At 36.8% G+C, this 121896-nt stretch overlaps 1 protein-coding gene and 1 non-coding gene across 10 annotated transcripts; one reads left to right on the top strand and one right to left on the bottom strand.

The window, feature by feature from the left end:
- Nucleotides 1-305: 305 nt before the first annotated feature.
- Nucleotides 306-92768, bottom strand: AFTPH (aftiphilin). 9 transcript variants are annotated; one of them, XM_077134390.1, is made up of 11 exons: nt 92694-92768; nt 92058-92274; nt 40346-42300; nt 31027-31178; nt 29548-29674; nt 29091-29147; nt 26034-26156; nt 11244-11304; nt 9644-9727; nt 5359-5482; nt 306-788 (listed from the first exon to the last, which is right to left on the bottom strand). In XM_077134390.1, exons 3-11 carry the CDS (start codon nt 42266-42268, stop codon nt 644-646), a joined length of 2796 nt encoding a protein of 931 aa, XP_076990505.1. In that variant the 5' UTR covers nt 42269-42300; nt 92058-92274; nt 92694-92768; the 3' UTR covers nt 306-643. The 9 variants fall into 9 exon arrangements, 8 of the variants coding, with proteins under 8 accessions (XP_076990505.1, XP_076990506.1, XP_076990509.1 ...); XM_077134391.1 differs by lacking the exons at nt 92058-92274; nt 92694-92768 and adding exons at nt 79645-79712; nt 81555-82347; XM_077134394.1 differs by lacking the exon at nt 92058-92274 and having other exon boundaries at nt 92694-92718.
- TRNAG-ACC (transfer RNA glycine (anticodon ACC)) lies at nt 40167-40237 on the top strand. The gene has a single exon. It is a non-coding gene; the product is annotated as a tRNA-Gly (tRNA).
- Nucleotides 92769-121896: the final 29128 nt, after the last annotated feature.

The following is a 121896-nucleotide window of genomic DNA, read 5'->3' as shown; positions in this document are numbered from 1 at the left end:
ACCCCTCCACTCGAGTTCTGACAATGATCCATACACTATAACAAAAGAGCAATCGATGAAAGTACCTTGCAAGAGGCCAAACAGCAATATGCCAGACTGAAAAGATTAAAAAGACCCAAAAAATGTTAACAAAAGCCAGATCTGAAACAAACCCACCACACAGAAAATTAAAAAAAAAATAAAATAAATGGGGACTTTGGAGCTCATTTATGACAGTAAAAGTAAGTCAACATATGATATGAAAAATTAATAGGACATTCAATGCAATCTGGAAAGACTGAAGGGGATTTCACAGACAGTGGAGATTTGAGTTTTTAATTTTCTTTTTTTTTTATTTCAAAAGTTTAGTAAGAAGGACACCACCAGTGTATTTCACAAAGACATAAATGTATACACCCCAGCAACACAAAAAGAATAATCTTCAAAAATGTTCATCCCCGATTATTTACATTTGTTTCTAATATAAATTTAGGACTTCAGTATGTAAATAAATATACATTACTATGTATACCTTTCTAGTGCGGCTTACCAACAAATCAGCTGAACTTGAATTTTTTTAAAATTAGAGCAGGTATGCTTTTGATGGTAGGGAAGGGATGGAGGGAAGGAAAAGCAATTGAAACTGTCCAGTTCACAGCAGTTGTCAGTCTGCCTTCTCTTGAGAGCTTGTGGCAGGGGTCAACGTGGCTGGGAACATCAACACCTTGGCATGCATGAACGTTAAGTCAGGAAGGCAAGCGATCACCTTGATGGCTTCTTCACTCAGGTGCTCTTCTCTTTTAGGTTTCCTATGGACAAATAAAGAAAAGTGTGTTAATGAGACTTTGTTGAAGAAAATTCACTCTCAAGTTAGGCAGTTAGCAACTGTGGGGACTTTATCTTTTCCTCTGCCAGTTCCTCAATCTCCTAATACTTCTGTGCTTGCTTCTCATGCCAGCTGCCAAATCTCTCAGACAAAGAGATGGACACTCTGTTTTATGTATGTTCATAAAAGGTACACATGGATATAGAGACATTCACATGTGCACATGTAAAGCTCATAGCTACATTTGCGGCTAGAAGCCTCTACGCAGACAAAGTTAAAAATGTTACTGAAGCAGAAGTATAATGCTGAGGCCCTAATAACACTCCACCCAACTGGATTTTCCCCTGTTCCCCAAAAAACTACCAAAATTACCTCAATATAAAACGAAGTATGTCTGGCACAAGGCCTTGTAAGTCATTTCAACCTCAGGCTTTCCTGATTCCCAATGGGGAATTCCAAGAGAGAAAAAGTCCTCAGCTCAAAAACACCCAGTCTCAGCCCCACTGGGACACAATACTGGATTCAAAAGCAGCAACACCCAGTGTGATCGCTGGTGTTAAGGATGTACACAGGCAGGAAGGAACCCAGGGAGATGGGTAATCTCCAAATCCTATAAGCATTTTTTACTACACAGCCCGAGATATAATCAGTGAGCAGTTTGGTGTGCAGCACAGATACAAGGAACCCTGGTGATCCAGGTCCTCCCAGCAAGTGAGCTGCAAGAAATGCCAACTGAACCTCGATGTGGCTCAAATTGAGCCCATGATTGTAATCCAAACTATATATATTTTTTCAGGATGATAAATAAGCTGAAGGAGTAGCTGTAGTCATATACATATTCATTTTAGACCAAAGTTCATTTTAAATTACTGATTATAAAAATCTCAGTATTCTTTTTTAGGGTCAAGGACAGTTGGAACTCAATTAGATATGACACAAATGACCTCTTCAAACCCAGTATTTTCTCTGCTTTTAGGATGGAGAACAGGAAGTCAGGATGTGAAGCAAGAAAAGAATGATAGATGCAGGCCTTTATTTTACACTTAGACTTGACTGTTGATAGCACATTTGAATTCAGACTGAAATGAAGTTTTTATAGAATGACCGAAAACCCCAACACCAGACTTTAAGCTTTTTTTTTTTTTCTGCATGGGCAGGCACTGGGAATCGAACCTGGCTCTCCAGCATGGCAGGCAAGAACTCTGCCTGCTGAGCCACCACGGCCCGCCCCTCAACACCAAACTTTTAGGACCAAATTTTTCCAGTAGGGAGGCAGCTTCAGGCACACTGAATACCATTAGCAAATCAACAAATACCAAACCCAATTCTAGGGTTTCTTAGAAGAATGGAATAACAATACAAATTTTGTCTGTTTAAATCTACATTTTAAATTGCACCAAAATAGTGTCAAAATTATTAAATAGATGTTTGATGGCAAACTGGATATTTGCATCATTCCAAAGTAAAATCGTATAGAACATAGTTCTAGTGAAAACTAGAACTGTATAATGGAAGTCAGTGCCCCCTCCCCCACCAGTGGTTAATTTTAGCATGATTCTCGAGAGACAGAATCAGCCAGACATTATGGATCCTCCGATGTGATACAATGCCTATGATGCATTCTACCTCAGAGTTTTTAACCTGGAAATCATCAGGCCTTTAGATAAAACTTCCAATTTACAGAAAGTAGGGTTAGTAAACAGAAGATAATCAAACAAATGGGAGTAGCAGATAAGATGTTGGGTTTAAAGGAACAAAAGCAAAATAACATCCATGTTTTAGTCCTGGATTAAAATACTGGTTTGGAAAAACCATATGAGGACAATATTAGAGAAATCTGAATATAGCCTGGGTATGCGATGAAATGAAAATTTATTGAAATTGACAGAGGGAGATGGCTGTCTGTAAAAGCACGTTCCAAAAACGAACTTGCATTTCTTTAAAGAATTCAAAGTAAGAAGTCACTTTCACAACCTGAATATGAAAAGAGAAAAACACATGCACTTTCTCTTACACAGTCAAGTGCACAGAGAGAGCAAGCGCACAGGGTGTGGCTCACTATATGTTAAGTTTCCTCTACTCAGACCATGGTTTTTGAACCCTTTCTTACCCCACATTACCTCACAATGCCTTTTCATGCTATCTTCTGCGTACTGCCACCAGCCAAGAAGATTTTTCTGAGCTTTATTTAATGTAGTTTATATTTTATTTTAAACATCAAACTGGACAAGTGTTAGAGAATAATTCAATACAGCTATAAGACTAACCGCAGGAGACAGACTATATAGGTTTAGTTGATCCCCAACAGAACAGAATAAAGGGGGGAAATGATAACTTATTAGAGTGAGAGGCTTGGCAAATACCCTAGTGTCTTACTTGTTTCAAGACTGAGTGAAAAGAGAGCAAGCAAGTTAACAATGCGGTTTAGAGCTCCTCCTAACGGCATAAAGAATGAATTCTCATCGTCGGGAATTTGAAAACTACTGCTGTTTTAGAGAATGCAGGGGAAAAAAGTGAGGACACAGTGCATAACGGATTATCCTAAAAATAGAGGGGGAAAGCCCAAACAAAAAAAGCAATACTTTTTTTTGTTCTTAAAGTAAAATGTACACTAGTTTTAATCTTAAAATTTAATTTTTGTTAACATATGTAGAAAACAATGGATAAGAAATTTGTAGAGGAATATATAATTTCTATTTGAATATATGACTTATTTAGAAAGAAAAAATTAGAAAGCGACAAAAAATCCATAATGGCTTCAATTACAAGTTGGTTCACTTCATATGAGGCTTGAATAGTGCCAGGTATCACACCACAAAAATGCAGGGGCAAGAAGCACTGTGAAATGTGAAAGTGACCTCTAGGATTCTGACTTGGTCACTTGGAATAGCGAGGTCATTCCCTAAGTTGGGGAAGAACATGTTTGGAGAGGTGGAAGGAGGTGATGAATTAATTTGGGTACATGTTGAGCATTTAACTGATAATCTGTTTATTCTGTTTATGCTATTATTCAATAAACTGTTGCTGGTTAGCCAAAAAAAAAAAAAAAAAGAGAGAGAGAGACTTATACCTTACCCTTACACTAGAAAAAAATGCCATATATAGTGTGAGAGAAAGTCATAGAAGGATTTAGCAGACTTGTAGATTCAGGCACTAGAGTCCAAGGGAAAAGATGCAAATGTAGAAATGTTTTTTAAAAAATGCCAAGTGAGGATGAACCTTCTTTCCCTCTAGTCAAATCATTGTCTCCCTGACATAAAATGTAACACCCCTGCCAAAACAAACAAAATGTAGGGGCAAGATCTGTAGGCAAACAAGAATGTAAGGAAGTGTATCTATAATTATAAAAATAATAAAAATGGCTTTTTAAAACTATACATATCAATAATATTATTAATAATAAATATTTTTTGAATGAATGGATACTTAAGCATACAATAATGTTTAAAAGGCAATGCGATGGGTGGCGTGATGATGGCTCAGTGGTAGAATTCTCGCCTGCCAAGCCGGAGACCGGGGTTCAATTCCCAGTGCCCGCCCATGCAAAAAAACAAACAAACAAAAAAAGGCAATGTGATAATTCAAGCCAAAGCTTTAAAATGGGTATTTTTTCTGCAGAAGAACTGGTTTAAAAGATAAATCTGAATTTGATATGTGAGCGACATGTAGTCACTTAGAAGATCTATAATACTATTCCCAAAGTGGGTAACAGGTAGATATTTCCACTTTAAAAATGCTGATGTATCATGGCTGTGGGACAGCAGAGTTGGTATGCCAATCAGCCAGCATTTGCTCTTGCAGTCAGACTTCTGCAAGTAGTGGTTCATAATGACTGCCTTCCTGTTAGGAACTGGCTTATTTTTATGGCTGACATGTCAAAGCAATGGATTATTCCAATGCTTAATTTTATAAAACTAAAGGTCTCCTGAATACTAAATACAAGGCTCAAGTGCCATTTTTGGTTCTGACACAGGGAGATAACTTTTCTAAAGGCTTTTCTAAAGGCCATGGTCTTGAAGGGGCTCCCAAGAGGCTTGGTAAAGCAAGTTCTCCTGTCCCAAATCAAAGAAACACGTAAGGATAAAGTCTGAAAGTAACACAGTGGCCATTACCTAGACTACCTTAACCTAAGAGTGAAAAGGCTGGCCTAGGTAACTGGGAGTGTGAAACTAGGTTTCCAAAGATGATCATTTCAGTAGTTACAGGGATGTGGGCAGTGGGGGGAGGGGAAAGTTCTACAACGGCTTTGTGATTACAAAGGTTAATCAGAATTCTACTCTACAAAGTGAGGGAAAAAAATAAACAGATAAAAAGAAAAACCCATTTGTCAGCCTTTTCCAGTTTTTATGATATGGCTTTGCTCTAATAAAGTTCATAATTAAACATAATTTGACACTATTTTCTAGAATTAGGCATCTACTGGTTTTTACAGATACAAAGTTGATTTTAATATAACATACTGAAATACTGCCAACATTTGTGCTCTTCCATTTGGGCTATTTTGTTTCACACAGAATTCAGAATTAGGGTGTGATTTACACTAGCTGGTGTACCTGGTTGATGTGCTTGTCTTCTCTACTGTGGACATGAGTCTGGCAAATGCATCTGTCACTTTGAAGCTTGAGGTGGAGGTTTCCAGCTTAGAAGTTGTTAACTCATACAACTCTGGATCCACACCTTGTAGTATAAAATGATAGTCAGTGTTGGCAAGCTGCAATGGGTTATTCAATTGGTCACAAACCAAGATGCAAAAGGCAATATTCTGTAAACATCTGAGTCTTTTACAAACATACACATCTTTAGAACAGTGTAATAATGCAATTAGTTTTAAAATTATAAACCATATTTTTCAGAGTTTATAAGGAAAATTAAAAAAAATTCCACTTTGGAATAAATAAATCTCTAATCTAACATTTATGAGGCAGATACTATTTGCATATTTCTAAAATTTCTATCTGCTATAGATACTTCCATTAATTTTGCAATTATAAAGTTACCAACGTTTTAAATAGGATGTACATAATTTGTTATACAATTTTAAAATCATCCTCAATTTTTGAAATCAATTGATGATTTTAAATTCATTTTTTGGATCTCTTTTTGCTTTCACCCCCCCCCAAGGAATTTTTCCTTATTATTTTCTTCCTTACCAAAATATTTGGCACTTAACATAAGTTTCAACCATGGAAAATGATTTGGTTAGTTTAAATATATTCTGGCCATTTGAGAGAACATGAAATATTATTCAACACATCAAATTATTACTAAAGATAAACCATACACTCCATTTTTCTTTCTTCAGGTATGAGGTGGGAAGCGTAAAATATTTTCAGAAAAAATTAATCAAAAGCATTACTTTGGACAAATGAAAATTCTTCTTTCAAAGGTTATTTATATTTCTATAGTTTCATATCTGAATCTGGTAGGCAATAATTCAAATATCTTATTATAACAATTCAAAATGCAGATGAGTTAAAGAGTTAGATTTACTCCAAAAATCTATTAAAAAAAAAACCTATGAAAGTTCTCTCCCCATCTAACTTCACTAGTGAAATTATTCATATAAATTTTCACTTTTCCTATGTAACACATATATATTAAATAACAATGATGACTACAAAAACACTGGAAAGAACAATTAAATGTTTTAAACTCAAGGCACACCTTGGATAATACAAATAATCAGATAAAAAGAGGTTTCAATCCTACATTATCCTTGGTACCAACAAATTATATAAAATAAAAAAGTCAGAGTGGGCCATGGTGGCTCAGTAGGCAGAGTTCTTGCCTGCCATGCCAGAGACCTGGGTTCGATTGCCAGTGTCTGCCCATGTAAAAAAAAAAAAAAAAGTCAGTACTTTCAGGGTATAATACTTTAGCACACTGTAAGGAAGATTCTTATCAATTCATCAACTTTTATTTAAAGTACTGCAAAATCAGCAGATAAAATCTTATGTAAATGTATATATATTTAGACTAACAAATTTTCTCCTTTTAGGCTATTTCAAGGTTAAGAAAAAAATCAGTGACTGTATTCTATTAACCAATTCTGCAGATGATTAGCAGATGTAAACACAGATCTCAGATGTTTACAGAAATCAAACAAGCAAAAGCGGCTTCCACAAGTTACCATGTCTAACAAGGGAGGAAGGCTATAGAAGATGTATGTTGACTCTCCCAAGTTCTTAATATTTCATTAAGGTACAGTTTCAAAAATGTATGTTAAAAGGGCTTTTTCTTTTCAGTTCTATAATAAGTTTCCTGGCAATTAAAATGTAAAAAAAAAAATTGTGGATGTTTATAAAGGGAACCAAATGAATCCAAAGCATTAACCTCCTCTACTCTGAAAGGTCAGATTCCAAGTAGCCACAAAATTTAAGTTAATGTCTAATGCATAATTCAGGATAAACAACTGCATGCTGACTGGCAACAGTGCTAGTAAAAACTTACTAGGGTGAGTAAAATACTGGTTACTCGGCAATCAAACAGTAAATGGGAGATAAAAAAAAATACAGTAACAACAAAAAAAATCAACTCCCCAGCCCAAAATCGCCACCACCAATACCAAAAAAACCTTATTGTGGCTTTATTTCTCAAAAACAAGATAACTACTTACTGTACCATTAATATAGTATCATGATTGGAGAGTAAATTTTTTTAATGCAAGAGTTTTTTTCCCCTATTTGTTTTTTCACAGAACCTTAATGAGGCATGACTGAAATACATAACTAAAGCTAGCCAACCAAGTTCTATGCCAACCTCCTAAGTCTCACACACAAAATAATTAAATAACTGCAAGCTAAGATTAAATGACTTTCCCAGAAACAAGTCAGAAAAAGTGCAAACAAGTGGTGAAATGGAATACTAAGGAAGGTGTTGATACCTGTAGCTTGATGGTAAGTTTTAACAAACTCAAGAACAATAAAAAACAGCCAAAGTAAATTTACAGTAATCAAACTGATATAGCAGCTAGAACATATTAATGAAAATATGGAAAGAAAATTGTTTAAGAGATTCCAAAGTAATGAGGACCCCACTGGACTATGCTAACTTCACTTCCATTACAGCTCTAAGTTTCTGCAATTTCTGGCTCTTCTTGCAGCTGTGCATACTGAGCTTGGTTATCAGGTCATTTCTGTACTTTTTTATATGGCCAGGTTATTTTGTTCTTATGGAACTTTTTAATGAGTTTGAAATGTAATTAAAGATTAAATTTAAACCAGGTTTTTAAGCCTCCAAAAGAAAAATAGTAAACTCACTTAAATTACAACACAGTTCATGACAAAACAAAGTTGAGTGCAAATTTAATGGGAGCTTGGTAATTTATTCCCAGGAATACTACAGTAATAAGGTCAGTGAGATACAAGCTTTTGTCCTCCCCACCCTCAATTAAGTATTTTAAAATGTCAGACAACTAATTAGCTCACCCAGATCATTCCATAGATCACATACATTTAGAAGTCATTTAAGATAAATAAAAATCATTTTGAAGTTAAAACCTGACAGTTTGTTTTTTCACGTTTGTACAATCCTGAGAACAATGAGAATGATAGCCAGGGGCTTAGATTTGAGGAATCCAGTCATTTTACTGGATAAAATGGCCCTGGGGCTTCCTGGTAGCAGGTTCAGAACTGGATCTTGGAGAAGGTATCCTGGAGCTCAGGCTCACCCTCAGCTGACTCTCGTGGCCCCCCCATTTCCCATCATGACTCCTAAACTGTTAGAAGTAGGTGGTGAGGTTAACGAGGAGAACAGAACAAAACCAGCAAATTAGCAGGAATGAGGTTGGCTGGGAAACTGGCTCCTAGTGGGACAGAGGGAGATTTTTCTCCATTTATTCCGGACACAGTATCTATACAGCACCCCAACAGGTGTCTGTGACTGCGGGGCATGATTATCAGATCACAAGTTGGGATGACAGGGACTCCTTAAATTCATATTATATAAAATCTAAACATAAAAATCCCATCATGGGCGGGCCATGGTGGCTCAGCAGGTAAGAGTGCTTGCCTGCCATGCCCGAGGACCCGGGTTCGATTCCCGGTGCCTGCCCATGTTAAAAAAAAAAAAAAAAAGCCATCATAATTTTCATTTTTTATTCAGTTAGAAAGTGACAAAGTACATTAGTCCTTCGGTCAATGAATTGAACTTTTGCAGGACTGAACATTAATTTAACAGGCACTCCAATAAGTTTTAATTTCTGGCCTTTAGTATTTCATAGCAATTATTTTCTAATATTAACTTATGAAACATTTTTTTCTCCATGGAAACCTATCAGTATACTTTCTGTTTAAGAGCCACATAAAAACAGTATTAGAGTTCTACGTGGGGCTATATAATAACTGTTAGACTCCAACATTTTAGAAATTAATTATACATTTAGCATCAGTAAAAGTAATTAACTAGTTGAACCTAGAACTTGTAAAGGTTCTATTATCATAGGCACTACAATGTAAAGTTATCTGTGTATTAAAATATTCTTATATCTCTAAACTTTGTATTTTTCAAATGGCTTAACAGAATTAAGGGCAAAAACAAAAAACCAAAAACAACCCAAACAAATCCATTCTTTAACTGTGTAAGGACATTAGGGGGTTTTTTTATTCCTAGAACTACTTTCAGCTCTGAATATTACACTCTGAAAATGGTTTCCTCAAAATACATTTCATATAAGTCATTTGTAGTAGTCAGATACTAGAAAATAACAACAGATAAAAGGAAGTATTAGAAACACAGAGAGAATACAATCTAATCATTTCCTTGTTTATAGGAAAGTCAAGTGATGTGGTCATGCTTTTAGTAAAAAAACTAGAATTGTGGTTTTAACACTCTGCTGACCTGGGATTGTGGTGCTGCTGCTAGAGCTACTGTCATCCACGGGCCCAAAGAAATCAAGGTTCAGAAGAGTGGAACCTCCACTAGCTTGAAATTCAGTGACCGTGTTGGTAGGCAGCCACACAGAAGGTAAGCCAAGGGAGGAGGGGTTATGTGTAAAAAGGGGTAAGACACACACTTGAACATGCAGGTTATAATTAGTAGTCATTACACATTTTAAAAATCAACATTAAAACAATGTGTACAGTATTAGTTTTTCATTACTAAGGACATTTCTAAAATAACAATTTATTTCAATGTACATCTTTTCATGTACAATGTAAATCATTTAACACTTAGTAAGGTTTTAGTTGGAAGGAGTTCAGTTCTTTCAATCAGAATTGGAAGCCATACCAGAAAGACCAAGGGGGAAAGCATACCCGTTAAAGGGAAACAATACCTTAATCTCAATTCATCATTAAAGCACTGTACATGCCCAAACCAATCTCCCATGTCAGTAATGTTGGTTTCTAATTAATGATTTTTAGAGTGACAAAGTTGTCAGTTTCAAGACACGCACCAATATGTTAACTTGGTTAAAATAAAGTATCATAAGAAACGCCATAACTGCCCTACCCTGATGTGCAACCTCAAGCTGTACTGTTCCCCTTTAACTCTGAAACAGTAATCAGAAATAGTACACATGTTTAAAGAAGTCGTTCGTTAATATAAAGAACGATGATCTGACTGAATAAGACACCAGACAACAGCAAAAGGTGCATCCAGGCTTTCCTTCAGCACGTTATTCAATTGGATGCTTTCCAGATATCTGAGGATACCCACTATAAGGCAAAGCTGATAGAGTGACAGGAGTTATGGACAATGGCTCAAACAACTTATGAGGTACAAGGAGTAAGAATAATTGTATCTTGAGGTCCACTTAAAAGTCGTGGTGTCAACACACTGGAAAATTCGCATTGTGTGTTATTTCAAAGACCCCACATTACCGAAAAAAATATTTTTCAGGATTTTTAAAAAGCCATTAGGTGAAACCAATTATTTTGGGAACTGCCAACTAGCATCTGGAAATAAGTTTTAGAAAAGGATTGTGAAAATCATTCATTTCCCATTTGTATAGGTATTCTATAAAATGTTATTAAATTTGAAAACTATTTTGAGTCAATAAATATGCACACTGTTTTTGGTTAAATTACTGTGCTTTGTGCTTTGAAGCAGCCTATAGCCACAAGACTTTGCATCCAAGAAAATTTCATAAATTAAAACAGAAGAAACAAATTTCAAGCAAATTGGTCCCAGCCAAAATATCATTATTTAATTTACCTAAATATCTGTGAAAAATAAAGAAGCTTGTTTTGACTTCAGATAAAGAAGCTAAAATTCTACCTAGCTCCTACTACCTATAATTGGACATGAATACTGTTAATAATAGTAACAGGTGGTTTCTTAAGCAAATTACTATTCAGAAAGAAAGCCTGAATTTCCAAAGATAAGAATAAGAAGTTATGTTCAAACGAAAAAGGAAATCAGCAGAGAGAAGTTTGTCTGAACTTTGTAGCTTTCTTAACTCTAGCTCTGGTGCTAGAGGCTCTACGGAGAGACGTACCATCTAAAGGGTTAGTAAGGCCACTGCTACTCCAGTCAAACTGGACGGGTGGTAGAGACTCCTAGAGTTGAAAACCAGAAAATCAAAATTAATCAGTACAGGTTGTAGCAACATAAAAAATCTTAAAAACAAAAAACCTATTAATACCAAGATCATTAGACAGCAAAATAACTAAAGACAAAACTGGGGTAATTTACAATTCCAGAAGGTCACTTGCAAATACTAACACAAACTGATATTGCAAAATTGACAAACAGAATAACTTATTGATATTAAACAAGTTTTACTGCAGAATTGGAATCATCTTTATATTTACAAACATATTTATGGGCTGAGACTATGTCAAGATTCCAATCTTTTCTCAAATCATGATTCCAACTATTGGCTAAGAATGTTAAAAATGTCTTAACATTTTTAAGACACTGCTTTTTTCACTAGAGTAATTTTTAAAAGTACATGTGAATCCTGTCTAATATAAGACAAGTGAGAAAATGCTAGTTGATTTTAAATTATTAACTACTTAAAATTTCTTACAGATAAAATTACGTGCCAGTAAATGAGAACTACATTTACAGAAGAAAGTATTGATTACCAATATTTACTTTAATCTTCTCTGATTTAGAAATTGCTATAACCAGATCTTAGAATCTAATTTCTAAAATAAAGTACTAACCAAAAAGGATAGCCAAATTATTTTAATATTCTACGGTTTTTAAATTTTGTAACTTTATATTTTGTAACCAAAATATAAAGATAAAATGAGCAAATGGTACACAAAGGATGGATGGTTGTATAACAGTTTTTTTTTTTAAATGAGCATTGACTCATTTTAATAACATTCTTGAAGAGAAAAATAGTTGGGATTTTTGTTTGTTTTTCTTTTTTTGTGTGTGTGGGTAGAGGGATGTTGACAACACTTACTGAAATAACCTGTTTTATTAGACTCTATATTATGTTGGTAGTGATTACGGAGGTTTTAAAATAGAAAAACTCCTATGCTTTCACGTCTTTTTGAAAAAAGACCGACAACACAGCTTTTTTATGGTACAGCTTACCACTATGCTCTACTCTATGGTAAGCATTACTAATAATTTTCACTCATCTTCTTCTGTGTTGGTAAAGACATTGCTCCCTGTAGGGAAGGGGCATGGATAAGTTATTTGTGAAAGTCTAGCTCCATGATATTATGATACAATTGTCCTGGTAACTGGGATATCAATGATAGACAAATTACATTTAGTCCCAAAGAAATCAAATCAGGTCTGGAGGTCGGGGGTTGGGTGGAAGTATAAACCAAACACAGTGCTAACATTAGTGGTTGCCAGGGGTTAGGGATGATGGGTGTGACTATAAAGGGAGATCTTTGTGGTGATGGAATAGTTCTGTATCTCAATTGCAAGTGATGGTTACACCAATCTACACATGTGCAGAACGACAGAACTATTCACACTCTACTGTACCAACGTCACATTCCTGGTTTTAATAGAATACTATAATTATGTAAGATGTAACCATGGAGGAAATTTAATAAAGGGTACACGGGGTCTCTCAGTACGATCTTTGCAACTTCCTGTGAATTTATAATTACTTCAGAATAAAAAAGGTTAAAATGAAAAGACTACTAGCATAAACTAGTTTATAACCCACCTGTACGACTGAGAAACAACATTTAGAAAAGATCTAATTTATCTCAAAAGCAAACAAACAAAAACCCTAAGCATTCCAACAGATTCAAATGATATCATTCTACTCCTAGATCCGTGGCATTTTATGGTTGTATTCAGTATTGGATGGCTGGACAAAGCCTAGGTTTATGTAGTAACGTTTCTGGATAATTGGAACAAAGCTCTTTCATTAGCATTTTTAATCTAAATGATGTCAAGTAGCTGGATGCTTAGAAATATTCCAGTGATTTGCCAGAATCTAGATGTATGTGTTTTGAAGACATAGCCAATGTTATAATGAGGTGCTAAAACACAAACTGACTTTAGTAAAAATGAGGAAGATGAAAAACAAGATACCTAAGCAATGACAGGCTAACTAAAGAAAATCACAAGTAGGGCAACTAACTCAAAGAGAAATCTTGGAATGAGGCATTACAGAACTTGAAGCAATGTGGTATAAATAATTATTACAGTGACAAAAGCAGAAAGGAAACAAAATCATAATAAAAAAAGCACAAAAATGGAGATTGGGGACAGGAGACTTGGGCTCTAGTTTTAACTGAACCAATGATGTATAACATTGAGTAAATGATTTAACCTTTCCAAGCATGTTTTCTTTATTGTAAAAAGGTAGCATGTTACTACCTTTAAAATTTCTTCTAGCTATTCTGATTCACAATGAGATAGCCACATCAAGTGGCTTAAGAGAGGAAGTTTGCTAGTGGTGACTAGGAGGATAACCACTAGCCAGAGAGTTGACTCTACTAAGCATTGCTCTTATTAAGAGGGGCATCAGTAATGACACCATGAATAATGTGGCCTTGAAATTCAGTGGATAAAGACAAAAAAAAAAAAAAGCCAAAAGTTTCATTATATTTTAACAAATCATTTTTTCAGGTAAAATTATAATAGAAAAACACCACTGACAGTTATTCTTAAATTATTATATTCCTAAACAAGAGATGCAATGGTTACAAGATTAGAAAACTCAAGTCAATTTGAAAGAAAAAAAAATTAATTGGTATCGAAATTGGGATAGCAGTAAGTAGATTAAAAAAGTATGCATACATAATAGGGATTATACAACGGTGCTAAGTTTGAAAGTCACTATTTACTGATGGCAAAAACAAAAACATAAAAGGAAGATTGCATATATGTTTTTATTTTTTAATTTAGGTATTGAACTTAAATGTTTTCCTTGATACACACGTCAAGCACTAAAACCTATGGCTGTTTCAACTGAAAAATACAACTAGCAGGAAGATGTGCCAGAATTCCAACATGGCCAAGAAGTATACATGACATGCCAAAGAACAGTGGCAATAAATACCACTTTATGTAAAGAGAATCTTTACAAGGCATTTCAGTATCTGTTAAATATTTTAACCACAATCAGAAGTCTGGAATCAAGCAAGTTGTAAGACCTGACTAGAATGAAATTCATAAGATGGAGCAAAGCAGCTAGGGGTACAAATGTCAGGATACAGCTACCTCTGATAAAATAAGCAATCGTTTATGAGGTTGTAACACCTGGAAGTGGTTTGGATGGAGCAGGAAGAGGGAGGGAGGCAAGTGAAACTGGCAACAAGTGGTCTCAAAGGAGAACAGTTCCATTTTCTGTACATGTACCAAGGAGTTACTCCCAGCACAACAGAACAACAATGTCGATTAAGGTAGAAATGGGGATGTGCTATCAAAGAAATAATTTTGGAATCTGCGTAAACAGAGCAGACCTGGGACAGCTGTTGTGAGCCAAAGGGTAATATCAGGACAATGAAAGTAAGATAAGTAAGGACAGATTCTATATATTAAGACATTTTGCCAAAGGCACCTTGCCAGCTATTCAACCATCAAATAAGGCCAGGCATTTTACTCATCAGGCCCCTTGCCCACTAATCCATTGCCAGTAATAAGCTGGCTTCAAAATGATGCTTAAATTATGCCCAAGTATAAACTACAGTGGTATATAGCAACAATATTAGATATTTCTTGGTAGACACACCCGCCAGGGTAGGATCCGTATTTTACATCATTATATTCTAAGGTGTACTCTTCAAACACTAGTTCTACAGGTGTTATCTCCCTTCACCCTAGCAAAAAAAGTTATGTGGTCAAGTAAATTTGAGAAATGATTAATTAAAATTAAGTGGGATTATTTACTGCAGGATTTTTCAGTCTTTAACGTGTGCTGTATTGAATCTCCAAGCATGGTGGTGGGGGTGTGATATAAAATATTTCCCAAACTTACTTCACCTTGGAACCTTTCTTTAGAGGAACATGTCAGGGGATTAGGTTCACTGGAACATACATTTTGGGAAAGGTTGTCGGTTGTGGGTTGAAATGCACCCCCCACCCGTTTCAAAAGATATGTTCATGTTCTAAATCCTGGTACCTACAAATGTGACCTTATCTGGAAATAGGGTCTTTACTGATGTAATCAAGTTAAGATGAGGACATACTGGGTTAGGGTGGCCCTAAATCCAAAACAACTGGCATTCTTAAAGAAGGAAATTTGAACACAGTGATGGAGACACACAGGAGAAGAAAGCCATGTGAAGACAGAGGCAGGGGTTGGGGTTATTCTGCCACAAGCCACGGAATGCCTGGGACCACCAAAAGCTGGAAAAAGCAGGGAAGGATTTTCCTCTAGAGTTCCCAGAGGGAGCATGGCCCTGTCAAAACTTTCAAACTTCTTGCTCCAGTTTGTGGTAAACTGTTACAGCAGCCCTAGGAAACTAATGAGCCGTTGAAACATACTTTTTTGTGTTAGATACAGCTAAAGAGGATATTTAAGTTTTAAGAAATGACAAATAGGGGAAGGCCAAGATGGCAGCATAGCGAGGTGTGGGATTTAGTTTGTCCTCCAGAGGAGCTAATAAATAGCCAGGGACAGCACAGAACAATTGCTGGGGCCACATCCGTGACCGGACACACAGTCTGGACCAGCTGCGAACCCACGGAGAACTGTGAGTTCCTCAAGCCGCGGCTGCCGGCGCTCCTCCCCCACAGGCTGCTTCCCAGAGGGAAAAGGAAAGAGAGTTTACCAGCAACAGGGGTTGAACACAACCCAACTCCAATTGTGGAATTAATTAACATATTCTGACTACTAAAAATAGGTCCCCAGCTCAGCTGAACGTTGAGGAAAAGCTGAGGTTGCGGTTTTTGCCCTGGTGCAGAGGGTGCAGGCCTGACAGAAAAAGGAAAAAAACAAAACAAAACAGAGGTTCTTTTGGATTTGAAAAGGTCTGGGCCCTGAAGGAAAGGAGGGGGCACATAGGACCTGCAGATACACAGAATAATGTACCAACTTAAGCTCTTGATTGGCAAACCTGAGGAATGGAGGTCCTGCTCTGAAAAGGATTTTTCCCTTTAATTTTGGTGGCTGTGTTTCTACAGCTTGACTGCTCTTTGGATACAGGTGCGAAGCATCTTGGGCTCCAAGGCCCCAGGCATAGGCAGAATTAACCTTGTTTGAGTGTTTGTCTGGAGCCTTTGCATTCCCCAGAAGAGGGGTGGGGCCCAGCTCAGGAGGAATCCCTCCCTCAAGAAGTTCAGACCCCAGGGCCTGGAAAAGTGAAGCCATTAAAACCAGTCTACAACCTCTCCTCTGTCTCCACCATGCCCCGAGCACCGAGTCTGCTGAAGTTAAAGGTACCGCATCATCTTATGCTGGTGAGATGTGCAGGCAGACAAGGACCACATACTGGGCAGGATAGGAAAAATAGAGAGCCCAGAGACTTCACAGGAAAGTCTTTCAATCTGCTAGGTCTCATCCTCAGGGAAAACTGATGCAGGTGACTCTTTCCTCCCAATAGGAAGCCAGTTTGGTCTGGAAAAATCTGGCTGGGGTCTGTAATACCTAAGCAGACCCTCCTAAGGCGGGGGGTGGGGGGGTGGGGGGGTGGGGGGGTGGGGGGGTGGGGGGGGTGGGTAAAAAAAAAAAGCCACCTATAGGCAGGGCAAGAAACAGGAAAAAAAGAACTGAAAAATTCTGAGCTGTTAAACAAAACCTAAGCTACAGGTCCAGAATAAGCTGAACTGAATGCCAAAGAACAGTGAGATAACAAAGTCATCCAGCAAGAAAATTCTAGGTAAAAAAAAGTGAAAACAATTTCCAGAATAAACTAATTAAGGTAATTAAAGTGCCTAGATGCCAGCAAAAAATAATGACATACTAGGAAAACTGAAGTTATGGCCCAGTCAAAGGAACAAACCAACAATTCAAATGAGATACAGGAGTTGAGACAATAAATTCAGAATGTCTGAACAAACATTCTGTTCGAATGAGGTCTGATGGAAAACCTCATCAAAAATCAAATCACTTAACTGAGACAGGATATAAAGAAGGCAAGGAATGAACAAAAGGAATAAATTGAAAGTCTGAAAAAACAAATAACAGAGCTTACAGGAATAAAGGCACAGTAGGAGAGATGAAAAAAACAATGAAAATCTACAATGTCAGATTTCAAGAGGCAGAAGATAGGATTAGTGAACTGGAGGATGAGACATCTGAAATCCAACAAGCAAAAGAAAATAAAGGGAAAAGAATGGAAAAATATGAGCAGGGACTCAGGGAATTAAATGACAACATGAAGTACACAAATAGATGTGTTCTGGGTATCCCAGAAGGAGAAGAGAAGGGAAAAGGAGGAGAAAAACTAATAGAGGAAATTATGACCGAAAATTTCCCAACTCTTATGAAAGACTTAAAATTACAGATCAAGAAGTACAGCATACCCCAAACAGAATACATCCAAATAAATATACTCCAAGACACTTACTAATCAGAATGTCAGATGTCAAAGAGAAAGAGAGAATCTTGAAAGCAGCAAGAGAAAAGCAATTCATCACACACAAGGGAAGCCCAATAAGACTATGTGTAGACTTCTCAGCAGAAACCATGGAAATGAGAAGACAGTGGGATGATATACTTAAATTATTAAAAGAGAAAAATTGCCAACCAAGAATTCTATATTCAGCAAAACTGTCCTTCAAAAATAAGGGAGAAATTAAAACATTTTCAGACAAAAAAAATCACTGAATTTGTGACCAAGAGACCGGCTCTGCAAGAAATACTAAAGGGGGCACTAGAGACAGATATGAAAAGACAGGAGAGAGAGGTGTGGAGAAGAGTATAGAAATGAAGACTATCAGTAAAGGTAAAAAGAAGCAAAATGAGATCTAACATATAAAATCCAAAAGGCAAAATGGTAGAAGAAAGTACTGCCCATACAGTAATAACACTAAATGTTAATGGATTAAACTCCCCAATCAAAAGACATAGACTGGCAGAATGGATTAAAAAACAGGACCCAGCTCTATGCTGTCTACAGGAAATGCATCTTAGACCCAAGGATAAACAAAGGTTGAAAGTGAAAGGTTGGGAAAAGATATTCCACGCAATTAACAATCAGAAAAGAGCAGGAGTCGCTATACTAATATCCAAGAAATTAGACTTCAAATGTAAAACAGTTAAAAGAGACAAAGACGGACAGTATGTATTAATAAAAGGAACAATTCAACAAGAAAACATAACAATCCTAAATATTTATGGACCAAGCCAAAATGCTCCAAAACACATGAGGCAAACACTGAAAACACTGAAAAGAGAGATAGACACATCTATCATAATAGTTGGAGACTTCAATTCCACACTCTCATCAATGGACAGAACATCTAGACAGAGGATCAATAAAGAAACAGAGAACTTGAATAATAAAATAAATGAGCTAGACTTAACAGACATTCATAGAACATTATAACCCACAACAGCAGGATATACCTTTTTCTCAAGCGCTCATGAATCATTCTCAAGGACAGACCATATGCTGGGTCACAAAGCAAGTCTCAATAAATTTAAAAGGGCTGAAATCATGCAAAACACTTTCTCAGATCATAAAGGAATGAAGTTGGAAATCAATAATAGGCAGAGTGCCAGAAAATTCACAAATATATGGAGGCTCAACAACACACTCTTAAACAACCAGTGGGTCAAGGAAGAAATTACAAGAGAAATCAGTAAATATCTCGAGGCAAATGAAAATGAAAACATGACATATCAAAATTTATGGGATGCAGCGAAGGAATTTAAGAGAGAAATTTATTGCCCTAAATGCCTATATCAAAAAAGAAGAAAGAGCAAAAATCAAGGAATTAACTGTCTATTCGGAAGAACCAGAGAAAGAACACCAAACTAACCCCAAAGCAAGTAAAAGGAAAGAAATAATGAAGATTAGAGCAGAAATAAATGAAATTGAGAACACGAAAATAATTGAGAAAATCGACAAAGCCAGAAGCTGATTCTATGAGAAAATCAGTAAGATTGATGGACCCTTAGCGAGGCTGACAAAAAGAAGAGAGAGGATGCAAATAAATAAGATCAGAAATGGAAGAGGAGACATAACCACTGACCTCACAGAAATGAAGTAATGAGAGAATACTAAGAACAACTTCATGCTAATAAATTCAACAACGTAGATGAAATGGACAACTTCCTAGAAAGGCATGAACAACCAACATTGACTCAAGAAGAAATAGATGACCTCAACAAACCAATCACAAGTAAAGAAATTGAATCAGTCATTAAGAAGCTCCCCAAAAAGAAAAGTCCAGGACCGGATGGCTTCACATGTAAATTCTACCAAACATTCAAGAAAGAATTAGTACCAATCCTGCTCAAACTCTTCAAAAAAATTGAAGAGGAGGGAAAGCTACCTAACTCATTCTACAAAGCCAACATCACACTCATACCAAAGCCAGGCAAAGATATTACAAAAAAAGAGTACAGACCAATCTCTCTTATGAATATAGATGCAAAAATCCTCAACAAAATTCTTGCCAATCAAATCCAACAGCATATTAAAAGAATTACACATCAGGACCAAGTAGGATGCATCCCAGGTATGCAAGCAAGGATGGTTCAACATAAGAAAATCAATTAAAGTAATATACCATATCAACAAATCAAAGCAGAAAAACCACACGATCATCTTGATTGATGCAGAAAAGGCATTTGACAAAACTCAACATCCTTTCCTGCTGAAAACACTTCAAAGGATAGGAATAGAAGGGAACTTCCTCAAAATGATAAAGAGAATATATGAAAAGCCCACAGCTAACATTATCCTTGATGGAAAAACTGAAACTTTACCCCTAAGACCAGGAACAAGACAAGGATATCTGCTATCATCACTGTTTTTCAACCTTGTGTTGGAAGTTCTAGCCAGAGCAATTAGACAAGAGAAAGAAATGCAAGACATCAAAATTGGAAAGGAAGTAAAACTCTCACTGTCTGCAGATGATATGATACTATATGTCAAAAACCCTGAAAAATCCACAGCAAAACTACTAGAGCTAATAAATGAGTACAGCAAAGTGGCAGTTTACAAGATCAACACTCAAAAATCTGTAGTGTTTCTATACACTAGTAATGAACAATCTCAGGGGGAAATCAAGAAAAAAAATCCATTTACACTTGTAACAAAAAGAATAAAATATTTAGGAATACATTTAACTAAAGATACAAAATATCTACACAAAGAAAACTATAAGAAATTGTCAAAAGAAATTACAGAAGAAAAAATAAATGGAAGGGTATACTGTGTTCATGGATTGGAAGACTAAATATAGTTAAGATGTCAATTCTACCTAAATTGATTTACAGATTCAATGCAATACCAATCAAAATCCCAAAACCTTACTTTGCAGAAACAGAAAAACCAATAACGAAATTTATCTAGCAGGGCAGGGTGCCCCGATAGCTAAAAGTATCCTGAAAAAGAAAAATGAAGTCGGAGGTCTCACACTACCTGACTTTAAGTCGTATTATGAAGCTACAGTGGTCAAAACAGAATGGTACTGGCATAAAGATAGATATATTGACCAATGGAATCGAAGAGAGTGTTCAGATACAGACACTCTCATCTAAGGACAACTGATCTTTGATAAGGCAGTGAAGCCAACTCACTTGGGACAGAACAGTCTCTTCAATAAACGGTGCCTAGAGAACTGGGTATACACTTGCAAAAGAATGAAAGAGGATACATATCTCACACCCTATACAAAAATGAACTCAAAACAGATCAAAGACCTAGACATTAGATCTAAGACCATAAAACTGTTAAAAGAAAATGTAGGGAAATATCTTATAAATCTTACACTTGGAGGTGGTTTCCTAGACCTTACTCCCAAAGCGCAAGCATTGAAGAAAGAAATAGATAAATGGGAACTCCTCAAAATTAAACACTTTTGTGCATCAAAGAACTTCATCAAGAAAGTAGAAAGACAGCCTACACAATGGGAGACAATATTTGGAAATAACAAATCATATAAAGGTCTAGTATCCAGAATTTATAAAGAGATTATCAACTCAAAACAAAAAGACAGCCAATCCAATTACAAAATGGGAAAAAGACTTGAACAGACTGGATACAAAAACTCAGAACAGCACAATAATACCTAATTGTAATACAATTATGTTAAAACACTAAATGAAGCTGCATGTGAGAATGATAGAGGGAGGAGGGCTGGGGACATAAATGAAATCAGAAAGAAAGATAGATGTTAAAGATTGAGATGGTATAATCTAGGAATGCCTAGAGTGTATAAAAATAGTGAAATGTACAATGTACAAATTTTAAAAATGTTTTTTGCATGAGGAAGAACAAAGGAATGTCATTATTGCAGGGTGCTGAAAATAGATGGTAATTAATATTTTAAAATATCACCTTATGTGTGAGACTAAAGCAAAAAATGTTTATTTGTTACAAAATTTATATTTTGACTAGTGCATTTCCTAATATAACTTATGTAGATAGTTTGATTGAACGCCATAAGTACTTGGAATCTCAGGTAGGACATGAGAATTTGCTGGTTTGTCCAGAGTGATGCCCCGATGAATCCCAGAGTGATTCAATCAGTGAGTGGAAAAGTATTTGCAAAGCCCCCTTCAGGGAATGGTGAGAACGGGGAGAAATTCAACTTCCCCAAGTTGAATTTTTGAAATTCTCACAAGCAGTGTGGACAACCAAAGCTATAAGCTGAGCCCCTAGTCTTGGGATTTGTTCATATGAAACTTAACCCCACAAAGGATAGGTCAAGTCTACTTAAAATTTAGGCCTAAGAGTCATCCCCAAGAGAGCCTCTTTTGTTGCTCAGATGTGGCCTCTCTCTCCAGCCAACACGACAAGCAGTCTGACCACCCTCCCCCTCTCTATGTGGGACATGACTCCCAGGGGTGTGGATCTTCCTGGCAACGTGGGACAGAGATCCTGGAATGAACTGCAACTCAGCACCAAGGGATTGAGAAAAACCCTAGAATGAGCTGAGACTTAGCATCAAGGGATTGAGAAAACCTTCTCCACCAAAAGGGGGAAGAGTGAAATGAGACAAAGTGTCAATGGCTGAGAGATTCCAAAGAGTCCAGAGGTTATCTTGGAGGTTATTCTTATGCATCAAGTAGATATCATCTTGTTATTCAAGATGTAATGGAGAGGCTGGAGGGAACTGCCTGAAAATGTAGAGCTGTGTTCCAGTAGCCATGTTTCTTGAGGATGATTGAATAATGATATAGCTTTCACAATGTGACTGTGTGATTGTGAAAACCTTGTGTTTGATGCTCCTTCTATCTAGCTTGTCAACAAAGGAGTAGAACATATGGAATAAAAATAAATAATAGGGGGAACAAATGCTAAAATAAATTTAGTTTGAAATACTAGTGATTAATGAAAGCAAGGTGTAAGGGGTATGGTAGGTAAAATCTTTTTTTTTTCTCTTTCCTGTGTTCGTTTTATTTCTTTTTTCTATTGTCTTTTTATTTCTTTTTCTGAATTAATGCAAATGTTCTAAGAAATGATAAACATGCAACTGAGTGATGATATTGTGAATTATTGATTATATATGTTGATGTTTTATTTGGTTTCTTAATTTTTTAATTAATAAATTAAAAAAAAAAAGAAGGTAAAAAGACAGCCTACACAATGGGAGACAATATTCAGAAATGATATATCAGATAAAGGTCTAGTATCCAGAATATATAAACAGACTGTTCAACTCAACAACAAAAAGACAGACAACCCAACTACAAAATGGGAAAAAGACTTGAATAGAAGAGGAAATACAAATAGCCAAAAGGCACATGAAAAGATGTTCAACTTCCCTGGCTATTAGGGAAATGCAAATCAAAACCACAATGAGATATCATCTCACACCCACCAGAATGGCCATTATCAATAAAATAGAAAATGACAAGCGCTGGAGAGGATGTGGAGAAAGAGGCACACTTATCCACTATTGGTGGGAATGTCAAATGGTACAACCACTGTGGAAGGCTGTTTAGCAGTTCCTCAAAAAGTTAAATATGGAATTGCCAATTCTATATGCCAATACCATTGCTAGGTATCTACTCAGAGGACATGAGGGCAAGAACACAAACCGACATTTGCACACCAATGTTTATAGCAGCATTATTTACAATTGCCAAGAGATGGAAACAGCCCAAATGCCCATCAACAGACCAGTGGCTAAACAAGCTGTGGTATATATATACGATGGAATATTATGCAGTTGTAAGACAGAATAAAATTATGAAGTATATGACAACATGGATGGTCGGACCTTAAGGACATAATGCTGAATGAGATTAGCCAGAAACAAAAGGACAAATACTGTATGGTCTCACTGATATGAACTAACATTAATGAATAAACTTGGATAATTTCAGTTAAGAACAGAGGTCATGAGCAGATAGAAATAGGGTAGATACTGCTAACTGGAACTGAAAGGATACAGATTACGCAACAGGACTGACTGTAAAAATTCAGACACAGATAGCACAATACTACCTAACTGTAATACAATAATGTTAGAACACGGAATGAAGCTGAATGTGAGAATGATACGAGGGAGGAGGCCTGGGGACACAAAGGAAATCAGAAAGATAGACATATGATAAAGACTGAGATGGTATAATCTGGGAATGCCTAGAGTATATAATGATAGTGACTAAATGTACAAATTTAAAAATGTTTTGCATGAGGAAGAACAAAGGAATGTCAATAATGCAGGGTGTTGAAAACAGATGGTAATTAATACTTTAAAACTTTTAACATGTGTGACACTAAAGCAAAAAATGTTTATTTGGTACAAAATTTATATTTTGAGTGGTACATTTCCTAATATAACTTATGTGGACAGCTTAATTGAACACCCTAAGTACATGGAACCTTGAGTAGGGCATGAGATTTTGTAGGTTTGTCCAGAGTGATGCCTTGATAAATCCCAGAAGGATTTGAACAGTGAATAAAAAAAGTATTTGCAAAGTCCCCTTGGGGGAATGGTGAGAAATGGAGAAAATCCAACTTCCCCAAGTGGAGAATTCTGGATATTCTCACAAGCAGTGGGGACAACCAGGGCAATAGGCTGAGCCCCCAATCTTGGGACTTGTTCATATGAAACTTAACCCCGCAAAGGATAGGCTAAGCCTACTTAAATTAGGCCTAAGAGTCACCCCAAAGAGAACCTCTTCTGTTGCTCAGATGTGGCCTCTCTCTCTCTCAGCCAACACAAGCAAACTCACTACCCTCCCCTTCTCTAACTGGGACATGACTTCCAGGGGTGTGGACCTTCCTGGCAACGTGGAACTGAAATACTAGAATGATCTGGGACTCAGCACCAAGGGATTGAGAAAACCTTCTAGACTGAAAAGGGGAAGAGAGAAATGAGACGAAATAAAGTGTCAATGGCTGAGAGATTCCAAACAGAGTCGAGAGGTTATCCTGGAGGTTATTCTTACGAATTAAATAGATAGCACCTTTTTAGTTAAGGCGTAACAGAGAGGGTGGAGAGAACTGACTGAAAATGTAGAGCTGTGTTCCAGTAGCCATATTTCTTGAAGATGAATGTATAATGATCTAGCTTTCACAATCTGACTGTGTGATTGTGAAAACTTTGTGTCTGATGCTTCTTTTATCTACCTTATGGACAGCTGAGTAAAACATATGGATTAAAAATAAATAATGGGAGGAACAAATGTTAAAATAAATTTAGTAGACTGAAATGCTAGTGATCTATGAAAGGCAGGGGTAAGGGGTATGGTATATATGAATTTTTTTCTGTTTTTTTAAAATTTCTTTTTCTGAATTGATGCAACTGTTCTAAGAAATGATCATGATGATGATATACAACTATGTGATGAAAAAAAAGAATGTTCATATTGTATGTTGAATGGTTTTATTAACAAGATTTAAAAGATTAAAAAAAGAATTATACATTAAAAAAAAAAAGAAAGAAATGACAAACATGGCAAGGCAAGAACATGTTTCAGAAATGGTAATGTTCACATCAAAATATCCTCCAGAAAAGCAATGTTTAACCTGTACTGAATCAGTTTCTAATTTGACATGGGAAGAGTAAATAAATAAAAATAATCCAATGTTTCCAAGATAAAACTGAGAGGAAGACTTTCATATTAAATATACTAGACTGAGTTAAAATTTGTACTCAAATGTGGCAAGCAGGTGAAGGGTAAGAGTAACACAACTTTTTATCCCCCAACCCATAGAAAGTTTTGCTAAAGCCACATCTTTTTCAATTTAAGTAACAGTTTTACTCGAGATCTTGTACAGTGGTTTTTGAGGCAATAAACACCTAAATTTTATTACTTTATAAAATTTCTTGGGAAATTTAAAATTTTAAAATTTGTCAGGAAAAACACACAATAGCAGACTAGAAGAGTTGGTCAAAATGCAGTAAATCTGAGTTTCTCGAAAATTCAGCATTTATCAGATTTCTATGTGAATAATTACGATCACACAAAGATGCAAAGACTTTAGAAATAACCTGCTTCAAACTCTTCATTTTATAGGTAGAGTCTAACTGCAGCCTAGAAAGGTTTAAATGACTTATCTGTAATCACCCAGTTCTTAAACTGTCTTTCTGTTTTTTTTTAAATTAAAGATAATTTTTTCATTATATTCTAAGGGATTTTTATCCCTTAGAATAATCAAAATCATGTATTCAAATAAAGCTTTAAAATATTAAAAGACCAAAATTCATGGGAAAAAACAGTGTGTACATGTATATGAAAGTACATTCATAAACATATCTAAATTCATACGGCTATTTTTACCTGGAATTGATCAGATGTACATGGGTTCATCTCTGGTGGCATGGTAATTGTCTGACCTATGGAAGCTATTTTTTCTGCAGCAGATAGTGGTTTCAGTGGTTCCTTGGTGGGCTCTAACATACCCTGAAAAAAGTTATATTAGCCATTAACGGGGTGGGGGGGGTGGGGAATCAACATAGGTTTTACAAAAAAGTAAATCGAGAAGGAAAACAAACAACCCAAGTCATTTGGAAAGTACTAAAGACAAACAGTAACAATTCTCAGTTTTGCTTACAGAAAATCTTTAGGCACTATAATGGAAAATGCTTTGCAAAATTCCTTTGAAACTAAAACATTTTTAAAGCAAAAGCTTAAATTTTAAATCAGATTTTAAAGCCCCTAGTTATTAATCTTATATGAAAGCTGAAGTACAATTTGGGATGGGGAGAACACAACAATATTACATCCAGAGCCTAAGGATTTAACGCTTTTATGATGTTTTAAACACAGAAACTGCAGGAAAGAACTCCAGTTATACATATTACATAAAATGTGGTGCTTGGAGAAGGGAGAGCTGATTCTAAAACACACCATATAATGTGATGATGCCTACATCCTTCACTGGGAACTTAATGTCTGATCATGACCTCCACAATCTGGAAACTTGGTACTTAATTCCTTGGACTGGCAGAGCAGAGATTCAGTCATCTGAGAGGGGAAAACATCTTACGCATTTCACTAGGTGTGTTACAAATCTAGCACAGTTTTGAATAAGAAAGAAAGATATTCAGGATGGGCACAGAAACAAAGAAGGAAAACAAATCAGCATTTTTGCATCAACACTCTACCCAACAACTAAATGTATAATAATCGAGGCTTGTGACCAGAAAAAAAATTCAAGCTTTTAGATATTTCTTAATAATAAACTGATAAGCCCTTGAATATTATCAAAGGCTATACTCTAGACAAAACTCTCCCTTAATGGGAAAAAAACTGAAAGTGCTGTGTTAGTAATATGAGAATCTGTAAATTTCTAAAAACAAATATTCAGGAGAACTTTTCTTCCCTATAAAATAAGGCTAAAACTGACTAAAGCAATTTACAGGTTCCATTCTCAAGAATGGTATACATGAACGGCTTTACTCTAATAGCTAGAAAAATAAAAATAAGTTCATGGTCTAACTCAAAAACACTATACTTTATAAAGGCTCTCTAGTATGCCCTTATGCAAGCAGACAATACATTTGGCAAACAATTACTGTTTTTGACTTTGTTTTCTAATACGAGCTGTCAATTAAATCAGTGGTTCTTAAAAAGTGGTCCACAATCAGCAGCTTCAGTGTCACCTGGGAATCTGTCAGATGTGCAAATTCTTGAGCCCTACCCTAGACCTGCTGAATACAAATCTCTGGGCATAGGGCCAGCTGTTTGTATTTTAACAAATTCTTCAAGTGATTCTGATACTTGAACATTAAAGTTTGAGACCCAGGGCAGGCCATGGTGGCTCAGCAGGCAGAGTTCTCACCCTGCCATGCCGGAATGCCAGAGACCCAGGTTTATTCCTGGTGCCTGTCCATGTACAGAAAAAAAAAAGTATTCAGGAATAATTAAAATTGGAAATGAGATGTTAAAAAGAGTAAATTTCTAAATGAAAAACATCACAAAGTTAGGAAGGTGGAGATACCTTTAATCACTAAATAAACTTTGGTATTATAGCTTATAAAAAGTGGTAGAATTACTCCTAATAAAGACCATAATTAGGTGGAAAAAGAAAGCACAACTCTTAGCCTCCAATACCTCACAAAGAAAGAACTGGAAAACATGCTGAGGCTATACAAGCATTAAGCAAGATCCTTCTCTCAACATGCTGAATGAAAGCTCCCACAAATTAAATCCCTAGTTCCTACTGAGACTGTGACACTACCACCACCACCCACTCTCTAGAATGCTACTCCTTAAGAAAAAGATAAATTTAAATGACCAAATAGATAAAGAAATGTTCTGGATCATGTTGACTGACAACAGAAAGGAGTGTAGGAATCACTGAAGTGTTTTAAAAGTACAAAGGAGTAGAAAATGATTTTTAAAAAGCTCATGTTCAAAAATGTTTTTGCCCAATTCCACAAAACAAAATTGTGAAAACAAAACAAAGAAAAATGTCCCAATTCGATATTAATATTACTTTTCATGGAAAAAGTCTATAGATTAAAAAAACAACAATAAATTCAAATTCCACAGCAAATTCATTGTAACAAGCACATAATGCTACTAATGATACTAAGGACTCCTTTGTTGTTGTTTTCTTTCTTTCTTAAACACAGTATTTTATCCTTATTTTCAAGTTATTGGTGAAATAATGAAAAATTTTTAGTTTTATAGGACATTTTAATTCATTGATAACTCAAGGACACACCAATAAGCACTAACACATCAAACTTTAAAATGTTATCGAGTCTTGGCAAGGTACAGAATGAACATTCCTCAGTTATCCTGGACTACCTGGCATATCTGAAACAAAAAATGCAACATATTTAAAATATTAGCGGAAAAAAACTAAGGACCAATTATGGGTCCTGGCTCATTACTATGATTTGGTATTTCTAAGCTTTTAGATACATCCATAGTCTCAAAATTTCATTATCTAAAGGTAATCCTAACCAGATTAGCACAAATTATATCTTTAAACCCAGAGGTATACTTTAGCCACTTCATTTTAAAACCAAATTTAGAAAAAGAAAAAAGAGAGAGAGAGAGAGAGAGAGAGAGAGAGAAACCTTCCAAAGTACTTTTTACAAAGAGTTATGAGTGCTAATATTACTATGACAAAAAAAGTTTTCAATCTAAACCAAAGCAGTATCTATTATTAATGGAATATACAAAAATATCCTCACATCAAGGTACTGAAATAGGAAATACTAAAGGAATTTCTGAGTTTAAAAAGGATATTGCATTTGTACCCTTAAATTTCCCACACTAAATAAGCCTTAAAATACACTTTCCATGGTATGCTATGCAAGATGAATTTACAGAATAAATGCAGTAATGATAACTACACACAACAGACATTTTTGTACTTACCAATCCTGCTGCATACATGGGCACGATAACAGGCTGCTTCCTATTGCCCGTGAAGAGCTACATACATGTATTAGACAGAGAGAGATTATATTTAGAGAATGATGTGTTATACAATGAAATTCTTTCCAAAATATGCTTCCAATGCCTTATTACATATATTGTGAATGATAAAGTAAAGAAATTGTTAAACATCCATATGTGGTTGTATATTTAATCTCCTAGTCCAATTTCTTCATTTTATAGCTAAGGAAAAGCACTAAAACAACTTTTACTAAAAACAAATATCAATTGGAAAAAAAAATCTAAGTAGATTTATATTTAAACATTGGCATATTCAAAATATATGAACACTTAAACAAACTAATGTTTACTTTTCTGAGGAACTAGCTTATCAAAGCTTGATTAGAAGAGAATTAAAAAGCATCTATGGATTGATTAAAGGTACTAACAAACTTACAATGTTTCGAGTGTCAATTCCCAAGGAGCACAGAAGTTTCTTGTTGCTATGGGAGCCACCCCACTGGTATCTCAAGCCATGTGCATCATGGATATCCTGTAGCTCGGTCCACACATCCAGCAGTTCCCTGCAAGTTCATGAGGAAGCCACCACCAACAATAGATTACTCAATAGCTTTCACCATGAATTCTACTTTTAATATGACAATGAATATTACACATGCCTATTAATCTTGTATCTAACATGAGTATACAACTATTATCTTCATGACACCAACAGCTAACACTTACAGTCATTAGAAAAGTAACCAAGTTAAACCGACAAAAATGAAGCAGAAACTTAGCCACATACTATTTTTTTGTTGTTGGAAAACAAAGAAAAATATTTAAAAGAAGGAAAAATATCACTCAGCATCCCACCATCTTAACACAGCTATTCAATATTTGTTTTCTCCCTGAGTCTTGATCCACAAATGCAAGTAGCAATACAGTATAGCAAGAAAACAGTTCAGGATTAAGAATAACTGTACAATTAAAATTAGAAAATCAATCTAGAATCTCTAACATCCAAATAATAGAGGCCATAAAGAGAAAACAAGACAATGGAGGAAAGGAAACTATCAAAGCAATAATAAAAGGAACTGCCCAGTACTGAAGAACAGAAAAGCCAGTACACCTAGCACCCTTCCCAATGAATGAAAAACAATTTACACCAAGATATTTCACTGTGAAATTTCAGAATAACAGTTAAAAAAAAAAGATCCTAAATGATAACCTTAATGTGAGGGTAGAATAAAATAAAACTTTACCACCCTTTTTTCACAGGAGGCTATTAGAGAATGTGCTCCACCAAGATGGGATTTAAGTAAAAGACAAGTCCTAGGATAAGACATGTAAAACACTTAGGCTGAAAACATTCTAGATTGGAATAGGAAGATGGAGGGCTCCAGGAAAAAAAAAAGGACAACCTGTGGAGTTTCATCAGAACTGAATTACTAAGTTGTTGGAGGTGAATAAAAAGACTTAGTACATGAAAAAAAGAAGGAATTATTAAGTCCAGGAAAAAGCTGTATTCTAAAGTACTATAAAGGAAACAGAGGCATAGAAATTATTATAATAATAAAATACCAAATAACAATTTAACCAAAAGCTGTGATGGAGTATAGTGGGAGGATAAAAAGAGGAGAACAGCAGCTGTAGGTTCTAAATTCTGACCTGTCATACCAGGAAATAAAGACCTTTAAAATTTATTAGAATACTGATTTGGAAATAGTAAAAGAACTTAAAAGTACAGTGGTATGGAATTTTCATCATTATAAGTCTTTTGGTACAATATGATATCTTAAAGTTTAATACAGTTTAATACATGTTTTAATACATGTTTTATATGCTTTGAGACAACCTCAAATTTTAAGTTTTTAAAATAGGCTTATAAATTAGAATAAAAATACATGCTACCCCAAAATTGGCTACTACTTACCCACTTTCAGCTAAGGCCTCTCTTGTTTTTAGAGGCAAGGTGCTTGTTTCCAGCAAGTGCTTCAAAGAAGTAACTTTCTCTTCCGTATCAGGGACAAAGATGGAAGGGAAACATGCTTCGAAAATTCGTTCCAGGCGGTTTAGTAAAGCTGTCTGCATCAAAACACCCCCAAAAGGTTTATTTTTATTTCTCTAATTTTAATAATGTCATAGTTTTATGATTAAAACACACATAAATACACACCCTCTTCACTACTGTAACAGAAAGAGAAACCATTGTTTAAATAGGAGAAACATGAAGCGAAAGAACATATCTGCTCATATAACAATTTTCTACAGGATTACTTTATATAATTATGGTTGTGATAGAGTAGGTGCCAAATAAATTTAACTACATGCCAAATGCCATATATATGGCACTTTACAAATATTATTTAATCCATTACCAAATTCTACAAAGAAATTATTACCCAATTGTACAGTGAGAAAGCAACCTCCAAGTCTGAATAACCTACCCAAAGATAAACAAAACACAAAAATACTAAACAATAACCAAAAAAATGTAACAGCCAGCATTCATATTCTTTTCCACCACACTGAGATGTTTCTTACCACTGTCACCTACTGGTATTTAGGAGCAATAATATTGGATGCTTTTGAAAAGTATTATGGTGTTATAGCTAAACAAAGCCTTTTTCTTGGATATAAACACTTGAATTTTGGAAGTCTTTTAAAAATATCTTTGACGCTAATAGTACAAACCTAAGTAGGGAAAAATGCCTCATTTTTACATGATAAGACATTCATGTAATTTACCATTTTGATTGATTTGTACTATCTTTCTGAAATTCCATTCTCTACTCTTCTGTGGCACCTATATATATGTAACTTAGAAATAAAATAGAAAACTACCTTCTCTCCAAGCAAAGCCTTCACATTCCCTACAGTTATTTTCACTAAAGTCAAACATAAATTTCTTGACAGTTTGGAGTATTTTCATTAATTAAACTTTAATTAGATTAATTTACATTCTTTTGGTGTTACTAGGTTTATTCTACATATGCAACCTACGGTAACGTTTACTTATTACTACTTTACTATATTTTGGATCAACGTAAGATATTTTCCAAGTTAGCCCAATTTACTACTTAATATCAAATAGGAATAGAAACTGTTCAAATAAGTTAAAGCCTACAGGAAGATTAAGTGTACTGAAATGATAATTAATGTACAAGAAAATGCCACATCATGGAGGTCCTTCCTGCCAAGTAACAAAATCAAGTTAGTGCCTGATTCTGTTGTATAGTATAATCAGCAACCATGGAAATGAAAAACAAAAGAAAAAATTTTCACAAGCAAATTTTCCAAACCAAAATATGAAACATCTCTTTTGGAAGCTGTATTGGCAAAAAAACTTAACACTGTATAATTAGTCTCAGGGTACTCTTTTGCTAACTCTACAAAAGTTACTCTAACACCTTCATTATACTCATGTGTGTGATATGGGAAAAGGTTCTCACTATCAATTATGAAATCTAAACTCAAGATCCCAAGGCTTTTGAAACTTGAGTGCATCAAGGGGACCCAGCACTTAACTCTCCTCAACAGAGGGGATAGACAGAGAGAACTTTTAAAGGGATCAGATAACCATCTAATTGGAAACATGATGCAGGCTTTGCTCCTCCTGGGCAGGGAAGGTAAACAAAAACTCACATAAGATCAAATTTTCTTTGTAAAATTAAAACAGAATCTTTCTTGTGTCCTCTTTGTTATACTTTTAATGGGATATAAAAAAATGTTTATCAAAGGACCTTAAAGTGCACCAATAAACAAATCTTCAATATAGTCAAGTCTACTCCAGGAAATGAAATATTAACCTAATAATTAATAAAATTAATATATCACAACTAGAGTCAGTCCAGTGAAACATTATTTATGCTTGGATTTATTTTACTTTATCCTATAAGTAAGAAAAGCATGCCAGAGACTCAAGTTTGACTACCAGTGCCTACCCACGCAAAAAAAAAAAAAAAAACAAACAAAAAAACTTTGTTTACCTTTACCGTGCTTATATGAACTCTTGTTTCTATATAGAGTATCTAGACATAATAGGATGTCTACCTCTAGATTAGATCAATGGGGGACCCACTCAATTTTTAAAACTTCTTGTAGCTGATGTACTTAGAGAAAAAGAAGACATAAAACAGTGATGTTTATTAATATGTTAAAGTACATATGCATTTGTATTAGATGTAAAATTCTGAAGAGGTATACTCCGTCATTTGGAATTTGTGGTGAAGCCAGCCTGGGTGAGCTTTATTTTTCCTAGGCAGATAAGACAACATATGTAAAGCAAACATTAGTATAACCCAGTTCAATGGAAACTGAGGGCATAAATTGAACAAAAGGCTAAAGGAGGTTTTCTGAAACATGGTCAGAAACTACAAAAGCCTGATATGATACATTATGGTTTCTGTCTAAATGCTTACATAGTGCTTACCATGTACTCAGGCATTATACTAAATGCTTAACAAATATTAACTCATTTAAGTCTCTTACCACATAAGGGAGGTAGCAGTAATATCATTATTCCTATTATATAAACAAGGAAAATGGAGGACAGAAAGGTTAAGCTACTTGTTCATGGTCACATGTTCATTAAGTGGAGAGGCAGAATTCTAATCCAGGAAGAATAAACAGTGCTTTGAACCACTATATTAAGTGGTCATTAAAGTGGTTTTAAGTCCAATTTCTAAAAACCAAGTCCAATTTCTAAAAACTCCTCAAAAAGCTTTGAGGAGTGAGTGTCAGATTTTTGAACCTAAGTTCCTGTATAGTTGGTATTCCATAAATGCTAACTAAATCAATGTGCGCTAGGTTAAAAATGTTTCATTTTCATTTAAGACAGTGTGTGCGGGGAGGATATATTAGCTCTACTTATGAAAGTATATCTTATTGTAAGTGATCTAAATCAGTTTTTACATAGGTTAAGCATAATTATATAACCAATTTAATTTAAAGCTCAGGGAGACTTGAAATAATTAACTGCGGTCTCACTGCTGGTATGGTGCAGAGCAAGGATTCCATCCAAAGACTGATTCCAAAGTCCCCCTTCTTTTCACCAAATCATGCCTTTATCCACTTTTTGCAGTCTTGCAAACATTTCCAGCCATTAGATAAGGGATTCATTGTTAACAGTTGAGGTGATGACTACATTTTTAAAGAAAGCAAACTATTTCATCTAATGCTATATTCATAATTTTCAATAAAGAAAATCATAAATTTTTATTGAAGAGATAATGCTGCACCCTAAAGGAGTAGAAGGTTAGTAACAAGTGCACACAAACTAAATATTTAGCTGCAGTTACAAAATTAAACAAACTGCAAACTAAAAAAATCATATTCACACCAATTACCTGAATTTGATATTCCTTCAACTCTAAAGCACAGAGGAAAAATAGTTCTCCCTTGAATCTGAAATAAGGAAACTGGTGACTGGATAGTTGAATACCAGTTTATGTAACTGAGTCATGGCCTTCCATTCATACATGCGCCAAAGTCTGAGCCTGACAAACAGTGACATACGTGGTTATTAAACACTTTAAGAGCTGAGATTCTGAAAAATGTAGGGTTAAAAGTCAAATGCTCTTTACGACAGATGTCACACTTGCTTTTAATTTTCTCTATTAGCATCCAATGCTATAAAGCCAAAGAAGCTTACATAGAAGTACACTGGTACTCAGAAAAGTCCCTGTCTGTCAAAAGCGGTAGGTTTTGCTCTCAAAATAGCTTGACAGATGGTATATTGCCAAAAGCCAGAACTAGGGGCATCCATACAGAAATTCTGACTTGTCTCCCTACTACTTTTCACTGTCCACCAAAAAATCTAGTCGGCAACACTGTTTCCTAACACCCTTTGAAGACCATTTTCTATGAAGTTCATTTCTGAGGTTTCTGGGCACCAACATTTATTGAGTACCAATTACACACCAGCCACTGGGCTAAGCAGCTTTACACACACAATTTCACTTTATCTTTATAATGACAGTTTTGAAGTAGGTATTATTGTTCTTCTCTAAATCTGAGGCCCATATAAGATCATAATGTGGCCTTGATTATACCAAATCTCAAAGACACACCAGTTTTATGGCATTTCTCTATCCTTCCCAGTTTTCTCATTTCTACTATATTTGTTTTCCTATCAATGTTTTTCATTATCATGAGTGTATCTATAGTTATTTTTATTTTTTCAAACAGATTAGCTTTCTGGGAAAGTGAAAACCATTTCTCAAAGGTCTATTTCATCAACAGGGACAAAGCATCATATATGAATTTACAGTGTTCAGATTTCTATGTCTGGGCGTGGGAGAAGAAAATCTTGGGTATATAAGCTGCTATTTTATTTTATGCACTGGTGTTATATTATCTAATAATCCAGTTATATTATCTAATGCGGAGCTTCTCAATTGGAGTGTCTCAGTCACAAACAGGTTACAAGTCTTTCAAAAATCCTGAAAGCTGTATGTTGACATACAGTGTTTCCCCTATCTTTTTTTTTTTGATCATTCTGTTTTACATATTTAATCAGTAATTCACAATATCATCACATAGTTGCATATTCATCATCATGATCATTTCTGGGAACATTTGCATCTATTCAGAAAAAGAAATAAAACGAAAACAGAAAAAAAATTTTACATACCATACCCCTTACTCCTCCCTTTCATTGATCACTAGTATTTCAAACTAAATTTATTTTAACATTTGTTCCCCTTATTATTTATTTTTATTGCATATGTTTCACTTGTCTGTTGACAAGGTAGATAAAAGGAGCATCAAACACAAGATTTTCACAATCACAAAGTCACATGGTGAAAGCTATATCATTATACAATCATCATCAAGAAGCATGGCTACTGAAACACAGCTCTACATTTGCAGGCAGTTTCCTCCAGCCTCTCCATTACATCTTGACTAACAAGGTGATATCTACTTAATGCGTAAGAGTAACCTCCAGGATAACCTCTCGACTCTGTTTGGAATCTCTCAGCCATGTTTCCCCTATCTTATAAATGACTACAACAAGGTAGAAAAAGATTGAATGCCCTGAAAGTTTCATTCAGTTTTCCATGTGTATTTAGGACTAGAACATAGAATTCTAGACTATGCCACTCAAATACATACCTCTTTCAAGGTATCTTGAATTTTATATAACTTAAAATTCCTTCAACATATTTCCAGTTACTTTTTCTTTCTTGCTTAGTAATAGAAGTTGATTAATGTTAATAATTTTAATATTGATAGCACTAGGTCTTAAGTGGAAGTTTAGAAGAAAAATAAAATCTAGTGGTAATTTAATCTTCCATTTAACAGGTACCTTACACGTTACCATCATTAAATATTAAGTAAGATATCAAGTAAAATCTATAATTATATACTTATCAATCTTTAATTTTAAGATATATAAAAACAAAAGTAAACAACTGTAATATTTGCCACAATCTAAAAGATGAAATTTCTGGAATAAGTCTGATAAATTAATTCTATTTTAGAATTAAAGACCAGAGACTCTCAAACTTTCTTAAGTCTTAATTTTTTATCTTTTTGCTTACCTCTGTCTTTAATCTTAAGTTTAACTATTCACCCACAGAAGGGTAAAATCATACAAATCCTAGGTAGATGCCTAAATAAATGAAGGTCAAAATGTAGGATTACTATACTTAGTTTGAGAATGCTGACTTTCTGGTGAACAAATCAATAACGTATTCTAGAAATGATATAAGCCAAAGTGTTAGTGAGTCTCCTCTTTTTCTCTTTTGTGAAACCTCAAAAATTTTAAAGCTCATCTAAAGATATTTCCTAGTAGCAATAACTAGATGGTTAATAACCAAAACTAACTCATTGCTTCCTTCTACACAGCTAATTCATATAAAGAGATTGTCTAAATTCTTAAATAATGCCCAGAGTAATATTTAAAAATTTTATAATAGCTCAAGATTAAAAGGAACACTTAAAACATTCTCTTCCTTTCTTACATGTAAGGAAAAGGGATTTTGGCTATTCCAATCAAGACTCCTTTCCTGAACATGAAAAGGTTAAAAAAAAAAAAGAAAATGTTAAAACAATATACATAATGGTCCTTGGAAAAAAGGAATGCTTTAAAAGTAAAGTTTTGTCTTAAAGCTTACCTCTAAAACTGAAGAACAGTTTTGATTTCTTTCCTATTTCTATGGTGGAGATAACAGCACTTGTCTTTTTCTGCAATTTTTAAGAATGTTGACAAGAGAATGAAATATACTGAACTCCACATTCTCAGAAAAAAAATTCATCCAAGGGAGAAGAATGTGTACGTCTCAATAAATGTATTTGCTGTGGCTTTTACATCAAAGCTTAAGCTCTCTGAGGCTCAGTGGGCCCACATCTCAAAGGTAGTTTGAGAACGTCTTAAAAGTTTGAAATATTTCTTCTTGGTTACTTTTTCCCACCTAAGTAACAAATTATTGCAATAAAGCTAAAATAATATTGTCTTTTGATCCATGGAATATATTTTTATTAAAATTTAAAGATATATTTTGCTAGGCTCCAAAAAGGAAAGTACTAAAAAATAGTATACCAAATATAATGAAAAATGGAAGAAATCTGAATGATAACTACACCTTTTGTCTGATTTGCATAACAAAGAATTATTCTACATGTTTGTTTAATTGAATTAACCAAGCTATGAATTCTAAAAAAGTCTCAAATATTTTATCAGAGCAGAATTTGGGCAAAACCACTTGACGGCATTGTTTCAGGATACTAGCTGCACACCAGTAAAATTCAACAGGAATAAATATTATGTGAAAATTTCTGTGCTCTCCCCAACACTGCAGCAACTAGGAGATACATTTGAAGAAGAATAATAATAAGTCTAATCATCTCTAACGGGACTAGATTAATGTACTTTAACAGCAGAAAAAAAGGCGGAAGGCCAAGGAAGAAACTGTAGGCCAGACCACAGGTCTCCTTTACAAAAACAGCAGGGTAAGAATGCAAGTCACTGTTTTATCTATTTCCAACTCACTCACTCAGCAGGGCTTACCACTTCCCTATCTCAACTTCCTTCTGGCCCCTTCTAGCAACTTCTCTTCAAAATCCATCTCCAAATTTCTGCTCATTTACATAATCTATTCAGCACAATAAAAGCCCAAAGCCTGAGCCAAACTAGTCCCCTATAGGTTATCAAACATATCTCAGGACTTTTCAGTAAGTTGCAATACATCCTGTCACATCAATGCAGTCTTTGTTTTATTTTTACAAAAACAGAATCATACTACAAAATTCTTATTTTCCAGCAGACTGATTTTTTTTTCACTCATTTACTTTCATTTTATCTTCATGAAAATCGTTTGAAGCAGATACTATCTTCTTTTTACAGACAACTGAGTTCAAAGAAGTAATTTGTCCAAAATTATAATGCTTATAAGAGGTTGAGTCAAGATTCAAACTCAGATTTGTCAGATTTCAAAATGCCCATATGCTTTATTACCACTATATTTGTTATCAAATTATATATCAGTAATTATAATCAACTTATATAGTACAAGAAATTTCTATTTGAAGTGCTCATGCTTTAAAAAATTCATTATCTGATGATGTTAAAAGTTCTAAGGCTATAAATCAAAGATTATCCAATACCAGTGCTACTGTATACTCTAGTAAGTTGAAACTAAATAAGGGAAAGGTTAGGTCCAAATCAACATGATAATTAGTTCACTCCTTGTTTAAAATTGCAACTTCTGCCTCAATAATAGATTACTCAATATGAATAATACACATTAGAGAAACCATTTAATAATTGAACTAGCACATTAAACTTCAGGCATACAAAGTCAAATAAAAAGTGATTAGATGTGCATAACAACTGGTAATAACATTAATTTCTCTGATCTCTTAATGTATCAAAGGTTCAATGTAACAGTGTATAACCATTTTAAAGAACACTCAGACTTTGGAAACATTTCCAACTGAAAATGTTTTCTTAGCAAAAGATAACTAGATAAGTCAAGTTTATCCAATCTGATTTTACTCACCAAATCTTTAAAATAAGCCTGAGGACTTACTGTTAAATATATCAATTTTCAATATAAAGCAGTGATTTTCAAGGGAGTGCCCTTTTCTGCTTCTCTGGGGTTGAGGAAAGGTGAAATTTAACACAGGGTAAAACTCAGGCTGGGGAACAACCCAAATATAAAGTTGTATCTCTTGGAGCTATTTTAGGTGAAAACAAATCTTACCAAATCTTCTCCAAATGAGTCTGGAGCAGAAAAGGATTAAGTATAGGGGTTGAGGGGGGAAACATTCTCCTTGACACATCTATCCCCTAAACAGAGTACTAACATAAATACATTTGCAAGAACAAGCAAATTAATATAACCACAATAAATCAACCTATGGAAATTTTTTGTTCAAGGTCTAAATCTTAATCTACCCCATATCCTCATCCCAGGTATTTTTAGTGGCTGCCACAGTATGAAGCCCTAATCTGCTTTTTATCAAATTCTTTTCCTATCCTTCAATTCACCATAGTCTTAAGCATAGGGTGTAGGGTGGGGTTTCAACTTCTGCTTGCTCTCTCCGGCAATCAAAACTGTACATCAATTTCCTAGGTCTTTTTTTTTTTATATATTTTTTATACATTGGCAGGCACCGGGAATTGAACCCGGGTCCTCGGGCATGGCAGGCAAGCACTGTTACCTGCTGAGCCACCGTGGCCCACCCAATTTCCTAGGTCTTTAATGGAAAAATTTAACAGATTTTTTTTTTAAGCTTTAAAAAAATCTTCTAAATTGCAGTTTAATTTTCTTTCTAAAACAATGGTAAAAAGGTAAAGGATTCAATGAAATAGTTAATTAGCAAATTAATTTTTTCATCAATGCTACTGACATTCATACACAAAAAATCAAGCTGATTAATTTCTATCAATATTAAAAAAACTCACTGAGATAAAAAAAAAAGAAAAATCTTGCCAAGCTTTACTACAGAACTGCTGATATTTTACCAAAGAGTTGTGAAAAATGGAACCAACTCATGAATCAGTAAGCATCATATATCAGAAAGTGACTTAAACAGGTACCAAATTTAAAAAATAAATAGCAGGGTGCATGGGTGGTTCACTGGTGGAATGCTTGCCTACCATGCTGGAGACCCAGGTTCAATTCCTGGCTCATGCACTCCCCCTCCCCCCTCCCCCCAAAATACATAAATTTATCTTTTGAAAAGATGAGTTAGAAGCCCCCACAGCAATGAATGTCATACAAAATAGAAAAATTAGTAAATACCTGAACTGAAGTGGCTGATTCCTGCAAATGTCCACTAGCAACTGCTCCTCTGGAAGTTGTTAAAGGAACACTGCTAGTTTTGGGGGTTTCTGGAGTACTGATATTTTCATCTGTCCTATGTGACTGCCAGACCTCTTTTCGATGATGGGATTCAGTAGTCTGCTGGTCTCCAAAAGCAGCCCATGAACAACTATCTTTCTGCCCATCCTCAAATGCATTCCAATCTGCAACTTGGCTAGGACCAGCTGAACTGAAGTCTGCAAAATCATCTGTGTCTTGAAAAGCACTGCAGTCATCTTGAATATCTGGCACAGAATCAAACTCTCCAAACTCACCTTCTTGCTCATTTTTCAGTTCTGAAACAGGTTCAATGTCTGTCCCAGAAGACTTTCTTGCCAAATTACATTCCTCTGATAAACTACCAGAGGTCTGTTTTAGGTATGACTTGGTAAACACAATTTCTTCTTGGCAAGAAACAGAACTGGTATCTCCAAATTCTCCAAAGTCATCACCTGGTTCACCAAAATGTGGAAAGTGTTCTGAGGACTCTTCAAAAGTGACATCACTCATTGAATCTTGAGTACCAGTAATAAAAGGTGGAGTTGTGCCACTGGCAGTGCCAAAGTCACCGAAATCATCCTCATTGGTATCATTGCAAGTCACAAAGTCATTATTACTATCATCATTTTTTACACTTATAAAATCATCCAAAACATTTTCTTCTGCAGGATCGATGCTGGGGCTTTGGGAATCAGTAAACTCTGTAATTTCTTCTTTGGAAGAACCAACTCCATCATCAGCATCAGAAGTTTTAATGTAATCCATGCATAGGTCAGCACATTTAGAAGTAAATAGATCAAGTTTCTCCTCAGTTTTATATTGTTCTCTCCTGGCTTCTGAATTATCAGTGGTGTCTATCAAACTCCAAGCATTTGACTGAACACTTGAATTTAAAAATTCATCCTGTTGCAGTGTTGCAGGGCCTTGTTTTTCAATACCATAACCTTTGTTACTTGCTACACTTATTTCTGAAACATAAAATTGGTTCTCTCCAGCACCGTGTCCTTCATCATCAAGGTTTCTATCCAAAGACACTTCGTTTACAGAACCCAGTTCATTGACTCTGTTAATTTTATTATTTTCCTGAATAGTCAGCACTTCTCTATCATTTAAAATTGCACATCCTATTTCTTTGAGTTGTATCCTTTCTTTTTTGGAAAATGTGGCAAAATCTGCAAATTCCTCAGCAGGACTAGGTGCAGAGTCTAAATTATACTCAGTGCTATGAGTACTAAGAGGCTGTAGTCCCTTTGAATCAGCTGCAGTGTCCAGATCATCTGTTCCCTGAGGATTTACAGTTTCCAATACTGCAAACCCATTTGTTAGAATCTCCAGACAAGAAGGCTTTTCACCATTGCAGCTCTCTAACAGCTTGTTCTGATGATTATTTGAATCAGTTCTAAAATCTCCAGTAGAGAAACTTTCAGGTGTTCCAATACTCTGTCTCTGCTCCACAATTTTATTTAAACTTCCTGAATTTTCTATTCCATCGATGGAAGTATCTACAGTTTTTGTTGAAATTATTTCTTTGCTGGTGGAAGAAAGTAAAGCATCAGACTGTCCTTTCATAGGAGCAGAAAGTTCAGGAGTGATGTCCTTCTCATTACCATTTTTAATGGTCTTAAAACTTGTAAGGCTATCTACATTTTCTGAGAAATCATGAATTGGCATAAAATGATTTGAAGGTACAAACTCATCCTTGGAACGAGTATAATCTGGTGTATCAAAATCAACAAGCCCTACACCAGGAGGGTTAACTTCCGAAAACCCACCAAATTCCCCAAATTCATCCTCCTCCTCCTCAGCTCCATTATCTAGTGGTGGCGGGGACGAAGAATACATTCGGATGATGTCTGGCTCCATTGTTCAACTGCTTTTAATTAATTAATTTACACCTGTAAAAAAAAAACACACATTTTTTTCTTTGAGAGGAGTCAGAGTACATATAAGCAAGGTTTTTCAGAACTCTCCCAAAGCTATTTTAAAAAAACGCAAATTAACACTGTTTGTTTTGAATCTTTTAGGCTATTTTTCTCTTAGGTGAGATTACTTTACCCAGCTATAATATACACGCAAAAAATTCTCTTTTAGTGTATGTTACACCAAGTATGTTTGTAGTACATTACTGAATTTGGAGATTCCAGAGAATTTTGAATACACACATAACAATTCTCTCTGAATACTTGTTTTTTCCTCTTGAGCTCTTTCAAGTTCATTGGGGACTCAGAGCTTTCATTATAGAGTTTTATGAGTTCTATTTTATAAATAAGAGATGAAAATTTCCTATGTAATGCTTGCTACAAATATTTTCCTCTCTTTGTTCTTCAAGTTTATTTCTGACCCAAGTTAATTTTTTTATAATTTTAAATTTTGAAATAGTTTAAGAATCACTAGATGTTGCAAAAATAGTAGAGAGTTCCTGTGTATACCTCCCCCAATGATAGTATGGTAAATAATCACAGTATACTGCCAAACCAGGAAACTGACATCAGTAAATACTATTAACTCAAGGAGGACCATCTTGTTCTGATTTCACCAGTTTTTTTCTTTCTTCTTCTTCCTCGGGTATAGCATTTTGTCCCATATATAGATTTGAGTAACCAAAACTATAATCAGGATACAGAACTTTCCCATCTAAAAAGATATTCCCTTGTATTACCCCTTAATTGTCACACTTTTCCCCAAACCCTAACTCCTTAGCAACCACTGATAACGTTCTCCATCATTATAATTTTGTTACTTCAAGAGTTTATGTAAATGAAATAAAATAATATGTAACCCTGTAAGGTTGGCTTTTTTTCACCCAGCATAATGCCCTTAAGAACCATTCAAATTACTGCATATATCAATAGTTCATTCCTTTTTTATCACTGAGTAATATTCTATTGCATGGATGTACCACAGTTTGTTTATCAATCTACCCTATACTGGACATTTGGATTGTATGCAGTATTTTACTATTATAAATACAGTTGCTACGAACATTCATGTACAAAGTTTTTGTGTTTATTTCTCTAGGATAAATATCCAGGATGGGAATGCTGGGTCATATGGCAAGTATATGTTTAACTTCATAAGAAACTGTCAAACTGTTTTCCTGGGTTTATTTGCATGTGGTCAAATCAATTAATCTTTTCATCTCTAATTTTCTTTATTATTTTGCCATCATATAAGCTTAAGATTTAATAAATATTCACTTGTACTTTCTTCCAGTTTTAGGGTGATTTTTTTACATTTAATTTTTCATACATCTGGAACTCATTTTGGGAAATGATATAAATCAAGGCTCTAAGTGAAAAAATTTTAAAATAGCCAAACAGTTATAATCTAATTTATTGAATAATCCTTCCTATACTCATTAGTTCATGATATCTTGTTTCATACATCAAATTATTAAATGGAGTCTATTTCTGGGTTATGCTGTTCCCTTGTGCTAAGTATCAACAGTGCTACCAGTCAGAGTTCACATTAAAGTGAAGACAGGGCAAAGAGAACATGCAAAGAAATAACAAAAACCTCCTAATTTAGTGAAAGACATGAACCATACACATTCAAGATGCTCAACTAACTCCAAACAGGATAAACTCAAACAGATCCATACTGAAACATATAATCTAATTTTTGAATTTCAAAGATAAAGAGGATTTAAAAGCTGTAAGAAAGAAAGAACATGTTACATGTAAGAGAGCCTCAATTAGATTATGTGCCAATTTCTCACTGGAAACTATGGTGGCAAGAACGCAGTAGGATGACATATACAGAATGCTAAAAGCAGAAAATTGCCAATGAAGAATTCTTTATTCAGCAAAACAGTGTTTCAAAAATGAGGGAGAAGATGGGCCATGGTGGCTCAGCAGGCAGAGTTCTCACCTGCCATGCCAGAGACCAGGGTTTGATTCCCGGTGCCTGCCCATGCAAAAAGAAAAAAAACGCAAATGCATAAAATGTAATGATAAATCATGGGTTTTGGACTCACACTGTATAAATATGCAATTTGTGACAAAAAGTTTGTAATGGTGTGGGAATGAAGGGGTATTAGGACATAGTTTTTCATTATTATTGAAGTTAAGTCGGTAACTAAGCAAACGAGATTGTTACAGATATAGGATATTAAATTTAAGCCCATGGTAACTACAAAGAATGTAGCAGGGAATTATGCAAGCTTACTGAGATACAGTAACTAGAATATGGGTTGCCAGGAATGGGGAGTAAGAATGAGGAGTTAATACATAATGGGTGTAGGGTTTCTGTTCGGAAAGAGGGAAAAGTTTTACTAATGATGTTGGTGAGGGTATTGCAACATTGTGAAAGTGATTAATCCTACTAAATGATGTGGTTGAGATGGGAAACTTTATGCTGCATATATGTTCCCACAATGAAAAAAAAAAAGAACTAAAAAGATGATGACAATTATACGCAGTATATGATCCTGGATGGCATCTAACAAGGAAAGAGAAAAGGCTCAAAAGGACATTACCGGGACATATGAAAAAATTGGAATACAGATTGTAAGCGTTATATCAATGTTAAATTTCTTGAACTTGATAACTGCACTTAAGGTGGACACAAGTAAATATCCTTGTTCTTACAAGATGTACATGGCAATATTAAGTGTTCAAGGAGCACGATGTATACGATCTATACTCAAGAGGTCAGAAAATGGATTGATAAATAGATACATAGACAGATATACAGACAGACAGATGGATAGATGGACTGAAGGAACGATAAGGCAAATGTGGCAAAAGGTTAAAAATGGTGGATCTGGGTGTCCAGGAAATAGCCGTCCCATAATTTTGAAAGTTATTTCAAAAGTTCTTTTTTTTTTTTTTTTTTAAGCAAAGGCAGGATTAATACCCAAAGTTCTAGTATTCCAGCCCATACACAATGAAGTGATATTCTGTGCAACTCACAGTTGTCAAGTTAAGATATATGAGGAAAAACCCTACTGCAGAATTCAATCAGTTTTGCAAGCTAGAAAACACTTTCTTCCAACTTTCAGAATGAAATTTCATGAAATCTTCCAGTTTTAGAGTGTGAAGGTACTTAGAAACCATAATTTAATTTAGAGATCAGAAAAATAAGGCTTACTCGTGAGTAACTTTCCCAAATATCATACAATACAGCTAGTTAGTGGAGAATGGCAACAGAACCCAAATCTTCGGTGCTTCTGTCAGTTTCAGAATTCTGAAAAAGATCTTTGAGGTCAATGACTGTCGGTCAATAAGAGTTATTTGAAATAAATGAGCAAGTCAGAGGAAAAGTAAAACATTTCACTGTAATATAGCCACTTCAAATTATTTCTGGAATCAGCATAATAAAGATAGAAATAACTGTTCTATCTCTTAGATACCCTTCTTTTCTGCTGCTGGTTTAAAGAGAAAAGCTTATAACAATAAAAGATACACACAAGCCCTATTTTATTCTCTTTTCTGGTATCTTGATAACTACCTTCTTATATATTGTGTGCAGGGTAATTTGACCTTTAACAGTTTCTCTGCAATTATACCATATTTATTATTAATATTTTTTTTCACATGGGCAGGAACCCGGAATTGAACTCGGATCTCTGGCATGGCAGGTGAGAACTCTGCCTGATGAGCCACCCTGGCCCACCCAGTTTCTCTGCAATTATGAAATTCCTACTATTTTAAAATACTTCAACTGTTAACGAGAGTGTGGAGAAAGATGTACTTGCACACACTCATTGCTGGATGGGAATGGAAATTATTATAAGGCTTCCAGATGGCAATTTGGTTATATGCATGTAAACTCTTAAAAATAAAACAAAACCAACAACTTTTTTGACTCATGAGTTGCAATTCTACCAATTTATTCTACCGATTTATTGTATCTCTTATTACACAGGTGTGAAGATGACTAGTATACTTTATGACATTCAAAATGTAAAACAAAATGTTCAAAAGGGATTAATTCAATTATACAATATTCTTAAAATGGCATATTATGCAGCCATTAATAGCATGACTTCATTTTTTTTAATGTAAAAGCATTCAGAATGATGGGGATAGGTCAAAAGGACACCAAAGCCAGTCTGAAGGGGCTCCCACTAGCCAAATCAGGGACAAATCAAGCATCAAAATAAAGATAATAATGAATAAGACCCTTCGAATAAAATAATAAACTATAGGTCCTTAGATACAAATATGTAAGTGAATAAATTGAAAGTCAGATAAGTACCAGGATATTTGCATTTTCAAGGCATCTGTCTACAAGATAATTACAAAGGAGTAAAAGTATAACTATACAGTGGTGAAGGCTGACACTACCTTAATTAGGTGATCAGAGTAAAAATAATCAGTAAGACAAATATTGAAATGATGTTCCATCTGATGAGATGCAATTAGAAACACAGGATCACTTCTGCAACAATCCTTCAAAAAGATATACAACCTGAACCTAATCATGAGAAAACTCCAAATAAATTAAAATTGAAGGACAGTGTACAAATAACTGGCCAGTAATCATCAACAGTATCAAGGTCATGAAAATCAAGGAGACTGAAAACTGTTTCAGACCGAAGAAGACTAAAGAGGCATGAAAACTAAATGCAACACCTGATTCTCAACTGGATCCCCTTATAAAGGTCACTATTGGATAATTGTCAAAACCTGAATGGGGTTCAAGGATTAGATAATTGTGAAGTACAGATGTTAATTTCTTGAGGATAATAATATTATAGCTATATAAGAGAATGTTCTTGGGTGGGCCATGGTGGCTCAGCAGGCAGAGTTCTCATCTGTCATGCTGGAGACCCAGGCTTGATTCCCAGGGCGTGCCCATGCCAAAAAAAAAAAAGAGTAAAAAGAGAAGGTTTTTTTGATTGCAGTAAGTATACATTAAAGTATTTGGGAGTAGAGCATTAGGTTGGCAACATATTCTCAAATTGCTCAGAGAAAAAGTTATTTGTAACTGAACTTAAAACTTTTTATAACTTTGTTTTTCAAAATGAAAATCATTAAAAGCATCCAAGGAAATGTATATGCTTGTTATTATAAATGCACATTTATAAAAAACATTACTTATGCAGTTGTACCTGATTTTTAAATTTTTTTTAAACATAACAACATACAAATATGAACATTCTTACCATATGATCATTACATTCTTGGTATATAATCACAACATAATCACGTAGTTGTATATTCATCATTATGATAATTTCTTAGAACATTTGCATCAATTCAGAAAAAGAAATAAGAAGAAAAAAGGAAAAAATACATACATATACCCCTTATCCCTCCCTCTCATTAACTGCTAGTATTTCCATCTACCCAATATATTTTAGCTTATGTTTCCCCTATTTTTTTCTATACCCCTTACCACTCCCTTTCATTGATCACCAGTGTTTCAATCTACTGAATTTTAACATTTGTTCCCCCTATTATTTATTTATTTTTTAATCCATATGTTTTACTCATCTGTCAATAAGGTAAATAAAAAGAGCATCAGACACAAGGTTTTCATAATCACACAGTGACACTGTGATAGATATACCATTATACAATGATCTTCAAGAAACATGGCTACTGGAACACAGCTCTGCATTTTCAGGCACTTCCCTCCAGCCTCTCCATTATACCTTAACTAAAAAGGTGGTATCTATATAATGCATAAGAATAACCTCCAGGATAACCTCTTGACTCTGAAACCTCTCAACCACTGAAACTTTGTCTCATTTCTCTTTCTCCTTTTGGTTGGGAAGGTTTTCTCAATCCCTTGATGCCGAGTCCCAGATCATTCTAGAATTTCTGTCCCATGTTGCCAGGAAGGTCCAAAACCCTGGGAGTCATGTCCCACATAGAGAGGGGGAGGGCAGTGAGTTTGCCTGCCATGTTGGCTGAGAGAGAGGCAACATCTGAGCAACAAAATAGGTTCTCTGGGTTATTCTTAGGCCTAATTTTAAGTAGGCTTCCCAAGATTGAAGGCTCGGCCTATTGCTTTGGTTGTCCCCACTGCTTGTGAGAATATCAGGAATTCTCCACTTGGGGAAGTTGAATTTTCCCCCTTTCTTTTTTTATTCACTGTTCAAATCACCCTGGGATTTTATCGGGGCATCACTCCGGACAAAATCTCATGCCTTACTCAAGGTTCCATGTACTAATGGTGTTCAATTAAACTGTCCATATAAGTTATATCAGAAAATACACTACCAAATAAACATTTTTTGCTTTAGTCTCACACAAGTTAAAGTTTTAAAATATGAATTACCATCTATTTCCAGTATGAGATTCCTTTGTTCTTCCTAATGCAAAGATATTTTTAAATTTTGTGCCTGATTTTTAAAAACATTTTATTTTGAAATAACAGACTCACAGAAAATTGCAAACATTAGAGTCCTGTGTACCCTTCACCCAGCTCCTCCCAATGGTGACATCTTATATTGTTGGCAGTACAATATCAAAACTAGGAAGCTGACATTGTTGGTATTGGTACATTACTGTCAACTAAACTACAGACCCTACCCAGTTTTCACTTTTTTTAAGTGTGCATTCATTTGTGTTTTGTGTGTGTGTATTTGTGCGTGTGTGGTTCTATGCAATTTTATCCCATGTACAAATCTAGGTAAACTATACCACTATCAAGTTATAGAACTGTGCCGAATGCCCAACCCTGTCCTCTGGCAACCATTAATCTGTTCTCCATCTCTCTAGTTTTAACATTTCAAGAGTGTTATGTAAATAGATCAGATAGTATTTAACCCTTTGAGGCTGGCATTCTTAACCCACAAAATGCCCTTGAGGTCCATCCTGCTTTGTTGTATGCTGTCAATAGTTCAAAACTTTTTATTGCTCAGTAGTCTTCTATTGTACACATGCACCAGTTTGTTCAACCATTAAAGGACATCTGGGTTTTTCCAGTATCTTACTATTACAAAAAAAAGCACACATACAGATTTTTATGTGAATGTACATTTCCATTTATCTGGGATAAATACCCAAGACTGTGATTGCAGGACCCTATGGTAAGTGCATATTAGTTTTATAAAAAACAGCCAAGCTATTTTTCTGAGTCGCTGTACTTTCTTACATTCCCATAACACCTTTTTTTCTTTTTCACAGACATTTTATGCCTTAAACTTATTTCCTTTTTGCATTTTTTGGTGTAAGTTTTTTTTTTTTATTGAATTGTAACATATGTATAGAAAAGCACACAAATCATCACTATACATTTCAATGATTTTTTTTACAAAGTGAACACACTGAAACACCAAACCTGAAATCAAGAAATGGAATGTTATCAGCACACCAGAACTTCCACTTGCCACCAGGAATTCCTTCCATTCAGTAGCTCCTCTCATCAAGGGTAACTTCTAATTTCCAACATTATTTTACCTGTGTCTGAACTTGATATAAAGGAAATCTTATACACTAGACTCTTTCAGGTCTGGCTTCCCTTGTTCAACATCATGTCTGCGACACTCATCATGTCGTCTGTAGTAATTGCTTTCCCATTTTCATTGCTATACAGCATCCCATTGTATAAACTGTCAACAGTTGGCTTATTCATTTTACTTTAGGCATTTGGCTTCCTTCCACTTTGGGGCTATTATGAATAAAGCTATGAGCATTCCTGCACATTTGGTGAACATGTGTATCTGCTGCTTGGGTATATATCTAGGAGCGGAATTACTAGTTGTGTATTCAGCTTTAGTAGCCACCATTAAACAGTTTTCCAAAGTGGTTGTGTACATTTTCTTCTTTCATACTTTTTTTTTTTTTCTCTTCATCTTCCACGAACAATTGTTCTAGTTTTGCAAGATGCTGGAATGTGCTTTACCAGAAAACAGAATGGCTTTTAAAAAGGGGAATTTATTAAGTTGCAATTTTACAGTTCTAAGCCCGTGCTTATGTCCAAATTAAAGCAAGGCTATAGAAATGTCCAATCTAAGGCATCCAGGGAATGATAACTTAGAAGGCCAATGACGCTCAGGATTTCTCTCTCAGCAGGAAAGGCACATGGCGAACTTAGCCACGTCTGCTATTTTTTCTCTAGGCTTCTTGTTTCACGAAACTATCTCATGGGCGTATTCCTTCTTCATCTCCAAAGGTCTCTGGCTGCGGGGGCTCTCATGGTTCTCGTGGCTTTCCAGCTTTTTCCAAAATGGTTCCATCTTAAAGGGCTCCAATAAGCAATGTACATTCCTGAACGGGTGGAGACACATTTCCATGAAAGCAATAAAAAAGCTCCAAGCCAGCAATACTGAATGAGGACTAAAGGACATGGTTTTTCTGGGGTCTACCACAGATTCAAACTGTCACACCAATGTGTCTACCCCCAAATAAATCCTGAATTTACATAATACCTTATTTTTAAAAAACCATCTGTGATGTTTCTTTCTAGTATAATTTGCTCACTATTCACCTACTGCTTTTCCTAAAACTTTTCATTGTTTGAAAATAAAATATTTGATTGGTTCTCAAACTCAGATGTTAATGCAAATACAAACATCTTAATCAGGAACTGTGTAATCAAAGCAACAATAAAGAAAGTAGTTTTTTTTGCTATTGCCCCTTGGCAAGGTACTCCCTTTTCCCTTTCAGGTGAACAGACTCTACCAGCTTTCCAGACATTTCCACATTTCTGAAAACTGAGTCACAGACTGATGGGAAGAAGTTGGGCCACACATTTCCCTCCAGCAGGTCTTGGCCCTGGTCAACCTCATCCTTCAGAATCCTCAGAGAGTGCCACTGCTTCCATACTTCAGCCAAGAATGTCAACCAACCAGAGCAGGAGGCCCACCACTTTCCAGAAAATTAGTCCACATCCAGGCAAATTCTAATTAAAAGAAGCTTTATGTTAACTGAAGTATTATCAGTATAATGAAATTACAAATAAGGTAATCTAGACAAGTTTACTTTTCTTTCACATGGATAATATGGGCTTTAAATAGCCATACCTACTTAACAGAGAATGTTAAGTAGCTCATCTATCCTTTTTTTATCCTTAAAAAAGGATAGATGAGCTACTTCAATACCGTGTCTGGCACATAGCAAACTCAATAAATGTTTCTTTATCCTTCTTAATGGACTACTCAACACCAAAAGGAGTTTCATTTGCTGAGTATATGTGTTGGGAATGTTTGTGTTTCAAACCAGTTTGTGTTTGAGTTCCAACCAGTTGCCCAATTTCTTTACAACTTGAACAAGCACTTCTGTACATATATGTTTAGAGGGGTGTGTGTTCAATTTCCATTTTTATGTATGCTTATTCCAAGACCTGTTTGAGGGGAGTAAACCAGTAATGAAGGTGCAGGCTTGGTAGACAGGGAAAAGCCAAACTACCATATACCCAAAAAATTGACAGGAAGGTTCCAAGATTGGGTAGTAAATGAAGTATTCTAAAAGTAGTCAGAGCAATGGAACGGGCAGGCCTCCTGCCCTATGGAAATTTGTCTATGAGAAATCACATCCTTATAGAGCTACCAGGAGACAACACAGATGAATAACAGTAATTAAAAATGCAAGCCACAGCAGACCTTCAGTACTACCAATCAGAACAATAAGGGGATTTTGGTTTGGAGGATTCTGATGTATGTGATCTTTTATCAGACACTGTAGAATACAGAGGTATCAGGGGAACAATTCAGCAATCCATAAGCAATCAGCAGTGGAATCCTGAGCTCCAAGCCAGATTAACAGCTAGGACGGCAGTTCATACAACAGATGATGGTGGTTAAGTATTCATCTCTCACCAAAAGAGGAGCTGCTCTTGATTAAGGGCTTCTAGCCTTGATTGCCAATGAATTACAGAACAAAGGAGATGGTGGGTTTATATACCGAAAGATCTGTGGTCAAGAAACAAGGTAAGTTTGAGAAGGCAGAAGAAAGAAAGGAGGAAAAGGGGCTAATTACTATGTGACACTATTTGACCACTTAAAAACTGTTTCTCAAGAATTACAAAGTTGTAGGACTTAAAATATCAAATACAAAGACTTGGTTTGAAACCAAAAGATTGTGGCCATGTGGTAAAGACCGCCTTTTCAACACATGGTGCTAGAGTAACTGGATACTCACATATATAAAAAATTATTTAGTTCTACCTAACACCTTACTCAAAAATCAGCTCCAGAGAGATTATAGGTCTAAATGTGAAAGGTAAACTAACCAACCTTCTGGAAGATAAAATAAGAGATTATTTTCATGGCCTTAGGGAAGGAAAGATGTCTTAAACATGATACAGAAAGCATTACCATAAAGGAAAAGATAGGTAAACTGAACTTCATTAATTTTTTTTTTTTTTTTTTTTTTTTTGGTGTATGGTCTAGGAATTGAACCTGGGTCTCCTGCACGTAAGACGAGCATTCTACCACTGAACCCACCCATCATCCTTGAACTTCACTAAATTTTAAAACTTCTGGATGGACATAAAGACTAATAGAACAGAACCGAGAACTGAGAGTTCAGAAATGAACCCAAACATCTATGGCCAACTGATTTTCTACAAGAGTGCCAAATCCACTCAATGGGTTTAAAATAGTCTCTTCAGACCTCTGTTGTTACTCAGATGTGGTTTCAGTCTCTTTAAGCCCAACTCTGCAAGTGAAATCATTGCCCTTCCCCCCTACGTGGGACATGACATCCAGGGGTGAAAGTCTGCCTGGTGACATGGGAGAGGACTCCCAGGGATGATTTCAGACCTGGCACTGTGAGGTCAACAATTACATTCTGACCAAATGGGGGAAAAGAAGTGTAATTAATAAAGTATCAGTGGCAGACAGAGTTCGAATAGAGTTGAGAGGCTACTCTGGAGGTTGCTCTTACGTAAGCTTCAGATAGACCTTGCTACCTGTCATAACCTGTCAACCCCCAACCAGGACCATTCCAGCCAATCCTAAAGAACACCTAGGGCAATTTATAAAATTCCACAAGGGTTCCAGGCACTAGAGTAACTTGCCAGAAACCTGGCAACCTCCAGATGGGTCCCTGGTTCAGATAATAGTTGAACAGAACATCAGATAGTTCCATTTCCCTACCCCATATTAGTGACAGACCTTTCCAATATCAAAAATATAAAAAATTATTATATATATCAAAAATTTTTAGAATTGCCATAGGCCAAATAACCCTAATGAGAAGTATGGAAAGATCAATGATGGTGGAATTATATATAGAAGATAGGACTTAACAAATGAATATAAATGCTGAATCATTAAAATGATTTCTTTTAGTCTCCAGTATTTTAGAGCAGCTAGAAGCAAATAAAAACCTAAGATTGTGAAATTGTAACCCATGTCAAAGACAGAAATATGTTCTATAACTAATTGTGGTGCTGTGTTTGGAAATTTATAGCTTTTTTGTATATATGTTATTGTTCACAAAAAAGGAAGGGGAAAAAAAAGTCAATTGTGATGATAAAAAAGTATTTAAGCCCTCTAGCCTCCTATATTCTGGAGCAGCTAGAAGGAAAAATATGAGAGGATCGCATGGTAGCCCATGACAAACTCTGGGATCTATCCTGTAACCACTTTTTAAAGAATGCTTTAAAAACTATTACTTTTTTATTTCTTTGCTTTGTATATATGTTATATACTATACAATAAAAAGTTTAAAAAAGTAGTCTTTTCAACAAAGAGTACAGAGACAACTGGATTCCCACATGCAAAAGAATGAAAGTGGAATCCTAATTTACACCATATACAAAAATTAACTCAAAATGGATCAAAGACCAAAACATAAGGGCTAAAACTATAAAGCTTTTAGAAGCAAACATAAGGGAAAATCTTCATGACTTTGGATTTGGCAATAGATTCTTAAACTTTATACCAAAAGCAAAAGCAACAAAAGAAGAAATGGACATTTTGAACTTCATTAAGATTAAAAACTTTCGCATCAAAGAATGTTATCAGGAAAGTAAATAAAAGACAAGCAACTGAATGGGAAGAAATATTTGGAAACTATTGTTCTAGTTTGCTAGCTGCCGGAATGCAACACACCAGAGATGGATTGGCTTTTAATAAAAGGGGATTTATTTTGTTGGTTCTTCAGAGGAAAGGCAGCTAACTTTCCACTGAGGTTCTTTCTTACGTGGAAGGCACAAGATGGTCTCTGCTGGTCTTCTCTCCAGGCCCCTGGGTTCGAACAACTTTCCCCGGGGTGACTTTCTGCATCTCCAAAGGCCTGGGCTGAGCTGCCAGTGCTGAGATGAGGAATGCCAAGCTGCTAACAGTGCTACGTTGCAATCTCCCATTTAAGCACCAGCCAATTAAGTCAGACGTCACTCATTGCAGCAGACACGCCTCCTAGCTGACTGCAGATGTAATTGGCAACAGATGAGGTTCACGCACCATTGGCTTATGTCCTCAGCAACAAGACTAGGTATGCTCACCTGGCCAAGTTGACAACTGAATCTAACTAACACAACTATATATCTAATAAGGCCTTAAAATCCAGAATATATAAAGAACTCCTACAACTCAATAACAAAAGGACAAATAACCCAATTTAAAAATGGGAGAACATAAAAAAGTATTTGCAAAGCCCCCTGGAGGGATTGGCGAAACATGAGGAAATATTAAACTTCCCCACCTGGGGAATTCCTGACATTCTCACAAGCATTGGGGACAACCAATTTAATAGGCTGAGCCCTCGATCTTGGTCTCACCCCTATGAAATTTATTCCTGCAAAGGAGATTAGAACTATGCCTAAGAGCCACCCCCAGAGAATCTCTTTTGTTGCTTGGCAACAAAAAGCCAACTCAGCAGGAGAACTCACTGCCCTCCTCACTACGTGGGACATGATGACTCCCACAGGTGTAAATCTCCCTGGCAACGCAGGACAGGACTCCTGGGGATGACCTGGGATCTGGCATCACAGGATTGAGAAAGCTTTCTTGACCAAAAGGGGGAAGAGAGAAATGAGACAAAATTATGTTTCAGTGGCTGATAGATTTCAAACAGAATCAAGAGGTTATCCTGGAGGTTATTCTTATGCATTACATACATATCCCTTTTTAGTTTATGGTGTACTGGAGTGGCTTGAGGGAAATACCTGAAACTGCTGAACTGTATTCCAATAGCCTTTTTTTTTTTAATCATTAAAATATATAATTTTATTAAAATATTTACATTTCTTTAAGACCTTATTTAACCATAGCGAATGTTCCAAGTTTAAAAAGCATTAAGCACTAACCACACACAAGATGAAAACACTGTAAACTACAGAATACTTTACGTACAATTTTTACAAAGTAACACTTTTTAAATAATATAACTGACACAAAAATATAGTAGCCTTGATCCTTGAAGACGATTGTGTAACTGTACAGCTTTTACAATATGACCGTGTGTGTAACTGTGAAAACCTTGTGGCTGACGATCCCTTTATCCAGTCATGGACAGTGAGTAAAAAATAAGGATAAAAAATAAACAAATGATGTGGGGGGGCGAATAAACAGTAAAAAAACTGAATAGACATTTCTCTAAACAAGATATACAAATGGCCAGTAAGCACATAAAAAAGATGTTTAGTCTGTTAAAACAGTGATGTACCATTTCACACTCACCAGGATGGTTATTATATAAATATGGCTGGTGAGGATGTGGAAAATTGGAATCCTCACATACAGTGTTGGTAGGAATGTAAAAAGGTGCAGCTACTGTGGCAAACAGTTCGGTGATTCCTCAAAAGATTAAGCATAACGTGCCAGTCTGAAACTGTTGTGAAAGCCAGAAAAGTCAAGTTCTTTAACTCTGATTCAATAACGTAGGGTGGGTTTTTTTTTTCCTTAAACTTTTTAAATTGTATATTATAACATATATACAAAGCAAAGAAAGAAAAAAAAGCAATAATTTTCAAAGTACTCTTCAACAAGTAGTTATAGAACAGATCCCAGAGTTTGTCATGGACTACCATTCCATTATCTCAGATTTTTCCTTCTATCTGCTGGTGGGATCTTTTCGAGTAAGTTGTTTCCATGGAGATGTATCCCTGACCATTCAAGGTGGGTCTTAATCCGCCTACTGGAGTCCTTTAAAGAGGGAACAATTTTGGAAAAAGCTTCAGAGCCCACTCAGACAAAGACGTTTGGAGATGCAAAAAGAAAATGCCCAGAGAAGCAGTTTGAAACCAGAAGCCAAAGGACCAGCAGATGCTAGCCACATGTCATCCTACTGACAGAGATGTTCCAGACCCATTGGCCTTTCTTGAATCAAGGTGTCTTTCTCTGGATGACTTAGTTTGGACATTTTTATGGCCTTAGAACTATAAATGTGTAACTTAAATTTTTTATAAAAGCCCATCCATTTCTGGTATAATGCTGCATTTCCAGCAGCATTAACAAACTAAAACACATCCATACTTAATGTGAACCAAAAATTCTATTTCTAGATTTATATCCAAAAGAATTGAAAACAGGGACTCAAACAGATATTTATATACCAAAGTTCACAGGAACATTATTAATTAAACAGCCCAAAACTGGAAACTACCACCAATGGATGAATGGATTAAAAAATGTGGTACATACATACAACGAAGTTCTGATAAATGCTACAACATGGAAGAACCTTGAAAACATTATGCTATAGGAAATAAGCCAGACATATAATACAGACAAATATTGTGTGATTGCATTTACATGAAATATCTAGACTAGGCAAATTCACAGGGAAAGAGAGTAAAGGTTATCCAGGCCTAGGGAGAGGGAAATGGGAGTTAATCCTTGATGAGTACAGAGTCTCTGTTTTGAGTGGTAAGAAAGTTTGGGTGGTGGTGATGGTTGGACAACATTGTGAACGTAATTAATGCCACTGAAGCATATACTTAAAAATGGTTCAAATGGCAAATTTTATGTTGTACATGTTATCACAAAATTTAAAAGAAAAAAAAGTACACCACTAAGAGAGTGAAAAGGCAAGCAACTGCTTGGGAAAAGAGAGTCACAATACACAATTGCCAAAGGACTCACATGCAAAATACACAAATCATGAGAGATAATCCAATAGAAAAACGGCCATCATTGAACAGGTACTTCAGACAAAAGGATATCTCAAAGGCAATAAGCATACGAAAAGTCATTAAGGAAATGCACATTAAAACCAAAATCATTAAAACCAAAATAAGATATCACTATACATCCATCAAAATGGCTAAAATTAAAATAAAACAATTCTAAGATTAGCTACTGTTGGCAAGGAGAACTTGGGATTCTCATAGTTTACTGTTGGGAGTATAAATTGGTACATCCATTTGAAAAACTGTTTCATAGTATCTACTAAAACTGAATATACCCCACAAAAGTAAGATATGTGCACTAGAAGATATGTATGGATGCTGTATGGCTATGAAATGCAGTCTTACTACATGCAACAATATGGATGACTGTCACAGACAAACATGAACTGAATGTGTACTGTATGCTTCCATTTACATGACATTCAAAGCAGGCAAAACTAATTTAAGCAAGAATAGTAGTTACTTATAGGAAGTAGGAAACAGATTAACAACTGGTATAGGGAAACTGGTGTTGATAATGTTACCACTTGATCTAGGTAGTAGTTACACAGGCACATACATTTGTAAAAATTTATCCAGTTGTACACTTAAGATTTGTGTACTTTATGTATTTACATCAATAAAAAAATAAAAAGGTTTCTCAGAAGATCAACATACTTAGATTATCAGCAGCTATATTACAAGTGGATGCATCTATGACTGTAGTTAGACATATACCATTCTATCAAAAAAAAAACTTTGCTATTTATATCTTGCCTAATTCTGGAATTTAAGGCAATTTTGGTGTCTCAAAAGGTATGTCTCAAGAGGTAGTATGGTACGAGTGAAATATATTGGATTTGGAATCACATAGCGCCTACTTCAGATTTGAGTTTCCCCATTTTCTACCTATGTGACTTGCCCTTTTGGAGCCTCAGTTTTTTCCATTTATTTTGCCCCCATCCTATAGTGCTGCTGTGAGGTTTACAGACTCTCAATACCTGGCACATTCTGTTGCTCACTCGGTATCAACTATTACGATATTTTTTACTTTCATCAAGTCTATGGTTCAAATCATAATCTACCCTTAACAAAATCTAAGTCAATGTTTGCTTAGTTGGCACTTAGTTGTGTGGAAAGAGTCCTTTCCATCCCAATCAGGCACTTACTTTTAGGCCTTTATTCTTGTGGTCCCTGCGTAGTAGCTACAGCCAGTTTACTTCAGGATTCTGGTGAGAATTTCTGAGTTGTATTTTCCTATTTATTTCACTTCAAAATTTCCATCTCTTAACACTGCTTGTCCTTTGAATTTTGGTTGAGAAGTTATAGTCTTCTATCTTGGACCTCCACACAAACATCCACACAACTCTGCATATATTTTAAAAGTTCACTGTGATAGTTTGAAAGGATTTATGTACCCTAGAAAAGCCATGTTTTAATCCTAACCAATCTTGTGAAAGTAATGGTTTCTTCTAATCCCTATTCAGTACTACAGGTTGGAAACTTGACTAGGTTATCTCCACAGAGATATGACTCCATCAATTGTGGGTATTAAACTTGATTAGATGGAGACAGGTCTCTACCCATTCTACATGGGTCTTGATTAGCTTACTGGAATCCTATAAAAGAAGTATTTTGGAGAAAGCTTCAGAACGCCACAGAATCACAAAGCAGAGAGTCCACCAGCCAATGACTTTTGGAGATCAAGAAGGAAAACGCCTCCTGGGGAGCTGCATGAAGCAAGAAGCCTGGTGAGAAAGCTAGCAAATGCTGCCATGTTCGCTATGTGCGCTTACAGCTGAGAGAGAAACACTGAATGTCATTGGCCTTCTTGAACCAAGATATCTCTCCCTGGATGCCTTAGACTGGACATTTCTATAGACTTGTTTTATCTGGTACATTTTCTCAGCCTTAAAAATGTAAACTAGCAACTTATTAAATTCCCGTTTTCAAAAGCCATTCTGATTCGGGTATATTGCATTCCGGCAGCTAGCAAACTAGAACAGTCACTGAAATAACAAGTCATATAAGAAAAATATTTCTAATCACACTAAAGATATGTGAAGTTGCCTTTATTGCTAATTTTAATAAACAATCCCTAGAAAATAAGAAATTCAACTTTATCATAGGCTTGGGAAACCTGATTATAAACCAAATCTGAGGTCCAAGATAGAAGACTATAACTTCTCAACCAAAATTCAAAGGACAAGCAGTGTTAAGAGATGGAAATTTTGAAGTGAAATAAATAGGAAAATACAACTCAGAAATTCTCACCAGAATCCTGAAGTAAACTGGCTGTAGCTACTACGCAGGGACCACAAGAATAAAGGCCTAAAAGTAAGTGCCTGATTGGGATGGAAAGGACTCTTCGATTTACTCTACATATACCTCTAAAGAAAAACTTCCCCCCATTCCCAATCATCCATGCAAAAGTATCTTCCACCCTAAAGATCCCTGGCTCACATTTGGCAGCAGCAATGGTCTCTGATCTAGGAACCACCCAGAATCAATCATGGAAGATTCCTTCCAGACAAGCTAAAAGCTTACAGTCTACATTGCTTACTAGAGAGCAACACACATCTTTTACAGGGTACCAGTCTAGCTGCATTGATATATGTATCACCTCTCAAGGCCAAATAAACGGACGTAGATTATACAATCCAGCTTTACCAAGGAGACTTTTTGCCACACTTTATTTTAATAAAATTATGATGGGGGAGTAGAGAGCATAAGCTAGAAAGACAGTAATAAGAAAAGGAAAAGAAAGTCAAAATTATATCTGAAGTTATGTTACTCACTGTAATAGTACAAACTATGCTAGCAAGGTGTTATTAATAGATTATAAAAAATAATTACTGGCTTTTTACTACAGTATGTCTGAAGTTTAAATGAGTCACTTGCTAAGTCATTGGGGGGGGGAGGAATCCTCTAACTGAATGAGAAAAATGAACAAAAATGTTACATAAGCAATTAACAACATCAATTTGCATTTACAATGGTGCCTGGTGTTGCAGTACAAATTCTTCAACTCTTTACCATAACCATCATGGGAGTTTTAAGATACTATCAAACTACTGCCATAAATCTGTCCAGCCTACAATTCTGCCTAAGAGTCATCTTATCACATTAGGAGCAGAGTTTGCATATCATAGAGAAACAGAAGAGAGAGCCCTTCCTCTGAGCCATAAGATATTAATTTTAGTTAACTTTTTGGTCTTCAATCTATCTAAAGATGATTAGACTATGATGTCAGAAGAATTTTCATGCCTCTAAAATTGTAAATCTATATATAAAAAATAATTTCTAGAAAGTGGTAGAGTAGGGCAGGCTGGACTCACCTCTGCTCCATAGAACACGATAGGGAATGGGGAAAAAATGATCAGGACTGTAGTCCTGGGGGTGGGGGGGATGATGAAGAGGGTCTTCAATATTTCACAGGGAGGAGAGAGCTGGGAAGTTTGGGACAGGAAAAGAAGAATGGGTCTGATAAACTGTGGTACCCCCCTACATGGGGAAGTGCAGATTCAAGGAAGCAGACAGTCCCTCTGCTCCAGCCTGCCCCAGTTGCTGACTGGAAAAACCTCCCTGTGTGGCTCTGTAGACAGTAGCGCCTGTGGGGAACCCAGAAGCATCCTAGCTGGTGACCACATAAAGCTGCACCCTTGAGCACTGGAAGTATTCACATGGCTGGGCACCGCGAACAGCTATTCTGTCACGCAAGCTGAGCAAAGGATCCACCTGGCGTAGCAATCAGTTGCTCCCCCAGGTGCTGCAATAGGCTCCCCTGTTCTGCCACTGCACGCTGGGAGCAGCCCCCTGCCATGTACACCATCTTACAGGCAACCACTACAGTCAGGTAGGGGTAGTCCTATGGAGAGGAGGTGCCTCAGGAGTGCCACCTGCTGGGAGGAAGTGGTAAGTGCAGCTTGGCAAACTATTTGCCTAGGGTTTTTAAAAAATATTTTTTTCTATATATGTATTATTATTATTTATATATTTAATACATGTACATTTTATTGATTTTTTTATTTTTAACTTTTTATTTTCTCAGTGGGCACGAGTCTGAGTTCATTTCCAATATATCTTGAAGTGTCTCCTTCTGACTTTGGGGTCAACTACTGCTGAGGAATGTTTTATTATTATTTTGGGTACATGGGTGGGGAATTGAAACTGGGTCTTTCACATGGAGGGGAGGGTATTGGTATTCTGCCACTGAACTCACCATGCACCTCTGCCTAATTTTTAATAGACTCTCAAGTACAACTGTACCCCCTACATGAGATCTGGGCCTTAATTTGGTGGGGAATTACTGATAAACCAAGTACAAAAGGGAACCTTCAAATGCAAAACTAAATAAATACAGAACTTCAGATGAGTGAAGGAAACCAACTTGCAAAATAATCTTATTAAGATAATCAAATGCCCTGAACACAGGAGAAACTCACAAAGCATGTGAAGATACAGGCAGAAATAGCCCAGCCAAATGACCACATCAAAATACTAGAGGGGATACAGAATATGCAACAACTACTCAAGAATATTTATAAAGAAATAAAGGATATTAAGAGGACACTAGAAAGACATAAAGAAGAATTCAAAAGAGTAAACAGAAAAATGGCAGATCTTACAGAGATGAAAGATACACTAGACCAAATTAGAAATAAATTAGAAACACATGATAGCAGGTTAGAAGACGCAGAAGGAAGAATAAGTGAGTCAGAAGACTGAAGAACTGAACTAGAGCACACAAAAGGACAAATGGCAAGAAAGATGGAAAAAATGGAACTGGATCTTAGGGAAATGATGGACAACAAAAAGCACACAAATATAAGAATTGCTGATATCCCAGAAGAAGAAGAGAAGCATAAAGGGATGGGAAGGTTAGTTGAAGACATAATCAGGGAAAACTTCCCAAACCTTATAAAAGACATAAATATGCAAATCAAAGAGACCCAGTGAACTCTAAATAGAATAAATCCAAATAGGCCTAATCCAAGAAACAAACTAAGCAAATTGTCAAATGCTGAAGAGAAGCAAAACGTCCTGAAAGCAGCATGTGAAATGCATTCTACTGCATACAAGGGAAAACACTTAACACTGAGTCCAGACTACTCAGCAGGCACCATGGAGGCAAGAAGGCAGTGGTATGATATATTTAAGATCCTAAACAAGAAAGGCTTCCAACCACGAATTCATTATCCAATCAAGTAATCCTTCAAAACTGAAGTAGATATTAAAATCTTCCGAGACAAACAAAGCCTGAGAGAACTACTCAACAAGAGACCTGCCCTACAAGAAATACTAAAGGGAGTCCTGTCAGCTGGAAAAAAGACAGGAGAGGAAGGTCTGGAGGAGGACACAGAATTGAAGACTATCAGTAAGGGTAATTTGAAGGATAAAAAGAGAGAGAGAGAGGAAAAAGAATATACAGACTTAACAAATATAAAAACTAAAGAATAAGATGGTAGATTCAAGAACTGTTTTTACAACAATAACTTGGAAAGTTAATGGACTAAACTTACCAACTAAAAGATAGAGACTGGCAGAATGGATTAAAATCTATAATCCATTTGTTCTAGTTTGCTAGCTGTCGGAATGCAATACCAGAAACAGAATGGCTTTTAAAAGGGGGAATTTAAAAAGTTTCACATTCACAGTTCTAAGGCCATGAAAATGTCTCAATTAAAGCAAGTCTATAAAAATGTCCAAATTAAGATAGCAACAAGAGGTTACCTTCATTCAAGAAAGGCTGACGAAGCTCAGGGTTTCTCTCTCAACTGGAAAAGAATATGGTGAACATGGTGACATCTGCTAGCTTTCTCTCCAGGCTTCTTGTTTTATGAAGCTCCCCCAGGGGTGTTCTCCTTCTTCATCTCCAAAGGTCTCTGGCTGCTTGGGTTGTAGTAGTTCTACATGGCTCTGCTGCTTCTACAAAATGTTTCTTTTTTTTAAAGGATTCCAATAAACTAATTAAGGCCCACCTGGAATGGGCAGAGCGGAGAGAATCTAATTAAGTTTCCAACAAACAGTGCCGAATAGGGATTAAAAGAAAGGCTGCCTCCCAAGATGGGTAAGGATTAAAACATAGCTTCTCTTGGGTACATAACCCTTTCAAACCAGCACACTACCTATATGCTGTTTGTAAGAGATGCATCTTAGAACCAAGGCACAAATAGATTGAAAGCGAAAGGATGGAAAAAGATGTCATATGTAAGTTGTAATCAAAAGAAAGCAGGAGTAGCTATACTAATATCAGAAAAAATAGACTCAAATGTAAAAACATCATAAGAGACACAGAAGGACACTACATATTAATAAAAGAGACAATTAGCCAAGAATAAATAAAAATCATAAATTTTTATACTCCCAATGAAGTAGTTTCAAAGAATACGAGGCAAACAATGACAAAATTGAAGGGAGCTATAGACAATTCAATAATAATAGTGGGAAAATTCAACACACCACTCTCCACTATATATATAGAACAACCAGACAGAATCAACAAGGAAATAGAGAACCTAAACAATGGGATAAATGAATTAGACCTAATAGATACATATTGATTATTACATCCCCAAAAACCAGGATACACATAGTACAATGAAATGTTCTCCAGGACAGATCATATGCTGTGCCCAAAATAAGTCTTTATAAATTTAGTAAGATTGAAATTACCCAAAGCACTTTCTCTGACCACAATGGAATAAAGCTAGAAACTAATAATCAGTAAAGAACCAGAGCTTTCAAAAATATATGGAGATTAAGCAACACACTCTTAAATAATCAGTGGGTCAAAGAAGAATTTGCTGGAGAAATTGGTAAATATCTGGAAATGAATGTTAATGAGAACACAACATTATCAGATGTGGCAAAGGCAGTGCTGAAGAGGGAAATTTATTGCCCTAAAATGCCTATATTAAAAAAACAAGAATAAGCAAAAATTGAGAACTTAACTGTTTAACTGGAGAAATTAGAGAAAGAACAGTAAACTAGCCCCAATAAGAGAAATAAAGATTAAAGCAGAAATAAATGAATTGGAGAATAAAAAACCACAATCAATAAAACCGAAAGTTGATTCTTTGAGAAAATCAAGAAAATTGATGGACCTCTAGCTAGATAACAGAGAAAAAAAGAAAGAAAACACAAATAAACAAAATCAGAAATGGGGGTGGGGGGGTATTGTTACTATGGACCCTGAAGAAATTTTTAAAAATCATAAGAGAATACTATGAACAACTATATGCCAACAAACTAAACAATTTAGATGAATTGAAATGGACAAATTCCTAGAAACACACAAACTACCTATACTGACTTGAGAGCAAATAGAAGAGTTCAACAAACTAATTACAAGTAAAGAGATTCAATCAGTCATCACAAATCTTTCCACAAAGAAAAGCTCAGGGCCAGATGGGCTTCACAGTGAATTTTATCAAACATTCCAAAAAGAACTAACACCAATTCTGCTCAAACTCTTCCCAAAAAACTGATGAAGAAGGAATGCTACCTATTATGGCACTAACTTCACTCTAATACAAAAACTGGATAAAGACACTACAAGAAAGGAAAACTACAGACCAACCTCCCTAATGAACAGAGATGTAAAAATTCTCAACAAAATACTCACAACTCCAATCCAATGATACATTACAAGAATTATACATCACAACCAAGTGGGGGTTATACCAAGAATGCAAGAGTGGTTCAACACAAGAAAGTCAAACAACATAATGCAACGTTAACAAACTGAAAGGGAAGAAAATCACATGATTATGTCAATTGATACTGAAAAAGCATTTGACAATTCATGATCCTCTCCTGATTAAAACCCTTCAAAAGGTAGGAATAGAAGGAAACTTCTTCAATATTATAAAGAGCATATATGAAAAACTCATAGCCAGTATAATACTTAACAATGAGAGACTGAAAGCATTCCCCCTTTGGTTCTAGTTTGCTAGCTGCTGGAATGCAATATACCAGAAATGGAATGGCTTGTAAAAGGGGAATTGAATAAGCTGCTAGTTTACAGTTTTAAGGCCAAGGCAATGTCCCAATTAAAGCAAGTCTTATAGAAATGTCCAATCTAAGGCATCCAGGGAAAGATACCTTGGTTCAAGAAGGCCAATGAAATTTAGGGTTTCTCTCTCAAGTGGAAGGTCACATGGTGAACAGTCAGAGTTTCTCTCTCATCTGGAAAGGCACATGGTGAACACAGTCAGGGTTCCTCTCTCATCTGGAAGGGCACATGGCAAGCAAGGCATCATCTGCTAGCTTCCTCTCCTGGCTTTCTGTTTCATGACGCTTCCCGGGAGGCATCTTCCTTTTTCATCTCCAAAGGCTGCTGCTGGCTTGTGGGCTCTCGTGGCTATGTCATTCTTCTCTGGCTCTCCCTGAATCACTTTCTTTCTGCAAAATGTTTCCTCTTTTATAGGACTCCAGGAACTTCTCAAGACCTACCCAAACGGGTGGAGACATGTCGTCACCTAATCCAGCTTAACAACCACTCGACTAAATCATATTATCCAAGGAGATGATCTGATTACAGTTTCAAACATACAGTATTAAATAGGGTTTATTCTATCTTTATGAAATGGGATTTTGATTAAAACATGGCTTTTCTAGATGGCATGCATCTTTTTAAACCAGCACAAACAGGATGGCTTTTGAAAAGAGGAATTTATTAAGTTGCAAATTTACAGTTCTAAGGTTGTGAAACTGTCCCAATTAAAGCAAGTCTACAGAAATGTCCAATCAAAGGCATTCAGATAAATATACCTTAGTTCAAGAAGGCCAATGACATTCGGGGTCTCTTTCTCAACTGGAAAGGCATGTGGCAAACATGGCAGCATCTGCTTTCTCTCCGGGCTTCTTGTTTCATGACGCTCCTCTGGGGATGTTTTCCTTCTTCATCTCCAAAAGTCTCTAGCTGTGTGGGTTTCTGTGGCCCTCTTAAAGGGCTCCAGTAAGCAACCCCACCTTAAATGGGTAGAGACACACCTTATGGAAATCATCTAATCAAAAGTTACCACCCCCTTGGCGGGCCGCGGTGGCTCAGCGGGCAAAGTGCTTGCCTGCTATGCCGGAGGACCTCGGTTCGATTCCCGGCCCCAGCCCATGTAACAAAAACGGAGAAACAGAATACAATAAAAAACAAGAAAATGTTTAAAAATGTTTCCCTTTCTTCCTTCCTTCCTTCCTTCTATCCTTCCTTCCTTCTCTCTGTCTTTCCTTTAAAAAAAAAAAAAAAAAAAAAAAAAAAAAAAAAAGTTACCACCCTCAATTGGGTGGGTCACATCTATATCTCCATGGGAACAATCAAAAAGCTCCCATCCCACAAAATTGAATGAGGATTAAAGAACATGGTTTTTCTGGGGTCCACCACAGATTCAAACTGGCATACTCCCTAAGATTATGAATGAGACAAGGATGCCCATTTTCACCACTATTACTCAATACCGTACGAGAAGTCCTAGCTAGAGTGATCAGACAGGTGAAAGAATTAAAAGGAATCCAAATAAAAAAACAAGTTTATTTCTAGATGACATGATGATCCTATACTTGGAAAATACTGAGAAATCTACGACAAAGCTACCTGAGCTAATAAATTCAATGAAGTGGTGGGATACAACACTAATGTACAAAAATCAGTAATATTTCTGTACACAAGTAATGACCTATCTAAGGAGACAATTACGGGAAAAATTCCATTCAAAATAGCAACCAAAAGAATCACGTTTCTAGGAATAAGCCTAACCAGAATGTCAAGGACTTGTACATAGAAAACTACTAAATATTGCTAAAGGAAATAAAAAATGACCTGAATAGATGGAAAGACATTCCCTGATCTAGATAGGAAGGTTGAATGCTGTTAAGATGTCAATTCTACCCAAGTTGATCAACAGATTCAATGCAATACCGATCAAAATCCCAACAACCTACTTTGGAGATCTGGAAAAGCTAGTGATCAATTTTATTTGGAAGGGAAGGAGACCCTGAATAGCTAAAGATATCCTAAAAAGGAAGAGCAAAGTAGGAGAATTAACACTTCCTGAGTTTATCACTTAGTATAAAGTCACTATGGTCAAAACAGCACGGAACTGGTACAAAGAAGGAAATATCGACCAATTGAATCGACTCAAGGGTATGGAGACAGACTACCAAATCTATGGACAACTGATCACTGACAAGGCCCCCAAATCCAATGAACTGGGACAGAATTGTCTTTACAATAAATGGCCATGGGAGAATTGGATATTAATAGCCAAAACAGTGAAAGAGGACCTACCTTACACCCTATATAAAAATGAATTCAAAATGGATTAAAGACCTGAATTTAAGAGCCAATACCACATAACTTCTAGAAGAAAATGCAAAGAAACATCCTTGAGATCTAGTAAAAGTAAGTAGCTTCTTAATCTTTACACCTAAAGCACAAGCAGAGAAAGAAAAAACAGATAAAAGAGAATTCCAGAAGATTCAGAGCTTCTGTGATTCCAAGGACTTTGTCAAAAAGGTGAAGAGACAGCCAACTCGATGGAAAAAAAATTTTGGAAACCACATATCAGACAAAGGCTTGAAATCCTGTGTACATAAAAAAATTAAACAGCTCAACAACAAAAGAACAAACAATGCAATTATAAAATGGGCAGATGATATGAACAGACACCAGAAGAACAAATACAAACAGCTAAAAAGCATATGAAGAGATGCTCATTTTCATTAGCTAAAAGGGAAATGCAAATCAAGACAACAATGAGATACCACCTCACACCTATAAGAATGGCTGCTATTAAACAAACAGAAAACCACAAATGTTGGAGAGGATGTGGTGAAAATGGAACACTTATTCACTGTTGGTGGGAATGTACAATAATGCAGTTGCCATGGAAAAGAATCTGGCAGGTCCTCAGAAAACTAAATACTGAGTTGCCCTAAGACCCAGCAATTCCAATATTTGATATATACCCAGAAGAGCCGCAACAGTGACATGACCAGACATCTGCACACCATAGCAGCATTATGTACAATAGCCAAAAGATGGAAACAAAATGTAGTAAATACGTATGGTGGAATATTATGCAACAGTAAGATGAAATGAGGTCCCGAAGCATATATGACAACATGAATGAACCTTAAGGACATAATGCTGAGTGAAATAAATCAGACACAAAAGGATAGATACTGTATGACTTTGCTATTATGACTCTGGTAAAGGTGATCTCAGAGGTTATAGTACAGAATATAGAAGACCTAGAGGTACACAGAAGTTAAAGGCCGGGGAAAGGATACCCAAATGAGGTTGAACTTAAATGCAAGGGAACAGATAGAAATGGTGGTAACTAATTAGTGGGGTTATAAGTAACATTGCCATATTGAAGGTAAATATGATTAAAAGGGGATGTATAAGTCCTATGTATCCACTGATTAAATCTACAATTATAAATAAGTTCTTGAACGAGCTATTTCAAAGGTCTGACGGTGGACAAAATGTCAATTGTTGAGGGGTATATGGTGTGCTGGTTTGAAAGGATGTATGGATCCTAGAAAAGCCATGGGATTAAATGGGGTTTAATCTAAATCCCATTTCACAAAGGCAGAATAATCCCTATTCAATACTGCATGCTTGAAATTGTAATCAGATCATCTTCCTGATGTTGTGATTTAATCAAGAGTGCTTGTTAAACTGGATTAGGTGATTACATGTCTCCACCCATTTGGGTAGGTCTTGATAAATTTCTGGAGCCCTATAAAAGAAGAAACATTTTGGAGAATACGAGATTTGGAGAGAGCAGAGAATGTTGCAGCACCATGAAGCAGAGAGTCCATTAGCCAGTGCTTTGGAGATAAAGAAGGAAAATGCCTCCCGGAGAGCTTCATGAAACAGGAAGTCAGGAGAAGAAGCTAGCAGATGATGCTGTGTTTGTCATGTGCTCTTCCAAATGAGAGAGAAACCCTGACCGTGATCACCATGTGCCCTTCCAGCCAAGAGAGAAACTGTGACTGCTGTTTACCATGTGCCTTCACACTAGAGAGAAACCCTAAACTTCATTGGCCTTCTTGAACCAAGGTATCTTTCCCTGGATGCCTTTGATTGGACATTCCTATAGACTTGTCATAACTGGGACATTTTCTTGGCCTTAGAACTAACTGTAAACTAGCAACTTATCAAATTCCCCTTTTTCAAAGCCATTCCGTTCCTGGTATATTATTGCATTCCAGCAGCTAGCAAACTAGAACATATGGGAAACCTAAAATTGCATGCTATGGCCAAGAATTAACAGGAAGACATCAACAGTACCACAGCACTATAGCAGCAACTCATTGGGGGGGAGGGACAAATGATAAGTGGTAGTTTGATTTGATATTTGGTGAGACCGTGTTTTTCAGTTTTTTATTTCTATGGACCAATGAAAATGGTCTAAAATTGAGAGTGCTGATGACTGCAGAATCAAATGAGGATATTGTAGGACATGGTTTGTTTATTTTGGATATTATGCCGATGCCCAATAGATGGAGAGAGTTGAAGGGTACAATGACTGCGAAGCAGAATGGTGAACTGTGATCCATTTATACAAGGGAGTGTGGTGCGCAAGGACATTGAGAGGCGTGCAACAACTGAATAAACTTTTGGGACAATGTGTTGTGCAAAATAAGCCAGAAACAAAAGAAGAAATAGGCTAAGGTCACTTTTAGAAAATACAAGAAAACTGGAGATTTTTGTAGTTTTCAAGCCCTTATAACAGCCAAACTTAGTCTGAAGTTTTAAGTGTATTTCTAGATTCTGAGACACCAAGCTATGTGCATATCAGCTGGTATTTCCCTGGAACTTGAGTAACTCTGTGACACCTAAGACCCAGAAATAGTGTGCTGCCACCCTGAAAGTTAGCATAACTATATACAACAACAGTTAAAGTAATCAGAAAAGAGATCAGGCCTCAATTAGTGATAAAAATAAAGCTAATCTGGCTGGGACTAAGGTAAATCAGAACACAAGGTAAAAGATGATAGTGTATGTACTCTAGACCTTTACTTATCATTTGAAACCAAAGGCAGAGAGGTTTATTATGTCTAGAACCTAAATCTTCTGTAACACACAATCTAAATCAACCTGTCTGGATAGCTCATTTAAACAACCCAAACTCCTGGAATCCAGAACAGCAATGAGGTCTTGTAATTCTGTACAGCTTACGGTAATATATTTCAGACTATGGTACGTTGATAATTAAAAAGTACTGGTAGAGTCCCTTGAGGGTCTGAAGCAAAAAAAAAAAAAAAAGAAACTATTACATTTTCCTGTCTGGGAAACTGGGTACCCTCTCAACCATTGGGGACTCCCAAGAAAAGAGACCAAACCCTAGATTTTGAGGCTTGCCCTTAAGAAATTTATTTATGTAGTAAAGAAACTAAGACTACCTATAACGAGGCCTGAGTTCCTTCTAGAAAACCTCTTCTGTTGCTCAGATGAGGCTTCTCTCTCTAAGCCCAATTCTGCAAGGAAAATCATTACTCTCTCTCCTACGTGTGACCTGACATTCTCCCTAACAACGTGGGGCATGACTCTCAGGGATGAGTCTGGTCCTGGCATCATGGGATTGACAATGCCAAAAGGAGGGAAAGAAGTATAACAAAATAAAGATTCGGTGGCTAAGAGAGATCAAATAGAGTTGAGGCTATTCTGGTGACTATTCTTATGCCAGCTTCTGTTAGATGGTGTTAATTGCTATGGTTTGCTAAATCCCAACCAACATCACTCCTCTTAACTCTTAAGAATACCTAGAGATTGAATTGCGACTCTATAAAAGTTTCATACACTGTGTTTGTTTTCTTGGAACCTATAATTTCCAGAGGGTTCCAAAGTCAGATAAATTCTAAAACCCAGGCTGAGAGATTCCAAACAGAATCAAGAGGTTATCCTGGAGGTTATTCTTATGCGTTGTGGTAGTTAGATTCAGTTATCAACTTGGCCAGGTGAAGGCACCTATTTTTTTTTTGCTGTGGACAAGAGCCAATGGTATGTGAACCTCATCTGCTGCTGATGAGATCTGCAGTCAACTAGGAGGCATGTCTGCTGCAATGAATGATGTTTGACTTAATTGGCTGGTGCTTAAATGAGAGCGTGCAACGTAGCACAGTCCAAGCAGCTCAGCATACCTCATCTCAGCACTCGCAGCTAAGCCCAGGCCTTTAGAGATGTAGAAAGAAATCACCCTGGGAAAAGTTGTTGGAACCCAGAGGCCTGGAGAGAAGGCCAGCAGAGACCATCCTGTGCCTTCCTATGTAAGAACGAACCTCAGTTGAAAGTTAGCTGCCTTTCCTCTAAAGAACTAATGAAATAAATCCCCTTTGATTAAAAGCCGGTCCGTCTCTGGTGTGTTGCGTTACGGCAGCTAGCAAACTAGAACAGATTTGATATCAGAGAGTGGGTACTGCTGCAGTTTGCAAATACCAGGTACATTGGAACGGCTTTTTGGATGGCTAAGGGGAAGATTTTGGAGGAACTGTGAAGAGAATGATGGAGAAGTACTGGAGTGCTTGAAGAGACTGTTGGTGTAAACAGAACCACTGCCAATCTGGACAAAGGGAGACACAAAGGGACAAATTGGAGTTTGCAGAGTGAGAACCATGGATGCTCAGGTCTGAAGCCAAGAAACCTCGGCCAGGAGAGTGGACCCACCCATATACATGGAGAGGGTGAGTTTGCCCCGAGAGCAGAGGATGAGTCTCCCATTTTGTTGCAGTGGAAAAGACTTGTGCAGCCTCAGGCCTTGGAAAAGATATAACATGCTCCTTGGAGACTGGGGAGAGCCTGGCTGCCACCACATGGAGGGGTTGAGCGTATGCCCTGGAAGAGGCAAAGAGCCCAGGGGTGGCCCTGATGCCTAGAGAGAGTGGAGCCAAGAAAAAGGTGGACTCCTCAATGTTCCCTGAGGTTGATTTGGAAAGAGGTGGGCGACTGCACAGACCCTTGGAAAAGGTGGGACTGCCAATTTCTAAAGCTGAAGGATAAATGAAATCTCATGGTGTTTGTCCTGCAGGTTTTACATCTGTGTTTCTTCCAATTTCTCCCTATGGAATTGAAAATCTGAATCCTGTGACTGTCCCTCCTTTGCACATTGGCACCAGACAACTTGTTTTGAGATTCACAGGTCCATTGCCAGAAGAGAATTTCTTTGCACCTTAATATTGTTTAAGGTGATGCGCGTACTTGCCAAGTTGACAAGGGGTGGACATGTGGTAGTTAGATTCAGTTGTCAACTTGGCCAGGTGAAGGCACCTAGTTTTTTTGCTGTGGACAAGAGCCAATGGTACATGAACCTCATCTGTTGCTGATTACATCTGCAGTCAGCTAGGAGGTGTGCCTGCTGCAATGAATGATGTTTGACTTAATTGGCTGGTGCTTAAATGAGAGAGCACAAAGTAGCACAGCCCAAGCAGCTCAGCATACCTCATCTCAGCACTCGCAGCTCAGCCCAAGCCTTTAGAGATGCAGAAAGAAATCACCCCAGGAAAAGTTGTTGGAACCCAGAGGCCTGGAGAGAAGGCCAGCAGAGACCATCCTGTGCCTTTCTATGTAAGAATGAACCTCAGTTGAAAGTTAGCTGCCTTTCCTCTGAAGAACTTATGAAATAAATCCCCTTTTATTAAAAGCCAATCCGTCTCTGGTGTGCTGCCTTCCAGCAGCTAGCAAACTAGAACATGCATTAAATAGATACCATCTGTTTAGTTAAGGTATAATGGAGAGGCTGGAGGGAACTGCCTGTGCTCTAGTAGTTGTTTCTTGAAGATGATTGTATAATGATCTAGCTTTCGCAATGTGACTGTGTGATTGTGAAAATCTTGTGTCTGATGCTCCTTTTACCTACCTTATCAACAGACGAGTAAAACATATGGAGTAAAAATAAATAAATAATAGGAGGAACAAATGTTAAAATAAACTTAATAGATTGAAATGCTAGTGATCAATGAAAGGGAGGGGTAAGGGGTATGGTATGTATGAATTTTTTTCTGTTTTCTTTTTATTTCTTTTTCTGAATTGATGCAAATGTTCTACGAAATGATCATGATGATGAATATACAACTATGTGATGATATTGTGAGTTATTTATTATATAACAAGAATGGAATGATCATATGATAAGAATGTTTGTGTTTGTATGTGGTTATGTATCATAAATAAAAAAATGAATAAATAACTGTTACTTTCTCATAAAAAAAAATCCCAAAACCCAGGGGGACCAACTTCTCCAAGATTATCAACTAATTACATCTCCCTATCCTTTAACGTCGACACCCTTCTCAACATGAAAAAGTCAGAATGGGCATTGTCTAAAGATCCCTATAGACTGGATCTACCTTGAAGGATCAAAGTAGAAAGAGGAGGTATAACAGAGAAAACAGGATTTAACAAATGAGTATGACTGCTGAATCACTGCAATGATAATTCTTCTAGTCTAAGGAAAAATCTGAAACAATGGAATGGTAACCCATAACAAATTCTGAAATCTGTTCTGTAACTACCTGTTGAAGTGTACTTCGAAAAATTATAGCTTTTTTCTTTCTTTTCTTTGTATATCTATGTTACATTTCACAATAAAAATGTTTTAAAAAGATAATATCTTAATTTTCTCTTTTTGAGTGGTTTGTCCTCAGAATATTAGTATGGGGCCAATAAATATAGGTGTGCCATTATAAGTAGATGCTTTCTGAGAAAAGTGGTTTGTTTTTGTTTTTCAGGATTATTCTTTTCCTTTTAACGTTAGGCAGTTACTTTAAGGCTATTTAATGAAATTTCCACAATCCCAAACTGAATATTTTTAAAAAGATCTCATAATTTTTCTGAGCTTGCCAATTTAAAGATGAAAATCCCGAGACATCACAGATCACTACTGTAGGTCAACATACCATCAGGTTTTTGTTAAATAAATAGTATCTTCTATGTGCTGTCCCTCCTTGCTCACACCTTTATCAATATTAAGTTAATATTTATCAAAGGCCTACTAGGTGTCAATACTATGTGAAGAGCATTCTTTAATAATCTCATTGAGCCCTTACAATTATCCTATGAAATTAGGAATTATCATCTTCATTTTATAGAGGAAGAAATGAAGAGTTAAAGAGGTTAAATAATTTTTTAAGGTATAAACCGGTACATTAGTCATGAATAATAAATATTTGAAGTGTTTCACAATAATACAGCAGAAATGATTGACAGCAATTATCAGATTACAATAATTCTTGCCAAAGGGTTTCTGAGTTGTTAGAAAAACAGTTTTCTGAAACTTTCACAGTAATTTTGAAGGAGAAAAAAAGATGCTTATAAGCTCAGATGAAGAAAGTACAATCAGCAAGAAGTGAATTCCTTATTAGTGCACCATGAGAAATGTGTGTGAACAATAAAAAGCAGTAAAATATCTTTATGTCTAAGGTGACCACCTTCAAAAGGCCAGTCTGCCAAAAGTGCAACCAAATTTTCTGTTTTCTTGTTTCTGATGTCAATAAAGATTGATTCATCACAAAAGTACATTCTTGTCAATTACAACACGAGCAGCAATACTCTTCAAGGACTAATTACCTTGTGTGGTAGATTGAATTATGTAACCCAGTTTGGACATGTTCTTGGCCTTGGTATACATTCTGGTGGATGTGTACCCATTGTAAATAGGATGTCTTGAAGATACCACCTTAGTTAAGGTATGGCCCAAATGAACCAAGCTAGACTTTAAACCATACTATTGGGGTCCATTATAGGCAGAATGAAATTCAGACATAGAGGGAGAAGATATGGGGAGCAGCCAGAAGCTGGGAGCCAATGGAACCCAAAAGAGAAAGGGGAAGACACTGCTATGTACAGAGCTTTGTGACAGAAAAGTCAAGGACTAAGGATTGCTGGTAGGCAGCCCCAGAATGCCACAAATCTTCTGGGAGAAAGCACTGCCTCGCTGATGCCTCGATTTTGGACTTCTCTTGGCCTCAAAATCATGAGCTAATAAATTGCCATTGCTTAAGCCAACCCACTATGTATTTGTTTTAGCAATTAGGAAACTAAAACATCTTGCTAAACAGCGGTAAGTTATCTTATAGAAACTGTTTTTCAAAAATTCCCATGAAAAATCGTGCTTTTTTTTTCCACTGCACATTTTAATTTTCTATACAAATTTATAAGGCATTTTAAAATTGAGTTTAGATAGTGTAATGATTAGGTTCATGTGTCAACTTGAACAGGTAATGATGCCTGTTGACTGGTCAAGCAAGCACTGGCCTATCTGCTGCTGTAAGGACATTTTGTGATTTCATGGACCTATATCATGAGCACGCTGCCTGCATCCATGACTAATTACTTCTGCAGTCAGCTAACGGGAGTGTCTTCTGCAATGAGTGACACTTAATCTAATCACTCAATGGCTTTTAAGGAGACTTCAGAAGAGAGAACTTTGCTTTTGCCAGCCAGCCTCTCCCCGGGGAATTCGTTGAGGCCCTTCATAGAAGCTGCCAGCTCGTAGCCTGGCCTACAGATTTTGGGCTCTTCCATTCCTGCACTTGCGTGAACAACTTTTATAAATCTCATATTTAGAGATAACTCTTGCTGGTTTTGTTTCACTGAGAACCCTACCTAATACAGAAAGCTTCACAGTTAAAATTAAGCAAGATAAATAAAAACTTGAGACACTGTTTTACTTTTAACTTGTATCAACAAATTAAGAGTTTGAGAGTTTACTAGCTAATTTTCCTAAAAGATACTACAACTTGAAATTAGATAAACAGCATTAAATAACTGATGATAACAAAGGCAACAAAGCAGCAGTGAGTTTGTATTAGCCCTTAGGGAAAAAAATTCCCCATCCCCCAGTACTCTCTGTCACTATTGTAGCAGTAAAACACATTACTCACTCTAATTTTCTACCCTAATATCTATGAAACGTTACAATGAAAATAGAATCTAAAAGGCAGGAACTACTTCAGGTTCATATCCTGGCTTGCATCAACACATCCACAATCCTGTCCAAGGCAAATCCCTGGACATTGTTTTGTTTCTCAATTGCTTGCTCAGGAGGCTCTGTGAATTCTTTCATCACTACTTTCTCATCAGCCTGAAAATGTTCAAAACTCTTCCATCCTCAAAACAAATTAGAGTAAATCAAACAAAATCGCCTCTCTTCTGTACTCTTGTAGCTCTTCTTCTCCTTATCATCCAGCTTCTTGAAAGGGCCCTGTCTGTTCACTATTTCTATTTCTTAACCTCCCACATACTCCTCAACCAAATATAATCTGGCTTCCAAACCACCATTCCACTGAAACTGCTCATATAAGAGTTACTTTACTTGATCTGAAAAGACAGTAAATGTTCCGTCATAGGCCTCTGTTGTTTATCACTATATCTACAGGACTTGGCTCAGAGTTGCGACTAATTATATTATCGTTGTCCTTGCGGTAACATTTATTTAACAGACACTCTTGAACTTTCCCCTCCACTCTTACATTTCTACACCTCTACCTCTGGTCTTCTAGTGCTCCACTAAATAAATCAGGAAATACCCAATTTCAACCCAACTAAGGAAGTGTTACCTGAAGAAGGCTGGTTGAAATGTGAAGAATGCGAAAGAAAGCAAACCCATCATTTTGGCTGCAACTCATCTAACAAAAGTATATGTCGAAAGGGGTAGTAATCTATACACAAGCTGGAAAAAAACTAAAGAACAAAAACTGCATGCTTTTAAACAGTTATCCAGACCAGCTAACAAATATCCACTTCGATTCGAAGCAATTCCTCAGAATAAATGGAAGTGTCAGCTAGCAGAACGTGAGGCTACTCTGGATAGTCCAACTAATTTCCCTTGCTCTAGTTCTTCGCTTCCCAACAACTTTCTTCAGTACTTCAAGTAAAATTTCCCACAGAAGACTCTGCAATCAACCAACATGAACAGCTGACATGCTTTGAAAAAAATTTCTCGCTGTAAAGTTTTAAATTAGCATTCTGGTCAAGGCTGACCTCAAGAGTCTAGAGTGTAAAGAAAATTAAAAAAAAAAAAGACTTTGTGAACTTTCAAAACTAAGGACACCCTTTTAGTCTGTGACTAAAAACATATCCTGACAGGCCCTTAGCAGCTGCCCTTCCTCTGATAGTGCTACTATATTATAAATGCTTACTGTAAGAGCAACTTATCTTTAAGAGAAAGAAGTGTCTAGTAAAGGTTATAAAACTGCAACAAAATGGAGTTAGAATTCAATTATCTGAGTTAATAAGAAAGGAAGAAAGCAATGTCCTAGATAATTTGAAAATCACAATTTGCCCTTAAAATATAACCTATGTAAGGGCAAGTTTACCTTATAAATTATGTCTTTGTCAAGAGCTATTAACTTACTTGAATTTGATCCCTGACTACCTATCAACTAAGAGAAAAACATGACCTGAGCCAAGTGAAGTAACAGAAGGAAACCAGACAATGAACGGGCTTAAAAACTGCCATAAATGATCCAAAGATAAAAACAGATATAAGGTTCTAGGGGGCAAATATCACAAAACAATAAGTTTTTATATCTGAAAAATCAAATGTTAACATTCTAAAAGAGTGCTCAATGCGTGTACGTGTGTGTTACATACAGGTCAAGTCACAAACAGGTCTACCTGTACTGATAAACTCATGGAAACTATGAAAAGAATTCCCTTGGTAAACAGAATTCTAGCTGGTTGACCTTTTAATGGCTTAAAGTTTTACTTTTCCCTGAGAGATAGAAAGGCCAATGGGTAAAAGGAGAAAAAATGGATAACATATTATCTGTAATGTGCCAGTTGCCTCTAGGTAGAAATAATTTGAGAATTAGGCTGTCATATAAATCAGGCTTTTTAAAACTTTTATCCCCATGATCCACAGAAGAAATACATTTTATACAATCACCCAAAATAAATAAACATACATTAAAAAACAAAACAAACAAAGTTTCACCGAACATATTTACCCTTTTTATTCTCCATTTATTCTACCTTTTTGGTTCTATTTTATTTTTCTTAAAAGCTAGTCATAACCCCCTAAATTGATTTTACAAATGAGATATAGGTCATAATCCAAAGTATAAAAAAGTCTGACATAAGGGACACTGAAGAATTTGAAGAAAACTACTAAAATTAAATCAATTACCTCCTACCCCCAAACAATATTAGTACCACTGAATTAGGGAAAGGTAGTGGCTCCTTCCACATAGTTGCTTTGAACAATGCCAGTTAATTAAAAAAAATTAAGCCATGAAATTTGTTCATTTTCTTTTAATCTTTACATTGTATGAGTAGCGTGATTTAAGGAGAGTTAAGCTTCTGAAGTGTTTTTAGGATGAGTGTTTTCCAGGACATCACCTGTTCTCTGAGCAAAGTTTTACAAGAATAACTTCATTATATGGTCTTGGAGCTATTGCGTTAATTTTGCTATAAGAAGCAAAAAAGTAAAATTTCAAAATATTTTTTATAAAAAAAGTCTTGATACATAATGTGTCAGTGATTAGCAGTATGTTCATGACAATGACAAAACTGTTGGCATGCATCAATTCTGTTTGAGCTTTAACAGACTCACAATAATACTATCACTCTTTTTCCTTCTGATCCACTTCTTCTAAATCTACTTATTTCTCCCAGTATAGAGGAGGTGGGAACAGAGGTACTTTTAAAACAAAGAACTAGACCTCTAATTAAAGTAAGATGTCCTCCTTGACTTGGTGCTTACAAGGACAAAATGTATTTTAAAATTACATTATATAAATGAACCACATAATATTATAAAATAAGTGTTTCTTTTGTCTTTATGAAGTTTGGCCTAAAAATCAGAAATTTAAAAAAAAACTATTTTTCCTTCACATTCTTACTATTCTCAATCTAGGAAGCAAGCCACTTTCAGGATGAAATTTTTAAAAAGCACACATTGTACAAAACACGAACACTTAAGCAAATTCTAAGACCTTACATACTTTCAGAAGGCATTTACCAATTGTTTAAGTTTGCTAATACTAAATTTTTTTGCAGTCTGTACAATTTAAAAGTTCTATAAGAGATACTATTATACTGGGTCAAATATTAGGGACACCCAAATTAATAGGCTAAGCCCTTGATCTTGAGGCTTACTCTTATGAAGCTCATGTAGGTTGCAGAGAAGCTTAGCCTACCTATGTATAACTAACAGTTACTTCTGGAAGGCCTCTTTTGTTACTCAGATGTGGCCTCACTCTCTAAGCCCAACTCTATAAGTGTAATCATTGGCCTACCCCCTATGTGGGACATGACATCCAGGGTGAGAGTCTACCTGGTGGCATGGAGGATGACTCCCAGGGATGAGCCTGGCCGTGGCATCGTGGGATCAACAATTCCATCCTAATCCAAAGGGGGAAAAGAAGTGTAACAAATAAGGTATCAATGGCTGAGAGAGTTCAAATAGTTGAGAGGCTACTCTGGAGATCACTCTTATGAAAACTTCAGTTAGACATTGCTATCTATCATAATTTGCCAAACCTCAACCAAAACCACTCCAGCCAATCCTAAAGAACACCTATGACAATATATAAGATTCTACAAAGGTTGCATGCACTAGGATAACTTTCCAGAAACCTACAGCCTCCAGATGGGTCCCTGGAGCAGATAAGTCTTGAAACCTATAGGGCCCAGCGTCTCTTAAACATCAGCTGGTTCTACCTCCTTACCCCATATTATTGACAACCCCTTCCAACATGAAAAAGTTAGAATGGCCAGAGCCCAAATACTCCTAACGAGTGGGACAGAAAGATTAAAGGTGATGGTGTAGTTATACAGAGAAGGTAGGGTTTAACAAATGAATATGATGCTGAATCCTTAAACTGATATTTCTTTTAGTCCAGTATCTCAGAACAGCTAAAAGTAAAAACCTAAAATTGTGGAATTTTAACCCATACCAAACTCTGAAATCTACTCTACAACTAATTGTTGTGATGTGCTTTGAAATTTATTGCTTTTTTGTATATGTGCTATTTTTCACATAAAAGAATAAAAAGTCGATTGTGATGATAAAAAATTTTCTTCTAGACTCCTACATTCTGGAGCAGCTAGAAGGAAAAATCTGAGAGGATGGTATTGTAGCCCATGACAAACTCTGGGATCTGTCCTGTAACTACTTGTTGAAGAGTGCTATGAAAATTATTGTTCTTTTCTTTCTTTGCTTTGTATATATGTTATATTACACAATTAAAAAAAAGTTAAAAAATAAAAAGATACTATTAGTGGGAGTCTATACTGGTTCACACATTTTGGAAGGCATTTAGTAATATATCCAAAATTTTAATGCACATCTCTTTGACTAAGCAATTTCTTCCAAAAGAATGTATCCTTCAGATGCATTCATCCAAGTATGCAAAAGCATTTTCATAAAAATGCTAATTCCAGCATTGTTTGTTTAAAACAAAGAACAACTGAAAACAAGTATCTACTAACAAGGAAGAGAGTAAATAAAAAGTGCAGCCATTAAAAAAAAAAGAAGATAAAGCTGTATTACTGCTAGGAAAAGCTTTCTAACATACATTTTTAAGTGCACAAGTATTTCTGAAAGTCATTTTTTTTCTGATTCTCCCACCTAGCAATGCCTTTCTCCTCTTCACTAGATCTGTTCTGCTGCCTCATAAATACCTGCGTTCTCAGGCCTTGGCCTCCTTATATTTTCATTCTTCACAATCTCTGAGAGATCTCACCTACACCTTTGCTTTTCTATGTTTATAATGTGCAAACCGCTATCTATCAGTGGCCTGCTTTACCTCCAGATATGCCTATCAAAATGTCTTTTAAAATATCTTTATCTGATGTCCCAGAGACATCTCATGTTCTTCAAGTCCAAAACTAAAATAAATTTTTACTCAGGAAATAAAATAGAAACCATTCACTCCTATATAATATTTTAAATTCTAAGTTGCTAGCAATAAATCACGTCTAAAAATCTGAGTGTTACCCTTGACTGCTCCCTCTTCATCACTCCCCTCCCTCAAATGAGATCAAACACAAAGTTATACCTCCTTAATGTCTTGACTGGGTTTGTTTCAACATCCCACAACCAATACCTTATTTCAGGGCCTCACTGTTTTTGGCCTGGATTATTGTAGTTCAATTCAAACACTTTATCTTAGCCCACAAGGCTAAGATATTCCCTTCTTCTAGACAAAACTATTCCTAGTTCTTTCACTGGTACCATTTTACCTCTAAGTTGTCAAACAGGCCATTTCTTCTAACTTCCTGTCTTAGCTCTCCAGAGATTTCATTTTCAAAAGCCTTAAAGTACCCTATTCAGGCACGCAGTTTTCTGTGAAGACAGGAAAAGTGAGATCACCAATATTTATTGAGTGGCAGGTACTTATTCAAGTACTAAGGTGTTCATTCATACACTAAACAATTCTAAATGGAAAGTCATCTTATTCCCATTTTACAGATGAAGAAACAGGCTCAAGAGGTTAAGTAAGCTGCTCAAAGATTAAGGTAAGGAAAGCAGGGCTCTATTTTCTTCTTTTCATTATGTCAAGTTTGCTGTCTGAAGTAATCCTCCTTCCTGAGAGCTACATCTTTTATGACAAGTAACAAGGTGAATCCATCTGTTTCTATGTTTTTCTCTTCTAATTGGCAATAAACAAATGATTCTCTTTAGGTTTGAATTATTAAGTTTTATTTTTTTAAAACAATGGGTAGATTCAAATATTTGTATTTTCAAAAAAGTTTAAAAGATAATACCAATTGTTAGTCAACACTGAGAACTACTGCATTAAACTCCTACAGAATAAGAATATTATTGGACTTTATAACTCTAGGATATGGCAATAACTGTCCCCAGACAGAACTGTTTAACTCACAGATACAGGTAAATCAATGAAATAGTACTTTCTCTTGCACAAAGTTTTTCCCTTACTTACAATGATTTGATTGTAAAAATACTTCTTAAATTTGTGCCACACACATTTACCTGAGAATATCACTAAGAAATTTAACACTTAAGATTTTAAAAACAAGTTTATAACATTAAATCTTAAATTTTTCTTAAAAAAATGAAACTTGGAAAATTTATTTAAAAGAATCAAATGTAAAATACTGCAATGATCCTTGAAGCTAATTAAATAATAAGTATTTTAGCTCACTACAGATTTAGGAAATTCTCTTTCAAAACTTTTAAATTATTATCTCCTATTAACTAGAAAATTTATGAGACAATTTGCTTATTCGTTTTTTGAAACTTCACCTGTGATTATGATATAATTTGAATGTTAAAGAATTCTCGGGGAAAAAAATAAAACCAAGCTTAAAAATTAATCACAATTTCACTATCAGCTGAACATTAAGAAATGAATAAATAAACAGCAGCAACAACAACAATAAACTTAACTTTTCTTTATTTCCAGAAACAAAAATTACTGGTAAATTTATTAAAATCTGAATTTTTAATTTTGGTGTAATGCTTGCATTACACTTTAAATAAATTTCTAAGACGATGAAACAAAAAGCTATCACCTGGTAGCTAGTAGCTGCTAGGGAAATGAATCGAAAGCATGGAAACGAAGAAATGGTGATTTAACTGCAAGTAATTAGAAATAAAAAGTAATGATTATCCAAACATTCTGGTTGGGTGGTAGATAAGGAAACCTGGGTTTGATACCTGAAAGTCCTGACACTAAGAACAAAGGTGCTACTAAAAATATTCAGTGTAAATAAACTCTCTGTGAATGATAGGTTCATAACTTTTTATAAGTACCTAGTAAAAACTAAAGCCTTCAATGCTTTCAGATTGTTAATGCCAGTGTAGAAGTGTTTCATCTGCAAATACTCTACATCACCATTTCAGCATCCACACAATAAACAATTCAGATGAGAGATGATAAATCACAGCAAAACAGATAATATACAAAATGCAAGCAATGACTAAGAAAGAAAACAATAAAAAAGTCCACTTGGGAAGGTGGATGAGGCAGAGATACTGTTCATTTCAACCATTTAAAAAACTATGGAGTCATTTAAGATGTATGCAAATATGACTACCAGAAGTCTTGCTTTGAGTAGCCTTAACATTTTACGTTTAAGAGGGGACAAGAATGATCACTTATATGACCTAAACACAGAAATGTTACTTTGATTTAACATGAAAACTCAATCTGTTAGCAACATAGTTTTGTTTTGCCTGCTGCTTAAGTAAATGGAAGTCTTCACTTCCATGGTCTCTTCTAATGATGACTATTGCTTATATATTGGGAAAACTCTTGGTATTTGCATAGTTTACCACCATAGCATCAGCCAATTGGGGTAGACCATTTCGCATCCAATTCCTATTTCTCTGTTTTTCACTGTTGATTGTGCTGGTTAATGCCTCCAAAACAAAGGTTAGTACAGTAGTAGTAGTGATAGCAGGCACCAAGCGCTCTCTCCTTAATTAAGATGCTGATTTTGGTATTGAGGAATGTATGTTTTGTCATACTACAGAAATAATTCTTATTTTAAGTTGCTATGTTTTTTTTTAAACAGGTATTTAAAATGCCTTTACAAAGGGGGTGCAAGGGTAGTTCAGTGGTTGAATTCTCACCTGCCATGTGGGAGACCCGGGTTTGATTCCCGGCCCATGCACTCCCCACCCGCAAATAAAATTCAACAAATGGTGCTGCAATAATGGGACAGTCACATGGAAAAAGAATGAAATGTGACCCCCACCATTCAGCAAAAACACACACACAAAATGCCTTTTCAGTATTTATGTAGAGAATTACATAATTTTTCTTTAGCTATATTAATAGAGCAAAAATATCAGTATCCATTCATAATTGTTTTCAGCTGGTTTGATAGGGAAACCCAGTTTATATTTTCTCCTGCAAGAAAGATACACGTTTCTAAATAAATAAGTATTGTGCAAAATTATCTACTAGATTATACATATATTGATTAGTATTTATTTGTTCTAATTTATTCTTTATTTTCACTTTTACAAGTAGGCTTCAAAACAAATTGAAATGATTGATGCAAATTCTTCCAGGTTTAATCTCAGGGCTTCTCCTCACTCAACTCTCCCCAATTTCATCTACCTAAGACTTTTATTACCTTATTCTAGGACGCCAAGATATATCTCTACAGTCCAGCCCCAACCTGAGCTCCTGTCCAGCTGAGCCAATTCTCTACTAGACTTCTCCACTTGAATTCTTCAAAGACCTCAAACTGAATTTAACAAGAACAGAGCTCAAGCTCTTCCTCAAATCTGGCCCTCTTCCAGGGCTTGATAACCAATAAAATGAACCTACCATCCACCAGAAATTTAAAAGCCATCCTTGACAAAGCTTCCCACTACCACCCTACCCTATCTCTAAATCTCTTAAATCTCTCAATTCTGAAATATGTGTACCTCATTTCAGCTACCCAGCATCCATTCTGGTCTAAGCTACTATTATCACCTAAACTTGTCTTTCTACATAGTATTCAGTCATGCTCTACTCAAGTAATCTTTAAAAATAAAATCTGATCATGCCAATCCCGTTTGTTTTAAAGATTAAAAAAAAATTCCGATCTCTCCAGCCATACTCTTCCTCCTTTCCCCCATTGCTCTCAATGCTGTAGCTAGGCATTCTTCTAAAAGCTGACAACATAAATGTTTTCTTAGATTTATAAACAGAACATAAATACCCACACCAATTTTTTTGTGCCACAGGGCCTCTGAGCTTGCAGTCTCAATGCCTAAAACAGACCCACACATGCTTTTATTTTTAGGAGAGGGATCAATCCCTCAGGTAAGTTTCCTAACCACCCTCCCTCCCAAGTTTTCCTACAGATATTTCTTTCAGAGTATAACAACTCAAATAAGTTACAGTTTGTAGTTAGAGGCTTATAACTTGAAAACTGGGCAAACTCTGGATACTACAAAAAACAGGCTTAAATGTAATGTGTGATCTTTAAAAACGTATTCACTACTTTTCAGAACAGTGAACTTAATTTTGTATTTCTTTTCTTTTAGAAAACAAACAGAAATCAGTGACATGCTTTAGAGCAGTGGCATGTACACAATGTCATATAATACAAGCCACACCCCAAATTATCCAAAATATTATCTTAACATGTAATCGATATAAAATACTACTGGCACATTTCCCATTCTCTTTTTTTCATACTCAGTCTTTGAAATCTGAAATCACTTACAGCACATTTTAATTCGGACTAGCCTCAGGTGCCACATGTGGTTAGTTGCTACATGTTGGACAGCATAGTTATAGAAGATAATATCGTATTTCTTGTACTTAAATAGTTTGCTAACACAGAGTTATTTTTTTTTTTAAAAAGCACGGCACTAAGCAACTTTAATCTCATAACACACAAGGACATGTCTCATTTCAATCCCTCAAAAAAACAAAAAAATTATACAAACATTCCACATTGCTGAGAAGCCTAAACCAAAACAAAAATGCAGGTAAGTAATTTTAAAACTGCATTATTTACTGATCATCTGAGGTAATTACAAGAAGATGAATATGAGAGATGAGTGTGGCTGGTGGGAGTGAATTTATTACGTTTGGAAAGCAATTGGCTTCCCCTTTGGTTTGGTAATTTCACTTCTAAGACTTGATCCTATGGAAATAACTAAAGACAAGGTCAAAGATTTAAGTTTTCCACTGAGCTGCCTTTCTATGATAATAAAAACTGGAAAAACCCAAGCGATCAGAAGGAAATAGCAGAGAGAACTTGAAACTCACTTGATGGCATTCTACACAGCCATTACAATTTCCAAAGACTATTTATTTAATAGCATGGGAAAATGCTCACAATTTATGGTAAGTAAAAGAAAAATCTATATAATATGATTCATATATATGCTGGAATATACATATATGAAAGACAATTACATATCATAGAAACAAACACAAGGAAAGGAATAACAAAATGTTAAGTTTTATCTTTGTAGTGTGATGACCAGTGATTATCTTCCTTCTATTGTTCTTTCTTTAAACCTGCATTTATCAAGTGCTCATTCTTGCTAGGCATAAAGATAGATTGCGTCATGGTCAACAAGGGGCTTATCAGTCTTCTTTACACTTCTCCATACTTTCCAAACTTTCTGTAATAAGTACATTAACTTTTCATAATTAATTGTAATATCAGAAAAATATGATGTGGAGTGGATACTAATTTGGGCAAGTCAGCTTCTAGGGATCTTTTTGGGCAAATCAGCTTTTAGGGATCTTCCTCTTTGGGGAAGAATTTTAATTGGATATTATGGCCTTGAATACTAGATTTAAATTTTAAATTTAGAATTTCCTAAAATAGTAAAGTGAGACTAGTTGACTAAACAAAACAAAAAACCTAAAAAACAATGTGAACAGTAAGACTTAATTTTGGTAAAAAGAATACATTAATATATAAAGAGAGTAAAAAGTTATGCACTCAATTCTTAAAAGTGGGGATCTCTGAGTAGTGGGAATGTGCTTTTTCCTTCTCTCCTTTTATGATGCTCATGAACTCCTTCTATAATAAGACTATCTAAAAAATAAATTAAATACCCAGAATTTACCAAGCTTTTACTACATACAAAACTGCTAGGTCCTTCAGGGGGTAGAATTAAGTAAAGAAGTCACAGGCTTACAGAAGCTTACAATTAATTAGGGGGGGAGTTCAGAGTAAACAATAAAAGAAATGCAAGGCAGGAAATAAACATGAAGTAAAATGTGAAGAGGAGGAATGTGAAAATGGGAAAAAGCTTCAGGAAGGAAACAGACAGCAGGCACTAAAGAAAAGAGCATGGGGCCACTGTCAAGGAACAGTAAGTCACATGGTTACTTGGTTAGTATGTAGGATATATGAAGGGAGCAGGCAGGCAGTAAACTGGAAAAGAAGGTCATGAGGACCTTGAATTTGGGGGAGGAGGTGCCTTTGCAAATTTTTTTAGTTTAGTGATGGGGAATCTACTGGCAGTTCCAGTTCAGGGAACTCTCCTATCATTCCTTATCATTCTTATTCTATCACCTCCATTCAGGCCACTATCTCCTACTTCTATCTCTGCAATCACCTGACCTTCCTGCTTCCACTTCTGTGTTCCTCTAATCTACTTTCTGTATAGCAGCCAAATGGATCATTTTAAAACATAGATCATGTCATACTTCTATTTAAAAATCCTGTGATGGCTTCCCATCTCATAAGAAAAAGTCACAGTCGTTAGATTATCTAAAAAGACCCTATAACACGGCCTCCCACCCTATATTTGTCTGATCACATCTCCGACTACTCTTCCTTCTACTTGCTCATGCTACTCCCAGGCCCACTGGACTTTCCTGCTAACAGTTCCTAGAATATTCCAGGTATACTTCTGCCTTTAGCATTCTACCCCTTATTCTCTTCACCTTCATCAGGTCTTAAAATTTTTCTGACCCCACTCTATAATAAATACCAAGCTGTACCCCCTCACCCCCAATCAAATGTAAAAAAGTCAGCAGTCTTCTATTTCCCAAAACCAACTCTATTTTTCTCCATAGGAGGTAATATCATCTGTCATCTTTATATTTTACTTCTTTATCTGTCCCCATACACAAAACACGTACACATACGCATACATACAGGAGAACCGAAACTCACCAAGGATTTTTTTTCCCCCTTGTTTGTTTACTTCCATATATGCAACACCTAAAATATGGTTTGGCATACAGCAGGTACTCAGTAAATATTTGTAGTCTGAATGAAAGGAAGAGAATATCATGGTGTTAGTAGATATTTAATTGAAATGGTGAAGCAGATTTGGGGCAAGGTTAAGGTTTTACACAGTTGGGCAGTGAGTATTTGATCATTCATTGTATTTTCTTTCCTAAATTTTGTTGTATACTTAGAATTCTTTATAATAAAATTACAAACTTATGTATATAAAGTTAGTTTTAACTAACTCTAAGCAGAACCATTTAAAATGTGAAATGATATTTATAATAGAGTTCATCTTAATTAATACAGGATTTACATAAAGACAATTATGGTCTATAAAATTTAACAATGCAATTATGGACACATCTTCGTTTTGATATACGATTATTTTTATAATAATCAGAAAACATCAAAATTGAAATGGTTTATGGTATACTGTAATATTTACATAATTAGAAGCTATAGTAGACAACTTTTAATTTATTAGTAATTTATCTCTGCAAGGTTTACCTTTAGGTTAGTTATTTGCAATCGAGGTGGTGGTGACTAAGGAATGAAAGTCTTGAATCTTCTATTTTCCTTCTCTTTTCACTTCTCCCAAACTAATGATTGTTGGAACCTACCCAGTTCCCCCCACCTCCACCTCTTCCCCATCAAATACGGTTTCTGGCCTTTTCCCTTTCCCAGTGAAAAGGTCTAATTCACAGAGCCATGAGCCCCTACCCTAGGGTAAGGCTAGAAATAGAAACCTAGAGTGTGATATGGAGCTGCCGAGTGTGGGCAGCAATTAAAGGGTAACCTAAACAAGGGAAGTGACTGCAGGAGAACCTGGGAAGCGCAACAATTCTTAATTTAATTATTAAGTTAGCGGCTCCTTTTATTTTAAAAAGAAGTCTACACAGAACACTAAATCCTTCCCTGTTCTCCTTTTAAAAATACGACACTGAACAATATAGCGCTCCTTTATATACATTAAGTTTTAAATTTTATTATAAAGAATTCTAAGTATACAACAAAATTTAGGAAAGAAAATACAATGAATGATCAAATACTCACTGCCCAACTGTGTAAAACCTTAACCTTGCCCCAAATCTGCTTCACATATATTTTAAAGATGGTAAAGATATGGTTGAAAACCCACGACTTCCTCCTAGATCCTTTTTCCAGAGGTAACTTATTCTGATTTGATGTATATGTATGTTTTTATACTTTTGCTGCATATTCCATGATTCACAGAAAATAATATAGTAGAGTTTTGTATGTTTAAAAACTTTATATAAATGGTATTACATTATATCCTGGCTGTATCACTTGCTAGCTATTTGACCTGCAAATTTCTTAACATCTCCATATCTCATTTTCCTCTCTGAAAATGAAGATTATGCTTACAGAGTTGTTGTATTTAAATGAGTTAATACATAAAGCACTTAGAAAAGTATTTTGCTTTTAGGAAGTAGTTTATTTCAATGCTAGCAATTACCATATAAAGTTGCAAAAGGACCTGTAGTCATGTGTATAAATACAAATACATATATACAAATTAATTGAGGAAAGAATAATTACCAAGGTAACACATAAAATCCATATAATGCCATATATCTTCAACACTGCATTATAAACCCGAAACACTATGAAGCTCAGGCTGGAAACGTTCAGCAGCTTACTTAAAGAGGAGCTCAAAGTGCTAACCACAGAAAGAAATAAGCCTTTAGTTTTAAAATTACTAGTTGCAGGTGATATTATATTAGACGGTAAACATTTGATTTAAATAATTTCACAGGTTAAAGACTTAGTGGCCTTCTTTAATGAAATTGGTGGGGGTGTGGGGGTGTGTGGAGGTTGCCATGGGAGAGAACAGGCCCCTCAATAAAGACGTTGACAAAAACTCCTTACTCTGTTGAGGGAGGCACAGGCTTTGGTACTCAAATTCTACTACTGTTCTGTACTAGTTTTAACTAACTCTAAGCAGAACCATTTAAAATGTGAAATGATGTTTATAATAGGGTTCATCTTAATTACAGGATTTACATAAAGACAATTATGGTCTGTAAAATTTAACAATGCAATTATGGACACATTTTCATTTTGATATATGATTATTTTTATAATAATCAGAAAACATCAAAATTTAAATGCCTTATATACTAAGTGAATTCTACCGAAATTCTTTCAAAAAAAAAAAAGAGCTTTAAGAAAAACCTTTTTAAACATTTAAAAATATATCTGTGCTTTGAAGATCTTTAATATATCCAATTGATACACATAGGGACAACTAGATCTAATGGGTTATTCATTGTGCTAGATGTTTTACTCAGCATCTGTCTTTTAATCCGTGTTAAATATTTTTAGGGACAAATTTAGAAGACTTACCACAGATGCTTTGTTTAAACACATATACTACTGTAAAGAGTTCATGACTACTGCAAAAGCCAACATTTAATCAGGTAAAGCACATAAAATGTAGATAAACTGTGCTAATTATATTCAACACAATAGTGTTGAACCATTTGTTTTCCCTAGAGTTTAGCATATATTTCTTTGTCGGAAAGATTAACTGAAAACAACAATTAAATGTAACCTTCAAGGATAAACCTTGTCTCTTCCCTCTGTCCCCACTCTCCTCCTGAAAAACAAGCACAAAAACTCGGAGGACGAGAACATATTCAGTAGAAGGGAAGATTCATACTTTAGGAAAAGTTCAAAAGAAAGGTTCTACTTGTCTTCTTCGAAAATGGAGAACTTTGAAAAGGAACGAATGCTTTTATTTCAGCAAAATATTTAAATGTATGAACTGGTCCTTCCTTCAGCCCCAACGGAAGATTCGGTAGGAAACCAAGTTTAAACGTGCATAAACCAACAGAAATCTAGTCGTCCCCACTACTTTCTTAAGGGAGAAAGGACACTATCACCGCTCACTCCTTACTGTCCCTTCGCCCAAGCAAGACGCAACACCTGCCAAACTGGGCGCTTAAAGAATAGTCCAACTTTTCGAAACGCAATCTGGAGAGGAGACGCAGATTATTTCTTGAAGAGTCCAGGAAGGGAGTAAAAAGATCCTTTCAGGAAGGGAGGCATGAGCTTTGGGGCTGTCTCCCCTGCCTGCTGGAGGATTCGAAATTCGCTTGTTTTAGGCACCCTCTGAAGTAGCACACTCCGGTCGCGGCCGGCGGCCGGCCTCCGGCCTCGGCTAAAAGCAGGCAGTGTTTACACCTGTCACGAGGGAGGGGGAGGGAGAAAGGGGAAGCCCGAGCAAAGCCCCAAACTTCTCTACAGCTCCCGGGAGGCGGCCGCCGGCGCAGAGCTACTGGCAGGTGGAAGCCAAGGGGCAGCGTGAGCCGACGGCGGCTAGGGAGGAGGGAGAGGCTCACACTTACCCGGCCGGTGCCCAGAATGACTAGGAGGGGGCCGTGTGCTTCGGGCTCCGCGGGCGGCATCCCGGCACCCGCCGCGAGCGAGGGCAGAGCCCGAGGTCGGAACCCGCAGCCCACAGGCCCGCAAAGCCGCCTCAGTCCCCGCAGTCCCCGACTCCGCGGCGGACAAGTGCCTTCAGCCCGGGCGAGGAATCTGGCCGACCGGCCGGGCCCGGTTCCCGCACCGTCTTCTCCCCGTGCGGCTTGGGGAGTCGAGCGGTGGCGCTTACCTGGCTCGTCCGGGACGGCCTCGATGGGCATGGCTCAGGGGCCCGGGGAGGAACTGGCTCCCCGGGGAAGAACCGGCTATTCCGAGGCGGAGCTGGTAAGAGCGGAAGGCAGGCTGCTCACAGCCCTGTCAGTGAAGCAGCGCCATGGACGCCCACCCGGAGTTTCAGCGCAGTCGTGGGACCCCCATCCCACTACCCTCCGCCCTCTTCCGCCGCCGCCGCCTCCTCCACCTCCTCCTCCTCCTCCGCGGAGACCCCCCGCCCACTCCACACACTCTCCCATCATGCAGCGGGGAAACCGCTGCCGCCGACACGTCATTTCCGGGCGCAGGTGGCTGAGTCGGGGCCGGGCGCTGGTGGGTGCGGCGCGGGAGGGTTGCGGGGCGGGGGGAGGACACTCCGAGGGAATTAGTGTCACAGACGCTTACCCCTGCGCAGGCGTTGTCGCGCTGGGCGCCGCCCGCCATTTTGGGTGCGGGCAAGCTACCCTTATTTTCACTTCCTTGCGAGTCATCGGGCTGGAGGGAAAGACGTTCTCTCTTTCCGCCGCCTGCTGAGGCAGCGCTCGCGGCTAGGGTACAGGTGCTTCTCTCAGCCGGTTGAAACTGTTAACGTTCTGCTTAAGACCGAGTTAAGATTTTCCCTCTGCAAATGAAATTTGCACAGGTTTGAAAATACAGAACCATAGCCTATTTTCCGTCAGAAACCTGCTAGAGAGCACGTAGCTTCCCCTTTTCGTCCCGAAAAACGAATTTTTCAATGCGGAGTCCCCCTTCTTTATTTAGGACGACAGAGGAGGAAGCTACTATTTAACAAGCAACAAAGAAGAGATTGTTATAAATCAAATTGGAGGTGGGAAGCAAGAGGAAAGGCGGCCGCCGAACTGACAAATCGTGTTCGAGACCACCACCAACACAAAAATCCGGGATTTTGCTAAAGGATGGAGAATATGGTCATTTTTCATAGATCGTGCGGAAAATATCTGATAGGCTAAAGAAATCAAGTCGACTACTATATTTAAAAGCATTTTCTTAACAGGTCATAAGAGTTCCTCGTTTCTGTACCTGTCAGTCCTGAGCAGTTGGCGTTTTTATAACCTTCTTCTCCACCCGCCCCCCTCCCCCTTATTTAACAGGAACATCTGTTAGAACACTGGCCACTGCAGAACTCAGACTTTGTCACTAAGCTACAAGCATTATTGTTACCGTCTGGAATGATGAACTCGGGGTCCTGCCCTGCAAATCATGAGCCCTTTCGGTTCTGCCCACGTTCACCTAATCTGCACTGATACTTTGAATAATTTAAAATAGTTCCAAGTTATTAATTATATATCAAGAATGGAATGATCCATGCAGTGAGAATGTTTGTGTTTATATATTATCCTTAATAAAGTAAAGAACAAAAAACAATAAAATAGTTCCAAAACATCAAGTTCAGCAGCCACGCAAACTGAAGGAATTATGCGAATCAGGGAAAGAAAGGACAATAGCAGTTTATCGCGGTTTATCCTGCCTTTGCAATGTTCTAGACAAATTGACTTGGAGGCTAAAATACACCTGCTTTGTCTCCTTACAACTCAATCGCGCAAGATAGACGGAGGCTGCATCACTCTGTTGCTTTGTAGTGGTGCTGGATTTTTTGTTATTGCTCTGTCACTAAAGTGAGAAAAATTTATTCTGGCTATCAAATTTATTCCTATTGTGTTTCGCCCCCTGCTGGTTTAGCTCGTTTGCAAGCTGAAAAAATATATGTTACTATAAATGTTTATTAACCGGGAAGGAAAGAAACAAAAATACTTACGTGTGTGCGTGGAGAAGCTGGAGAGAAACTGATTTTAAACGAACGCATGCTTGTTTTAATGTGATAAGTATACGAAATAAATACCTAGATAAAAGTATATGACAAGATCCTAGAGCAGAGCATACACCAAGAAAAGGTTTAAACCGAGTAATGAATTTAAACATCAAAACTCTGCTTTCGGGCAAATAGCTTCGTGATTTACTTACAACATCGCAAGTGATCACAAAATACGTTTCGTCAAGTAAATGCTGAAGCCAATCCTGTCCACTTAATAACTCAAAAGTTAGCTTCCAACTTTGTGTATGGAAATTGAGTAGCAGTTTAGCCAGCTGACTTGTAAATTCAGACAGCCAACCCCATAACTTGCAATCTTGCTGATAATTCTGGAGACAGCATTCTAATGCTTATGAAATTGTATTATAAAAGAAAGTCTTTATCCTTGAATCTTTTTTAAGATAATAAAACAAATCTGTGGAAAATATACTTCGTAAAATTCATTGCATTTGGATCAAATGATAGTATTGTTTTGTTTATATTTTTAAAGTTATGACCATAACCACATTACCAAAGATTTGGCAACAAGAAAAGAAAAAACAAATAACCAATTATCATTTGTTGTATTTTCTCCTAGTTTTTCTCTCCCTTTTCCTGTTATAATCATGATGTAAATAGATTTTGTGTCCTTTTTCCGCCTGATGTAATGTTGTAAGCATTTCCTCCTACTACTTAAAATCTTATAAATCTTAATTTTAATGACCTATGTAGTATTCAATTGAATAGACACACCTTAATTTATTCATTACCCCATTAGTGACTGTTTTCCACGATTACAAATAATAATTTGGTGAACATTTTGTGCATTTGACTTTGTCCAATTTTAGTACAGAGTCCTAAATTATTTTGCTGAATGTAAAAATTACTGGGCCAAAAGCCTATGTATGTTTTTTTGGCACTTCATCTTCTCATATTATTTTCCAAAGGCCAATTTACGATGTTACCAGCAAGATAGAATTTTACCACTGTCTCACCAGTAGTGGATAATAAGTAAAGGGAAAAAAAAGATTGAATTGTACTTTATAGAAAGTTGAAAGGAACTTAACTCTCATTATACATGATATAAATATAAAAAGAGGTTGTCTGGGGGTAACTTTTAGGCCAAATTATAAGTAAGCTTAGCTTTTATTTTTCAGGAATAATTTTCAAAGGGGCGAGTCCCAAGATTGAGGGCTCAACCTATTGAATTGGTTGTCCCCACTGCTTGTGAGTCTATCAGGAATTCCCCAGATGGGGAATATTTTCTCCTTTCTCCCAGTCCCTCAAAGGAGACTTTGCAAATACTTTTTTAATTCTCTGTCCAAACTACTATGGCATATATCAAGGCATCACACTAACCTGTACAAACCAACAAGATCTCACACCCTAGTCAAGATTCCATGTAATTATGTTGTTCAAATAAGCTGACCATACAAGTTAAATTAGATAATGTGCAATCCAAAATATAAATTTTGCACCAAATAAACATAGAGAACCTCTTTTGTTGCTCAGATGTGACCTCTCTCTCTAAGCCAATTCTGCAAGTGAGCTCACTGTCCTATCCCACTACATGGGACATGACTGCCAGGGGTTTGAATTTTCCTGGAAACATGGGACATGACTCCCAGGGATGAGCCTAGCCCTGGCATCATGGGATTGAGAGAGACTTCTTGACCAAAAGGGGGAAGAGAAATGAAACAAAGTTTCAGTGGCTTAGAGATTTCAGATAGAATTGAGAGGTCATTCTGGAGGTTATTCTTATTGCATTATATAGATATTCATTGTCAAATTTTGGTGTATTGAAGTGACTAGAAGGAGATATCTGAAACTGTTGAATTGTAATCTAATAGCATTGATTTCTGAAGATGATTGAATAATTAGAGAGCTTTTAAGATGTGACCATGTGATTGTGAAAACCTCGTGACTGACTCCCTTTATATAGTGTATGGAAAGATGTGTAAAAAAGAAAAAAAAGACAATAAGTAAATAAATAGGGGAGAGTATGGGATGTTTCGAGTGTTTTTTTTTTACTTCTATTTTTATTTTTTGGAGTAATGAAAATGTTCAAAATTGGTTGTGGTGATGAATGAACAGCTATATGATGATACTGTGAACTATGGTTTGTGAATAAAATTAAAAATAAAAATAAAAACAGCAATGAAAAGTGAAAAAAAGTTTCAGGATCACACTACAATATAATATTAATTTTGCAATGTATGTGATTTTCAAATGCAAACCAATACTTGATTACTTGTGGATACACATTTTTATAGCAAAGTATAAAGACACATCATTCCAGAATGTATCCGGAAGAGGACACATTAATTTCATTGGGGAGGAGATATGGAATGGGTTAGAGGCACTAAAGAAGACTTCATCTGTAACTGCAGTGTTTTATATCTTTAAAAAAAAATTTTGAAGTAAATGTGACAAACTATTTAACTAGGTGAAGGGTACATGGGTATTTGTTATATAATTCCCTGACATGTTTATGATTTACAAAATTACTTTTCTAGAATCAGTTAGTGTGAAATGATGAATTGTGACCAGAACCCTAGAGATAGTTCCTGAGTTATTATAGTGTTAATATAATGGATTTGTACAACTTTTCAAAGTGCTTTTGAGTATATTATCTCTTTTGATTCTCACACAAATCCCCTGAAGCAGATTAATGCCATTTTACAGAAGAAGACATGATCATAGAGTGTGGGATTTGTGTAAGATCAAAAAGGTAGAGATGGGATTAGTACTAGAGTCCTGGTCTCTTGACTTGGAATTCTTTTCCCCCCGTACTGTTTGAATAGTAGTAATGTAACCCTTCACTTTTCTCATAGCCAAAGACAATTTAACTTCTTTTTTTTATACACTTTCCCCATTTTCTTGATGTTTTGATTATTTTGTAATGTAATTTTTCCCTTCTCACAATGAATATTGTTAATAATATGAGAGAGCTTTCATTATCATATACTAAAATATTGTGTGTTTAGAATTTGAGACATTGAAAAATTTGCTGAAAAAGTTTCTGGAAGAAATTTTAAAAATCAAGTCCAACAGCAGTCCTACATCCCCTTCCAATTTTACAGGTAAGATTAATAACATCCTAAAAGGTTAAATAACAATGATGTCCCTAGTCATCCAGTTGGTTTGTAGAGAACTGGGTACTAGAGGCCATGTTTATGGTCCTAAAGCAGAAAAACCTCCACTCTTATGCCATGCTGCTTCTTGTTTGTTAGTCTTCTCTCTTTTTTTTTAATCAAAGCACATAAGGAACCAAAACTATTAGGAGCTTAGACAAAATTGTTTCTATATGCTGAACTGGCAGTGGCCATGATGAGACGTATTGAAGGAAAATATTCGTGTCAGATATAAATCATGTTACTGTTGGGTCATTTAATCATATGGCATATAACATGATTAAAGTATAAAAAGAAATTTTAATAAATTAAACTTTTCATGTTGCTAATGTTTTTGTTTCTGGTTTGATGGGAATTTCATGAAGTCTGGAAAGTATGATGAACAATAAAAATTTTGTTTTTAATTTTGTTTTAATCATTCCCACTGGTCTTTCTTGGACTTGCTGATGAAGTTTATTGCGTAGGTAAGGAACATTGTAATTTGGTGTTTAGTAGTTTCTCAGAACATTCTGGACAAATATTCAATATGTCAGGTCATGGAATATAGGCCTTTCCAAGGGCAAAATGTTGAAGGATAGACTCCTGGGGGTAGGAATTCACATTTGTCCAGAACATGTATGTATGTATGTATGTGTGTGTGTGTGTGTGTATGTATGTATGTATGTATGTATGTATGTATGTGTGTGTGTGTATGTGTGTATGTATGTATGTATGTATGTATGTATGTATGTATGTGTGTATGTATGTATGTATGTATGTATGTATGTATGTATGTATGTATGTATTGGCATGGGCAGAACACCGGGAGTCGAACCCGGGTCTCCCGCATGGCAGGTGAGAACTCTGCCACTGAGCCCCCGTTGCCCACCCTGTCTGTAACATTTAAATCAAGGACTAGTGAGGCATTTCCTAGAAGGGAAACAGGGTTTCTCTAGTATCTGAGTATGACTCCTCTTTATTTGCACGCTGAAACTGGCCATCACAGAAGTGATTGGCTAATATGTTGTGCTTCTTGAAAAACAACTAGAGCTGCACTGTCCAATGTGGTTGTTATTACCACATCTACGTGTTGAGTACTTGGAGTGTGTGTAGGCTGTCTTGAGATGTGCTCTAATGTAAGTATGCACACTAGCTTTTTAAAAATTGTTTTCTAGTGAGGTTTTGGGTTTACAGAACAATCATGCATAAAATACAGGACTCCAGTACACCTCCCCACCACCAACACCTGCATTGGTGAGGAAAAATTGCAATTGATGATAGCACTTAATTTTTGGTCATAATTCTACCTTTACTTTTTAAACATTTTTTTATTATGTACACCAGATTTCAAAGACCCAATACAAAAATAATGTAAATGATCTCAATAATTTAAAAACATAGACAACCTCTTAAAATGATATTTTGGATATACTTGGTTAAATAACATATATTGTTAAAATTACCTTCACCTACTCACTGCCCTCCTCCCTATATGGGACATGACAACTCCAGGGGTGTAAATCTCCCTGGCAACATGGGACATAATTCCTGGAATGAGCTGGGACCCGGCATCATGGGAATGAGAAAGACTTCTTAACCAAAAAGGAGAAGAGAGAAATGAGACAAAATAAAGTTTCAGTGGCTGAGAGGCTGAGAGATTTCAAACAGGGTCAAGAGGCTATCATGGAGGTTATTCTTATGCATTAGGTACATTTCCCTTTTTAGTTTATGGTGTATTAGAGTGGCTAGAGGGAAGTACCTGAAACTGTACAGCTGTGCTCCAGTAGCCTTGATTCTTGAAGGTGATTGTATAACTATGCAGCTTTCACAATGTGACCATGTGATTGTGGAAACCTTGTGTCTGACGCTCCCTTTATTCAGGGTATGGACAGATGAATAGAAGGAGGGGGATAAGATGTGAATAAATTATGGGGGGTGGGGGTGGATAAAGGGTAAAAAAATGGGTGGATTGAGATGCTGGTGGTCATTGAAAGGGAGGGGTGGGGGAATGGGATGTATGAGTTCTTTTCTTTCTTCTTTTCTTTATATGGAGTGATGGAGAAGTTCTAAAAATGATCATGGTGATGAATGCACAACTATGTGATGATATTGTGAGCCTTGATTGTATACCAGGTATGGACTATATGTGTGTGAAGATTTCTCAATAAAAATATTTAAAAAAAACTAACTTCATCTATTTCTTTTTCCTTTTTTAATGTAGCTGCTAGAAAATTAAAAATCATTTATGACAATGCAGAGCCATAGTATTACCTTTGCAAAAATCCTGCATCCGTCTTGAACTTTGTGTGGTGGTAAGATCCCTGGAAATAAAACAGTTTCTAGGAATAGGGATTTCTGTTTGTCTTGTTCACTGTTATATTTCCAGCTTCAAGAACATTGTCTGGCCCATGATTGATGACAATATATATTTGTTGAATAAATGACATTCTCTTGAATCAATGGAATGAGCATTTCCAGAATTTTTTTCCAATTTTAATCAACAGCTTTTTTTTTTTTTGAGACTTTTCTATTTATCGTGTCCTTCAATGATTTTCTAGTTACCTAGGGTCATTGATTCATGATCTTGGCTTTGCTTATTTTTATAATCTGTCCTTTAAAATTAATTAACAACTTTCTGAATGCTTTCATGCACTCAGCACTGTGCCGAGGGGCTGTAAAGAAACAGGCTGTGATTCGTGCACATAAAAAAGTTTACAGTTAAATTGGAAAGGCAAGACCAGCATACTTAAAACAACAGCCACCTTGAAACTTCTGGTCCTATAAAATGGAGGACAATTAAATGCTGAGCTACATAGTACTGACCATCAAAGTAACCAGAGTTCAGAGAAGAGGATCTGCTGGGAGAGCTGGGAAATGTTTCACTTCAGATGTGTGTTTGCCCCATGTGTGCATTTGGGTCTGCTGAAGGGGAACTGGGCTCCTCCATGCCCAGCACATTGGGCTGTTCCTCCACGTCCCTCTGGAGCTGCAGCCCTTCCTTAATGGGGCCCATTCAGGGTATGCTTCTCTCAACCCTACGCTGTTTCAGTGCAGTATGGTTTGTCCAAACCCTATTCTGCTGCAACTCCTGAGTCACCTCAGGCTTCTTTAACTCCTAGGATCATGTAAATTACCCAAAGAATTTAAGGATTATCCTCCCGTTGTTGATTCCCAGGGGCCCAACCTGTCTGGGAACTATGTCGCCTCATCCAGCATAGTAGACGTTATTTTTGTTCCCCCCTTCAAAAAAAACAAAACCGAACTAAATCTAAACTAAAAGACATTTAGACACAATGAGCCCTGTCATGTGCTGCAATGTGAAATACACAGATTACAGAAGTACTCAGTATTCCTGGCAAATATATTTAACCTGGATCTAAATAAGCCTTTAAATCTAACTTCCACTTTACGGAAATACTGGAGGAACAAGTTAAACAGGACTACAGGGAAACCATCGCACAAACCCAGAATGTGGACTTTGTACAAGACAAGTAAGCTTTTTTTTTTTTGAAGCTCTTTCTTCAAAAAGAACATTCTTAATTAGAGGAGATTTAGAGAAATAACGAACCAAGCGCAATACATGGTTCTTGATATGATCATCATTCAAATAAGCCAGATGTAGAAGACGTTTTGGGAATAACTGAGGACATCTGAATATGTATTGAGCAGTAAATGCTTTTGGGGAATTATTGTTAAATTTTTTGGGGTGTAATAATGACATTGTATGTATTTAGGAGAATGTCCCTATTTTTGGGAGATGCCTGAAATGTCACAATGCCTGTAATTTATTTTAAAATTGTTCAGGAAAAAAAATGGATATGTATATAAAGCAAATATGACCCAATGCTAACATTATTGAATTGAATCTTGGTGGGTATATCAGTGCTCATTGTACTAGTCCTTCTACTCTTCTGTTTCATTGAATATTTTCATAATGACATTAAAAAGAAAAGGCTATTAAAAAATACCTGAATGGACAACTAAGGTCTGGATTTCCTTACATTTATTTCCAATTTACTGTATTCCCCAGGCAACCATGTGTCAAATACAAATTTCCTATTCTGGAGCAGATCTTGTAAACAGGTTCTTGAAAAGGGTTTTAAAGATTTAGAAAGGAGAAAATAAGCAGGGACTGCAACTTCTGAATCAATTGTAATTAGTTTAAAGCCTCTAATATGCACAAATACTGTCGAATTACAGCCCTGCTCAACAAGGAGCAGTTCTAATACAGTGTAAGAGAACAGCAGGAATTACATTATCATGAGTACTGCACTATTTAAGTGGCAATATCAGCTGATGCCCCCTCTGTGACTTTCCAATATGGTTCCCTTTGTTTGGAATGTCCTTCTGCTTCTCATAGTAGACAATTGTCTTTTTTTTTCTTTGTGACACAGCATCTGAACCCCTGTCTTACGTTTAGAGAAATCTCCACTTTATGAGTCTAGGTGAAAATTGCTAGTGTGGGGAATTGAAGATAGCTGCATTTTTTTGGGGCCACTCTTTGCATTGAGAGATGAAGCTGTCACCTTTATTTTTGAATGTATGCCGATCTGTAACTTGTTAGACCTATAGAACGAGGTGTGAGGGGTTCTGGATAGCTTCCCAGGCTGGACATTAAGAGATCCACAGCTTCTGCCTTTGCTGTTTGGAATGCTCCATCTTGGAAGGAAGATAGTATGTAAAATGTAAAGCTATTTTACCTGAAAGCACCCAGCTGTGGAGAGCCCAATCTATATGAGAGGCCCCATGGAGGAGAACTGATATGCTCTGGCCAGCAGCCCCAGCTGAGTCCCCAGCCAGCGGCTGGCCATATGAGTGAACCACCTTGGACATTCTAGGCAGGCAAGCCTTCTGATGACTTTAGACCCAGACAATACCTCACGGAGCAGAAGAACTGTTCAGCTGAACCCTACAGAACCTTGAGATAAAACAAATGGTTGTTGATGTTTTAATCAATTGTGTTTTGGGGTGCTTTGTTATGCAGCAATAGATAGCCAAAACAGGCAGACATCTACTGTGATAGTTAGGTTCTGGTGTCAACTTGGCCAAATGATTATGCCTAGTTGTCTGGTCAGGCAAGCACTGGCCTGACCATTGCTGCAAGGATATTTCATGGCTGGTTGATTAATCAGAAGGCTGGTTGATTAAATTATCAGTCAGTTGACTGCAACCGTGGCTGATTACATCTGCAACCAACTAAGGGCAAATCTTCCACACATGAGATAATCTAATCAGTTGAAGACTTTAAACGAAGAAAAGAGCCTTTTTCACTGCTTCTTCAGCCAGCAAGCCTCTCCAGTTGAGTGTATCCAGGCCCTTCATTGGAGCTACCCTACAGATTTGGATTCTACCAGTTCCATGGTTATGTGAGACACCTTTATAAATCTCATATTTACAGTTAGCTTCTGTTGGTTCTGCTTCTCTAGAGAAGCTTTCCTTGCAGCTAGGTGCAGTCATGAGACCTGGGCTCTGCTGATTTTATGCCTCTATCCAGACTTTGATTCAGAAGCTAATGGCACCTAGAAGCAAGAACCACAGAAAACCCTTTTTGACAGTGATGGCAGCAATTGCAAGAAGACTCTGAGCTTGTTGCAGCAGGGGCAGGCTGGTGTTTAAATGCAGGGCCAGTGATATTGTCAATACCAGCTTCAGCAGCATGCACACTAAACCAGTTCTCCAGCATGAGTTTGGGATATGTTTCTGGTGAACCAGACTCTGAGCCTGGTTCTTGAGTCATCCAGGAAATTCTGAGTTACCTAATATCACTTAAATACATTTCTTTTTTGCTTAGTTGATTCCTGTTGCTTGTGACTAAGTTGATCTTTGTTGTTTATGACAAGAATTCTGACAAATACTCATCTTAAACTAGCTACTTCCTGTTTTTAAGTTAAGAAAAAATTCAAAGCTCAAGAGATACTCCTCCTGGAGATCTTCACTGATACTCGCTCCCTGCTCCCTACTCCCAAATTTGTGGCTCCTCTTCTAAAGACCCTGCAACATCTTGTGTTTATTTATAATATTGCTCTTATACAGTCTGTCGTATTTTCTGATCTCCTAAACCATCTACCCCACTAACCGATAACTTCTAAAGGAAATAACTGCATTTTCCATCTCTTTATCTCTAATACCTAATGTCGTGCTCATCTGACATTTGTTGAATGAATAATTAAGTGATTAAAGTGGATAGTATGAAATTTAGTATATTTATAACAACTTTAAACATAAATACATTTCAAGGTAGGATTTTTTAAAATATTGTTTACATTCTTGTTATAATAGAATATAACATCCAACTAACAAAAATAGAGCAAATTTAGAAATATTGCTGTAATATAGCACAGTAAATTATTTGGATATTACTTATATCCATAATCTAAATGGATTTCTTCTCCATCTGAAAACTGTTCCATTATATGTACTGCTGGAGAAATTTTCGCTGCTGTTCCGATGATTACTTTTATTCTTTTTCATGTAAAAAATGTTGAAAGATGGACTTAAAGACCCATTTATTAACATTCCTGGAGAATTTTAACTATTTGGGAGGAAGAGGTACATAATAAAAATCATTTTAGAAATAAAGAGATGGTAGATACAGATTGTGGTACTTCTAGCCTTAGGATTTAGTGAAGTCACAGCAAACATGTTTTTCTCAAGGTTAAAGGTGAGTGAAAGTTTTTATATGGCCGGTAATCCAGCTGCTGAATTAGGGTTCGTCTAGAACATCGGGATTCCCAGGCATGGGGTGTTGGCAGCTGTATCATTCAAAGTTTCACCATTCAAAGTTGATGGTAAGATGCACCCATAGTTGAGAGTTACTGAGGCAAGAGGCCATTTATTTTTCTATTGGCTATTAGCTTATAATTTAACCATTTTCAGATGTTAGCTAGTTTGTTAAAGGCCAGTCCCAGCTGCTGTGAGGGCATAAAAATGAGTAAGACACTCCCTGTTCTCCAGGAGTTTGCAGCTTAGTTATCAGGTACATACAAAGCCTTTACAAGTGTAATGTACATTTTTCTATATATTCTATACCTCAATAAAACAGTTATTAAAAATAATAGTCCTGGGTGCACGGGTGGTTCAGTGGTAGAATGCTTACCTTCCATGAGGGAGACCCAGGTTTGATTCCAGGACCATGCACCCCCCCCCAAAAAAAAATAGTCCCGATGTTCATAGCAGTATTATTCACAGTTGCCAAAAGAAGGAAACGGCCCAAGTGACCATTAACAGATGAATGGATAGACGAAATGTGGTGTTTATAAAGGATGAAATATTATTTAGCAGTAAGAAGGAATGAAGTCCTGAAGCACAATAACGTGGATGAACCTTGAGGGCATTATGTTAAGTGAAGTGAGTCAGACACAGAAGGACAAACGTTGTATGATCTCACTGATACGAACTAATTCTAATATGTAAACATAGACATGAAAATATAGACTGCAGGTTATCAGGATAGAGAATGGGGCTAAAGAATGAAGAGCGGTTGCTTAGTATGTGCAGAATGTTTAACTAGGTTGAACTTGAACGTTTGGAAATGGGTAGAGCTGGTGGTTGCATGTGATTGTGAGAATAACTGACAGTGCTGAATGGTGTGTGATGTGTTGAGAAGGGGAAGGTTAGAGTCATGTCAGCAGGAGAAAGTTGGAGGTTAAAGCATGGGAATGTATAACACAGTAAATCTTGTGGTAGACAGTGTCTGTGATTAACCGTACAAATATAAAAAAGTTCTTTCATGAACTGGAGCAAATGTGTGACGCTATTGTAGGAAGTTAGTAACAGAGGGCTAAATGGGGGAAATGTACCTATTGCAAACTGTGGATTAAAGATAACAGTGGTATTAACTATATAACAATATCAAATGTACAACAGTACCAACAGCACCAAACAAGAGTAACAAATGTGCCACACCAATACTATGGGTCAATAATAGGGGGTGATAAGGGATATGGGAGGATCTGAGTTTTCTTTTTTCATTTTGATTATTTTCTGGAGTAATGAAAATATTCTAAAATTGATCATGGGGATGTATGCACAACTATGTGATGATATTGTGAGCCAGTGATTGTATGGTTTGTATGATTTGGTTTGTGTGGTTTGTGACTATAACTCAATAAAATTGCATTAAAAAAATATAGCTCCTACCTCATGGACCTGTCTGAGGTCTAGGCGAGAGGCTGTAGATACAATATCGGACTCAAGGTTTGGGATATACTAAGTGCCAGTAAATATTTGCTGTGGCTGATGTTGCTGTGGTTATTCCATGGGATGGTATCCCTATCAAGTGAGAGATAGACCCAATCTCTTCCTGTTATACCAGCCACATGGAGTTTGGATAGATAAGTCATGCCCCAAAGACGAAGACATAGCTCAGAATACCCTGGCCCATCCCAGAACTCCTGAACACAGGTATAAGTGCCAAGATGGGTCTTCAAAGAACAGGATCACTATTCAGGTGAGCGAGGACACCACTTATATGGACTGTGTTTTGGTTTGGTAAAGCTATCAAAGTGCAATATATCAGAAATGGACTGGCTATTAACAGTGGGGATTTATTACCTTACAGTTTATAGTTCTCAGGTAGTGAAAATGTCCAAATTTAGGCATCAACAGGATGATAGCTGAACTCTGAAGACAGGCTGCTGGCACCTGGGACACCTCTGTCACATGTGAAGGCACATGGCTGGCATCTGCTGGTCCTTCTCTCCCAGGTTTCATTGCTTTCAGTTTCTGGCTTCAACGACTTTCTCACTGTTTTCTGTGCATCCTCTCTTAGCTTCTCTGGGGCTTTTCTCTGAGAGTTTCTCTCTATTTCATCTCTTAGCATCTCTGTAGCTTTTATCCTCTCATAAAGGACTCCAGTAAGAGGACTAAGACCCATCTTGAATAAGGCGGGTCACATTGCAGTTGAAATAACCTAATCAAAAGGTCCCACCTGCAATAGGTCTGCACCCACAGGAATGGATGAAAAGAACACAGCCTTTTCTGGCTACACGACAGCTTCAAGCTACTAGAGATTGCTTCTTAAAGTAGTAATCCCGCTACATGCCCAAAGTTCATGAGCGGCTTAGGAGACAAGCAAGACAGATCCAGATTAAAACCTTGGAGAACCTGATACCGAGCTCTCACCCAAGCCCAGAGAAAAGGTCTTTCATAAGGAAACTGGAATTGTTCATCATAAGTCAGTAATAAAAATAAGTTAGTATTTCTTCAAATACTTCATAAAAATGGAAAATTGATAATTCCCTGGGATTGTAGGAAGCAGCTAATGAGGGGAATGGTGAGGGATCTTGAGCTCCCTGCCTCCTCACGTAAGGTTGAAAGTATTGAAAATCTTACATCCCCGAGCTTACCATAGTGCTTTTATCCTTCCATTAGTATGAGCCACATATGATGCTCAAATGATTATCGAATGAATGAGTTCATGTGTCTTGAAAGTATCGGCAATATTAAGACTATTACCTTCCACAGAAATAATTCCCTTCTGAACAACTGGAACACTGATCTTACCAAGGCACCTGTTGAGAGAACCCAGGTGTACTGGTTTGAAAGGATTTATGTGTACTAGAAAAGCCATGTTTTAATCCTAACCAAATTTGTGGGAGGAACGGTTTCTTCTAATCCCTATTCAGTACTATAGGTTGGAAAATGACAAGGTTATCTCCACGGATTTGTGACCCAATCAGTTATGGGAATTAAACTTGATTAGATAGAGATGGGTCTCCACCCATTCTACATGGGTCTTGATTAGTTTTCTGGAACCCTATAAAAGACGTAGTACTTTGGAGAAAGCTTCAGAATGCCATAGATATACAAACCAGAGAGTTCACCAGCCAGCGACTTTTGGAGATGAAGAAGGAAAACGCCTCCTGGGGAGCTCCATGAAGCAAAAGGCCTGGAGAGATAGGTAGCAGATGCTGCCATGTTTGCTATGTGCTCTTCCAGCTGAAAGAGAAACACTGAACATCATCAGCCTTTTGAACCAAGATATCTTTCCCTGGACGCCTTAGATTGGGCATTCTATAGACTTGTTTTATCTGGGACATTTTCTTGGTCTTATAACTGTAAACTGTAAATATTAAATTCCCCTTTTTAAAAGCCATCCTGTTCTTGGTATTTTATATTCCAGCAGCTAGCAAACTAGAACACCAGGCTATCCATCTTTCATAACACTCAACCTGGAAAAGTTTCCTGAAGCTCACGCTTGCCCAGTTCTATCACAGATTTGGAAACTAGATCTGCAGTCATGCAGATTCTTGGGCTTTTGGCAATCACTCTCTGGACTCCTTTTGAACCTGGTCTGTGGGTCACTTCTGGATGTGCTGGCCACCTTGCCATCTGTTAGTTTTCATCTAGCCTCCTCTAAATTCAACCTCTGAATGGCCTCCAGAGTGATTTATCTATATTTAAAATCTATTTGTGTCATTTATTTCTGAAAATACTTCACTTGTTGTTCCCAGCCTGCCTGAATGATAAAAATAGAATTCTTTTGCTTAGTAAAAACAAAATAATGCCTTTCACAATCTGTCCCAGCTTCCTGTCCTGCTACTTCTTCATATGCACCCAGTTACTTGGTGTTCCCTAAACATTTCTTAAACCTCCATGAATTTTCTCATTTGATTCCCTCTGCCTAGAACATCTTTCCTTTTTGTACCCGATCAATGACCACAAGTCCCTTAAGACTTGCCCAGACACTATATTCTCTGGAAAGGTGTTCTCACTGGTCTGAGAATCGCCCTTTCCTATGCCCCAGAGCAAACTGGGTCATACTTATATGGTGCAGGAATAGCTAAGGTCAGGGATCATGAATTGTTGAGGTTAACACGATCAAAATTAATCACAGATGATGGTAATGTCCAGGGAATATTCAGTTTACACCAGTGCTGCTCCAACTTTAATCTCACCTAGGGATCTTGTTAAAATGCAGAATTTGATTCAGCAGGTCCAAGAAGTGGCTTCAGGTTCTACATTTCAAACAAGTGCCCAAGTTATGTGGAGGTGCTGGCTCAAGAAACACACTTTGAGTATCTAGGGTTTACAGTATGTAAAGGGCACTCTCCTAGGTGCCAGGAATTCAGAGGAGTCTAAGACATAGAGTGCCTCCTGACAAGGGGCTTACTGTCTAGTTGAGGAGTGGGGGTAGATGCATAAAAAGATAAGCAAGCTTTGCTAAACCCAATTAACATCACTCCTCTTGACTTTTAAGAACACCTAAGGCTCAAACTGAGACTCTACAAATGTTTCATGCACTAAATTTGCTTTCCTGCAACCTATAATTTCTGGAGGGTTCCTATGTCAGATAAATCCTGAAACCCAGAAGAACCAGTCTCTCCAAGATTGTCAATTAATTACATCCCCCTATCCTTTAGTGTAGATATCCCTTCTCAATATGAAGAAGTCAGAATGGGTATTGCCCAAAGATCCCTATAGATTGGGAGAAGGATCCAAGGAGAAGGAGGAGGCATGACAGAAAGAAAAGCACTTGGCAAATGAGTATGACTAATAATCACTATATTAATATTCCTTCTAGTTTCCAGTGTTTAGGAGCAGCCAGAAGGAAAAATCCGAGGTGGTGCACTCATAGCCCATGACAAACTCTGGGATCTGCTCAGTAACCACTTGTTGAAGCGTGCTTTGAAAATTCTTATTGTTTTCTTTGCTTTGCTTTGTATATATATTCTACAATGTAAATGCTTTTAAATGATATTGTAACTATTATTTTTTAGATTCTTGTCTTTTAGAGACACTTGCTAAAGAAAATATTTACAGATGAAATAAAAAAAAGATATGTGTCCTATAATGCCATAAAACCCTATGTACCGGTTTGAAAGGATTATGTACCCTAGAAAAGCCATGTTTTAATGCTGATCAATCTTGTACAGGCAGCCGTTTCTTTCAATCCTTATCCAGTACTGTAGGTTGGAAACTTGATTAGATTATATCCACGAAGATGTGACTCACCCAATTGTGGGTATTAACATTGGATCAGAGGGAGATGTGGCTCCTCCCGTTACTGGTGGGTCTTGATTACTTTATTGGCATCCTTTAAAAGAGGAAACATTTTGGAATAAAGCTTCAGAGCCGTGAGAAGCTCTCTACAGGAGAGCCCATGCAGCCAGAGTTTTGGAGTTTCATGAAACAAGAAGCCGGGAGGGGAGAGCTAGCAGCCGTTGCCATGTTCCCATGTGCCTCTCCAGTTGAGAGAGACACCCTGAGCATCGTCAGCCTTCTTGAACCAAAGTATCTCTCCCTGGATGCCTCTGAGTGGACAGTTCTATAACTTTGCTTTAATTTGGACACTTTCACCACCTTAGAACTATAAACTTGCAACTTAATAAATTCCCTTTTTAAAAAGCCATACCATTTCTGGAATATCACATTCCATTGCAGCCAGCAAACCAGAACACCCTACTTCTCTTTTCTAAGATGCAAGGCTTTATTGTCTCTTTCGTCTTAAGTAAGGTTATGTTAACATCCTGTAAGTGGAAAATCATACAGAGCCAGGGAGACTTGAGTCCCCATTTATTCATAGAACAGTGGAAACATTAACTTAATTGTTTCAGAGTTCATTATGAGGAAGTTCAGAAAGTATCTAGGCTGATACCTCCCATAACCATCCCAGCACCTGTGCACAAGGTGCAGGTGCAAGGATATTCTTTGCGGCTCTCTTTGGGATAGTGAAAGAGTGAAAATCACCTAACTATTCATTTGTGGGAGGATGAGTAAATAAATTGTGGTTATTCATACTTAACATGAATTAACTGTATCTACATGGTAAACATGGATTAATTAAGAAGTTAAGAAAACAAGGCTGATTGAAAAAACAATGCTGCTAAAGGATACATATAGCGAGTGTTTATCCATGAAAATTGAAACATGAAATAAGAGTGCTGTTTTACATTATAAAAACATGCATATCACATACCAACTTCAGCATAATGGAAATCTTTGGAAAAGGAGACAAGGAATGAATTGGGACAGGAGGCTTTCCGTTCTATCTGTGATAGTTTTAAAAAATAGAGAAGTATCTTTAGCAAGTATGATAGAATGTCAACATCTACATAATCTCAGAAGGGGGGAGGGATCTGTGATGAGAAAATCAGTCCTTCCGTAATCAAAGAACTTAATGTCACACTTTCTCAAAGTTAAAAATCTTCCACAAAGAAACTCTTAGTGTCCTACTGACCTTTGTTCTTCTGAATAAATACTGCGACTCTTTGCTTCAAATGTTTATTATCAGTTTCTCCTTTTAAATAATTGTTGGGAGTTCACTAATAGGTGAGTACTTGGCCCCCTGCCCTCCACCAATGCCGAGTATGACGGAGAAAGTATCCCAGCAATTACACCTCTATTCACTATGTGGGGTGTTTGCAAAAGATGGATAGCCTGTGTTTGCCCAGCAGTTGCCTTGGTTGGATCAGTGTTCCCAGGGTGGCAAAGTCCTTTCTTCCCTGTGGTTCACAAAGCAGTTCCTGGAGTGGAGTGGGGACAGAGTTGAATCTTGGGTTGTACTGGGGTATAAATCAGTGCACTAAGGAATTAAGGTTGGTGGGTTGCAGCTCCCTGGGTGGTGAGCCCTCTCCTTCCTTTTTTCAATTCAGTTTTTATAAATAGCAAAGAATTGTTTTTAAATGGAGTCAGAGATCCCTTTTAATTCCCACAACATCTTTTTGTAATTTTTGAACTTTCATAGTGCATAATTTTTAGAAATGAAAATTAAATTATGAAGTGCAAAAATCCAGGAATGTCTTTCAACAGATAATACAATATAATTGAAAACAATCAGAAAAGGGACAGTGTCTCCTACTCTCAACTTCACAATTCTTCTTCCTCAGTAAAACCAATTTTAGCAGCTTGATATATAATGTGTGTATGTGGGTGAGTATATATTACAGACTTTTTTGCTTATATTAACATATGTAAACATTTTAAGAAATAAAGGTAAGATACTGCTTGTTCTAGTTGCAAGCTGCCGGAATGCAATATACCAGAAACAGAATGGCTTTTGAAAAGAGGAATTTATTAAGTTGCACATTTACAGTTTTAAGGCTGTGAAAATGTCCAAATTAAAGCAAGACTACAGAAGTGTCCAATCTAAGGCACCCTGGAAATACCTTGGTTCAAGAAGGCCGATGATCAGGGTTTCTCTCAACTGGAAAAGCACATGGCGAACATGGAGAAGTCTGTTAGCTTTCTCTCCCGCTTCTTGTTTTAATGACGCTCCCTCAGGGGCATTTTCCTTTTTCATCTTCAAAGGTCTCTGGTTGCATGAGCTCTAAAGCTTTTTCCAAAATGGTTCCCTCTTAAAGGGTTCCAGTAAGCAACCCCACCTTGAATGGGTGGAGACATATCTCAATGGAAACTATCTAATCAAAAGTTACTACCCACAATTGGGTGGGTCACGTCTCCATGGGAACAATCAAAATCTCCCACCCAGCAATATTGAATGAGGATAAAGAATTTGGCTTTTCTGGGGTATACAGCAGATTCAACCCAGCACACTATTTTTTTTTTTTTTGCATAGGTAGGCGCAGTGAATTGAACCCGGGTCTCTGGCATGGCAGGCAAGAACTCTGCCACTGAGCCACCGTGACCTGCCCCTATATATGCTATTTGATGATCTGCTTTTTTCTATTGGAAATATGTTGGATACCTATTTCCATCTAAGAACATAAAAACTTGCCTTAACCACCTTATTGATTATGCCACTGAATATCTAATTTATGTAACCGGTCTCCTGTTGAAGTTCATTTATGTTTCAATTTTAGATATTACAAAAAGCACCACAACCTCTCTACTCATACACCTTTGAGGACTTGTCCTATCATTTCCTAGAATTGGAACGGCAAGGTCAAAGAGCATGCACATTTAGGGTGAGCTACTTTCCAAAGTTCTTAAAATTAGTTGAAATAAAATTGCCTTTTGGCTGTCAAACCGTAAAATTGACTTTTGTGAAAAATTTGACTTTTTCACAAACAGAAATACGTGAAATTATCCTCAAGAGTCAGAATAGTTCTGAAGGGGATTGGAGATAACATACCACGGGATATGCCACTGAGAAGGGGTTGGCCGGCTGTGGATGCAAGGAAAATGGAGTGGAGGAGACTCAAACACTGCAGTACCTTGTTCACAGGAGAAGAACCTCGGCTCACAACCACGACATTTTCAGCTAGCTCTCCCACACACTAAGCTACTTTCTCATGATAATTTGATTTCCCAGAAAACTTAGTCCACAGACAGAATGTGTTGACAGAATGCACCAGTATCTGGTCCACCTGATACTTATCTTTCCATTTATAAAGTTATTGACACTCTAGTTTTTTGTAAGTGTGAACAGCACGAGTCTGATACCCTGGTCATCTTTAGGTGCCCGTGGGAAAAAGAACACGAATATAGACCCCTTCTCTGAGGAAGAAGAACTTGAAACTAAGGCTTTTACAAAAACCTATGCAATTATTAAATGAATAGTGGTGGGCAGGCCACGGTGGCTCAGCAGGTAAGAATGCTTGCCTGCCAAGCCCGAGGACCCGGGTTTGATTCCTGGTGCCTGCCCATGTAAAAAAATAAATAAATAAATAAATAAATGAATAGTGGTAAGCAATCTCTTTAAAATTAGGAATATGACAAAGATGCCTGCTATCACTGCTTTATTTTGTGTTTTGGAAGTCCTAACCAGCATGGCAAGATAAGATGTAAAAAATAATATATGAAGATTAGAAAGGAAATAGCACAGACAGAAACAATATGAATGGTGATACAGGAAATCCAAAATACTATGCAGACGAATTATTGGTGTTGAATGAGTTTGCTGGATATAAGATTGATATGCAAAGATCTATTGTGTGAGTATACCTGAGTATCAGTGAGAAAAACGTAATTTAAATATATATATATTACTTATAATAGCAACAAAAATGTGACCTTTTGTTAGTAATAAATGTAACAGAAGATAAACAAGAAACTTTGGAGGAAAATCATAAATCTTTTCTTTTTGTTTTAAACAACTACATATTGACTTTTATTTATCAAACTGGAAAAATGATAGCTTTTTGTGTTGGCAAAGCACAAGGAAACAACTAACAGTGAGAAAGTGAATTAAAAGCAGTCTTTTGTGGTTTGTGATAGCACGAAATAGAAATTGGCACAAACATACATTACTCCAGACTGGCTAAATAAACCAGGACTAAATAAATGAAGCTGCTTTTCTGTCCAGAGCAAGCAAAAAAGAGGGTAGTCCATATAATCTGGATTCCAGGGTACACTGTAAGGTGATAACAGTAGGTTGCAGCGACAATTCACCAATTCTCATTGCATTCATATTTTTCAAGAGTGCCAGTCTGTACCAGTATGTGCAAAGGAGCTGTGAAAGGCCCACAGAGGTGCCTCCCAGGAGAGATAGAATTTACTCCTTGCTTTTGAGATTCTAGCACTTTACAGAGGAAAGCCTTTGAACAGCCCTAGCCTAGTGTTCTTTTCTAAAACCTCCCTTCCCTTTCCTCTCTCTCTCTCACAATCTCTCTTAAAGTTTTATTATGATAACACTTAGTACAACATAAAATTTCCCATTTTCACCACTTTCAAGTATACAATTCAGTGACACTGATTACAATCACAATGTGTGCTATCACCACCACCATCCATTTCCCAAAATTTCCATCATCCCAAACAGAAACTCAGCACCCATTAAGTCTTAACTTGGTACCATTTCAAAAAACCAATTGGCTGTAGATGTGTGGGTTTATTTCTGAACTCTCAAGTCTACTCCATTGGTCTATATGTCTGTCCTTGTGCCAGGACCACACTGTTTTGATAACTATAGCTTTGCAATAAGTTTTGAGTCCTCTAATTTTGTTCTTTTTCAGAATGGTTTTGGCTATTTAGGGTGTCTTGCTCCTCCATATGAATTTGATGACTAGCTTTCCCATTTCTGCAAAACTGTTGAAGTTTTGTTTGGGATTGCATTGAATTGGTAAATTGCTCTCAGTACTACTGACATCTTAATGATATTAAGTCTTCCAATTCAAAAGCATGGAATATCCATTGAGATCTTTAATTTCCCTCAGTAATGATTTTTGTTTTTTCATGTATGAGTCATTTATATTCTTGGTTAAGTTTATTCCTGGATACTTTATTCTTTTAGTTGCTATTGTAAATGGAATTGTTTTCTTAATTTCCTTTCAGGATTGTTCATTGCTGGTGCATAAAAACGCCACCAATTTTTGTGTATTGATCTCATACCACACCAACTTGCTGAATTCATTTTTTAGCTCTAGCAGCATTCTTATAGATTCTTCAGGATTTTTTCTATATAGGACAATGCCATTTGTAAATAGAGATAGTTTTATTTCTTCTTTTCCAATGTGTATGCCTTTTATTTCTTTTTCTTGCCTAATTGCTTTGGCTAGAACTTCCAATAAAATGTTGAATACCTGTGGTGGCAGGTATCCTTGTCTTGTTCCTGACATTAAGGTGGAAAGCTTTTAGTCTTACAGTTATATATGATGTTAATCATGGGTTATTCTTATGATACTGAACAAAAGTAATGGGGTTCTCTCTGCCCAATGTGCATACAACCAATCTATGATACTGGGGTTTCAGAGAGAGAAAGAGTTTTATTGTTATGGGTGAAGCAGGACATCAAATGGCCTATCAGCCCCAAAATCTGTCTCTCCTAATCTAAGGAGTTCAGAGTTTTTATGGATTTAAACAAGAGGAGATGGAGTTGTTACCAGTACAATGTCACGTACAACCAGAGCTGAGACTAGGATAGAATAACCATCACAATAGTGAGTATACACAGGACTGCAACCAGGCTAAAATAACCATTGCAAAAGAATAAAGAGGGCTGAGACTCTCTGAGTTTTAGTAAAATTTCAGGTATTAATTTTTTTGCTATTCTACAATATAGAAAGAAAAAAATCTATATAATGATTCATAGTGTGCTAAAAAATCATATTTCTGAGGTGAGAAATTGCTGTAGAAAGTGGTGACTATGTCAGAACTTCACAGATACTTGCAGGTTAACCCCAGGACATCCCTCTATATTATGTGACTGAAAGTTCTCTCTATCCCGGAAGTTCCTCTCCTGTGGCTTCTGTTCTCCCCATCTCTGTTTCTCCTCCCCTTTCCCCCAACTCTCTCACCTTTTTTCTTTCTCTTCCCCATTTCTTCTCCCCAACTGATCTCCTCCCCAAAAGGAGTTCTGGCTTTCCTCTGCTCCCACTTCCAGATTCTCTTAAAATGCACACCTAAGCTAAGTCAGCCAAACAGGAGCCTTGGACTTAAGCCAAACGAATCCACCATCGTTCCTTAAGCATATTCTAGGGGGTCTCAAGGTATCTATGTTGTTTTTATCTCATGTTATTTATTTTACAAAAATGTGATCATCTGACTCTAGACATATTTTGGGAAACTCCTTTTTTTCCCTAACTCAATATGTTTGTTATGGACTGTCCCTATATGTGAATATGTAATTCACATAACATCTTTTTATTCTCTTTTTTTTTTTTTTCAGTTGCATGGTCCAGGAATTGGACCCAGGTTTCCCACATGGAAAGCAAGCATTCTACCACTGAACCACCCATACACTCTCTTTTCATTCTTTTTTATGGCCACATAGTATCTTATAATGTGGCTGACTTTATTTTTCCCTACGTTGATTAACACTAAGGTGTCTCACTCTGTTTTGCAATTACAAACAATGCTGTGATTTCTTGATGACTTTTGTCTGTGGCATGTGATAGACAGAGGAAGAAAAGGAGGAAAGTAAATTTGGAGCATGTCAAAGTATAGGCAGGCCTGGGTTCAGATGATACAATGATAAGTTGGCTAGTTAGAGAACATCTCCAGAAGGTGTCAGGATTCCATCATACAGCGGGAATGATGGAAAGAAGAAATGGAGGGGGCAGCAGAAGAGATCCGGGCAGCCTGGATTGACTGGCAGGCTTTGCTTTCCCCTACAAAGTTCTTTCCTTCCTTCTCACCATTGGTAGATTCATAATGCAAATTGCAGTGTCCAGCATGACTTCTAAAGACACATGCAACTTGGCCAGTCTCACTTCTTCTAAAGCATTTACTCATACAGCTACACTTTTTTTTTTCACAGAATCATTCCTTCAGTCATTAGTTTATTTGGGGAGACGGTCATTTTCTACAAGGTACATTTTGCACAAAGCAAACATTATAACAATATGTAACAGGATATGCTAATATATGTGTGTATATATAAACACTAAACTACACATCTAACTGTATAGTGCAGCCTCTAAATTACAAACAGCTGCAGGTCTTAATATTTTAAGGCCATACTCAAGTATTAATTTCCTTAATTCAATTTGAACTTGCATTCAGTTCTTATAATGTCTTCCCTCTTTTATGCGGGAGGACCACTCAGGAGGGCTTTCATTCCCCTTTGGTGTTGCTCACCCTTTGGGCAGAGCATGGCTCTGCTTCCCAAAACCTTCCCCAGTCTCCACTTGGGTCTTGGGCTCCCCCTTAGACAACCTGCCATCAGCTTCTGTTTAACCTGGGACTTCTCTGGCCAGGCCAGGTTGACTCAGTTTCCCCCTTTGTTCTCAGGGCCAGTTGAAGGCAAGTCTCTTCACTGCTTGCAGTCTGCCACCCCCCACTCCCACCCCACCCCCCACCACTGCTTCCATTTACCTCGCTGAAACCTCACGCCCGTGGAGAAGCCCTTTAAGGGCTGGAAGAATGTGGCATCAATATTTGATGACTTTTTCAGGAGTCAGTACCTTACATCTCCTCCCCTTGCCAAACTTTTCCTACCCCTCTCTGGAAAATGAGCTCCTTCTCTGCCAGGGTTTTCAGCCTTCATTTCCCCAGGAAACGGTGTTCTCAGTCTATTCACAAAAGCCTAGAGGGAAAGGAAGTAACCTTTCATTCATAATTGGCCACAGCGTGGTGTGGGAAGGCAGTGGGAGTATGAGTAAATGTTCTCCACAGTTGACATAAATGCGTCTTCCAACAAAACCCAGCTGCTGCTGTCACTGGAAGGGGTAGAGAGCTTGGTTTGTTTGGAATGATCAATGATGGGATTACCAAGGAGTCAATGTGTCAAGGAGTGATTTAGAGTATCTTGCTGAATGGGAAAATTGAGATCGACTTATTTTATTCATGGTGTGTATGAATGTGTGTGTGTGTGTGATTTCCTTCCTTTGTAAAAGAGCTAGTTTCTGGACTTGAGAAGGCTAGGCTCCAAGGGGATAATTAGGATTTTAACGGCTTGCTGTGAGTGGAAAATTTTATCCCTCTAAGTATTGATAAGTACCTGCTAATAGTTATGCCAGCCATTAGTTAGTCTGCCAAAGATTTTTATCGGAGTTAGACTATCAGATAGATGTCCCAACAAGCACCATTGTCAGCAGAGCCCTGTAAAGACTTTTCTGGGGCCAATCAATCCGTACCTGATGCATTATCCAGGCATGCTTGCTTTTCAGATTCATAAGTCATTTTGTTGTCAGAGCAGACTTTTTATTCCTCTTGACTTTCTTTTGAATTCTTCAAGCCGACTGTTCCAAACCTTCTTTTTCCTCTTTACAACTTCTGATCCACCCTACCCCTCTCTTTCTGAAGATGACCCCCACACCTAATTTACTGAGAAGGTTAAGGCCCCTGCTCTCCTCCCCACTGTCTCAGCTTTGTCTGGCTCATCATCCATTCTTTGCTTTTTCCTTCACTCGTCCTCCTGGTTTCCAAAGAAGACACATCCCACCTTTGTTTTCCAAACTAACTTTCTCTGGGGTTTGCCATTACGCTCCACCCTCTTTCATGCATTTCAGTTCTTGATCTCCTCTAGCTCCTTGAAAACATACCCTAATGTCCCATTGGTTGGCAAAAACCTGCCCCATGATTATCCTTCCTTATCAGATTGCTAACTCGACTTTCTCCTTCCTTTTACAAACATTTCTCCACTTCCATCCCTGTTTTATACTTCTCGACCACTTGCAATCTGGTACAGTTGCGCTCTTTCTTAAAACTGCCCCCCTTAAAAGTCATCAACGAACGGCTTCAACTCCAGACCTAAACCCCACATCCCACTGATCTCTGACCCCCACACCACCGGCTGAGGGCCATGCTTACAAAGGGGAGGGGGGCGGTGTGCAGCAGAGATTAAGGCGTGAGAAGGCAGTGAATGCGTTGGCCGAAGGGAAGTGACGTTTTTGTAAGTAGCCACCAAAGAGGTGTAAACTGAGTCAAACACACCAGAGCCTTGGCCTTTGGCCCGTTCTGTGGAGAGTGAAGGGGACAGAATTGCCTCCCAGACCCCCTCACCAGAGCCAGGCCAGCGGGTCCTGTCTGCTCTGTGGCGCACCACTGCCTGGACAGAGGACTGGCCAACTGCCTTTCGTCCTGGGAAAAGGAGTTTGACAGACACCCCAGAGCCCATGGGAAGATTTCCCCTTACTTTACCTACTCAGACATATTGATAACACTTACCCCAGTTTTGCTAATCTAAAGAAGGCATGTTACTCCACCTCTAACATGCTACCCAGGAGCAGACGATAACCTGGGACATTCTTTTTCTCCAGAGTCCTACTGTGATTTCCATACCTCTGCTCTTTCCCTCCCTCTCAGACCTTTCTCTCTTACTGGCTCAGCAGTTGCATGTCCTGTAAAAGTCAAAACACCAGGACAGTTCCCCTTCAGGCTCACTCCTTTCCTCTCAATGCATCCTTCCTTGATTTCTCATCTGACTCCACACCTTCTGAAAGTCTGGTCAAGCTTCTTACTTCTTTCATGTGGCCAAGAGTTTACCAGGTCCTAGGAGGCCTGACTTATTGGGAATCATATTGAAGGGGTCCTCACTCACCACCTCGGAGGACTGAGAGTGGTGATCACGGCTGTGTCCTTTAATATTAGAAATCACATCATCAGTTCCTCTAGAAACCATAGTGCCCACTTCAAGTCCCTTGCCATCCTTACATCCTATCATTGTTCAGCTTACCTCCATGGCCTTTACTGTAAGGGTGAGCCCCATCCCAGAAAGCCTGTTCCTTTGAGAGATGACTTTAGTGGAGAACTCTGGCAGATACCATCTTAACCAGGTGATCAAAGGGAACTGTATGGGACAAATAGGCATCATGTAGCGGCTGACATGCCCTGGAAAGCCACACCACTTACACTCCATTCCTACCAAAACTGTGTGACACGAAGATAAACAAGAGGCAACATCAGACAAGACCAAACTGCCAAACCGAGGGACATTCTATAAAACAACTAACCTGTACTCTTCAAAAATGCCCAGGTTATGGCAAGAGAAATGGTTTCAGATGAAGGGGGTTAAAGGTACATGACAACCTAACACAACACATGATACTGAATTGGGTCCTGGACCAGAAACAGGACAATGGTGGGGCAGCTGGCAAAATATGACTCAAGTTTGTAGATCAGATAATATTTTACAATGTCAATTTCTTAATTATAGCAATTGTACTATTGTTGTGTAAGAAAATAGTCTCATTTTCAGAAAAATAAATCCTGAAATATTTAGAGGTAAAGGGGCATGATGCTGCTAATTTATTCCCAAATATTTCAGAAAAAATTGTGTGTGCATAGACAGAAAGAATAATCAAGCAAGTATGGTGAAGTGTTATACCAAGAAATTAAGATTTAAGGGATAATTATGGTTGCTGAATCATTATATAGGTTTTTTTCTTTCTGTATTACTGAAACTGAACTAGTCCTATCCTTGTTTATACTTACTATTGCAATGGTTATTCTAGCCTAGTCTTACCCTTCTTTATACTTTCTATTGTAATGGTTATTTCAACCTCATCTTGGCCCTGTCTATACTTACTATTATAATGGCAACAACTCCATCTTCCCCTGTTTGAATCCATAAAAACCTTGACCCTCTAAACTCTAGGAGACAGATTTTTGGGCCACTAGGTCATCTGCTCTCTTACTACATGCCTAGCAATAAACTCTTTCTCTCTTTGAAACCCTGGTGTCTCAGGAATGGGTCATTTGAACCATCTGGCAGAGAATTCATTACCTTTGTTTGTTAACAGTATTAAAATTTGAGGAATTTGGAGAGTATATGGAAATTCTTTGTTCTATTAAAAAAAGTTTTTAATTGCGAAATATAACCTATTACAAAATGTAAAAAATAATTTTAAAAAGGATCAATAATTTTTGGTACATCTTAACAAGTAGTTGTAGAATAGATTTCAAAGATCAGTATGGGTTACCATTCCACAGCTTCAGGTTTTATCATTTAGCTGCTTGAAAACACCAGAGGCCAAAGGAAACATCAATATTGCAATTGAGCAATCATACTCATCTGATAAATCCTATTTTCTCTATTACAACTACTCTTTCTCTGTAAATACTACTCCCAATCTATAGGGGTCTTTGGGATATATCCAGTCTAACTTTTTCATGTTGAAAAGGGATATTGACGATATAGGATAAGGGAATGGAATTAGTTGATAATATTGGAGAGACTGGCTTCTCTGGATTTCAGCACTTACTGTCCTAGAACTCTCTAAAGGTTATAAGTTTCAGAAAAGTAAACATGGTGCATGAAACATCTGTAGAGTCCCAGTTGGAGCCTCAGCTGTTCTTTAGGATCAACAGGAATGATGTTGGTTGGGGTTTGGCAAACCATGGCAATTAGCGATATTTATCTGAAGCTTGCATGAGAGTAGCCTCCAAAATAGTCTCTCAGCTCCATTTGAACTTTCTTAGCCACTGATACCTTATTTTGTTACATTTCTTTTCCCTTTTTGGTCTGGACTGCATTTGTGATCCCACAGCTCCAGGGCCTCTGGGAATCATGTCCCATACTTTCAGAGAGATTTTCACCCCTGAATGTCCTGTCCTATGTCGCGGGAAAAGTAATAATTTTCCCTGTAGAGTTGGGCTTAAAGAGAAAGAGAAAGGGAGGCCACATCTGAACAACAAAAGAGGTTTCCTGGAAGCAACTCTTAGCCATGGTTATAAGTAGTCTTGGGTTCTCCACTACAGAAATGAGTCAGGGTTTGGCCTAATTTCTTGGCAGCCCCTAATGTTTGGAGAGTGCCAGGGTTTCCCAATGGGGAAATTTAATAGTTTCATATATTTTTTTCCAATCCCGAAAGGGACTCTACCAATACTTTTCAATTATCAGCCCACCATAATCTGGAATGTATCTGGGTATTACCTTAAGACATACAGAATTACAAGGCCTCGGTACTGTTCTGGGTTCCATGCATTTAGACTGTTAAAATGAGCTATCCAGGCAGGTTGATTTAGACTATGGGTTACATTAATTGGGTTCTAAACACAATAAATCTGCCTGCCTTTGGTCTCATAGAGTAGGTGAAGCTCTAGAATACATACCCCATCAGGCTTTGCCCTGTATTCTGATTTACCTTCGCCCCAACCAGATAGCCTTTGCTTTTATCTCTAATTGAAGACTGTATTACTTCTTCTGTTACTTTAACAATTGCTGTACATAGTGATGCTGAGGTTCTGAGTATTAGGTGCTGTAGAAGTATCCAACATTGCAGGGAAATGCTGGCTTATACACATATAGCATAGTATCTCAGAAACTAGAAATATACTTACAACTTTGGACAAAGTGTGACTGCTATTAGAGCTTACAATCTAGGCTACAGTTTTCTTATAAGTATTTTCTAAAAAAAGATTATACAGTATTTGCAGTTTTGTTTCTGGCTTATTTTGTACAGCACAATGTACCTAAGATTCATCCGCTTTGCTATGTGCCTCGTAATTTCACTCCTTTCGTTGTTGCACAATATTCCATCATATGTATAAATCACAGTTCGCTATCCTGCTACTCAGTCATTGTGCCCTCCAGCCTCCTCCATCCATTGGCATCATGGATAATGTCCAAAATAAAAAGTCCATGTCTCACTGATTTCCTCACTCAGTTGTACAATCATCAGCACTCTCAATTCTAGGCAGAGTTCATTGATCCAAAGAGACAAAGAACTGATAAGCACAGCCTCACCAAGTAGCAAATCGAAACCTCCCCTATCTCTTGCCCCCCCTCTGAATTATTGGCCCCTGATATTGCTGCAGTACTTTTGATGTCTTTTTGTTACTTATAGCCATAGCCTGTAATATTAGTTTTCCCCCTATACCCCTCTATTATTGACTCTTTGCACGTAATTAAACCTTTGACATAGCTCACACATTAACTTTTCTATAATTGTAATGTTAATCTGTGGGATACATGACTCTTTATAACCCCTTTCAGTCACGGTCACCTTCAATATGGCAATGTTACTTATTACCTCACTAATGTACTATGGTTATCCTAAATGTTCCCTTACATTTAAGTTTAACCTCACTGGGTAAT

The sequence above is a fragment of the Tamandua tetradactyla genome, chromosome 17 (genome assembly GCF_023851605.1).
Source record: "Tamandua tetradactyla isolate mTamTet1 chromosome 17, mTamTet1.pri, whole genome shotgun sequence".
Taxonomy (NCBI): Eukaryota; Metazoa; Chordata; class Mammalia; order Pilosa; family Myrmecophagidae; genus Tamandua; species Tamandua tetradactyla.
The sequence above is the reverse complement of the archived record's forward strand: the minus strand, read 5'-3'. Positions and strand labels throughout refer to the sequence as shown.

What these genes read in the sequence shown, in the direction of transcription:
- AFTPH (XM_077134390.1), bottom strand. Translation starts at nt 42,268, where the DNA reads ATGGAGCCAGACATCATCCGAATGTATTCTTCGTCCCCGCCACCACTA. An exon ending in CCATGTATGCAGCAGGATTG is followed by an intron (nt 26,157 to 29,090) that starts GTAAGTACAAAA and finishes AACTTTTTTCAG; the next exon opens with GGTATGTTAGAGCCCACCAA. An exon ending in CCTTACTAACCCTTTAGATG is followed by an intron (nt 9,728 to 11,243) that starts GTACGTCTCTCC and finishes CTGAATTTCAAG; the next exon opens with CTAGTGGAGGTTCCACTCTT.